Raw genomic sequence first — 144,179 nt, forward strand, 5'->3', positions numbered from 1 at the left:
TTGGTTTAGAAGGCAATCGACTCAGTTGGATTCAGGCCACAAATTCTAACTAGGCTTTTGAGGGTTGTGGTTTTAGTGTCAGTTCCATTTTCAAAGCCTTTGAAATGCTATTTATATGTGTCCTGTGTTTGCTACGCCCAGTTGCCTAAGATTGGTGGTAGTCTGTGTCTTATTTCAGTTTCCAGAGCTTTTAGTTTAACATTTAGGCAGATCCATGTATACAAAGCTCAAGAGTAAGCCAGAGTTTATAAACAACTTTAGCGGTCATCTCTCCAAATTTCTCCCTTTTCGTTGATATACCCAGTACTTTCTGCCAGAAAGCTAGAGATTTAGTTGTCCTTCTCTTATATGCACCTTACATTACTACACCCTCATCCAGCGTCAAGGAACAGCACAGACAGAAGAAAGGGAAATGGGTTTGTCCAACCTATATGGGACCCCAGATCCTGACACAGGAAAGTTTCCTCACTCAGAGTTGCAGAATTGTGGATCTCCTGCTGTGATACTCCTGCTGACAGGATACCCCTAAACTTGAGTGTTTCTTTGTCAAGCTGCTGCTGCTATCCATGCTGATGCCCACTTCCAAATTTCAGGATGAGTTCAGTCTAGGCCCGGGGTTACTAGAAGAAATAAAAAGGTAAACTCACTGCCAGTTTGGTTGTACTTCAAATTCTGATCTCCAATTGCTCTGCTGTATACTCTTCCTAGTTCTCAGGTAGCTGCTCAGTGCATTATCTCCAGGATTAATAGGTGCATTCAGTGACAAAGAATAAATTGTGCTTACTGTATCTTACCCAGCATAAAAAACCCATGGTTAATTTCTGAACAAACTTCATGAGCATGTCATAAATAATAAAATAGTAATAAATATAATAGTGAAGTATGCCATACTACAATTCTGTTTAAGCCATGGCATTTTGTTCTTCATTTTAATATAAGATCTTATATAAATGTAAGACATTTATAAAAACAGAAATTACATACAGTTGCAACTCATTCATTCAGTATAAGAAATATTTATAGGATAGCTACTTCAGGCAAGGTGATTTACTAGGCACTACAGGTATAATACTATTTTACATGGTATTGGAGGCAAACCAGTTGTGAGGCAGTGTAAAAGCCAAGGTACAATAGATATTCTGTTGTTAGTATGATAAATGCTTTACTTGGAAGATCTGGCCATATTCTTCATCTAATTTTAGCCTTGTATTCTTAACTCAGCAGGCAGTCATGTTTACAAGATTTAGGAAAAATTACTATTTTGACAGATTCATCAACTATTTCTTCAAAACTCTGTGTAAGGCCAATTTTTTCATCTAATTATTGAAAAGTGTCCACATTTTACCTCTCTGATCTATGGCTCTATTTTGGGATCCAATTATACAATCGTCTGCTTGCTTAAGGAGTGGGTAGCTAAGTCACTCTTTTGCCATTTCACTAAAGATTATTTTCCTGAACTATTGTGAGTATTATTAACTGATTCATTTACTATCTTTGTAAAAAAAAATTAGCAAATTCAACATTTGAGAAAGCTTTATTAACCAAGCCTGAAAAACCCAGATTGTAAACTATTGTTAAGCAAAAGCCTTCAGAAGACTACTTATTGGAAGCAACAAAGATTTTATTTCTTATCAACATGATTAAGGATTAGGATTATTTTTTGGTTTACAGAATGAAAGTGCTCATATTAGCAGATAATAAATAAAAAGTAACTGATGAACTGGTAAACTATAGTAATATATAGTAACCTGGGCTCATTGCTAAATTTGGCACCGTTAAAGAAAAGTTCTGCCTAAAGGAGGTGTATCAGAGCTTTTTTAAAAAGATTTATTTTAGAGAGGGGGAGAGTACACACATGGGGGGTGGTGTGGAAGGAGAGAGAAACCCAAGCAGAGTCTGTGCTGAGCCTGGAGCCCAACATAGGGCCCAATCTCAGGACTCTGAGATCACAACCCTAAGATTGCAACCTGACCCAAATCCAAGAGTCCCACACCAACTGACTGTGCCATCCAGATACCCCATATCAGGATATGTTAAAACAGGAGCCTTTGTGTGCTTTAGAAATAAAATACACATGTCTGTAACTAAGAAATTCATTAAAGCAGCAAATGTTACTCACTGTAAAATGAGAACATAAAACTCCCCTCAACTCTGCTCCTCAGGAGAAAAAAAAAAAAAAAAGATTCTAGAATAAGAAGGATTCAGAATAAAATTCTGGCTCTAACTCATTCTGTTTTGGGATCCTGAGCAAGTGACGTAGCTTCTCTAAATGTTGGTATATTCATCTATAAAACAGGCTTATAGTGTAACTTACCTCATACAGTTGCTACAAGAGTAAAATAAGGAGACTTAATGCCTGGCACATAGTATGCAGTAAATGACTACTATTATTATCATTAAAAGAGTTATTGGAGTTCAGCATTTTATCAGAAAGGGAAAATAAATCTTTAACAGGCAAAGACATCTCTGGTGATTATATCCAAGCTACTCACCTGGCAAAGTGATTTTTTATTTTCTTTTCCTTTCATCCTTATGGAGTTATGTGTGGATTTGAGGCTTCCATAATTCTCCCAGTTAGAAGTAATACCAATCCAGTAAAGTTTATTTCTATCCATTCCTTCCATAATTCTCTCAGTTAGATGTAACCAATCCAGTGAAGTTTGTGTCTATCCATTCCTACTATTTTCTATAATGCCTGTTTATTTACTTTTCCCCCCACTCATTTACTTGACGTTCATTTGACCAAATCCTGGGAACCATGCTAGTAGTGAATAAAAAGATAATTAAGACTCGGCCCACCTCTGAAGGGTACTCAATCTTTAGGAGAAAGGTAAACATTGACATCAAAATTTCAGTAATGTGTCGGAAACATCTTGTATCTGCTCATAAGAGCCAAGTGCTTAAATTCCAGAGATTTTCCAATTGGTTAAACACTGTCATTACTAACAAAAAAATTACATAAAAAAGAATAATTATATTAAAATACAGTTAATATTAAAAACTTATCACTATCATTTTGCTACATTTTACTATTATCTGTGCATTTGTTTACTTACATCTATTATTTCTATATGGTAGAAATCTTATATAATGTTGTGTTACTGTACATCTTTTCCCAATTCCATGCTTCACGATTACCACGTTGGCCATTTTAAATCAGCCCTGATAGAGTATTTACACCATAGGAATTGACAAACATTACAAATTAGGACTTCTTTCCCTAGAGCTACTTTTGTTGAATGGTGCCAGCATAATATTTCTTCTAATTATAACACTGTGATATGTATCATCAGAGGATGTATAAGATGCTATAGGAATACAAATGAATTGATCAATGAACCACTGACTAGAGAAATTAAAGAAGGCTTTGTGGAGAAGGAATATTTGCATTGATGACATTTGGAAGAATTTGACTTTTTAACAATTCCAAGGACTAGGAAACGTCTTTTGAAAACTGTAACAGACTATATTATTGCTCTGAACTATTCACTCCATCTTTCTGTTTTATATCACTACTTACTGCTTTTGGACTTGGCCTTGTAAACTGTTGTAATCAGTGGCATGTTGGTGGACACAAAATAAGTCACCTTGATCAGAAGCTTTAGGAACCCTTACATGTGCTTGCCAGCTCTCTTGCTCTTAACCTTTGCCTAGAGAATATAATGGTTCATATAAACGCAGTTTCTTCATCCTGGGTGCTAGAATGAGAAGGCATACAAAGCAGAGATGCAACACTTCTCACTAATTTCAAACTGACTATAAATAGCATCAGCTGGCATGTTAACATGAATTAGAAATTAAATCATTGTTGTTGTAAGTTGTTGATATTAGAGAGTCATTTATTACCACAGCATAATATATTGAAAGCTGACTGTTACTTATAAGGTGGGATTTAACATTAGCACTTTCCTGCTTATCATTGCCAAGGAAACTTTCTTGTAAGCAAAATGAATCTGTGATACACCCAAAATGCTTTCAGATCATGTTTAGATACTCCTCCTACGTAACTTCTGATGGCACAAAGTACCAGGCAGACTTTGGTATGGTCACTCTGAAAGCAGGAAACTATAGAAAATAGATGGTGAGGATTCTGAAATCACACTACCTATATTAAAATTTTTGCTTAAAGCCAACGCTGCATAAAACTCAAGTGTGCGTATATCATCAAAGAATTAAAACAAGAAAGAACCTACATAGTCGTATCACGCAGCTTCTTGTCCGTAAACCCAAAGCTCAAGGAAGTGGAATGATTTTTGTAAGAAGTGAGCTAAGAAGCTAGGATACAGTTCAGGTTCTCTAATTTCCAAGGTAATTTTTATCTTCTAAATAATAATAGTAGTAATACATCTCTAACACTTATTACATATTTGCTATGAGCAACAGTCTGATTTTAATTTCTTTGTAAATATAAATTCATTTAACCCATTTAACTTGTTTAATAAAAATGAAAAAACAACTAAGAGTTAAGCATTATTAATATTTAATTTTAACTAATAGGAATCTTAAAGAACTCACCCATGATTACACAGCTTTAAAGTATCATTAATCATAGCCTCACATTTTATCACTGGGGCCAATTTGCCCTGCTCATATTGCTCCATGAAGTACTAAGAGACTGGAACTATAAACAGGACATTCTTGTCTTTCTGAGAGCTAGCATGTCATTTTTTTCTTACAAAGATCACACTGTTGCTTTAATCTGAATAAAATTGCATTTGATTTTGAGAGATGCATCACTTCTCAAATTACTATCTGCTCTAATCAAAACTACCTCCTCAAAAGACAGCTCCCCCCACCCCCCCACCCCCGCCCGTAGGGAGGGATATTTATTTTGTGGCTTTGACTTAGTGTTCTCTTCAAGAATACCAGAAAGTAATGACTCATAACTTGATAAAAGTCCATTAGAGAATTATAATATGTTTTAGAGAATGATAATATGCGTTGCTATTTTTTAAAGAGTTACCACCTTCAAGTTCATGTCAGCAAAGAAATGTATAGATGTGCCCAACAGATAAAAATGTTTATTTTTCAATTTTATTGGTTGCACCAACCAAAATTTCTCTCCTTTATCATTCAGAAATTTTAAAAATTATGAGGATCAGTTTACAATAACTTTTGATGTTAACCAGATAGGAGCTGAGAGTATTTTGACACTGGAGAATACTCAAGAAATTAGCCTAAGGCTTGCATTTTTCTTTTGCTTTCAGAGGAAGCTCCCTGAAAGTGGAGGGGAAATGGTCTTCTCATTCTTCCAGCTTCTTGATTGCTTTCTTTTTCCAGTTCACTTTGCATTTGAAGACATGGTTTTATGAAAGAATTCCTCAACAATTTAGAAGTTAATCCTTATGGTTAAGAAACTACCTGATAGAATTATTCTCCTGTTCTTCCAGTTGCCTCTATTCCCCCAGCCCTTCCCCAAAGCTTCCCACCTTTGGGACAAACTGCCACAGATGTGCAGCAGTCTAGGAATTTGACAGGACGGCATCCTGGTGCATCCCATCTATTTCAAAGTGCTCTCAAAGTATATCAACTCACAGTGTCATCAAAATTTTAGATATTTCTCTAAGCAAAACTCAAACCCACTATTGTTTTTTGTCTTGGGGAACACTGGAGCCCAGAGAATATAGGGAAATTGCTCCAAGCATCCAGAAAAGTATGACTGATAAAAGTATTAGAATCTAATGTACACTTTGTATCAAGAGACTGAAGCATCTCATTAATTAATCTTTTCATTTCAGTTTAACTTTCTTAGCATTTCCTTTGCTTCTTTAACCACCAAACATTCTGATCCCCCTTATCACCTGCATTTATATAGGGTAAAATGTCATCATCATTTTGTGTCCAGTGAAGTGAAGAAAAAATAAGAACATAGTTTCACTGAGTTTTCCTGAACTGCTTTTACTTTTAGATGAAAATCCTTTTTATATAGGATTTATCTTATCTTTTATCTTTAAGATTTACCACCTGATAATGAATAGAAGAAGTTAGTTGAGAGTTTACTTATATTAGTACTAGAATTCATTCATTGAGCTTTCTTTAATACAAGAAAAGCATAGAATTAGGAATTATGCTAAAGAAAGAGGGTGTCATAAATGGTGGAGCAACTTGTTTTGATGATTAAATTTAATTCTAGGTCTTTGGTTTAGAAAACTGCTTTTAATATCTCTGCTTTAGAATTTGATCTAGTAGAATATGCTAGTTTCTTTTATTTCTTTATAAGCTTACATCTTTCTCAATCATTCATATATATATATGTATATATATATATGTACACACACACACACACACTTTATTTTTTATTCAATTGTTACTTTAGCAGTGTCTGCAATTAAGAACCAGCTCACTAAATGAACTGTAATTATTGCAAATTGTGGTAAGCACCAGTAATTAAAATGTTGCAGTAATGCTAGCCAGCTTTGCTAGATGCCCTTTGAGAGTAGCATAAAATGATATTATGTCTTTAACTGGTATTTGTATTACAGATGAGAAAACCTGGAAATTCAGGCCTTCAGAATCCTTTGGCTGTCTTTAGAGCATAATATAAAGTGGGGATTAGCAGTTATCTAGTGAATTCAAACTGGGAAGATAGTCAATTTGGTTAATTCCACAGCGAAAGTGGCTTTTTCTTTAAAATGTGCAATCTTTAGGGCATAAACATACATGGCTTCCCCATGAGGGGAAAATGAACAATAAACTCTAATCTCTTCTTTGTGTTTGCAAGACACTAATAGTGAGCCTTCTGGGTACAAAAGCAAGACGGAACTCCTTTAATCCGCACCCATCTTTTGAGGATCCTCACCCAGCTGCTACCCCCATGAACTCTCCAGCTGTGCAGTCATTTGGCAGAGTGCACTGTTATGCATAACTGAAGCTATTTGTGTGTGACTCCAATACAACTGGTGAATAGAGACTGTCCACAAGGAAACCCCGCAACTTTCTGCAAGTGAAAGACAATGGATGTGTGGTCATGAAAAAGACCTAAATTTCACTTTTAGCATTGACTGAATCCATTAGTTAACATATTTGGTTATTTGCTTTTTTTCTACGTTTGCTCAAGGTGATCCAAAAAATGCCATCTGATTAACCAAAGGTTGTGAATTAGAGAAAGAGAAGGTAATATGTTTGTAAAAACAGTGCTAATGAATAGGTATTACATTTCATAAGATTTAAGTACAGTAAATCTCCACAAGGTCCTCAGAGAATATAGAGATTTGGAGTTGGGGATAATGTGGTCATGCTACAAAGTGAAAGACATTTGCCACCTTGTGACCTTGAAAATCATCTGGTATCCAAAATCATTCCAATTACAGAATCCAATGCACAGATCTTCTCATCCTGGCCATGATAGGTTATTGAATATTGGAATAATTCTCCCACCATAAGCAATTTTGAATCTAGAGAAAAAGTGAAAATCAACTGATTTTAGAGATAGCATAAGACACAGTACAGCAGGTTTGATCTTTGAGAGAAGGTAAACATACCAAATTAGTTATCCGGTCTCCCCAGCATTCTGCCTGGGGGCATTTCTCAAATTGCAGCATAGGAAACTAGACTCCAAACAGAGTGCTGGTCTCTCTAGTTAGAGGAAAGAGAAACCAGATTTATGGCTGCTGAGGTGAAGAGATTCTGTAAAGGTAGGATATTAGAAAACAAGGAGCAGCACAAGGAAGCCCCAGGCATTTGCATAGGGGTACCCTTCAATCTTTGGCCAAGTAAGAAGCTGGGCATACATAGGGTAAAACTCCATAGTACTGAGGTACTTAGGAGATGATATAAATTGTAGAGTATTCAGTGCTAGAAGACTTTGAAGTTCCAAGAGCCAGAGTGGAAGCATTTCTTTGAAAAACCCCGTCACTTAGATGAAACCGTAGAAAGGCCATTCCTTAAGAGTAGGATAGGCCCAGCCCTAAAATAAGGGTCACTCTAGAACCATTTTAATAAAGCATAAAACTGAGCTTCAACAAAATCACATTGCACTACCAGCAAATTAACTGCCTGCTAGAACAAGCCTCAACACTTTTGAAAGGCAGCATAATTTAGACTAAGTAATACACTATTCATAATGCCCAAAATTCAATAAAAAATTACAGGATATGCAAGAAGACTTTCAAAAGATGACACAGAACCAGGAGAATTACAGTGGATAGAAATGAACCCAGATGTGACACGGGTGTTGGAATTAGTCACATAGTGACTTTAAAATCATTACATAAATATATTGATGGGTTTAAATGAAAACATAATGTGTGGAAAGATAGAAATATATTTTTCAACAGGGATATATAAACAATGAAAAAAAAGGAAATTTAAAAACTGAAAATAATATAAATTGAAATAAACATTCCAAATGCGTAAGCTTAATAGCAGATTGGACACTTAAGATCAGTTAATAAAAACTATCCAATTTGAAGCACGGAGAGAAAATCCAATTGACTTGTGGCATAGTATCAAATGGCATTATATGTATGTGATAATACAGAAGGCAGGAAATGGCAAAAGAAATCTATAGAAAAAAAAATAGTCTCAACAGAGGTCGCCACTTTGTAGGAGAAAGTGACTGGGAAAGGACATGAAGGGAACTTTTAAAGGAAAAACTTTTTGTTTTTGTCCTTTGTGTTTGTTTTAACTTTTTGTCCTTTGAAGGGAAAATGAAAATGTCCTTTATTTTAAAAAGGATGTGAGTCACAGAGTTGTATTTGTAAAATCTCATTGAGCTATATTCTCATGGTCTATTCACTGTAAACTGTACTTAAGAAAAAGGGGGATAATCCACTGGACAATAGATATACATCTGATTAGTACAGTGCTGATGTTTAGTGCTTGATAGGTAGATGGACAGATGGATGGATGCATAGCTAGATGGAGAGATGAATGAATAAACAGATAACTAGGTAAGTAATGAGTCCTCTCCTCTTTACTCTCATTCAATTTATGTGTCAGGTGTTTTTCCAGGTGCTGAGGTTAGAGTTGTGACAAAGCAGAAAAAATTCTGTTTTCTAGTGTTCACATTTTTTTATGGTAGAGCCTTGGCTCAACTTCAATTTCAGGTTCACATTATTTCCCAAATTGGAGCACAACTACCTCCAATGTGTACCTTGTAAGTCAATGCCAGAGTACAGTTATTAAGATCTATATCTGACTTGTTACTCCTATATACTTTTCGATACTTCAGGTACATGAATTTATTTACACTTTTCATCACGTTCAACTATATCGGTACCTTAATATGCTATACTCTAGTCATATAAAATTACTTTCTTTTATGTCTTTTACTGTATGTCTTTGTATAAGAGATTCCTTCAGCCTAGAATATCCTTCCTCTTCTCAATCTTCATCCTCAAATGTCTCCTTGCAGATTTCATAATCATTCTTCAGAGATGCTCAAGAGATCTCTTGACATTTTCTTGACGTCCTAGACAGCAGTAAACTTTTCCAGATTTCTTTTAAATGCTTCCCCTAGTTATTGTGTATAGGTTTGTCTGTAAGCTGGGTGTTGCTACAGGTTACTGAGCCATAAACAGATTATACATGTGGATGTATCAAAAAAAAAAAAGGATACAGTGGAAGAACTGGAGGTGTAATACCAAATAAAACACTGGTGGTTCAAAAGATTCTACTCAGGAGGGAGCAGAGGGAAAAGTAGGATGTTCAAAACCAGAAGTGGAACCCAGTGTTTGCCAGGGACATTAGCCAGCTACCACGTACAACAGACTGGACTCCATTTATATCTGAATCCCAAAGGCACATGTATCTTCTAGGGGCTAGGTGTAAAAAGGGCTAGGCTATAAACCAACAGCTGGCTGATTAAAATTTATGCAAGGAGAGTTAATGGCCAAGAGCCCTGGATGTGGGAAACATTTTTGCCCTCCACCACAAAAGAAATTTATGACAAATTTTAATCCGCAGTAGACTGGAATAATACTGTTGCCATTTAACAGGCTATGTGATACAGGTAGCTGCTCTGGGGGAGTTAGGGAGCAGAGTCCCACCTTCTCCAAAAAAAGAGTTTGTTTTACTAGTTGTTAGATTGTTTCCCTTTTGAGGCAATAAGGCCCTGGAGGTTTTACTAAATTTTTTTCTGTATCTTCTATTATATGTGGCCCATTGTAGGCACTGAAAGTTCTCCTTTAATAATAAATTAACAGTTTTCAGTAAGTGGAGCAGTATTCACACAAAGGTTTCTTTAGTGCTTAGACATGCATTCTTTGTTTGGGATTGTGATGAGTTTTGTTGCCATGAGAACATTTTGCCATGAGAACATTGTCAAGACAGTAATCTAAAGATGTCACATCCAAATATCAAGCAAATAGATCAGTTCAAAATCAATTAATAATCTTTATATAGATAAATGATATTTATTCTATATTTTTCATTTCATAACTGATTATCTTAATATCATTTATAATTTTCCTAGTATATGAAGCTATTCTCTGCCCTTGAGAAGATTGGATTTCCTAGATATTTCACAGCATTTTGCCCATGTTGTTCTGTGGAACACTGGTTTAAGGAGACAGATGCACTATGTGAGGATATGGATTTTAGAAGTAAAGGCATCCTGATCTCTGTCTAGAAGATTCACAATGCATATTAATATGCGAAAGGCTCCAAGAAGTCCTGGGGTAGCGGGGGTGATTTTTAACACACAGATTCCTAAAGAGTTTATGACAAAACACTTTCTTCATGACAGATATGTGACATTTGGAGCACTGCTTCCTGAGAGTAACAGTTTAAGAGATTTCTCCTAAAGAATAATAGTTATCTTCTTTGGAAAGACACAGAACCAAATATAATGAAATTACAACAGTATTTAGAGTCAGAAGTCATAGGTTTCAATCACCCAAACCAGTTTTGACTTTGTCATCTGGAAAAGTTCTTTAAGGTTTATAATCTTTGAACATTATAAAGACTATCCTGCAGGTATAAGATGCTCAACAAATACTAGTTTTATTTTACTTACTTTATAATCCCCTTTATGATGGACCAAGTGCCAGACTGTGGACCCAGCTGGAGTTGACCATCCCTTAAACAAGGGATGGGCCTCCCTGGGAGCACCTGTGCTTCTAGAGAGCCAGGTGGGGTACAGTGATATTGAGACTAGGCAGGAGATACGTGGGGAAGTGGTTAGTCCACCCACACATTCTCACATGTTGCAAAACGCAGCTGGTGATTATTCTCTCAAGAGAAGGCTACTAGCATGCATACCAATGAAAAAAAGTCCTCAGGTCTTGTTTGGCACGTGTGCCTTAATTACTAACCCCTGCCTTAGAAAGGTCAACAAAGAAGTTCTTTCCTTTTCTGTGAAACAATCATAAAATCAGCCAGAAGCATTAAGGTCAATACTTTTCAAATATATTACCTGGAAATTTCTTTAGGCTCTATGTGCAACATCGTCTGTAAGCTTTTTCTGTATTAAAATATCCAATGCTAGTTACAAATCAAAATGTTGAGCAAGTACTAAAACTTTAAATATGGTTTTCCACAAATTTTAAACAGATGCAGCTTTAACCTAAAAGTCTTTTGTATCCATTTCCTCATTCTCTTTGTCCTAAGAAATGGCTGGTATGGACATTTTGGTGAAAGGGGTGTTCTGACTAAAATGGAGCTTAGTCTCTCTGAGGCTACCAACCCATTATACGCCCTCTCCCCATCCCATTCCACCTCCCATGCCCCATTCCCAACTCATAGCAAAACGTGAGCAAAAGCACATGCTGTATAGGCTGTGTCTTTTTTAGGAAAAAAAAAAAAAAAAGCCCCCTTTGTCAATTTTCCTCACACATCAAACATACCTTCACAAGGATGATAACAAATTGAACAGTATAAGCTAAAAGGTGCAAAAGCCTGAAAATTAAATGTTTAAAAAATAAAACTATGTTTTTTCTCTTGGAAATCTAGAGTAACGATGCTGAATCCAGAACTTACATATTTCTAGGGAATAATTCTATAGTCAAGCCCAATGTCAGATAAATTGTGATTCCTGTTGGGAAGGATGCCTGTGTAAGGCACACAGTAAGTTCTGTAAAAGAAAAAGACAACCCAGAACAAATATTTTTACTCATCCTTTTTCCTTTCCTTTTTCTTTCTTTCTTTCCTTTTTTTTTTTTTTTTTTGTAATGAGCATATGAAGTAGTTCCAGATGGTGAGCAAGTGGCCAGACTCAAACAAGTTGCTAAGCTTGCTGGCATAAGAGAACCTGCTCAGTGGTGACATACAAGTACAGAACCCCCACAGTCCTGCTTCCTGGTGAAAACTGGAGAGAACAAACTAACAATAGAGAAATGAGTACTGTAATTTATCTTGGAGGCCATTTAGGTTGTTTATCCCAAACTACATTTTGATTCCAGTTACAGTTTAATTATGAGTATTTGTTCTCTAACAGAGACTAAACAAAGGGTAACTATTTTCTTTTATCTTTTCTTTGTTATGAAAATTTCAGTTTCATGTTTGCCTCTCCTCTCTCCTTAAATAGTGTCTCATGCTATGTAAACGCATTCAGCTCAATTTCTTCCCATTCGGATGAAGTCTCTAAAACTAACAATAAGAGCAGGAGTTTTTACATACAACCAATGTGTGACTTAATAAGGCGTATGTATTTCTTCAAGCTTTTATTGCATATATCTGATGAGTCCCTTCAGTTGTAAAGGAGACCCCACCAAGACTCTGGGCATCAAACAACTGTCATAAATTTTTACAGTAGAACAAACCCACTGAGTCTAACTACGCCTCTCCAGCTGTAACCGGCAAGGTGTTTTTGTTTCTGATCATGAAATGGGAAGTTATAAAGATATAGAAGGAATGTGGGTTATGTTCATTCTCTTTTGTGTGTCTCCCGCAGTTTCTGTCCCAGGCCAGCAGTGATGGATTTGCTTTGTTTCAGAGCCCACAGTCCACTTGCAAAACATGTTCTGTATCTGGTTTTGCAGCTGTTCAAAGGTTAGTTTCAGCACATAATTTTTGTCAAATATACTGCTGAGGAGATTTTTCTTCCATCTACAACACCCTACAAAATGCTTGCTGCTACTTTCTGTGATGGGAAATCACATTTTCTTCTCTCTATGCTATAGGTGGGGCCCCTGAGACTTGCTCAGCCATCTCTGGATTCCGCTTAAATTATAGTGATGGAGAATATTTGAGAGCCGGTCCTTTTTTGGTAGAAAAGACACTTCCAGTTTGGGTTGAAAGTGAAACAAAATTCTACATTGCTTTCAAAAATTAATAATTAAAATTTGAAAAATATATAAAATGTGTGCAACTATTTAAAAAGAACTTCTTGACTATAGAGAGCCCATAATTTTAATATTTAATACACTTTTCCTACAACAAGAGTAATACATTTTAATTGTTTTCATCTATCACTTGCATTACTGATCAGGGTTTTTTTTCTTTTTTTAAATAAACCTTCTTTTATGTATTTTTGGGTTCTTTTTTTGTGACTGTTCTCCTATAAAAACTATTTCCATTGCTATCTGTGTTTTGCATGGTCTTCCTTTTTATTTTGTCATGAAAGGTTTTCATATTTCAGTTCAGATCAACTAAGATCGTCACGTGGTTTCACATGTGTAGTTGATACACATTTATTGAACAAGAAGGAAATGGACACAGTTTTTTTGATCAACAATAATCTGTATTTCATTCTATATGTTAACAGTAAAGGTATACATTGCATTAAGTTGGGTTTATTTTTCAAAACTTCATCTGTGGTCTTTGAACAATGAAAGGTATTTTGAATACATACATACTCAGTGCTCAATTCTTACTGATGCAAATTCAGACTCCTCTGCCCATAGCCCACACATTCCACATGACACCACAAGTGATCAGATAGGGGTTTGAGGGTATTCACTTTGGATTTGCAAATCTCAATTTATTCATATACTTAACTACGTGTCAGATGTTCAAGTCATTTAAATTTCTGAGTCTCTTTCCCAACTCTAAAATAGACATAATATTTACCTCATAGGTTTCTCATAAAGGATTATAAAATAAAAATGTATAAACATATATAATTTATAAATTAAATACACTCAGAAAACATGAAGCATGATAATTGTGATGATTATTAACAGTTATTTCCATGCAATAATTTGACACAGAAATTGAAACATATTCAATTATATTGAATATTTAAAACATTTCTACTGAAATGGACTTGTAATTTACCAAAAGGTATTATTCTACCAAGAAAGTGAACATGATATTTTAGGTACTGACTTCTTGAAAACTATTTTTAAAGGAAGGTTTTTTGTTCTATTGTGACAACTATAAAATTTTAATATAATCATGAAAAGAAAGAGCTTTGAGATGCTCATTCAGTTGAGTGTCCGACTCTTGATTTCAGCTCAGGTCATGATCTCGGGGTTGTGAGATCCAGCCACAGGTCCCAGCGTGGAGCCTGCTTATGATTCTTTCTCTCCCTTTACTCCTCTCCCCACTACTCTTCCCCACTTGCATGTGTTGCTTACGCTCTCTAAAAAAAAAAAGAGAAAGAAAGAAAGAAAGTTTTCCTATGATTTCTCAACTTGAAAACTTTAAAGCACCCTAGGACAAAACTTAAAAGGGAGTGACTTTTCTAGGTATCTGAGGGCTCCTGTATCCACATTTAGGACTTCATTGATCATATGAAAACAAGTTGATTCCTTCTTTAAGGTAATGTAACTTTTAATTTGAAATAAATTGTTTCTCTCAAGAAATTTCAGGAGAAAAAAGGTAAAGAGTACACTTGACAATACAAGGAAGGTAAACAACAGATATAGAATAACTTTCTGAAAAGTTATTTTTTTAATAAAAAAAAAGTCTTAAAATATGATTATAATACAACTTATTTAAATAAACTGTAGTTGGGATCCCTGGGTGGCGCAGCGGTTTGGCGCCTGCCTTTGGCCCAGGGCGCGATCCTGAGGACCCGGGATGGAATCCCACCTCGGGCTCCCAGTGCATGGAGCCTGCTTCTCCCTCTGCCTATGTCTCTGCCTCTCTCTCTCTCTGTGACTATCATAAATAAATAAATAAATAAAAATTTAAAAAATAAATAAATAAACTATAGTTATTTGCTGGTAATACATTTTTTGGGGAAAGAGTTCATCATCTTTACTATATAGTGCAAAAACTATGGGTATTTGGTGACTCCAATTGCAACAGATATTTATCAGGTGCCATCCTGGAACTAGGAAAGGCACTGGGGAAGCAGCAATGAGTAGAATACAGATTCCTTTCCTTAAGGATATCACTGCATCTAGAGGCAGATACATAACAAATATTTAGAACATACTAATTGTTGCCATAGAGATTGTGTATAGTCCATGGAGACATAGTGAAGAGTGTGCATCCCAGATCCTCCTAAACCAGTCTATGGGAAAATTCTTAGAGGAGGTGATACAGTCAGAAGAGATATATGGACAAGGCCATAGCTTAATAACTGAAGGATTAAGGTCATGCTTCAGTCATAAGCTTCTCATTAGTTTCTGTGAGAAACAAGGATCGATATCTGAGCAACATTAACTTGAACATGATAGGTAATCAAAAGAGCCTATTAGGGCTTGGATAAAAGGGAAGGGAAAAATCTCAAGTAGAAGCTAGCTTACCTATTGTTTTCCAAATAGTGCTTTTGCTGTTATGCTACCACTGGTTTGAAAACAGATCTCTCTCTCTCTCTCTCTCTCTCTCTCTCTCTCTCCTCCCTCCCTCCCTCTTAACAAGAGAAAGAGAGAGAGAGAACACATGTGTCCAAGTTGAGAGGGGCAGGGGCAGAGGAAGAGAGAGAGAGAGAGAGAGAGAAAATCTTAAGCAGGCTCCATATCCAGCATGGATCCCACCATGGGCCTTCATATCAAGATCCTGAGATTATGACCTGAACTGAAATCAAGAGTTGTACACTGAACTGACTAAACCACCCAGGAACCCCAGAAAACAGATTTTTAAAGCATTATCTCTGTTCATTATCTCTTGGTTTTTATTCACTTTGAACTGAGAGTTACTGTGAAGAGTTCATATATTTCTGCTACTTCTAATTTCTTATCTCAGTTTAATATATGTAGAAAATCTCTTCTCTCTTTATAAATGCAATGGATGAATTATATTTCTCATTTATAAATGAAACTATTCCTGATGGACTTTAAGTATTTTAAAACCTATCTCAGTGGGGATGCATTTGAAAGATATTCTTACCCTCCCAAAGCACTATAATGGTAGCAATTTGGCTACATGCAGGATTCATTTTTTTATTGCAAAGTTCTTGTAGCCTCCTCACATTGTCAACAGGGAGAGGGAGTTCCTTCACCACAAAACCTTTGGAATTGTTAGTATTTTGAGAATACAGTGAATGGGATTTCCTAATGTCTCTTCTCAGATTTTGGCAACTGGGGTGGTGACCAGAGAATTCTTGATGCTGAGCCCTCAAGTCTGGATCATGTTTCCTGTTCATTATACTGTGGTCTGATGTTGGTAGTTTTTAATTTCCAAAACAAGAAACATCTGTTTAAAACTTTTTTTGTAACAATTGATAGGAATTTTTCATTAACTATTGGAATGAGCTTTTTTGATGAGATTATATTAATTTCTGTTATTCTTTGGATCATACTAATTTCTTCTTAATATTTGCTTATGGTACTCTGTTGTCTTTAAATGCAAGATAATAAATGCAGTAGATGAAATAGCACTGACCATATAGCTTAACAAATAGACTACTGTAATTATAAACAACTAAGTAGGTACATAAATATTATATCACTTGGGCAGCCTGAGTGGCTCAGCAGTTTGGCATCTGCCTTCAGCCCAGGGCATGATCCTAGAGACAAGGGATCGAATTCCGCATCAGGCACCCTGCATGGAGCCTGCTTCTCCCTCTGCCTATGTCTCTGCCTCTCTCTGTGTGTCTCTCATGAATAAATAAATAAATAAATCTTTAAAAAATATATATATCAGTTTGGGTCCCTTAGAAGCAGATATAAGAATAAGAACTGCAAGTGATTTATTGGGAGAAATTCCTATAAAAGATGAAGGAGTGAGTGAGCAGGAAGGCAGGGAAGGCTTTCAGATTATGACCCAAGTTTGATACTTATGAAAGAAGAGGGAAAATAAATAATAAGCTGGAGTAAAAAGAGTATCAGATAATCTGTAGCTCTTGGAAAGTCCTAACCAGGCCAGTGTGTAGCCCCAGAGCAAGAACGAACCATTAGTGTGGAGCTGCATTTGGCAAACAAGGCTGGAACCATTTCCCTATAGTGCACTGTCAGAGACTGACAGAAGTTCAGCTAGAATAAGGTCTCAGCAATGCTTGGGTGGAACCAAATATGTGCTCTCTCTTAAGGTAGATCCTGAACAGTGTACATCCATGGCTCCCACCCTGGTCTTTCTCAGTATTTTGCTTCCTATCATAGAAATCTCATTCAATAAAAACAAAAAAAAAACCATAAAATTCCTGTAAAGGATTTAAAAAAACCATTACAGTATAATTAACTATAGCAGTATTTTTAGTTATTTTGACAAAATACGTAGTTTATTGAAAAAAAATGAATTTCAAAGTCCTACTGAAAGAAAACCCTGCTATAAGAGTTAATTATTTTAAAAAGTTATTTAAAATTCATACTTTTGACCTTAAAATGTCTTAGAGCCATTTAATTTTTTCAATACTGATAGAAGTTTGTAAAGATAATTAAAGATACAATTTCTTTGAACAAAATTTAGAATTTTATTTCATCACTGTATTAAAAAGGAGACTAATGCCATTTGGAAAAACATGGATAGACTAGGAAGGCATTATGCTAAGTGAGATAAATCAGAGAGAAAGACCCATACCATGTCCTGTCACATATATATATAGAATCTAAACAAAACAAACAAAAAAAATGAACTCATAAATACAGAGAACAAATTTGTGGTTGTTAGAGGTCAAGGTGGGTAAAAAAGAAGGTGGTCAAAGGTACAAACTTCCAGTAATAAAATAAATAAGTTATGAGGATGTAATTTGCAGCATGGTGACTATAGTTAATAATACAGTATCATATATTTAAAAGTTGCCAAGAGAGAAGATCTAGAAGTTCTATCGTAAAAATACAAATTATAACAGTGTGGTAATGGATGTTACTTACTGTGGTGATTATTTAACAATATATACAAATATTGAATCATTATGCTGTATGCCTGAAACAACTATAATATTTATGTATATATATCAATTATCTTAATGAAAAAGAATTTTGAAAAAATAAATAATATTGACTAATTTGTGTTAGGTAGTATGGGAATTATATAAAGGTAAACTAAACTTTGAGTTTTGTGTAACCTATCTTTGGAGTTTTCAGCTGTACCTAGTGGTATCAGAATATCTTGATATAGAGGAAAAAAAGAAAAATACATGACCCATGATATACAGTATACAAAGTATATAACAAAACTTGTCTTAGAAAAAAATTTAATGACAGGAGAAATAGTCAAGCATACTCTTAATATCCTTTATCTATTGCGCCTGTCTCCCTATCTACCTCCCTTCTGGAACTTTGTCCTTTGTCTTTTTAAGAGTCTGTTTTTTGTTTGTCTCATATTTTCCTTCATTTGTTTTCCTTTAAATTTCACTTAGGAGGAAAATCATATAATATTGGTCTTTATCTTTCTGACATATTTCTTTTGGCATCATACCCTCTAGGTCTATCTTTGTGGTTGCAAATGTCAAGATCTCATTCTTTTTTATGGCTGAGTAATATTCTATTGTATGTATCTGTGTGTGCATTCTTCTTTATCCATTCATCTATGAATATACACGTGGGTTGCTTCCATTTCTTGGCAATTGTAAATAATGCTGCAATAAACATGGAGGTTCATGTATCTTTTCAAATTAGTATTTTCAATTTATTTGCATAAATACCCAGTAGTGAAATTAATGGATTATATGGTAATTCTATTTTTAGTTTGTTGAAGAAACTTCATCATAATTTCCACAGTGGCTGCATCAATTTGCATTTGCACCAGAGGTGCACAAGGGTTCCTTTTTCTCCATATCCTCACCAACACTTGTTATATCTTGTCTTTTTGATTCTAGCCATTATGACAAGTATTAGGGGACATTTGACTGGGTTTTGATTTTCATTTCCCTGATGGTGAATGATGTTGAGCATCTTTTCATACATCTGTTGGCTATTTGTATGTCTTCTTTGGAAAAATGTCTATTTAGGTCCTCTGCCCATTTTTAATCAGATTATTTGAAGGGTTTTTTTGGTATTGAGTTGTAGAAGTTCTTTATATTTTTTGGCTATTAGCCCCTTATCGGATATATCATTTACAAATATCTTCTCCCATTCAGTAGAATGCCTTTTTTGTTTGTTGATGGTTTCCTTAACTGCAGAAAAGCTTTTTATTGTGATGTACTCCCATTTGTTTAATTTTGCTTTTGTGTCCTTTGAGAAGACATTTCTAGAAAAATATTGCTATGGCTAATGCCAGAAAAATTACTGCCTCTGTTTTCTTTCAGGAGTTTTATAGTTTCAGGTCTTACTTTAGGTCTTTAGTTCATTTTGAGTTTATTTTTGTGTACAGTGTAAGGAAGTGGTCCGGTTTCAAACAAGAAAAACCCCGTAAGGCTATCAGCTGAATTTTAGCAGTAACTTGCAATCCAGAAAGGAGTGGCATGATGTATTCAAAGTGCTGAATGGAAAAAGCCTGCAACCAAGAATACTCTACCTGACAAGGTTATCATTAAAAACAGAAGGAAAGATAAGGAGTTTCTCAGACAAACAAAACTTAAAGGAGTTCTTCACCACTAAATCAGCCTTATAAGACATGTTAAAGGGAATACTTTGAATGATAGGGAGAGGTCATGACCATGAATAAGAAAATTATGAAAGGAAAAAATTTCATAGGTAAATGCAAATATATAGATAAATCACTTTTAACCAGTATGGAGGTTAAAGTACAAAAGCAGCAAAATAAATTATATCTATAAAAAAAATCAGTTAAAGGATTCACAGAATAAAAGAATATAAAGTATGACATCATGTACATAAAACATGGTGGGGGAAAATAAAAATTTAGTGCTTTCAGAATATGTTCAAACTTCAGCAGCCATCAACTTGATATAGACTGCTCTACGTATAAGATGCTATATATGAACTTCATTGTAATCACAAAGCAAAAGTGTATAACTAAACACAAAAAATTAAGGAATCCAAGACTAATGGTAAAGAAAGCCATCAAACCACAAGGGAAGAGAACAGGAGAAGAAGAAAGGAACAGAGAGAAACTACAAAACAACCGTAAAATAACAAAATGGCAATAAATACATACCTATCAATGATTACATATATATATACACATATACATGTATATTAAATATAAGTGGAGATATAAGAGATATAAGATTAAATATAAGTGGAGTAAAGCCTCCAACAAAGGACAGAGTGAGTAAATAAAATAGCAAGACTCATCCATACGCTGCCTATAAGAGACTTACTACAGACCTAAAGACACATGCATAATCAAAAGTGAAGGGACAGAAAAACACTTAACATGCAAATGAAATCAAAAAGAAACTTGGGGCAGCAATACTTATATTAGACAAAATAAACTTTAAAACAGACTATAACAAAAGACAAAGGAGGACGCTGTGTAAAAATACGGGTAAAATCTAGCAAGAGGATATAACAATTATAAATATGTGTCCAACATGTGATAAATAAAATATAAAGCAACTATTAACAGATATAAAGGAAGAAATTGACAATAATACAATTATACTAGAGGACTTTAACTTCTCACTTGTATCAACAGATAGATCATCCAGACAGAAAATCAACGAGGAAACAGTAGCTGTGAGACACATTAGACTAGATGGACCTAACAAGTGTATTCAGAACATTCCATCCAAAAATAGCAAATTACACATTCTTTTCAAGTGCACATTGAATATTATCCAGAATAGATCATGTTAGGCCACAAATTGAATCTCAATAAATTCAAAAAGACTGAAATCATATCATGCATCTTTTTCTACCATAAAGGTAGGAAAGTAGAAATCTATCATTAGAAAAAGTCTGGAAAGAACACAAATGCATGGAGACATACTCCATGCTCGTGGACTGGGAAAACCAATATTGCTAAAATGTCCATACCATCCAAAGCAATCTACAGATTTAATGCATTTCTTTTCCGAAAACCAGCATTTTTCACAGAACTAGAACACAACAACAACTCCTAAAATATGTATAGACCCACAGAAGTTCCCAGATAACCAAAGCAATCTTGAAGAGCAAAGCTGGAAGTATAAAAATCTCAGATTTTAAGATATACTACAAGCTGTTGTCATCAAAACAGCATGGTACAGCACAAAAATAGATACATAGATCACTAGAACAGAATAGAGAGCACAGAAATAAACCCATGCTTATATGGTCAGTTAATCTTTGACAAAAGAGGCAAGAATATACAGTTGGGGAAAGACAGTCTCTTCAACAGATTGTGCTAGGAAAACCAGACAGCTACATGCAAAGGAGAAAGATATTTGACATACACTTTCCCTGTACCATCTAATTGCATTATATAGTCAAAGCTAACAGGTTGAAATAGGTCTGTGTATCCAGTTTTACTTTGGTAAATCTTCTAACTCAAATTGTAAAAAATCCTCCAACTTCTAAACCATGACCCATTGTGTTCACAGTGCCAAACTCCACCCAATTCCAACAAATGGCCTTGGCTTTTGTATGGGATTATGTATGTAGTCTCTTTCATCACTTTTTCTTAAATCTACAGTGTATTTCCTTTGTGCTTATTTTTGGCTTGAAATTTATCCCATATGTTCAATAGGTATAAAGAAATAAGGTTGAAAATGCTAGCAGAGGACATATAGGATTTATGATTGCAATGAAAAAATTGCAGAAATCATTTTATTTGGTAGTGGATAGAAGATTACAAACCTCTATAGGATATATTGTCAAAGAATATAAAGGTCAGGGCTGGTGAATGTATCTGCTGATCACACTTTGAATGCAACTAGAATTTGTAGGTGCTTTAGAATCTGAGAATCATATTAAATGTCCAGGGGTGAAGTAAGGGACCCATGTGATGTTTGTGTTGAGCTCATCCAGGAGTGGGAGTACATGCCTCATCAGATTTTCAAAGTAGTTGAAAGAGATATATTCTGGAAAATTATATTCAACAGAATTTATACCACCAATAAGAAAAGAAATATACCTAGTAGAAAATGCATCCACATAGCACTAGCTTGTACCCCTGCCAGTCACCATTGATGTGAAAACAAATGAAGTCATGGATAGACTCTTGTCTTGACTAGAAGAAGTTCTCTATGTAAGACATAATATTTTCCTAACGTTTGATTAGATGTAAACTCCTTAAGAGCCAAAAGTAACAGAAAGCTTAGAAATATAATAGTATTTGTAGGTCCCATTTGCCTTGTCTCTTCCTACAGCACAGATCCCTATTATTAATGCAAATGCATTCAAAGCGGTAGATGAACAGCAGTTAAGCTGAAGTATTCTACATGGTTAACCATCTCAAAGTAGATAATTAAAGTGATTTTTCCTTAGACTGAGCTCACTTGAATGAAACAGTAACATAAAAATATGCATTTCATGGGCGCACCTGGGTGGCTCGGTCTGTTAAGCATCCTAGTCTATATTTTGGCTCAGGTCATGATCCCAGGGTCATGAGATCAAGTCCACCATTGAGCTTTGCACCAACCTGCTTAAGATTCCCTCTCTCTCTCTCTCTCTCTCCCCCTCCCTCCCTCTCCCTCCTTCCCTGTCCCACCCTTCGCCCCTACCCACTCCTCTAAAAAATAATAATAAATAAAAAACATGCATTTCATAAAAATACAAAAAATATCAATTTTATGAAGTATGAAACATCTTGAATTCTTTATTCTAGTAGAAGCTTTCTAACTAAAGGTAGCTGCTTTAATCATTTCAGTTTTAAAGCTAAATTAGAGACACAGAAAATATTAGGACTAGTGAGTAAGTGCTTCAGTTTGTCTCATTTAAAGCTTTCATTGTGTAGTATCACAAAACGTTAGATTTGGGATTAGAAAATCTTGATAAGAAATGTCTCTTCTAAGGAATCTTTTGCACAAAGGTCCTGGATCAGTGGATAGGTCAAAATGTTTGGTCTTCTTTGTGTTGCCTGAGGCTGTCAGTCCTTCATCTACTGGAGAAAACCTGAAACTTGCAGGCTCTTATCAGAATTGTATCACCTTTTCCTCCCTCCACGTTTTGTCTAGGATTTTTCCAACTTCTTCTTCTTCTTTTTTTTTTTTCATGCATTAATAGCTCCTCTCTATTTCTGCATTTGTCTTTATCACAACTCCTGTCATTATCAGGGTAATTTCTGGGTTCATCTGGACATGGAAACCAATACGCCAGTTCTTCTTTTTTGTTAACCTCTGCAAGTTCAGTTCCCTTCATCATCTAGCAGTTCAACCATCCATTACCACAGCCACACCTTTGACATAATCATCTTCACAACTACTGTACTTTTAAAATATTCCGTTTTTATCTGTCACTTACTCAGGATGGTCTTCAAGATTCAGAAATAAAGAAGGCTTATGGAGAAATCAGATTCATATATGTCTTAACAATCTTAAAAGCTATGAGAGAGAATAGATAAATTACTTACAAAGAAATGACAATTAAACTGACAGCATCAATAGACACCAGAAACAAATGGAATAGTGTTTTCAAAGTGCTAAGGGAAAATGATTGTCAAATTAAACTTCCTTGTGCAGAATTAATGAGTGAAGGTGAAATAATGATACTTTTAGACACATAAAGTCTGAGAGTTATTCTGCTCATAGACCCCTACTAAATGAACTACCATATTTCACTGGATCTAAGATGTCATCAATTCTGTGATGTATCAGCAAAAGAAAAAAAAATGCTGTTAATTAAACTATGACATGCCCTCAATTGTAAAGTGCATCCTAATTACAGAGATGTTAAAAATATGAAAAAATGTGTACTTTCAATAAATTAAAATTTACTGATAAAGAAGAATAGAGGAAATACTTCATCAGGAAGGAATGAATCCAGACAATACTGAGCAAAGCAACTTGTAAACATATTTCCAAATGCAAGTAAAACCTGACAATAGCTAGTAGTAATTACTGTGGGACTGAAAACCAAGACTGAGCTAAAATGCCAGTCAACAATAACATGAAAGAGAGGGAAGAGATCATGTTAATGATAGTCTGTGGTCATTATTTGGAGGAAAAGTTAGCAATACTCTTGTGTTTTGTTAAACATGTTAAATATTTTAGTGGTCACCTATAAAAAGGGAAAAAATGTCTTACATTCAAATAAATAAAATAAAAATACAGAAAATTTTATTCATGTAACAGAATTCAATAGAGCAATAAGAATAAATGACTTAGATTTATTTCTACAAATATACGTAAATCTCAAAAACAATGATGAATGGAAAAAGCAAGCTGTGGTATAACACTGAGAACATAAATCCCTCAATTACAGTAACTAGCCAAATAGCTATTTGCTGATTGCTGAATATTACACAAGTCCTTATTTAATCTACCCACTGTGAGGAAAAAAAAAAAAAACCCACTTTCCATATCAGTACATAAATACTCAAAGGTTAGGTATATACTAAGAATGTTACTCCCCTTTCTTTGCATAACATAGTTACTAAGTAATGGAGCTCAGTTTCAACTCCAGGTGTTCTAACTAAAGAATATTTATCCTTAATCACCACCTCCTACTATTAGTTCCCAATTCTTGTGCAACAGCACCTCATATATAGCAGACACTCAATGAACATATTTTTAAAGGGAGGCAATAAGGGAGACAGAAATAAAGGCTAAGGAAGACAGAGAAAGGACTGGGAGGCAGAAAGTTGAATTATGCCAACTCAGGACACTAGTACCAAACTACCTTTACAACCAGTATTGCAACTGTGACTGGCTGGGAGCTTTTATGGATGCATTTCCTTAATCAAGTAAGTGGAACAGAATTATGATAAAAGTTAGTCTATACATGTGTAAAGAGCTGGGGAAGGTACCATCCTTGCATTCTTGGAAAGAATATACTGAAAAGGTATTTGCCATCTGTATTCAGTTTGATGAATGTAGTTTGTATAATTCTGGCACAAAGATATCTGGATAGACATCCTGTATCTTCACCTGCCAGGAACGTTGAGGTTTCCTAAGAGGTTTCATTCTAGTAAGAATGAACAAAGTAGATGAGTGAGAACAGAACAGAATAGGCTGATCGCTTATGATTATCAAAATCCAAATATAAATTTCTAATGGCTTCCCATTATGAAAATAACAATTCCATTGAAATAGGGGCCAATGAATTTTCTTAGAACAATATATATAACTTATTTGACTGGCGTGATTCTTATATGTGGGTTCCGACTATTTGCTAAGTCAGGTGAGAAAACAGAATTTTTTCAGTATTTTTAAGATTGGATAATCAATGACAAACTCAAAATCCATAGTGGCTTTTTTGTTTATTGGAATGTCTGATATTGGCATTTGACATCCAAAGAACAATACATGCTCACTCTCTCTTTGAGAACAACCTAACAATTACTTGAGAATGGAAATGAAACGAACTCTCTCTCTCTACTTTGGTATCTTCAGCATAGCAAGGATTTCTCTTTCCTTGAGCTGGGCTCACGCCCATGTGGATGGCATGACATCTGGACAAAAGAATAAGCAGGGAAACCTCTAGGAGGAAATTAGAAATAATTAATACTGAGGTTTTCTTATCTCTATTACCCATGCAGGAGCCATAGATAGTATTTCGGAGCGATGATAACTCAAATTTGGATGTTTTCCATTTACATGCCACTGGCCATTTGTGGACTTCCTTGTGAAAGGAGGAGCTGATAAAATAAAAATATGGTCTAAATATATATCAGTTTAGTAACTGCAAATGCCAAAACACAAATTTTCATATATTAGCCTATATGTGGTCATTATTTTAAAAATAACTAAATTCATATGCAAAAAGGCCTACTGGTTAGGAAATAGAATAAGAATTTTGTTTTAATGCCAGTCTCATGCTGCTTCCCAGGGATAACACTAATGTAATTCTTTTATACATTAGTAATGTAATTCTTTTATACATTAGTAAATGAAACATGTATCTTCTTTGGAGTCCAGGAGTAGTTTCATACAGATATACTCTTCAGTGTTTCCTAAACTGTGGATGTTTACCATTGGTGATCCAGGGAGTGATTTGTTGTGGTACAAGGACATAAAAAATTATTAAAATTAAATCTTTTTAAATTATCTTCCTGTTCTCTCCCCACTTTTTTTTTTTCTTTTTGAACAAGAAGAGAGAATACTTAAGGCCCAGAACCTTTGGCAACAGTAGCACCTTGCTAGAATTAAATAATGTTATTTTATTTTCAGTGTTTACTTTTGTTTTCCTCCTCTTTATATTAATGATTCTAGTTTTTGATTCTAGTTTTTAATGTAGACGAGTTACAAATATTCTCTTATAAATAAATACACTTAAGTGAAAAAGGCAAGTCAATTTGAGGAAAAATATTGGATAGCTGTCCAAGTTCTATTTTGGATAAGGCAAGACTCACAAGTTTGGTAGAAAAATGTCTGAAATCTGGTACAGTGTTGTAGTGAGTGTTAAGTGGCATAGCATTGGTTGATAGAGCAAATTCTTTCTGTATTAGCCAATGGAAGTAAAGAGTTGGGAGCTATCCTCCAAACAATACCCTGAACAAGTGAGTCTCAATAGCTTGTGCAATTCTATGCAGGTGTGTGTGTGTGTGTGTGTGTGTGTGTGTGTGTGTGTGTGCCTGGTAGCTTCTGGCACTGGACACTTTCCTCAGTTCTCTGGTTCTTTTCTGACCTACAGTACTCTCAGCCTTCCAGTCACTGAGAAGTAGAAAGTGTATGCTAATACATTTCGCCGGGAAGATGAGTATAAACACCTTCAAAGTACACATGTGCCAAACCCGTGGGTAGATCCAGGGTATAAATAAAATACATAAAGGGAAGAATCCTCTCTTTTTCTGCTTGAAAAGGACTCTGTTATAGAGTTTGTTCTTTCATTGCTTGCTGATTCCATTTAAATAGCCCATATGTTTTTGGAACTTAGAATAAGGCCAAATGACACGCTGTATTTAGGGCGCTGGTCTTTAGGAATGGAAAAGGATTTGTGTAAGTTTTGAAAAGCATTATGAATAATGAAGGAACCACAAGCCCATTAAGTTGGTTGTTACTGTAACCTTTGGACTTGAACAATTCATAACAGCCCCAGTTCATAACCATAGCAAAATTCAGAATTATTCAAGCTTTCTACATAACAGGAACTTAGCTTGTTCCAATGATAAACAGACACACATGAAGGAAAATTCCTCTGACCTTCTCTTCACCTCTTCCTCAGAGGCCTAATTGCCTTAAGAAGTAGTGTCAAAACAGAACACATACCTTCATTCTCTGTAGTTTGGATGAGCAGGATGGTGAATGTTTTCCTTTTAAGTAAACCAGAATATCTTTAAATTGTTGCATAATGATAAGCCAAATATTGTTAACAGTTTAAAAGATCAACTAGCATCTTTCTAAATACAGAAAAATTAAACCTAAGTCTTGGTGGGACAATAAATATAGTTGTCTTTCGACAAATGTTCAAAATGAAAAAAAGTTTATTTTGAAGGATGGCCAAAATAATTGCTTCAATAGTAGTGAGATATATTGATTTTGTGTGTGTGTGTATGTGTGTGTGTGTGTGTAGAGAGATTTTTTTTTTTTTTTTTTGGTAAGTGTGTAGAAAAATAAACTCTGATTTACTTCGTTTAGGAAATATAGCAATATCTACCAAAATTTAAGTTGTGGATACTAACCCAGTTATCTTCTAATAATTTACTTTATTTATGCCTAACCAAATGTAGAACAGTATATGTACATGATAAAGTTAGAGCATGTTTATAACAACAGCAATAAAAAAACTGGGAACAGATATCTGTCAGCAACAGACTAGATAAACCAGCTGTTGTATAGCCATTCCTTTAATACTATGCAACTGTAAAAACTAGCAACCAAAGCAACAACAACAAAAAAAAACAGTAAATACATATGTAAGCACATAGAAAGATTTCATGATCTAATACATTAACAAACAATTACAATGTCTTAAAATAAGCAAACCACTATATATATATATATATATATATATATATATATATATATATATATACACACACACACATATTCATCTTTATTTCTTTGTATTGCTTATATTTTATAAATACAAAATCATCTGGAATGTTATTCGCCAAAAAGTTAGCATCAGTGAAGAGTTACCGTTATGATTCATGGGAAGTGAAGGCCATGGGAGAGTGATTGCAGAATAGAACATGAGAGAATAGTTTGTAGCTTTTGGGAGATACTTATGTGAACTCCTAGATATATTGGGTAAGACTTTGACAGAGGTTGGAAATCTTTATCAGCAAAGTAGGGAGGAAACACCCATGATTTGGGAGTTGCTTAAATGTGACTACATGCATTATATAAATCCTAAAAAATGTGAGTTACAATTTTGTTTTTAACATTTTTCATTTAGTTGTTTGATATCAAATAACATATGTAGGAATTATATGAAAAGGTCTGTACAAGAGTTAAGTTTGAGGAGGTATGTTCACCCACAGGGCATTCAAACATTGAGACTAATACTAATAAGCATTTGTATAAAGCTTGATGACTGACATAATTTGTCCACACAGCAGTGTTTTATTCATAGTCAAATGTCATGAAGTTAACACATCTACTTCGTTAGTGTAATGCCATGTTAGATACATCAACTATGAGTGGAAAATTTATGGAAATGAAAGGAGATATATGTATTTAATAATTTTGACTTGAGTAGTAGATTGAAATGAGTTAACCAAATTGTTCTACTGTATTATGGATCAAGACCAGGAAGATAAACTTTAGTCATACACTAACATTTAAAGCAGAAAGAGTCAATGAATGAATGTGAGCTTTATGATACAAACACAATTTTGAAAAGTACAAAGCATGGCGACATAAAAGTCCTCTGGTAAAAATGATAACACAAGTTTTTCTTTCAAATATCTGTAAGTCACAATCTATACTGTTATTTTAAAAATAAAAACAAGTGCCATTCCAAATGTAAAACAAGATTTTTCTGGTTTAGTGGTTTTAAGTCTACTATTCTATAGAGAAGTGGCCTTCATTTTGAGAAAATAGTGTGTAAAGACCCACTAAAGTGTTTGAATTCATTTTCATGTTTGAATCAGATATTTCAAAACAGAAGATATAAAGGAGGAAGTAGAAGGAAAGAGGAAGAGGAAAATAGGTGGGAGGTTGTTTTCAAGAATATCAAAGAACCATTTCAATATCTATTGTAAATGTTTATTTCAAATTGAAAGTGGTATAGAGAGGAAGTTTATAAAGAATTCAGAGGAAAGAACTGATTCAACCCAAGAGTTTCCTTAGTCTTACCAAATACAATCCTCCCTCCTCCTCTTCCTCCTCTTCCTCCTCCTCCTCCTCCTCCTCCTCCTCCTCCTCCTCCTCTTCTTCTTCTTCTTCTTCTTCTTCTTCTTCTTCTTCTTCTTCTTTGCATACAATGTTATTTTAGGAATTCTGTTTCCTTTTTTAAAAATAGGAATTAAAAGCAATACAATTTAGAAGTTACTGACTTCTTAAATTTCTCCTAATCCATAGAAATTCTCTTTAGAGGAAAGGATTCTATAACTAGTATCGTTCAATATTTGTTTCTTAAGGAAAAGACCAAGTAATAGCAACAAAAGTAAAACTGATTGTCAATTTTACTCGAATGCTTCCAGCAAAATGAGCTTTGTCCCTATCTAGGTAACATCAAATCAACTGATAATTTAAGTAAATTCTAGTAACAAAACAAAGTAGTTGTTCTACTAAATAACCAGAATTGAAGAAAGGAAATAATTAAATTAGTAGAAATTTCATTCAACCCAATTGATTGAATAGTTTTATTTAGATGACCTGGTAATCTTGGTTCACTCTAATAACATAACATTTTACTCTAGTCATAATTAGAGAATGAAAAGGTAAAAAACAAAAACAAAAACAAACCCTCAGAAGTAAAAATAAAAATAGTTCACACCAGGCAAATAGTACTATGGTGAATTTCTGGAGGAGTGTGTAAGTTCTCTTGTAGAGTAGGAATGAAACCATATATTGAATATTTTTCCAAATAGGCCTTTAGTATTTGGAAATAGTTTTTTGAAATAGAAAATGTGATAATTTCCTATAAAAATAAATTTGATCAATATCTCTAATTTTTATGATTAGATAATGTGTTGCTCATGTGGCTTTTTCCTGATATAAACACAGAGAATGAAGGAAGCCCTTATAGTCACTTGCCCTGATATTTAGTAGACTCACTGACTGACAACCTGATCCAAAACCCAGTTACAGTGCCATGTGGGAATCTCTACCAAGGGAATAATTTTTGTTCCAGTCTCATTAAACTTCTTTATCACCTTTCATCTTTCCTTTAAATACAGAGTAGTAATAGGATATTTTTATTCCTGTCCATTTTGTGTTTTCTTTCTTTTTGTTTTCATATAAAATAATTATTCAAATAGATGAATATGGTGGCTGGTTTGTAAAGTCAATATACAATTTATTTGGATTTCTGGGATTCAAAAAACTCTAGTGTATCTCTGATACACTAGTTGATAAAGTGTTTAACAGACTTATCTCAGTCTAAGAAAAGTGCTTTCAAAGCTTTAAAACATCACCACACTTTTCTTTTTATAATTTTTAAGTTTTTAAAAATTTAAATTGAATTTAATTATCGTATAGTGCATTATTAGTTTCAGAGGTAGAATTTAATGATTTATCAGTTGCATATAACACCCAGTGCTCATTCCATTACATGCTCTCCTTAATGCCCATCACCTAATTACCCCATTCCCCCACAAACTCCCCTCTAGCAACATTAAGTTTATTTCCTATAGTTGAGTCTTTTACGATTCGTCTCCCTCTCTGTTTTTGTCTTATTTTTCTTTCCTTTTCACTATGTTCATCTGTTTTATTTCTTACATTCCACATATGAGTGAAATCATATGATGTCTTTCTCTGACTTATTTTGCTTAGCATAATACCCTCTAGTTCCATCTACATCATTGCAAATGGCAAGATTTCACTCTCCTTGATGGCTAAGTAATATTCCAATATAGACATCTTCTTTATCCATTCATCTTTTAATGGATATCTCGGCTCTTTCCATAGTTTGATTATTATGGACATTGCTGCTATAAACATTGGGGTGTATGTGTCCCTTCAAATAACTATTTGTATCCTTTGGATAAATACCTAATAATGTAACTGGTGGGTTGTAGGGTAGTTCTGTTTTTAACTTTAATCTCCATACTGTTTTCCAGAGTGGCTATACCACTTTGCATTCCCTCCAACAGTGTAAGAGTTCCTCTTTCTCCTTATCCTTGCCAATACCTGTTGTTTCCTGAGTTTTAAATTTAGCCATTCTGACCAGTGTGAGGTGGTATCTCATTAGGGTTTTGATTTGTATTTCCTTGATGCCAAGTGATGTGGAGCATTTTTCATGTGTCTGTTGGCCATTTGTATATCTTCTTTGGAAAAATGTCTATTTCTGTCTTCTGGACATTTCTTAACTGGATTACTTGGTTTTGAGGTGTTGAGTTTGTCTTTATAGATTTTGGATACTAGCCTTTTATCTGATAAGACATTTGCAAATATCTTCTTCCATCCTATAGGTTGTCTTTCAGTTCTCTTGACTGTTTCCTTTGCTGTGCAGAAGTTTTTTTTTTTATCTTGATGTCCCATTAGATCATTTTTGCTTTTGTTTCCCTTGCCTTTGGAGAAATGTCTAACAAGAGGTTGCTGTGGCTGAGGTCAAGGAGGTTGCTGCCTGTGTTCTCCTCTAGGATTTTGATAAATTACTGTCTCACATTTAAATCTTTCATCCATTTTGAGTTTATTTTAGTGTATGGTGTGAAAAAGTGGTTCAATTTCATTTTACATGTGGCTGTCCAATTTTCCCAACACCATTTGTCAAAGAGTCTTTTTTTACAGTGGATATTCTTTTCTGCTTTGTTGAAGATAAGTTGACCACAGAATTGAGGATTCATTTATTGGTTCTCTATTCTGTTCCATGGATCCATGTGTCTGTTTTTGTGCCACTACCATACTGTTTTAATGACTACAGCTTTGTAATACAACTAGAAGTCTGGAATTGTGATGCCTCCAGCTTTGGTTTTCTATTACCACACTTTTCTGTCCTCGTTATATCAACTATTTACTTTGAACAAGCCTTCAAAGAACACCTCTTATCTTTCATAAATGTTCTAAAGGCAAGGAAGATATAGATAAAAGTCTGTACTCTCAAGGAACACACAGACTAGAGAAGGCTGATGTGTATCATATCATATAATATAGATTGATGCCATGAGATATGTGGTATGATAAAAACATGAATAGGATATATTACAACTTAATAATTGACATAGAACATTGAGATACTAAAATATGTTGTGGAGATTTTCTGGAAGTTCCAAGTGAACAGATTAAACTTTTCCTCCTTTATCCAGAAAACCAGAAATTTGGGACACATGTTCATGATTAGAAATAGATCTCTGATATACTTTACAAATGTTGACTATTTCACACATAATTTTAGTTCTCTAAGGCTGTGTATGAAGAATAATTATTATGCTTGGTACTAATATGAGAGGACAGTATTTTCTCAACAGAACTTCACCTTATTTTTTAATTAAATTATTTTACCTAAGAGATTCCTATAGTACATACTATGTTATGCAGTTATATGTATTATATATTATATTTAGTATATTAGCTCAGCTCAGTTGGCTAGAATATGGTTATCACAGTAGAGGTTTCTAATTTTTCTTATTATCCATTCTACCATTTTTTCCTTTTGTGATGGACCCTCCCTGCATGATCACCCAGCTATATTCCCTATTACTGAGCATCCCTTCCAACTTCTTATAACTAAGTTGTTTCCAGTGAGATATGAGTAGAAATGAGTATAACTTTCAGGTCTTGACCTTAAAAATAATTTATCTTGGTCACCTTTTTTTCCCCTCTTTGTCTTTTCGCGTTAGCTGTTCTTGCAAAAGGCAAGAACAGGAAATTTTTTTCAACCTGATATAGAAGCTACATGATAAAGAAAGCACTGTCAATCTGCTAGCTTGAGTCCTGGATTACCATGTCAAAGCTGCTCATTAACTATTTTGTCCTGCAGAGTCATCTGAGAGAGAAAAAGACACATCTGCCTTCTTCAAGGCACTATATTTTCTGTCTCTGTTATGAAGTTTCTTCTCTCTCCAGACTCATACTGGTGATCATGACAAGGTTTGCAGTTCCAGTGTAACACAGCCAATGGTTTTCACACAGGAACAACTATTTCAAACATATGTCATAAAAGGAACACATTTTTCAAAGAAACTGGGCAGGGTTGAGGGCAGATGGATGGAGAAAGTGCGGATACATCAGACCGAAATGATCACCAGAACTGGAAAAATAATGATGAATCACATGAATTGTTTTTGTTCCCACTTTTCCTCTACCTCCCACTCCCAAACCTTCATTAACTCCAAGCTCAACATTTGGAAATTGAGTATGTGGAAAATGGGCCATCAAAACAATATTCTAATTGGAATTTGAGACTGGTTTATGACTCTTAAATACACTGATAATGGCCCATGGGATATAGAGTAAGCACCCTGAGTGATGGAACACTTAGTGTACATGTATCAAAAAACACTGATATGCTTTTCTTGCGCTGTGAGTAAAACCTACAAACAGGGGCACAGCTGGTCAGCAACTTGGTCATTTGGACTTTCCATTCTGAAAAAAAAAAAAAATCCTTACTCATTTTCACTTCTTGCCTCCTACAAACTACATTTGGATTTTACACTTTAGACTATGACATCTCACTTCTAAAAACTAAAATGTAAAGGTTTGGGCGGTATTATTCATCAGCTTGTTTAAAAATGTATTTGAATTCATATTTATAGCATCATGCAAATATAAATATCATGAAGCAAGAATAAACACTGTGCCTTAAAGTGTTTCATTCCAAGAGTGTGTGGAAACCTTTAGAAGTGGGCAATAGAAAAAAAATCACACTGCCTGATTTTATTTATCATCTACCCCTCGAAGAGTGGGCAGACTAGAAAATTTGTGCATTTCTTCAGAAGTCAGCTTCATCTGGAAATAGGACAAGGTGTGAAACTGAGAGTAAAGTCTCAAAGTAATGTGGTTGACAGTGGAATATGAATTAGTGTAATGTAGATTATTTTTCCCTTAGTTCACAGAACCTTCAGCACTACCAAAAAATGCATAATAGGATTCCCTCCAAATATAAAGTTGATCTTCAATTCATGACATTTCAGAGTCGATTACCATGATACCAAGATGGTATCTGGGTTACAAATGCCAACGTTAGTCTTTCAGTACCAAAATATGGACTTAGCAGAGGTTGAACTGAGAGCCTAAAAATTCAGGCCTTGGGATGCTCAGCATTTCTGCAAAACTTGAATGGCAGTGTGTGCTTTGACGGATTAATGTTGACTTTAACTAAATCAGAGAAATTGTATTTGAATATAATTGAGCAAAGCACGGAAAGTAAATTATACTGCTTAAGAAGAGAGTGTGTTCTTAGATCTGGATAATTTATCAGTGGTTTTACGGGCATAAAAAATGTCTGATAAGGAATAGGACTATTTTCATAGTAAAAGAAGTACTTGGTAGTAACTCTTTAAAAGAGACTTCTCTATCAATTTCGAAGAAATACACTTAACAGCAAAAAGAAAATACTCTTGTATTACTTAATAAGGTTTACCTGAAACAAATTTCTTTTATTTCTCCATCAATATTGTCATTCTTCCATCCTGGAATGACTTAAAAATTATGGAGTGATTTACTTAAAATTCAGAATTTTACTAAAGTTAGAATTTTAAAATTTAGTTTTCTTTTTTTAGTTTTCCCTTTTTTTTCCAGTATAATTGAGGTGGTAGAATAAGAAAAGAAACACAAAGTGGTACTGTATTTAGAAATTATCTTTTGAAAACATTTCTTCTTTTTCATAACAAATGTTCTGAAAGGGTCACCGTATAAAACTATAAGGGAGGAGTTGTAAAACAACTATAACAACTAACAACTAACTATAAAAGTTAGTAGTGGGTGTAATTTATTGATCCAAAATGACTGCCTAGTTTTGAGAAACAATTTACTTCCATTTGGTCTGAACAGAGTATCAGGGATGATAAACAAATAGGCCTATTTGACGGGGAGGACCGATAGCAAAAGAAATTAATACACCCAGAGATTGAATGATAAGTACACTTCTCCCTTGATAGTACATTTTTCCAAAGAATTCAATAATGTTTATAATGACCATCTTTACTTAGAAACCCCTTTATCAAGATGGCAGGAACTCAGCCTGAATTAAATATACATCATTTATGTCTCTTAATTTTAGTCAAATTCTTATTATTTTAACACAGAATCATCCTTCGTTGGCTTGCCCCAAAGGACAGGAAAGGAAAATGTAAAATACAATGTGTATTTATCATGATATGAAATAGCCAAATTTATTTTTATTTGGATTTTTTTTGAAACCTACACATGTATCACCATCAAATGCAAGAATAAAATATTCTTGAAACTTATTAAAGGACAGATAAGTCATTCAGTCCAGGAAGCTAGGGATGAAAAATATTAGGACAGAGCCATATTTTTCCCCTAATAAATAAAAATTTAACATGGCTCTAGGATGTTTTCTGCCTGATTAATGAGCACAATATATTATGAAAAAGAGTTGAGCTCCAGGTATTTCAAGAACTACAAATACCTTAAGATTGAAAACATTTAGTGTATAGTGTATATTTAACAACATACTCTAGTTTGTATATCACCAACTGATAATGGACTATTCAGCTCATATATTCTATTAATTTGCCCCCCCTCCCCAAAACTGAACTCTCCTTTCTAAAAGAGATAGCTTCTACTCCTGTCCTCATATTACTACTGTTACCACCTCTTTCCTATTTTTCTGGATTGGAATTATCAAGTCATATTTGATTCCAAGTTTCCTCATTCACCTTTTTCATCCACACAGCAATTTACAAAAGTCTATAAATTTCCTTTGCATGCTGTATTTCTCTCCTTTCCATTTCAACTTCCATTAGGTTTAGAATCTTAAAATCTCACCCTTAAACTCATACCAATACCTCCCAAGCTTCTGTCTTTGTGTCTAATATCTTTCTCTTTAAAGATACTCTGTATATTGTTGCAAAATTATTTTTCCTTAAATACTATTTTCATCATATTACTTAGGTGTTTGATAATGTGGAGACTCTATAGCCCTGAATATTAGGCTTCCTAACTCTGTGACAGTGAATATTTATTGTCACTCTCTGGCTTCACTTCCAAGTGGGAAAATGAAGGTGTTGGACAAGTCATTTTCAAAGTTTGCTCTATCACGCATGTTGATTATGTGATCCTATGAGCAACCTGTTCCTCCCACTATCTACAGCAGCAGTTCTCAAATGTGGCTGTACAAGAGTCACCTACTATACTGTTATTTTCCATTTGAGCTCTCCCATACATTCTTCATCCTTCTCTATCCTTTCTTGTGCCCCAGAATAACCACCCCCAGAGTGTGCCATCTGGGTTCCCTAGCCCATTGGCTTCTTGCAGGATTTGGCCAATGGGAGACGTTGACAGAACACCAGTGGACAGGAGCAGAGTGGCAAAATATTTTTACTTAGTCTTGTTCTGTTTGGGAATCACATCTCCAGCAGTAGTTTTGTCCTTCTGTGACAGCAGCTCCTACCAGAAGGCCAAATGGATTCCAGATGTTACTAATATCTGGCTACCTTCTCCTTAACTCTGAGTTTGTTGCATTAACCTTGCTCACACTTTTGCAAATTGTCTCTTCATTAGAGCATCCTCATTTAAATCATTTTTCTGGGATCCTGATCAGTACATGTGAAGAGATTTTTTTTCTTATTACCAATGCTCAGACCTCACTCCAGATCATTAGAATCAGAAAACTTGAGTATGGAGCCCAAGCAGAAGTAATTTACAAAAGTTCTTCCTGATAGATTATAAAGTCCAAACATTTTATATCTTATTCAAAGCCATATGTAATCTGATGCCAACTAATCTTTTCAATTTTTTCCATATTTTGCAAATAGTACAGATAAAACAACCTCTCACAACACAGTTTGGCCAGTTAATAATTTTGCCAGTAGGCTAATTTAAAGAATCATCAACAAGCATAAATAAATATAACATATACTAGATACAGTGCTTACATGCTAAAAAAAAAAATGCTTCCCAAATGGATCAGTAATCATAGTCAGGAGGTATTACTGGCACAAAAACTTCTGTAAAGAAGTGACTTTAACTTTAATGAAATATAGTAAGGGCAGATCATTCAAGGTATCATATGCTTCTTAGTTATATCCTACTTGTGAAACGCAAGAACTCAAACCATCATTTACTAGTTTTCTAGCCAGATTTGTTTCTCTTTTCATTTGGTCAGTCATTAAGAAGTCTCACATTTGACTTGCATATTGTCTCACTTACCTTGATTATCATTGGTTTACATGTTAACAAACAAAGAAATGGACAAATAAGTTGGTATGTAGGGTGAGGGGAAAATATATCACTGTTCTTCAATTACTCAGGAACTGGTGGTATTTGGAGTGAACAAACAGTGGCTCATGCCTTTAGTTATTTACAGTTCTAGGATTCTAGGATGCTTTCAAATCTTGACTGACAGATAACGTTTTCCCTTGTGCCTGTCATAAAGGCTTATTTCAACTCCTCTAATCCCAGCTTGGTGGCCACTGTTAACTGCTGTTGGGAAGTGGTTTCAAATCAGTAGGTCTACCCAATCTTTTGGGGATAGAGCCATTTATTCAATAGTTAGAATGCCAACCACAACCAACCAGAAGAGCATAAATTTGATGTCTGGAGCTGGTCATTAAAACAGAGCTTTACTGGATGTGGTCTTTAGTTGAGTTAGTAATAACACTGGTAAAATGAAATGATAAATGTGGCAGTTATATAATTTATTTACTCCAGATCTGTATACAGAATAGCTCCTTGAGGATTTAAAGTTTGATTGAATTATGTTCTGGCACCATTACCCCTATCTGTGTTCAGTTTCCTGTGGGGCAGAGAATACAATGGTGATGACCACTATGAGTAATTTACCTGAAGCCCAGTGGTTAATATCACTCACTGTTGTTCTTCTATTGTTCACAAATAGAATGGATCTTGGCCAAAGAGCTCTGTCACTTTAATTTCAGTGTCTAAAAGAAGAGGCGAATGAATGTCAGTTTTAGTTGGATATTCTGACAGAAGAACTGATTCTTCCAGTTAGTGGGATACATTTTAGGGAGGTCATCTCTTGCATAAAGGGGAATAATATGATAATATTTGATTAATTAGGCTTTAAATATTTCATCTTAGTTTGGTCAAGTGTAAAAATGGGCAACACTTCTCAGGAAAAGAATTACTTTGTTTTGTTTTTAAAAGATTTTATTTATTCATGCGAGACACAGACTGAGAGAGAGGCAGAGACACAGGCAGAGGGAGAAGCAGGCTCTTCTCAGGGAGCCCGACTCAGGACTCTATCCCGGATCCCGGGATCATGACCTGAGCCAAAAGCAGATGCCCAACCGCTGAGCCACCCAGGCGTCCCGGAAAAGAATACTTGGATTCATAAAGAATCTTTCCTCCAATATGAACTTTGTAGTGTTTTTGTTTTTGTTTTTATTTACTAGGATGTATTGAGTTGCCATTAGTACCCAGTGGTGACCCAGCCAGTGACTCCGAGGTCTTTAAAACATTTAAAACATTGTTTGATGATTTCGTATTCGTCTAGTTGTAGCCAGATAAGGGGTGGTGGGGGCGGTGGGGAGCTGTATTTTCTCTCCAATCACCTCCAAGGTCCAAACTTCAGTGTTTAAGTAAGGTTGTACCCTGTGGAAAGATACTTCCTTCATGCTAGACTTACTGTTCAATATACAGGAAGATTATAAAGCCATGTAAGTGAACAGTGAGGGGAGAAAAAAGCCATTTTTCCCAATCAATCAGAATGTATGTTTATACTCCAACCAAGACACTTGAGCTGCCTTAGAATGAAACAAAATCTCGGCAGGTATTGTGGATCTTGGAAGGGACTGTGAGAGTATGTCATTAGAAAACCATTTTTTTTCTTCACTCTTTGAATTCTTTAACCAAAAAGAAAAAAGAAAAAAAAAGACTTTGGCAGAGAGAATAATGGTATGTCTTCTAAACACTAAAAAATTCTCTCAGAGGCCTTTCCAAGATGTTTTGGATGGCTCTCTGCCTCTCGCTCTCTGGCAGCCCCCTCTTCCATCAGTGTTTGCAGAAGGTCAATAAAGCCCGTGCCGGCGGGTGCTGTGGAGTGCATATGTGAGAAAACCTGCTGTTGTTGCGGTAAATGTAGTGTCCACAAATTCATTAGGAATGCATTTGTTCCTGGAAGTGCTAGCTATTCCGGTAACTGGCTGCCGCCAATGTTTTTAACCATATTCTCCACTTCTCTGCAGACGTTACAGGGCAGAAAACCAGGCTTCTGTTCTCACTGCCTGCATCAATTTGTAGTTTGTTACTTGATCGGCTCGTTTTACCTTTCGTCTAGTGTAAAGGGCAGTCTGGGACACTGTAGTTATGTCTGGGGCCTTCTTATTAGACTTTATGATGAAAAGGGACTCTCTGGGGTAACGAAAACTATGAATCTACTTATTCGGCTCTAAAGAAAATACCAGGCGTAAGGAAGAGCTGAAAAATTGTAGGCAGTGTGAAAATTGGAGGAAAATAACTTCTACCTTCCAGATTTTCTTATGTACAATAGAAAATGTACATACACACACATATATAGTGATTCCATTAGCACATTAATAGTGATTTTATTAAGGATTCTTTTTCTCTCTGAGAAAATAGAAAATACCTCCATTCTTTCTAAACAACACTCTTGTAAGCTAGCTTTCAGAATATCGATAATATGAATATTACCTATAATCTAGAAGGAGAAATTTGGAAAAGGCAAAATGTATTGTGTGCTAAAAATGGCCAGGAGTGTATGGACATTTACCCCAAATCAAACAGTGCTATTTTTTAACCTGATCTGACAGCCAAGATGATGGGGGAAAACACTAAATAAAAATGGGACCCCTGCCTTTTTCCCCGAAAACACCTCTGGTCTGGCTCTCTTGAAGTAATGTCACCTTAAGGGGGTGACAACACTGAACTTCCTGTGATAACAGTATCTGACACAACACGGGTTCAGCTTACTTGTAACTGGCACATTAGAACCTATGAAGAGTGCGAGGCCCTTCCATCACGAATGCAACACATCTGTCCAGGAAATACACTTCATCGCGCCAAAATGCTTTTAGTGTATCTGCCCCCCTGAACGCCCTCTCAAGCTACAATTCCCTGTCAGCAAGTACCTTGTCATTCCTTCCCTTTTATGTTGATGAAAGCCTTGATCTATTACGCCAATATTGCATACTTTCCAGTCTCCCAGAAACTTACTACTCAGTAATATGCATAGGAGACCATGCTCTGTTACTTAGACAGCCAGTCTCAGCTAGGAGCATCAGCCCTTGCAGAAAAGCAGTCGCTAGATGGTCAGACCTTTTAATGTGGCCCAGGTTCCACTTTGGAGAAGGGGAAAAAGAAAAAGAACAAAAGGCCAATGATAAGTAAGATTACATGCTAGAGAAGATGATGTGCTACTTTTCAAGAGAGCCAAGAGGAATGAGTCAAGGAGGGATCTGACTTGCTTTATTCTCTCCAACTTAGTGAGTTTTGACTATATCCATAGAGTTCAGGTTAGGGTAAGTCAGAGCTGGAAATCCCCTGGGGTTCCACTTGTATTAGCAGTAGCAGCAGAACCTCAGAATGAAGCCTAGGTGACCCCTACCCCCATTCTTGAGAAAATCATAAAAGTCCAGGTTGTCTCTATGTTTTTAGTTACTCGGGCATTCACATGTACATCGTATTCACAGTTGCTCTCAAAAGGTAACTGAATTCTTAAGTTCAAGAGTTGAGGGGTTAGCTAGCACAATTAGAAGAGATCCACTGGAAGGGATCCAGGTCAGAACAATTCTGGGCTGCATTTATGTTCACCAGATTCAGGAGTGTCCTAAGTTTTAGAAAATCATTTAGCCTACCACAGTTGATTTCTTTTGATAGTTTCTAGATGAACAGGGTATCATTAGCCTTCGAGAATTTATGCTTACCATGAGCCAGCCACCGTGTTTGGTGCTGAAGTTACAGAGCAAGTAATAACCAGCATATCTGATACTGCTGACTTCATGCCAGGCAATGTTCTAAGCATTTTTAAAATACTACCTCATTCAGTCTTCTCGTTGATCTTCAGAGGAAAGTATTACTATTATACCAATTTCATAGGTGAGGAGACTGATGTGGAGAGGTTGAACAACCTGCTCTAGGTTACAGAAGTATTAGGTGGTGAGCAATGCTTCAAACTAGGCAGCCTAGCTGCACTTATAGGCTCCACTGGGCTCTCACATCCCATGATCATCAAACACAAACAGAAACACTGTCAGTTAAATGACCACCACGGTCACAGTACATTGATGATAAAATCAAGGAGACAACCCATCCACTTCTGAGTCCCTGACCACTTGTGGTTAGGCCTCTGAAACACAGCCAAATGAGAGCTGAGAAATGTCTATCAGCTCTTCAACAGCCCAAGCTTTGCTGGACAAAATCCAGCCCTTTGAATGTGGCTTTTTTTTTTAGGTTAATTATTTAATCTTTTGTTCTTGAACTATTCAAGGAAAACAAAATGAAGTCTCACATTCTGAATTCAGTATCTGAGATCCTATATTTTATATCCAGAACCCACTCAAAAGAAAGATATCTTTGAAAGCAGCACTAAAGTTTCATCAGCACTTTTTCTTTTCTGATACGATGGCACACTGAAGAAACCTGCTTTATTATAGAACTCCAACAGTTATAAAAGTTTTAAGCCAGAGTCCTCGGTGGCTGTTTCTCAATGAATAATACAGGATTTGCAATAGACCTTTTAGCCTCTATGTCCCAGGCATTGTGAGAGGAGGATAATAAATCCCATGGCATAGGTATAATTCAGATTTTTCGACTCCATATTCATATGATTGTTTAATATTTATTGACAAGCACTATTTGTTGGAGACCCAAGTCGGCCAAACATTTAAAGTAATTTCCCTCAGCAGAAATTCCAGTTTATAAAAATAACTTGGCAAATAATTTGTAAGTGATGTTCTTGAGTGATCGGCATGCCATCTAAGGAAATGTTGAAGTCAGTGTGCTATTTTAAAGAAGGAGCACACAAAAGTTTCCAATACAATTTATTATGAGACAAAGTCGTATGTGGAAAAAATCATTAATATTATTCTTCGGGTGGATATAACAGATCAAAAAGCACTCCATTTAAAACATGTCACTGCAAGAGTGACTTTATTATTCATTTTGGCTTCTGAGTCATGTGTTCAAGCTTTGTAACCTTTTGGTTTAAAAAAACTGCCATTTACATTGTAGTTTGGGAGCAGTTTTTAATAGTTTGTGAAAGGAAGAGAAATGAAAAATTAAGTCACTGCCTCTATCATAAAGTAAGACCTAGCCCATTTTCTTTTTTGATGTAACTCTAATTATTTCATCTATTTAACTCAGATGTGTATAAATACCTATATAACTAGATAGATAGTTGTATAATCTCTAGCTATACAAATCAGTTACTCTGCAGGGTACTATTACAGTCACTGCAGGTCGAATAAGGCACAACTTCAGATTTTATGAAATTTACAACTCAGTAGAAAAAAGAAGAGTTATGTCAGTGTCATTCTTGTAAGTGTGTGATAATTAGGCTGATAATATCAGCTATATATTTGAAGAATTCAAAAGAAAGAGCAATCTGAGACACCTAAATGCTTCAGGGAGAGACTGCATCTGAGATGGGCCCCTAGCAATGGGCCTGGACAGAGGTCCCTGGAAAGAGGAAAACTGGCCAGTAGCTGAGAGATGACCCAAAAGCCAAAAATTAAGCATGGCATCAATAGGGAAAATAGTTGAGAGATAAATTTATTAGGAACAGAGTGCCTTAAAAAGGCTAAGACTAAAAAAAAAAAAAAAAAAAAAAAAAAAAAAAAAAAAAAAAGGCTAAGGCTAGAAAAGTTGGTTAAACATTAGAATGTGTCTTTGAGCTTGTAGTTCATCTAATATGGTAAAGACTTTGAGGAAGGGTGATTGAGTTACTGTAGTTACCCTTTATGTAAGTATGTTACCCAGTGATTTGCAAGATGGACAAACTAGAATAAAGACTAGAGACAGCAAAGTGCAATCAGGAGAGAGAGGAAGGAGAAGGTAATATGATAAATCCACAGGACCTAAGAGGGCAAAGAAGGAATGGGGCAAGAGAGAGGATTTGTGATTCACTGTTAAGGAAGAATTTCAAAACTCCATCATCTGATTGGATTAAACCTGTGTTAAGAACTTTGAATTTCTGCAACTCTTTTTCAAACCTTGATGAACAGGAGAAACATCTCAAAAAGAAGTACTGATGCAAAAAAAAAAAAGATAACCCTAATAGTAAGCATCTATCTGAGGCTGTAGGCAGTTGAATACACGTGAGGCTGTTAAGAGAACCTCTCAAAACCACACAGCATATTCACCAAAGTAGACCTGCAGCTTGAAATCACCGGAGCAGATGCATTTTCTACGACCAGGACTACTACTAAAAATATCCCCTAGGTGTTGTTTTTTTTTTTTCTTTTGTTTTTTGGGTTTTTTTTTTTGCTCCAGATGAAAGTGCTACTTGTGGGTGAATTTGAGCTTTCAAGTTGAAGGTGCTACTCTTGTTACTTAGATGTGTTCTCCTTATTTGAGAGTGTTACTTCCTGCGGCATGAGTGTCCCTGTGATAACAATAACTCATTCTTTGACCCCTCACAGAGATTGGTGGGGAAGAGTCTAAGAGCCAAGACCGACAAGGCTCAGGGCTTTCTAAGTGAAGGTCATAGAGGGTGCAGCATTTTGTTACAGCGCTCTCGTAGTAGTCTCAGTGGAACAGAGCGCTGTGGTCACTTAATGCTGTCACTCCGACAGCTCAGTTCTGTGTTCTGATTCCAGTTTAGCACAGTGCAAGTGCAGGAGATTTTGTATTCCCCAGACCTGTACTCTTAATTTCATTTAGTTGTGTTGCTTACAAACGCATTTAACCTAAAGGGTGGAGAAATTTCTACTTTATAAATCTAGGCTTCATTCATTTTATCATAGGTCGTTATTTGGTTATATAAGTTTAAACTGAATTTTTGGCAACTACCAAAATGGACATTAAAAGGTAGAACTACGTCTTAATTTCTCTCTTGCTATCTCACTAATTATTAGTAACAGTTAATTTCACATATCACATTGGTAATAGATTTGATGATTCCAGTGATTCAAAAATGTGTTTAGGCACCTGTTGCATACCAAGCATGTAGCCAGCCCTGAGGACTCACAAGAAATGCAAAAAACAATTTTATCCTCAAGAGATTTATTGTCAAGGCACAGAAATAGAAAAACATATCTTTTCTGAAAATCTCTGTCCACAACTTCGAGAAGCTATCTATGAAGTGTTCACTGATGCCTTAAGACAGTGTAGGTTACCTTGTAACATAAACTCATGGATGAACTTTCTAAATATTATTTATTTGAGTACTTTGGATAGCTTTTAGCCAGGCTTCTAATCCTTAATTTATTTGCTCTCAGAAATCCTCACAAAATTGAAACATCAGTTCCTGAACAGTTGTTTCTGGAGTTTTCATGTTCCCATTGATATTACAGGGGGATAAATGATAATAGAAGGAAGGGGCAAAGCTGACCAGATATTATGTATCTGAAGAAGATACTCTGCTTTGAACATGACGTGAATTAAGAAAGTGGTTGCAATTCTTATTATTTTAATAGTATTTTGTAAATACAGAGTTCCTTATTAGGGAGTAAAAATTGCTCTTCACAACTAACATTGTTATGATGAGAACTCAAGATAGCTCCAGCAAAAGAATGGTTATATTGAACTCTATGAGTCCAAAAATAGAATGTAGCTAGACCTCTTTCTTAAGAGTTTACTTTCTGGACCTTGTTTTTCTGGTATTTCTGTCCATACCTACAGACTCTAACATTTCTGGACCTTGTTCTTCTGGTATTTTTGTCCATACCTACAGACTCTAACGTTACTGCACTCAGAGGTCATATTTTTATTACTATTTATCTGTAATTTAGTATCTTCTCATTAATGGGTGTAAGTCATTATGAAATACTTTTCTCCCCTATTTTACAAAGAATTAGAGCTGAAGATATTAAATGATTTTGGAATCAGAAAGTGATTTTATTATTGTTCTCCATACATTGCCTTTTAATGTACTATGATAAGTGCTCCTGGATAATAACTTGGGCATAACTTAGATTTCTAGTCACTTTAACTTATAAGAACACCTACATGATGATGATGATGATGATGATTACAATGACAATGATCACAGAAAGATAGAGGACAGTTAGCTAGCTATTTAGATAGATGAGTACTGGACCCTTGAAAGTCTAGCTTCTACAAAATAAAAGTGTCAGACTTGTATGCTATTCATGGCTCTTTTCCTCACTCGCATAAGTACTAGGTTTCCTGCAAAGATAATGAAGTTAAGCTTCAGGACCCCCTTACAGACCTTGTACCTAACATCATATTTGTAATTCTGGGTTCTTTTTATTTTTTATTTATTTTTTTAATAAATTTATTTTTTATTGGTGTTCAATTTACCAACATACAGAATAACACCCAGTGCTCATCCTGTCAAGCGTCCCCCTCAGTGCCTGTCACCCATTCACCCCACCCCCCACTCTCCTCCCCTTCTACCACCCCTAGTTCGTTTCCCAGAGTTAGCAGTCTTTACGTTCTGTCTCCCTTTCTGATATTTCCCACACATTTCTTCTCCCTTCCCTTATATTCCCTTTCACTATTATTTATATTCCCCAAATGAATGAGAACATACACCGTTTGTCCTTCTCCGATTGACTTACTTCACTCAGCATAATACCCTCCAGTTCCATCCACGTTGAAGCAAATGGTGGGTATTTGTCATTTCTAATAGCTGAGTAATATTCCATTGTATACATAAACCACATCTTCTTTATCCATTCATCTTTCGATGGACACCGAGGCTCCTTCCACAGTTTGGCTATCGTGGACATTGCTGCTAGAAACATCGGGGTGCAGGTGTCCCGGCGTTTCATTGCATCTGTATCTTTGGGGTAAATCCCCAACAGTGCAATTGCTGGGTCATAGGGCAGGTCTATTTTTAACTCTTTGAGGAACTTCCTCACAGTTTTCCAGAGTGGCTGCACCAGTTCACATTCCCACCAACAGTGTAGGAGGGTTCCCTTTTCTCCGCATCCTCTCCAACATTTGTGGTTTCCTGCCTTGTTAATTTTCCCCATTCTCACTGGTGTGAGGTGGTATCTCATTGTGGTTTTGATTTGTATTTCCCTGATGGCAAGTGATGCAGAGTGTATTCTCATGTGCATGTTGGCCATGTCTATGTCTTCCTCTGTGAGATTTCTGCTCATGTCTATTGCCCATTTCATGATTGGATTGTTTGTTTCTTTGGTGTTGAGTTTAATAAGTTCTTTATAGATATTGGAAACTAGCCCTTTATCTGATACGTCATTTGCAAATATCTTCTCCCATTCTGTAGGTTGTCTTTTAGTTTTGTTGACTGTATCCTTTGCTGTGCAAAAGCTTCTTACCTTTTTTTTTTTTTTAAAGCTTCTTATCTTGATGAAGTCACAATAGTTCATTTTTGCTTTTGTTTCTTTTGCCTTTGTGGATGTATCTTGCAAGAAGTTACTGTGGCCAAGTTCAAAAAGAGTGTTGCCTGTGTTCTCCTCTAGGATTTTGATGGAATCTTGTCTCACATTTAGATCTTTCATCCATTTTGAGTTTATCTTTGTGTACGGTGAAAGAGAGTGGTCTCGTTTCATTCTTCTGCATGTGGATGTCCAGTTTTCCCAGCACCGTCTATTGAAGAGACTGTCTTTCTTCCAATGGATAGTCTTTCCTCCTTTATCGCATATTAGTTGACCATAAAGTTCAGGGTCCACTTCTGGGTTCTCTATTCTGTTCCATTGATCTATGTGTCTGTTTTTGTGCCAGTACCACACTGTCTTGATGACCACAGCTTTGTAGTACAACCTGAAATCTGGCATTGTGATGCCCCCAGATATGGTTTTCTTTTTTAAAAGTCCCCTGGCTATTCGGGGTCTTTTCTGATTCCACACAAATCTTAAAATAATTTGTTCTAACTCTTTGAAGAAAGTCCATGGTATATTGATAGGGATTGCATTAAACGTGTAAATTGCCCTGGGTAACATTGACATTTTCACAATATTAATTCTGCCAATCCATGAGCATGGAATATTTTTCCATCTCTTTGTGTCTTCCTCAATTTCTTTCAGAAGTGTTCGATAGTTTTTAGGGTATAGATCCTTTACCTCTTTGGTTAGGTTTATTCCTAGGTATCTTATGCTTTTGGGTGCAATTGTAAATGGGATTGACTCCTTAATTTCTCTTTCTTCAGTCTCATTGTTAGTGTATAGAAATGCCATTGATTTCTTTTTAAAGAGGAAGGATTTGAAGGATTTCCCTTCAAAACCTGCATTCCATTCTCATAGATATTTAGGCCCGAAGGACATGTGGCCTGAAGGATAGATAAGAGCTCATCTACCCTTTGATTTCCTTCTTCTCCCTTACTTGTTTCTACCCTCCCCACCCCCCCAGAGTTAGGGCAGAAGAAGGGATTAGAAGAAGCACTTAATAGCAATTGTTGGTGGTTCCTTCTTGGCAATGGGCACCTCTCTGAGGCAAACATGTAAATGCTGACCCTCTCTTTTGGAAGGCTTAACTGACATGGACAGTGCTCTCTCTAGATGACCTCATATGACTTCCTACAAACCATCTTTCCCATGGGTCCTGGCCCCTGCAGTCCACACCACAGCCTCTTCCTTCTCACAGCTGTCAGACTAGCCTCCCAGGTAAAGGACCTCTAGATAGCAAAAATTGGGTCACCTAATAAGGCATCCACCCATCTCACATGAATTCTACATAGCCTTGCCTAATAGCAGTGGTAGAGGATGTATTACTGCCACCCTCCCTTTCTTTGCCATCTCTCCAAATGTGTTCTGTCTACTCAGATAATATCAAGGGGAGATTAGCCAGTCTGCTGGCTAATACTTAGGGGATGGTATTTGGTAGCCATTTGTTTTTTAAACTACAATGTTGTTTATCAATTATCAGCCTTGAAGTCTTAACTAAAATACTGAGAGAATGGAAGGAGTCTTACTCAGATGATCATTATAAGAGCTTTTTTAAAATAAAAATTGTATTAAAAGGTTTATAAACCTTTTTAAAAAAACATATGGCAGAGCAGGGATCAGTTGGCAGCAGGCATGAGCCACTCACTGATTGACCCTTCCACAGACAACGAGTGCCTTCACTGTACACAGACACTCTAGCACATTTCCTGTCTACACAGACCATCCCAACTCCTTCTGTGTCTTTCTGGTATCATCTCCTGCCACTGGACTATAAAGCCCAGAAGGAGGAACTCTGTTAAATGAAACACTGTGCTTTGTTGCCTAAGGATGTAAATGATGCCAATAACTAAAATTAGAAGTATAGAAAAAGGAATAAGATGTGGGTGAAGGTGGACAACTGTCACTTTTGGTATTGAGAATGATAATGACCAGCATGTTCTTATGTAGAAAGACACACAAACAGAATGATTCATTCAGTCATTGAAAAAAATAGCTTACTGAATACTTTCTCTGTACCAGGTTCTATGCTAGCTATTACTCTCATATCATCCCCCAGTAGAACCTAAAACATTGTCTGTGGTTAACACACACACACACATACGTACTTCTTGCAATGGACAACAAACATCACCCTTCATATATCATCAATTGTGGACAAAAGAGCAGAACCAGACAAGTCTGTATGCGTACGGGATTTCACAAGGTACAGCATTAGAAAATGTGAATATAGTGAAACCCAACTATTTTAAATAAGTCATTCTCTGTGATTAGAGATTCATCTGAAGTTTACCTAGTGCCAAATTATTTTTCAAGAAATTTTGTTAAGAACCTACTCAGTAAATCAGAGATCAGTTCTTGAAGTATTATAATTTTGTTCATTTAACTTTCTCAAGTGCCATCTATGTTGCTCACCACTCTCTTTTCAGATTTATACTGTTTGTGGCACATAGTAGGTGCTCAATAAATACCTGCAGAAAGAATGAGTGAATGAATGAGCAAATGTTATCTTCCTCCAGCAAATTCAGGATCCAGAATAAGCAAGGTTTTTTTTGGTAAAGCAGGCAGAGAGGGGCCTGACCATAACTTGCCAAGTACACTTTTTTATTTCTTGGCATACTTGCTGGTATGCACAAGGATTACATACACATTTCATACAATTCTCAGCTTCCTCTGAGGTTTGTCACTCTACATGGCAACCAAGTTTATCTTCTCTCCAAATGGACTAGTAACATTCCTGGAAAAGGTGTGAGAGTTGGGGAGAAAACACTTTTTACTAACTCCTAAGGAATGAGTACTTCTCAAACATGAAAGAATATACCTATAATTTCTGTGTTGTCTGTTTTTCTATAAATTCTATTACATGGTTTGTTCCAGCACAGATAAACTAACAATACTTAATGTAAAATCCAAAAATTAGAATAGATATAATGTGCTCAGGAAATTAGCTCAAGGCTTAAACTTAGGTTCTGATTTTTGCTTAGGAATTAATAACCCGTTGTGTTTTTTTAAGATTTTATTTATTTATTCATGAAAGACATAGAGAGAGAGGTAGAAACACAGGCAGAGGGAGGAGCAGGCTCCCTTGCGGGGGGCCTGATGCAGGACTCAATCCCAGTTTCCCAGGATCACACCTGGGGCCAAAAGCAGACACTCAACCACTGAGCCACTCAGCGTCCCAATAACCCCTTGTTTAAAAAAACATAAAATGAAGCAATATTTTAATAGCTTTCTTGGTTAATGTAATGATGCGAGACCAAGAAAAAAGTTTCATTAGGTTGAAATCTTAAATACTGAAACATTTCCTAGATCTTTTTATAGCTTGTTCTTTTTTTTAGCTTAGTATAAAAATTGTACTTCTTTTAAATGGAATTTTTCAAAAACATAACTCTACCACCACATATATAATACTTATGCCATAATGCTTTATATTTTTTAATTGTTTTATGATTATATTGTCACCAATATATGAATATAATGGGGAAAGGATAAGACAATGAGTAGCTTTCTCTTGAGGACCATGCAGCTTTCCCTTCAGTATTAGAGGTGACACTCCTTAAACTTTTACAGACTTTCTCTTCTCCTCATGAATTGGTGAATTTTCTGAAAATGAGTTGCATGATTCTCATGGTGCTTTCATAGTAATGACTTTCCAGAGTCACCATTCGGGCCTTATTGCCTAGATTGATGAAATGAAGCTTTATGCTATTTTCCTCTTCCCATGACAACTTACTAACCCTTCACCACTCCACAGACCTGCAGAATAGGATCCTACTGTTCTAAAACCTTGCCATTCACATATATAACATTATCTTTGATTTCTGAAGTAGCTTGGCTAGTGGCAACTTCCTTTAAAATGCTAGTAACAAACCACCACTTTTTTTGCCCTTTCACCTTATTGGGGCTGCAATTAAGCTATTATTCATTTAATTCAAGGATAAAAACCAAACCCACTGAATATTCAAGGTGAAAGTCCATAGTGTGCTTTTAGGATTTTTTTTAGCCTTAAATTGCTGAATGTATTAGTTTTCCATTTCATTTAGTATTTGCTAACCTAGGGAGGAAAGGGGGTGTCTCAAGATAGTTTTATAGTGACAAAGGCAAGAATATATTGACAAGGAGAGATGTTACATATGATGAAATTTGCTAACTTCATGAATATAGTCATAACTTCATTGGCTTAAATACTTAAGAAAAATAACTACTGTGTAATATACTTTTTGGTAAATACGCAAGAATGATATAAATTGTATTACTAATAAAACATTTCCGATTGTCAAACACAGTGTAAGTGTTGCAAGGGTTCCCACATTTGAACTGACACAAGTAGGTTGTCAGAAAACAATGTCCCTAATCACTCTCTATAGCTAACCAAACACATTAAGCTGCCTTTCTAATGGCATGAACAGGATTTCCCTCCTCATGACAATTATGGTTTTGAAACCAAGAAACTTTAGTTTGCCCTTCAACAAAAGTGATTTATAGGAGTTGGTGTGAGGGAAAAAAGGAACCCTACACTACCCAAAAAGGAGATGAAAACCTTGCCAGAGGCAACATTGTGACATTGCCAATGTGAGAGGGTTGTGAAATTCTGAGTATATGTTTTTGTGGTAATGTCTGAAAGTACTGGTTACTGTACTGATGTCTCGCTATCATGCGTCTCTATTTCCGGATCTACTTCCTTATAATTGCTAATGAAAACAGGGCAATGAGCAGAGAGCAGTGTATAAGTCTCTGCTTCACTTCTTCTGTTGTTTTCATTGATAGATGGCCTCTTTTGAGAGTTTCAAAATAATTCTCCTCTATCTTAAGGAAAGAAGATAAATTCCATCTTTTTCTAATGAAATAAATATATTTATTAAGGTTGTTTAGACTTTTGTCCTATACACTATTAATTTTTTTATTCCTCTAACCCTATGCATCCATTAAAACCAGTTTCTATTAATGTGTATTTTACAAATAATCAAGAAGCTAAATAACAGTAACTGAGGAAAATCAGGACAAGCCTAATAGTAGCCACACTCTAAATAGGACTATAAAATAAAAATAGAACATGTGACTCACAATACAGTACTAGTTCTTCATCTTACAGATATTCCCAGCCATCAGAGTCAGTGTGGGCTATGACACTGGTAAGTGTGGGCTAGATGGATAAAAATTTGGAGAAGAATGATAGGCTTTTTTTTCCCAGACTCTTTTCCTATTACCTCATTTACTTTGTTTATAGAATGTACAGAAAAATTTATCTACTCATTTCTTATTTGCCTTAATAGCAAGCTTTCAGTGAGCCTTAAATTAGAACGGCCTCCCTCTCCTAATGGCATTTTAGGTTTACAAAACACATCTAGGAAACAAGCGTCTGGCTTTAGTTACTTGCTAGCTAAGTGTCGTCACCTCATGAAACAAAATTCACCAATGATTCCTGTCATGACACACTATGCATAGGACCAACCAGATAGAAAAGACAGCATCTCTGACCATGGAAGGGACACAACAGAAAGGCTGTCATGATATTTATATCCCACCTACTCAGAAGACCAATTGAGAAACTCCATATGGACTCCAGTTTGCCACTAGCCCACAGAATTGAAATTTCTTGACTGGCTTAAATTAAGAATTTTGGGATAAGTATAAAACTTTGCAGATATTTATTTTCATAATTCTAGGCAGTTTATTTTCATGTAATTCTTCTCATCCTACCCAATTCTCTTTTAGTTGACACATTAAGCAAAGGAAATGCGTTCTTAGAAAGCTCATAGAATAGAGGGCAAAGTATAATCAGAAAAAAATAAAAGAACACTGTCAAATAGCTCTAAGGTGCATTAATGAGAGAAAGGGTGTCTATAGCTAGTTTGAGACAAGAAAAAGAAGCTAGCCTACATGGAGGTAGATTGGCTGATTTGAATTATCTTAGGGGACTGAAACCCCTTCCTCTCACTTCTCAACATTGCCCAAATGGCAGGTGGTACTAGTCCAGTTCCCCAGTAAGTTCCTGTAAACAAAACTACTTATTTATAGACAGCTTCTCAGTACTGTTTTCAGGAGCTCAGTCAGACTGCAACTCAGAGTCACCTATCAACTGCAAAGAAAAATAAAGACATAAGATCCTGTCTGCAATGTTGCGTTACAACTGGAACCAGGTAATCTGACATTCCATATATTTGGAAGCCCCTCAGACTCATGATTGAGAACTGGTATAAAGAAAGAGAAAGAAACCCATAAGCCTCTGCTTTAGAAGAAAAATAAAATTGGGCTGACATCATGGAAATCTGCCAGCAGACCTAAGCAAAATTTGATGTCTCTACTTCTCCTTTCTATTCTTTTTTTCTTTTTGTTGGGCATTCATGGGAACCAGACTTGGTGGAGGAATCACTGAGCCTTGGTTGTATAGATAAATCATAAAGTGGAGAACTGAGATTACTGAAATATTGAAAGCTTCCCAAAAGTACTTTGCTATATTTATTTATACTAGTCAAATTAAAATACTAATAATTCCAATGATAATGCCTTTCTTTTAAATATATATGTATTTAATATATACGTACATATATATTTCAATGTAATTTCATTTATTCTCATAATTCTCCTTAGGATATGTACAGAGAGATAGGTATAGATTAACCCAGCATATATTTCCAAAGGTAAATTCCTCCGCTGTTTTAATCCAGACTATTGTTATGTATAGAAACACATATGAAGCACTTAATCCATATTAGATGGATTAGCAACATGGCAGTTTTTAATGTAATGGCTGAATGATATTATTGCATGCATCCACCAACTTTTATTTATCAATTCTCAAGTTCAAGGTACCTTGTTTATTCTAAAGTAGATACAAATGCAAAAATATAATCTTCAGGAACTAAATTTTACCAAAGAAATAAAATTCAAGTTCTGTTAAAGCAGAGGTAGATTTTTCATTGCTGGTGTATAAAAGGCACTTACTATGTATTTCCTGAATGAGTGTGCAAGTCATAAAATCAAATAATTCTAATATAATGCAGGATATAAGTCTTAAACTTGATTAAATGCTAATGGAGTTTCAGATGAAGGAGTAATCACTTTTAGCTGAGTGAACAGGATGAATTCTTGGAGTTGTATGAGCTGATAAGGATTTAAATTAGGGAATGGTTCAAAATGGGGAACTGTTTGGTAAGCAAATAGGAGAGGTCCCAGACAGATAACAACAACAACAACAATAAAAAAAAAACAAAACAGGACTATATGGAGACAGGATAGAACACAGCGTGCAAATAACTGACATCCAGGAGAGCGATCAGTCTGACTAGGTTGGGGAGGAATGGAAGAAAATGGATTGGAGCCAGACTATAAGGGTTGTTGTACTGAAGACTCCATACTCTTTTCTGGACCAATTGACTCTAGGTCTCCCAGAATGCTGAAGTTTTTTGAGCACTCACCACAGTATGTATATATTTTATACATTAGAATTTATAAAGTAAATATGTATTAACTTCTTAACTATCTATACACAAACATATATAAACACATATGATGAGTAGACATTTTAAGTATCCTATAGCTACTATACTTTTTAACAACACATTACAGATGCAATTAATTATTTTGTATATATTTTCTTAATATGTGCCATCCATGTCCCCTATTGATATCTAATCTCCATGAAAGAAGAACACTTGGCATTCTTGCTCTCTCAATATCACTAGAGCCTCATGGAGTATTTGGCACAGAGTGGATGCTTAGTGATTATTTGATGAAGGAATAAACCAAGCAGTCAACTGATTAAATTTATTTTGAAATGAGTATACTTCAGATCAGAATACTAATCTGCAATCATCAGACTTCCTTCACACTTCCACTAAGGAATGACCACGTATCTACCAGTTTCTTATAACCGTAAATCTTCAGTCTTGGAATTCTCAATGACAGACTCCATATTTAAAGAAAAAATGGAAGAAACAAGACTGTCTCATCTTGAAGTATAACACTGAAACTTTATTAATATAATTTTTTTTTTTTTTACTAACTGAAGAAAGAGCCAATCTAGGCATTTTTTTCCCCACAGAAGGTAGATTTAAAAAGAATATAGAATTCAATTTGTAATTTCTTTATATAAAACAAAGTTTCACAAAGTGAACTCCTTGGAGCCCAAGTGTTCCCAGTATGATCTTTAGTCACTTTCACAGTATGAGGGTTAGAAGGAGAAGTTGGAGTAGGGGTACTTCACACTGTTACTTCAACTAGCCATCTTTAATGTTCTCTATGAATATGGGTACTTTTTAGAAGATACCATTTGAAAGAAGGGATTCAGGCAATTAAAATAGGTCATGGTTTATTGTCCACTGCCTAGCTGCATTGGCCCTGCATCTCTGGCAGTAGCCACATCCCTTCATGGCTCCCACAGCCAGAACTTTCTCCACGGTTCTAGTTCTTACCGAGGGCTAGTAACACTGCTTCCCTGCCTTTAGCTCCAAAAGTTAACAGCTTCTCACCCTTGCTATTCTCTGTGATCTTGCCAGCCCTCATTTATCCCCTTACTCCTCTCACATCTCTAATCCCTTGTCTCTTTATTTGAACCATCTGGTGAATTCTGTTACCTACCATGACCCTGACTGACACAAAGTTTAAATCTATTACAATAGCAAGACCTAAAATTTAGAAAATAAATATAAAAAATAAATATAGGGGCATCTGGGTGGCTCAGTGGTGGAGCATCTGCGTTTGGCTCAAATCATGATCCCAAAGTCCTAGAATTGAGTTCTGCATCAGGCTCCCCATAGGGAGTCCACTTCTCCCTCTGCCTATGTCTCTGCCTGTCTCTCTATCTCTCATGAATAAATAAATAAAACTTAAAATAAGTAAATGAATAAAAATAAGCATTAAAAAGTTTCAAAAAAATAAAACGTTTCTATATTGACTCTTCCTTGTTTACTATGTTTCCTGCCAAAGCAGGGACTACCCTATGCTTAGAGACTATGAGGAAAAGAACTATAGAAAAGTGAATTTAATGCTGTATCCATGAATGGCCAGAAAAATTCTTTCTTCATTGAAAAGGATGATTCAAAACTTCCCACTTTCCACCTGCACGCAAGCCAAGAGGCCACATAACTCACTTCACAAAGCCAGAGAAGACTCAGAAAATTTCCCTGAGAGCATTCAAAGAGTAACATTTATGCATGTGCACATGTGTACATTTTCTACACAAAAGCAGAATATTTAATTGGGAGAGGCCTAAGATATGAGTAAATGACTAGTAACAGAATATTTTTATCCAGGTATAAGTGTCAATTACTGCCTATATTTCAGTGAAAAGTAGGGTTGGTGCACTTTGATAACTATAACTAGAATTTAACTCTAAAAAGTGTTGTCTCTAGGAGCCTCGAAAAAAAAATGACATGAACATGAAGAAATTTTAAGAAGACTAAATAAATAAAGAGCATTACTGTATGTTTTGAACATATTCTTGAAAAGAAATCATAGAAAGTTTCCATAGAGCCTTTTTGAAAACATTGACTAGTTATTTTTATATAGCTGTAAAAAAAAAAAATTAGCATGCCTCTTCACAAAGGAATAAAGGGGAAAATTCTTATGATGAGTTTTTGAGAAAACCTTGTTTTGAGAGAAACATTCAACAATCCACTCTTTTACTTTAGGGATCTTAAAGGAATATCTACAAAAAGAAAATAGATATTAAAAACAAAGCTAATACTGAAATATATAGTGGGAGTTAAATAATTATAGCACAACCATCTCTAAAAGTAATAAGGAGGTCTCATCTAGATCGACTCTTAGTGAAGAACATCTTCTCTGGTCAAGGAATTGAAGACAACTGGATTACAGGCTTCCATCTGCCTTGAATCCACAGCAAAGAAAGACAAAACAAAAGGAACCTACCAGACAGTTATGGGCAGTTTTTGTCTTTGTCACGTAGAATCACAGTACTAAAATAACAGAATCTCCTTGTGGTTTCTTCAGTGATGCACATGAAAGATGGCTATGATTACAAGAAATTTATGAGAAATAGCAGTGTCCTGCCTACAGTCTACCCACAACAAAGAGACTGAGCTTGGGTCAGGGGTGAACTTGCCTCCCCTCAGTTTTTAGGGCAGAATGACCAAGACCACTGTGACTCTATGGGTGTATGAGATAGGAGACTACTTATCTCACAGACAATAAATTCAGAAAAGCAGCTGTGGGTGAGCAAATTACATTCTAAGTCACATTTGCAATTTGGAGCATTAAGACTGATCAGTTAGAGAAGGAGAGGTCCTTACGTGAAAAAGAAATGTTTTCTTAAAGGAGAATTATGTACAGAAACAAATGTCATGAGATATTAAAACCATAGTGCCATTTTGCAACTCAAAAGAGCTATGTTCTAATCCTGCAGTAATATTTTTCTTCTTATATATGACAAATTCATTAAGGTCATCCCTTTACATTCCATTCTAATCATGACATGATCCCTACTTCCAATCCAACTTGTACTATCAGCAATCAATAGAAAATCCTCAGAAAGCCTCCAAACTTTCTTTAAAATATTCAACATGATTTATCACCACTTCCATCTTATAATCTTTCCTCCATTGGAATTGATAACACAGGATAGCTTTGGTTTTTCTTTTGTCTCTTTAACCGCACTTTCTCTGACAACTTTCCTCTTCCTATATGCCAGGTGTCAATATGCCTGCATAACTTCAGAGTCAACTGTATGTTTTGAGTCTTGAGACATAAGAAGAAGCAGTTTATTTTTACATTGAACTCTATCATCAACCAATTCCTGAAATTATTATTGAGATGGTTCTTAGGTTTTCTAAGTTCAGGCAAAAATAAAACATTGCTCATAATATTCTCACTTCAGAGCAGTTTTGTTTGTTTTCTTGTGGAGTATGTATCTGTGTGTATGTGCACGTGTGCACGAGCATGCACAAAAACAGTTCTGGACATATTCTTAGGCACACCAAATCAGGTCTTGAATTCAGAATACATCTATAATGCATGAATTCATTGTAAAGTTATATATTAAGCACAAACATAGAGTTTTTAAAAATATGACAGGCATATTATCTACTCTCTAAGTGTTTTCATTTTCTTACCTAAGGAATAGTAAAGTAATATGCAAGGTTAGTAAAAGATTATTAGAAGATCGTTAACTTAGTGCAGCAAACAAAGTACCATCAATAAGAATCCTTTGTCAGCACATAGGCTTATCTTGCAAGGTTTGATGGTGTAGTTTTCATGGGCAACTTAGCTATTGGTTTGTATAGTTTTTGTTAATTTATTTCACACTTCCAGGAAACAAAATATCTTACATTGCTTTTAATTTTTTTAACCAAAAATTTTTCTACAAATTTGTTTAAATGCTTTGAAGGTTACCATGAAGACTGGTCCTGTTTCCCCGGCTCTTCACCTTGTAAGCTCCTTGGGGGCTTTCCTACTTCTTTGGCTTCCTCTGGGTTCTAACTCCTAAGTGACCCCACTGAGTATGTCCTGTTCTGTGAACTGCTCTGTTATTATCAGAAGGAACCAATTGATCATAAAGACATGAGTCCTTGAGAGGTTCACAGATTTGCTCAGCTGAAGGAGAAAGAGAGCTGACTGAAGCATTGCCTCCTCACTGGCATCAGGTGTAGAGTACCTCAGCCTCATGAAACTAAAAATACCTAGCACTAAAGCTTTATGCTAAAATCAGGTAAGATTTGTACTTTATTCCTATATGAATAGTAGTAGCAGCAATCAATGTATCAATAGAGATTATCAAAGAAAGCATCAAATCAGGAAAAACATCTATTTTTTTCTAGTGAACTGGGAAAATATTAACTTTAACAGTAGAACACATTAATACAGCTCAAAGAAAACTTTCTGTAAAGCTTGCAGACTTCTCTGTTGGATCACAGAGTAATAAAGCCATAGACTCTAAGAGATGGAACATGGCTTATACATTATTTATTCTTACCCTTTAATTTTTCAGATGTGAGAAATGAAGCTCAGATAATTTGGGTGAATTTCCCGGTTATATAACTAGATAGAACTGAACCAGGACTCAAGAACATGGGTATTCTGATTCCTCATTCAACACAATTTTCCTTAAACAGTCTCTTCTGTCTTCTGCTTACATGGAATTTTTTTTCTTCTGAAAACATCCAAAAAGTATGAGTTTTTCAGATTTTGTGACTAAAGTGCAGAAGTTCTGAATGGTCACTAATAGACACTTGTTTTATTATCTTCTTTTCTGGCCCCTAGCCAGCTATCCCACTAAATTTTAATGAAAGAAAACAAAAACCATTGCTCAGTAATGATCTTTAAAATTCAGTGGCTTGAAATACATTAGGATTTTACTAAAAATTACTTAAACAAAATTCTTTTAATAGCTTTCAAAATGAACAGTTGAACAAATAATTCATTGAGCTATTATATGACCTACATGCTAACAGGCAAATATTTGGTATTCAAGAGGCAATAATTTAAGTTGGAATTATAAATGTATTTTAGAAAATCTGATTTCTTGAGATTTTGGTATCCATTAATTTTCGCCATTTTTTGTGTATTTCAAATACCCCAGAGTTTAATGGTGGTATTCACAAACTTATTTACTTGCAGTTTTGCCTTTCCTTGAGGCATTTCTAAGTGCCCAAAACTATTAATAAGGATGAATAAATAGACACAAATGAGCTTCTTTTCAGTCATTTACAATTTAGTCTACTATGTGCTAATCCTGTGTCCTCCGTTAATCAACCCCAAAACACAAGTCTTCCATTGTGCTCAATCGAGATGAGGCATATGTGGTGGAATTCAGTCAAAATATTAATTTAGACATCTGGGAACCATCACCTTCTTGAGAAAACTATCAGGTAAAATACACTCATTTTCAGCCAAGCTAAATTCCCACGTCCATGAATTGCACAACCCTGTTAAAGTCAGTAAGTGTCAAAGTCTTGAGCTATGGACTAGACAACATTGCCCAATAACCACAATTAGGGTTTCCAGCATCTGCTGTTCCTCTTTTACAAATCTGAATTCTTCTTCCTATGCTTTCTCTTACATACATTATTCATGCTGATGTTGAAATACTGACAATTTATGAGGAGAGTTCAGGAGTTTTGTGTAGCATTGGAAATCACTGCCCAAGTAACAGAAGAAAAACTTACCCCAGGAAATTATTTCATAAACGTTCTTAAAACTCCATTTTATCATGGTGTGCTTAAACAAAACAAAACAAAACAAAAAGAATAGCATTTCGTTAAATCTTTGTCCTGAACTCTAAAACTACATTTTAACCCTCAGTTTCAGGTTCCTTTACTGACTTGCCCTGATTTTACTTTTCTTTTTTCCTTTCACTTCATATCTGTCCTTTGAGCAGTTAAGTCTATCTACTTGTAGTCATCTCTCCGACTCCTGGCCTCCATTCTCACACCTGAAATATTTTAGCAGCATTCAGAATTATCTTTTCCTCCTAATTCACAGAGCTGTCAAGATACAACAGTTTAATGTAATTGATATTTAAATGCAATAATTATTTCCACTAATCCACTGTATATTCCTTAGGAATTTAATTTATTTGCCCCTTTGCTCTTTATAACACGAAGAAAAAAAAAGAGAGAGATGAAAGCTCACACAAAATGTAAATCAGCCATAAAAATAGATAATAGCCCTCAGGCCCTTAGTCTCAAAGAAATAAAAGACCTAGTGAGAATCAAAAAGTGGAACTGAAACAAAAATTATATTTCTCTTTATTGAAAACATTTGTTTGGTTTTTATGAAAATAAGAGTTTTTATGAAACTGTAAATATTATTGCTTTGTACAAAACTATGTCTTTTCTAATTCAGTCAATCTATTAAATTTTTGGATTACCAAGAAGAAAATTAGATATGGAAAAGACCATTTTTGCATGACAAATTTAAGTTTCGAGCAAGATATATTTTTAAAAGCTAAGAAAATATAATTATTTGTTTGCATTATGCATTCAATTAATATTTACAAATATGCAAAAGTCTTTATAAAGAAGATAGAAAGTCCAGGTACAAATTACCATTTTTTGGTTAAGTACTACATACATATATTTCCATTGGTCTTAATAAGTGACAGATTACCTATGTGTAACCAAAGACCAATGGCTGAACCAAGAGAATCTCCATAATGCATTTTCCTGAGGCTGGTAATAAATGAACTCTTGTCTTGACGGAGAAGTTGACTTCCTGATTCACCAATTTATTAACTAAAGGAACTCCCAAGGAATCTCTAAAAATATTTTTAACATAAAGTTATCAAAGTTTAAAAAGAATTCTAACTTGTTCATCAACTCCTTCCGCACAGAACACATTTGTTTTCTCTGTAATCCTTTCCCCCTCTTAACAACAGCTGTAGCACTGTATAGCGCCCATTAGTCTAATGCTATTCTTAACTAAAATTACTAACTTGCCTCTAAGAGATGCACTAGAGGGGGCCAAAGAGCAACTCAGTGTGGGGTATTCCATTGGCCTGCCCAACATCTCATCCATGCAGTATATACCAAAATACACACACTTGAAGTAATCAATCAGATGATCAACTAACCTAAAAGCTTGTTGATAATCTACTACCTATAAGGCATTGTAGTCGGTAATTTTTGAGAATACAAAGAAAGATGTTACTGACCTAGGATTTAACATTGCTACTTTGACTACCCTCAAGCAATAGTCAAGAGTTCATGACATGTAACAATTTGTAATTTTGCTGAGGCATGAAATTGAATTACATGTGGCAAGAGGCGGGACTCTTACAGGAATCCTTTAGCTAGAGCGTGCTTAGATGACTGGCCCACATATCTTCTCATAGCGGTTTAGATATTCTCTACTTGTGGTCAAGTTACTATGTAGTAATTCTCATGACATGATGAAAAACTATTTTCTTTGTGAATATTTTCCCTGAAAATAAAGTCAGCTGCTAGTTCTGGTGATGAAAGTAAAGTGGAAGCAAAACTATCCAAGAAAGTGATGGTTCTAATCCAGAAAATAGAAGTTTTATGGAGACAATTACATGCTAAACTGATATTCATGAATTTGGGACTATGGTATCCCTCATGAATATTGAAGGTCTGCCATGTAAAATAAAGTTCTTATCTTCAAGCAGCATTTAGAAAAATATGAAATTCTTCATCATAGTTACCTTCTTACAGTCCACATTGTCTTTAGATCATTGCAAACATGAATGTCATTTTCATTACAATCAGGACATCCATTTTATTTATATCTTCCTAAATATTGTGCACAAAATCACCATAGTACCTACTCTTCTACCACACAGGATTAAAGGAACTGACCCAAACTTTAGTTGTTTGGGGGGTGAGTTTTGGCTTCCTCTGTTTGCTCTTTAATTTTAGGTACCAGCTAAGGTAGCTTACATTAAGATAGAGCTAAGAATAAGAAATACCCATCCCAATTAATTGTGGCAACATATAATATAGGCTTGGGCTAAAACAACTCCATAGAGAAGTCAGATTTGATAAATTTTCACAAGGTGACTTCAACATTTTTTTCTAAGCAAAATAAGCCTGGAAACAGTCTTTGAAGCCTAGAACATGGTGACAATATACATGATGTTGCACAATGGGAAGTATATGGCAGGCATATCTTGGCCACCTGTCCCTTATGAAGATCAAGGCTCATCATTTCAGCTTATGGCAGCTGTTGTTTTCCATCCTTCTTTCTTCCTGCTGCTGGTCGTATATCCAGCCATCCAGGGTCTCCTAACCTTAGGCTGCTACTGTTTGTGGTTCTTGCCCTTGCTATTTTCACTTTATATAGGCTGTTTCTGTCCTTTGTCAAACTTGTAAAAGTAGTGCTCCTAATAAGGATTGAAAATCCAATGCTTGACTTCTTGAATATAAAGCTTCCTCTTTCCCTGGACTGGCACACAACAGAATGGGGGGTGGGAGAGGAATAAAGGAAGTAGGAAAGAAACAAGTCATTTATCTCTTAAAGTTTGCAAAGTTCTTTTTGAAAATGAGAATTCTTTGTATTTTTAAAATCCTCTCCACCCATTAGCCTCAACACTACATTGCTGCTATACTTACACCTCGCTCGTTATGTATTTACTTTTTATATAACTAAGCAGCACCCTGTCATAAATGAAATATTCATGCAAAAAAAACTGCTCAAAATGAATTTATAAAAAGAACATATAAAAACTACCATCTGCTCCCAGTCCTAGCAAGCCCTTAGATACCCAAGTGTAAGCCCTCTGATTCCACAGAGAGGTAAGGCAATGTGTTCGTGATGTATTCCTGAAAGCCAAAACTTCAGACTTTGTATTTAGATGGATCTATGAGCTCTGGCCATCGAAATGCTTAGATCAACATTGATGGGCTTAGATATTGCACATAATGAATTCACGTGCTAGCATATTGTAATGGGTAGTCATACCCGGTCATGTTGTGCTGAAATGAGCTGAAACTCTTCTGGGAAGTTGTGAAAGCATTTTGTAGTCAATTGATACTGTAGTACTTTATAATATGCCTTCCTTTAAAAAGTTGTCCAGACATTCCAGAACTCCAAACTGAAGTGTGAGCACTTGGATACTTTATTGTTTTAATTCAGCTAGGGATACTTCTGATATACTCAGGGCATTTTGCTGCTCCCCCTTGGAATATCACTACTGCTATACATAATAAGATACATGATTTTCTTGGTGGTTTCATTTCTCCCAAATGGTAAGTTGCACCTTTATAAGTCCTATGAACCGCTGAAAGAAATTCTTCCCTTTGTATAGCCTCCCTTTCCCATCTACACATTTCCATTTTCCTCAGTGTTTACTGATACCCACTCTGAACTCTATGAAATTTTCATGCCCCTCTCCCCAGAGTCATTAAGAATTAAGTTTGCCTTCAAGTGACCAAAAAGCAAAATAATAGTGCCAAAAAAGAGAGAGAGAGAGAGAGAGAGAGAGAGTTTGTTTTTCTCCCACAAGAAAGATACCCAGAGACATGTAGTGGTTCCAGGATCATCAGGAAATCAGGTCCCCTTTTTTGGCTTGCCCTACCAACTTTATTGTGTTTAATGATGGTTGAAGGTGACTTCTCTAGTTCCAGTCATTCCATTGCACTCCAGAAAGCAAGAAGAAAGTTCTTCTCTCTCCTTTCTTAATAAGACTTCCAGGAAGTACTACACATTTTGAATATACTTCTTTAACCAGAACTTAATCACCATGCCAGATCTTCCTGCAAATTACTCTGGAGAACATGGTCTTAGCTTGACACCTTGCCAACAAAAATAAATTCAAAGTTCTGGTGGTAAGGATAATACCTATTCCAATAAATGTTGGAATAGGAAATTCATAGCCTGTGCTTCATTTCACTAGACTATATCATACCTTGCTGTTTCATATCATTTGTTTAGGTTTAGATTTCTTTTTTTTAACTTTTTATTTTATTTTATTTATTTATTAGAGACACCCACAGAGAGAGAGAGAGAGAGAGAGAGAGAGAGACAGAGAGAGAGAGAGAGAGAGAGGCAGAGGGAGAAGTAGGCTACATGCAGGGAGCCCAACGTGGGACTCGATCCTGGATCTCCAGGATCAGGCCCTGGGCTGAAGGCGGTGCTAAACCGCTAAGCCACCAGGGCTGCCCTAGGTTTAGATTTCTAATTGTCCTAATTAGTTGAATAATCCAGCTGTTCATCATTCAACAATCAAACTACAAATAAAAAAAGATAAAAACAGAGAAAAGTTCTTGGTTCACTGTTACACTTTGATTTTGTTTAAAGGAAGTTCTGAGACTGCCTTCAAATAACTGACCACACTTAATTTCCTAAATGGATAGAGAATCAGGTCTATAATTCTATGGCCAAGACTCTCGGAGCTTTCCTTGTCAGAATAACCATATATTTTATGAGCCAAACCAGAACACTCTCGAGAGTGTGAAGGAGTGGTTTATTAATAATTATATCAAAATATCAGGGTTAAGGCAGGACTGGCCAGAGCAAACTAGGGTTTATGGTGACCCAACTCATCCTTCTTACTGGATTTCTTCACATGCCAGACCTCATAGAGATGTCAGTTTACTATTATTAATTTACCAATTATTTCTCACTAGAAATGTGGTGGGATATGAAGAAAGCATGGCAGATTTGCACCATTGTCGTATACATCATTTCTCTAGTTGGATATGTATAAGGGAGGAAACTCTGATTAAAGGGTCCAAATTAACTGAAAATTAATATTCATGCTACAGTGAAGCCAAAATTGTTCCAGAAAATGGGTATGAGATATGGACATCTATTCCTAGTGCTCAGAATCTAGTTATAAGGGATTCTTCTTAGGATCTCTGAGTTTGTAGTATTTTTATCCATCATCCTGAATAGTTTGTCACTTTAATCTGTAACCTGTGACAGTTGACAGCTGTCAGTTGGAAGGATTTGCTCTGGCTAAAGGCCAACCAAAGAGAACAAGGCTAAGAGTGGGAGCCCAAGCTGACAAACTATTCTGGCTTTCTTCGTAGGGCACTAACATGTTATTATTTTTGAGAATCACCTCTGCTTATGTCAGAAACTAAAACTAGATCCTTTTTCCTCATTCCTGTATATTTTTGTATAATTTTTGGAAGCATATGTCTATCTGGAAAAGATTACAGTCTATTAAATTGTACCTTACTGGCCTGGACGTGTCCAAAGATGCTTAAGCTCAACTAAAGAGAAACAAAGGCACTAAAAGAGTTTGGGTTAGTAATAATTATTATAAATGGTCCTAAACATCCACAATCTACACTATACTTTCTTTGTTACTTTCTGAAGTCTTCTTTCCCTAAGTGTGTTTATAGTAGCAATGTAGCATGCGATTTTTGAGTCAGATTTCCTAAGTTGAAATCCCTGCTCTGCCACTTCCTAACTGAGCTACTCTAAGTATATCAACTATCTGTAAAATGAGGATAATATTAGTAATTACCTCATGGTTGCTTGAATATTTATTGAGTTAATATGTTTAAAGTGCTTAGAGTAGTGCCTGGCATACAGTAAGAGCTTTTTAAGTGTGTGCTATTTACAACCTAAAGATGGACACAAGATATAAAACTTGTCTCTGTATATAGATCCAATCAAACTCAAGGGGTTCAAAACTGAACTCATCTTCTATAAAACATGTGCCCTTTTCATGGGATCCCAGTATATATTAAGCATATCACTTTCCTCTATGCACCCAGCCTCTAAATATTATCCTATATTGTTTGTCCCTTTCTCTGCTCCCTCACATCAAGTAGTAGTCTAGTCTCCTTCCAAAATCCATTACCTTCTTTGTTTTCCCACTGCCACTGACCTAATTCAGACTCTCTTTATTCCTTGCCCAAATAATTCCAGTAGCTTTCCTAACTTGCTTTTAGTACTTCCAGGCTACTCCCTTCAAAACTATGTTTGTATGGTTCATAGAACATCCATGTTAAAATCCTACTGTGGATCGCCTGTGATGGTTGCAGCCTATCTTTCCATTCTCATCTTCCTCCACCCTCACACCCCAGATGAACCAGATAAGTAACTGTGCGTTTTAATACCTTAGTATTTTTCCCACATTCTTCCAACTAAATGGAATGTCCTTGAACTCGCTAATACTAATTTTCTGAATGTCAAAGTTTACCTATTTTAAAGGTCCAGCAAAGGGGCACCTGGATGGCTCAGGCAGTTAAGCATCAAATTCTTGATTTCAGCTCAGGTCATGATCTCAGGGCTGTGAGATTAAGCCTTGCATTGGTCCCTGGGCTCAGTGGATAGAGTCTGCTTCTCTATCTCCACCTCTTCCTCTCTTCTTCCCCTCACTTACCTGAGTGCATGCTCAGGCTCTCTCTTTCAAATACATAAATAAATCTTTAAAAAATAAAGGCTCACCAGAGATGCAGATTTCTTTTTTTAAGATTTTATTTATTAATGAGAGACAGACAGAGAGAGAGAGAGAGAGGCAGAGACACAGGCAGAGGGAGAAGCAGGCTCCCTGCAGGGAGCCTGATATGGGACTTGATCCCGTGTCTCCAGGATCATACCCCTGGCTGAAGGCAGCGCCAAACTGCTGGGCCATCAGGGCTGCTGAAGATGCAGATTTCTACGTACAACTTTTTCTGAGTTGTTGTAAGTAGTCTTTCCCTCCTTGGAGGTTCTATGACTTGTACATTTGTAACAGCTCATTACATTGATCTCTAAGTTATAGTTTCTTATTAATACCTCCTCAGGGTTTTAATCCATATATCCTTCATCTTTGTACATCCTAGTGAAATCTTCCCTCTTCACACTGGACACTTCCGGACCACTAAATATGATTGCTTTGTACACTCTAAAGCATAGGTGTATGAAAGCTGAAGTCTAGCCCAATCTCTGCCTGTCAAGCCATGTGACACTGTTACCCTAGAAGGGAGAGTTTCTTAATCAATTTACCTCGAACCTGTCAGGAGGGGCTCCCTCATTCATTCTTTCACTCCTTCCAACAGGCAAGCTATGCACCTCCTAGGAGGAGCACCTTTTACCTTTCTTTTTATTTAAGATTTATTTATTTGAGATAGAGAAAGCGAGAGCACAAGGGGAGAGGTAGCAGGAGAAAAGAGAAGCTCAAGCAGACTTGCAGCTGAGTGCAGAGTCAGACACAGGGGCTTGATCATGACCTGAGCTGAAATCGAGAGTCAGAGGCTTAACTGACTGAGCCACCCAGGCAGGCACCCCTGGGAGGAGCACCTTTCTCCAACTCATACATAGCTACAGTTTCGAATAAGACAGACTATGGTAGCAAAAAGAGTCAAGACTACTTAATGGCTCAAATATGAATGAAGTTTCTCTCTTACATAATATTTCAAAGAGGCTGTTCTTGGTTGGCAGCAACTCTCCTCATGGTGATTCAGAGATGAATGTGCAATGTGGCTTAAAGGAGGATGTTTTGTAAAGAGGCATGAGGAACCAGAGCAGGTTTAGAGAACTGCAAATAGTTATGTCTGGCTTGTGCACTGGCAACATGCGGGAGTGTGGAGAAGAGGGTGGCAAGGTAGGCAGGGCCCAGGATGTGAATTTATCTGAAAGTCCTGTGAAGAATCAGACTTGGTCCTACAAGTGCTAGGAAGCCACTGGAGTTTGTTTGTGGGTTTATTATAACTGTCGTTATTGTTTTTTTTTTCCATCAGCATAGTTAATAATATTTGATAGGAATGTTAGAAACTCGGCATTGCCATTAGTGTGTGAGCTGATTTGGATTGCTGTGAATGGAAAGGTAGGATTACCAATAAGGCAAATATAACATTCCAGAAAAAATGTTGAGAGCTCAAAATAGGGCAGTGGCAGTGGTGATGGAAAGAAAGGGAGGAGAAAAAGAGCAATTTAGGAAGCAGGTCAGAGCAGGATTGGTGATTATTTAAATTCAAGGGATTAGAAAGAAAAAGTTGAAGATGCCCCAGCTTTCTGGCTGAAGTGAGGTCTGTGGCTGTGCCCACAGAAATCGAAAGTTATTCATTTCTCCTTTAATACCGAATTTATTTTATTCTGGTCATTAGTGAACAAACTGAATGACAATAAATGCCATTTTTACTAATCTCCCAGAGGCCATGAAGTAAGCCTTTTCAAGGTGGAACACAGAATCCATCATATTGTCATAATAAAGCCTCCAGAATCCTTATTGGTTAAATAGAAAAGGTACTTGCAAGAACTGACTGTAACTTTTCAACGATGGTTGCCTGACCTAAACAGCACCAAAGAATACCTAGTAGAGCCTCAAAATAGAATTAGCTTTGCCTGTTCTGAAGTTGCTTTTCATTATTCACTGTCTTCCTTTGTTTTAAAAGAATTGGAATCTGAAATTTTGCAGTCCTCAATAAAAATCAGTATATATTTGAAGATAGTTGCTCCTTATGGCTGCTGAGTATTATAAAGTTAGAAGCAATCACAGAGACTTGTGCTTTGCTGCTCTATTTTTCCAGCAGTGTGGAAAAGGCACATTGGCCTCTTAAATCCATCTCCCAGGGATTAAAGGAAACTGGAAATGGTTTGACTCTTCACTGAGTCTTCACTGCCATATGAGGCTGGCTGAAGATGGCACTCTGAGTTGAATTGGCACAGCTCCGCAGCATTGGAATGGTATTTCTTGACAGGGTTGGATGGCATATGTAGTTTTGTGTATTGTTCTGGTGCTTCTTAAATCAAATTGCCCAATTTAAGCCAAACAAATGTTCTATTCTCCATTGTCCCTTCAAATCATACCAATCCTTTGCTTGGTCAAATCATACCCCCCTGACTGTGCTCTGCAGATTTTCCATGGTGCTGAAAAAAAAAGACTTTCATTATAATAGACATTAATAAAATAACACGTTCAAATATGTTTTCAATATTTTTATTTATTTTAATTATATTATTCCTATAGTAGTTAACTACTTAATTTTTCAGTGAGCAAATGAATAAACTTAATAGACCTGTATAAAATAAGTGACTATAATTGAAAACAAAAATGGTTCTCAGATCTCAGATCAGTTTCTAGATTCCTGAAAACCATTTACCTGCATTAATTTAATTTAATAAAAAATGTCTAAGTCACCACTGTGACCTTTGTGCAAGACACCAAATTCAAACACTGAGTGATGGGCATTTCCTCCAGCATTATGGGTAGGCAAGTCTTCAAACTATCGTTGGTTCTTTATTACAATCAGATTTGACAAATTTGAGGACAATTATGGACAAATTTGTCTTATAATTTTAACCTTCTATTTGAACTCATAAAGGTGCCCCCATTATCATTATTGATCTAGATCATTTCTAAGACTTTCCACCAATCACTCAAGTGCAAGACCATAATCATTCCCTGTTTCTCCTGTGCTCCTGGATCTCAGCCCCCAAGGTCTACCAGGCAAATTTTTAGCAAAATTGGGCTCATAAAACTGATAATTCTCAGTATATAGCACCACAAGGAAAAGACATCCATTTTGACAGTGGCATGGAGTGACGTATGTTATTGGCATCTCACAGATCATACCCGTTACCTGAAGTCCTACAGGAAGGCAAGTCATATTATATAAAGAATATCTAGGCCTATAAAAAATTGTAGGTGATAATTTAGATGTCTTAGAGTGTCAAAGTAGGAAAGGGAAAGGTTCTGATCAAAGAATTAAAACAATGAAATGGCTAAAGTTGGTGTTATGTACTGAATGTTTGTGTCCACCCCCACACATTCATATCTTGAATCATAACCCCAAATGTGATGGTACTAGTAAGTGGAGCCTTTGGGAGGCAATGACATCATGGGGTAGAGCCCCCAGGAATGAGATTAGTGTCTTTAGAGACCCAATAGAGCTCTCTCACTGCTTCTTCCATGTGCATACACAGTGAGAAAATGGCCATCTATGAAGTAGGAAGAAGGCCCACACTACACACCAAATCTTCTATGCTTTCATCTTGGACTTCCCCGCCTCCAGAACTGTGAGTAATAAATATTTGTTGTTTACACCACCCAGCCTACGGTACTTTGGTTATAGCAGTCCAGATTGACAGTTGGTGTTACAGCAAGGCACCCCTAGTGAATACACTATCTGGATTCCCACATTGCCATTCCCATTTACCTTCCCTCAATGTTTTGTGAGTCTTAGATTATAAATGGACACCCCAGACTTCAAGGCCTTTTCCTACTTTAAATTTCCTAGTGGAAACCCACCCTAGCTGTACCATCACATCATTCCATTTTCAGAATCTCCTATGTCAAGTGCTCAGCAGATTTCTACTCAGTATGAGGACAGAACATGCCTATAGGCCATTTACAATAGCAGAGTTCTCTATTCTTTTACCAGAATGCTTGCTGCTGCTTTCTGGACTCCAGCAGTTTGCTTCAGGTATTTCTTGATGTCACTTTCCTTTTTAAGGTCTCTCTTTGAGCTTTGACCTGTGGACTCTTTGGAGAATACTAGCCTTGTTCCATCCTGTTTTAATATGATCACTCTTTCTAGCCTCTTAGATAACCAAGAGAAGTAGGTAAGGGAAGGAGGTGGCTTGTTTTTCATTGCAGGCCCCAGATCTGGTCCCTTTGGAAACAGATGAAAATTCTTTAGTCACTGTATCTGCCTCTTTTGCCTCAGATAAACCTTCTTGGATCTGAGAAATAAGCCTTTTACTCATTTTTTAATGTTTAGGGTTTTTTTTTTCCCCCTGTGGTCTGTGTTATTTAGCTTCATTTTCTTCTTATTCCCCTCTTTGCTTTTATTTCTTCTCTGTAGTTCTGCTACCAACCCCTGCCAAGTTTCTTTATCAACTGTCTCTACAGCCAGCTTAACTTTCTGAGCCAATGGTGTCAAAGCAGAATGCATATGGGTGCTGTCAATCTCACATGGTGTAACTTGGAATTAATTTCTGATGCCTACTAGATATTTCACCCATGATCAGAGTAAAACTTGAATGGCCCTACAGTCTAAATGGAAGTGCTCTCTCCTTAATGCTCTCTTCCCCCTCCTGCTATTTTAACTCCAATGGAAAGCTCCATTTGAGTCTGCCTGCAAGCAAGGCATGTCTTCTACCTTTTCTCCAACCCCTTGCCTGTTTTCGAAGGCTTGAGCCCACCCATGCATCTCAGTCTCACTTGTTCATGTTCTAACACCTGCCCAGCAGTTGATAATCCCTGGCTTCCTATTCTTTCAAATCACTGTCTGCTCTGGTCCTGCCTTAAAGGAGAGGCTATCCTCAAACCCAAAGCACCTGTGTCAGAAAACTCTCTAACATTCCCTGTGCACAGTACAACCAGCCCTCATATTTGCTGGGGCCCAGCATGAGCATGGACAGTATCCTCTGGGCACTTTGCCTTCACTCTAGCCAGATACTTGAACCAACTTGGTCAGTGCCCTTTTGCCCCTAGTAAATGAGCCTCTGTATGGTTCAAGCTCACCATCCCCACAGATGGCCCTGTATTAATGCCTCAAACCAAAGCTCATGTCATATCATCACATCCAATCTAGAACCTGTGTATTCTATCTACTGAACTCACTTTTCATTAGATACTAGATGATAACCTACTTATTTCTTCTTTGCTCTTTTTTTTTTCTTCTTCTTTGCTCTTATCCACTCTTTTAAATGAGCCCTTCCAAGGATCCCTTGCCATACAACACAATCCAGCTCAATAGAGAACAAATTAAAGAAACTCCAATTTCATTGTTGTTGAATAACCAGTTAACTAGCCCCTTAACAGAATACACCTGCCTCACTATGGCTTTAGAAGAGATTATCTTGTTTGGTCAGAGCTCAAACTTGATGTAAGTAGAGTTAATATTCATTAGCAATTTATTATTTGCTAGTCACTGAGCTCATAATTTAGTACTTGTTCAACTTTCACAATGTCCATATGAGGGAGATGCCATATTAACCTCACTTTCCCTGGAAGAGCATTAAACTTTGAAGTATTAAGTAATGTGCCTGTGGTCAGCAAGATAATAAGTGATAGAGTCAAGATTTGAACACTGAGTTCTTGCTCTTATCCTCACTTAGATTCAGTATTGCATGCCCTGAAAGAAGCACTCTTTATCCTTTACAGCCTTTTAAGTCCCATTTAGGTATCAGTTTCCCAGGAGATAATTATTTTACTCATTCATCAAAGATTTTCTGAGCACTTAGTAAGTGCCAGTGACTGTTCTAAGCCCAGGGGATATATCAGTTAACTAAAGATGTAGGATCCACTCAGCTGTACTCAGGTATACATGTGGCCCCTCCCATTTAAAGAAAAAAAAATATTCTCCAAAAAGAGATGATCAGTGTCTTGAGGAAGGTTAGGCTCCTCCACAGCCGGCTCCAAGCGTAGATGGTCATATTGTCATCCCCTGTGGCTGAGGCATTCACCACAACTTCTACATTTGGTCGTAAATGGGGGCATTTTAAGTTAATCTACCCAAAATCTGGAATGTCAGAACCAGAAAGAACAACAGAGGTCATCTGGTTTAACTGTCTTACTATAGAAATGAAAAATAAACAGCATGCTGAGAAGTTTGCTTTTCAGGATGACATAGATGTGTAATGAAAGAATCACTTGTTAAATATAGTTTTCCTGCCTCTTCATCCAGTGCTTTCACTCATACATCATGTGGTATCCTAAGGAAAGGATGGGGTACATGTTGAAGCCAGAATTTCCATGGCAGTAGGCAAAAATCTCCTGACCTTGGATCAACTTCGCAGAACAAGCTCCTTCATTTAAGCCATTGCCCATTAAGCACTCCCAGAGTTTTTCAAAATGGTATCTAACAGACAATGGGAACTATGTAGATTTTTAGGACGGGCACATGCTACTACTGGCTGTAACCAATAGTGTATGGACTTAGTACTCATTTCCTGTTTGAAGGGGGAAAAGAACCAGAAAACTTAGAGAACCCTATCCTTCCTGTTGAACCTGCTCATTAATCAACATCATTGAAGATTTTCCCCTGTTCCAGACCCTCACTCAAATCCATTTAGGCAGCATTCTTGGGTTTTGCCATTGAGGATATTAGGTTAGCATGAACTCAGCTCTGATTATCCACCACATTCTCTTACCAGTTTACCACTTTTGCAGTTTATCCTGGTGCTTAAGTGTATAATGTTCTTGCTTCCTCCACCCCACCCCTTGCAGTGTGAAGTTAGTTGCTTTGTTTTTTCCCTTCTGACACTCTTGCTTTTGTGCTATATTTAACTCCTGTACATTAGCATTAATATCCCGCCACACAAGTGAAGTTGCTGCTGTGCATTACTTCCACCAGGTACAGTAGGGGTTTATTCAGCTAATTCCTTTTGGGGATAGGGAAACAGATGCAAACACAATAAGAAAAGGACTGAACCTTCTCTCCACAGTGTACTGGATACAAACCTTTATAAGATCTTTATGTGCATGATTTTATTCTTTTGCTTTTTACCTACTTTTTGCCTTTGGTTTTGGCTGGCACACAAAGCAACTTACAAAAAGGGAGGCTGATAAAATAAACATCCCCCTGGAAAGAACATGCTCTTAACATAAAAGGAAACACAAAAGATCAACACCACAAATTATTCTTACAAGACTTCCAATTGCCTAGAACAGTACCTGGTACATAGTGGGTGCTCAAAAATTGTTCAGTGAATAAAACCACATGTGATTTCTTGCCTTCCAGCTAGTCTTCCTTTGGCTGGATAGGAATTCCACCTATGCTGAGAAGGTCAAGACCATGAGCCAAAGAGAGGGTATAGTCATTACAGGCTATTTATTTTGGGGCCCAATATCTTTTTTTCTATTTCTTTTTTCTTCTTTTAACTTCTGATTTGTGAAATTCTCCTCTTCCATTTTTCTCCTCCTCCTCACCCTCCTCCTTTTAAGTGCCAGTCTCTTCTTTCATTTGCCTTTTTTTATTTGTTGAAGCACTCAGACCACAGTAGGGTTTTTGTTTTTATTTATTTTTTTAGATACAATAAATCCTGCTTCATTAGAACAAAAAACTGATGTATTCGAGGTTTTTTATACAAGACAATATTTTTTGTTTTTTGTTTAGGCTTGACTTTGTGAGAAAAGGAATCACAAAAAAAGCAATATTTATTTTATCCTTAGGTGGTAAAAATTTATTTATTGAAAATGCTAAGTAAATAAGGTTACAATTTTATTCAGTTAAGAAAATGGAGGTGGTTTGTGGAAGAGGAGAAAGAGGGAAACAGAAGGGAAGAGGCATTGGAATGAGCAGAAACACTCATAAGTTACAGAAAAAGGTGAGAAAAAGAGACAAGTAGACTGAGGAAAGTGGGCCAGAGACTGAAAAAATCCATGGAAAGAGAAAGGTTCAAAAGGAGGGGGGTTCCACGTGTACCCTCAAAGGTCTTTCTGCAGAACTTTTGTGGGGAAAGCCAAACAAAGGTGGAGGGCGGTGCCTCTCTCTGCTTCACATCCACCAAGAACACAGGAGCTGTTCTCTTTTTTAAAGCCCCAGATCCCATCCATGAATCTTACTTCCACCCTCTTGGTCCTTCAGCTGCTTCAGAGAGGAAGCCAGCTGGAGCGAGAGGAGGCTTCTAGGATGATATCCAAAGTCAGAGAACTCTGTGCAGAAGCTGTTCTGCCTGTTATAAATGAGAGTAACTCAACTGAGGGGACTCTCCACTAATATAGAACCTACCTACTAACAAAAGGTCTAGCCCATCTAGCTCAGAGTGCACATGTAGAGTGACACCCAGCTCGTGTCCACTCTAACTGGTCAATCAATGCTGATGTTTTGTTTAGAAGTATCTTAAGTATTACATTAGCTATCTTGGGATAGCAACTGGAAAAAAAAGTGAAATCATTTCAGATCACGTGTACCTCTAATTCTTTTAAATCTATCAGTTTAAGCTAGTTTCATTCCATCATCCAACAAATGTTTATCAAGTGCTTATTATTGCCAGTGTGCTAAGCAACAGGAAATAAGGTTTGAGAGAATTGGGGACCTGACTTCAGGGTACTTTGTGGATCATTCTTAGAAACTTATATTTTCTTCTTTTAATAGGGAGCCCATGAAGAGTTTTAAACAGGGGAGTAGTGTAGTCAGATTTCTACTCAGAAACATCACTTTGCTATCCAGATACAGTTATGGACTAGTTTAAATGCTGTTGCAATAGTATAGGTAAGAGTGATGGTCAGTTTAAGCTAACCTGCAACAAAGGAACTTGAGGGAGACTTAAAAATGGAAACAATAGGACATGGGGACACCTTCACTGTTGAGTGTTAGAGGGGCACAAGGGGCAGGAGGGTTCTCAGGTTCCTGATTGGGATGTGTGGAAGGTACGGATTGCTTCAGAAGGAGGGATCTAGTCAGGAGGAAAGTTGGACAGAGAGGAAGAGGAGCAGAGTGCTGCAGATGGAAGTGAGAACCAGGAAGCACAGAGAGGAAGATCTAAGGAGGGTATGTAACAAAAGAGGCTGAGAACATACGGGCAGAGTTAGAAAGAGAATCTGGGTGGTGCAGTAAAGTTCTGAGTGATTCAAAGACTGTAGACTTTTTTTAAGACACTGAAATAGCATGATATAGTGGGAAGTAGGTAGGGATTGGAGTCCAACTGATATGAAATTAAAACAGCTGTCACTTACTTGCTACAAGATCTTGCACAAGTTACTAAACAATTCCCAGATTTTAAAAAAATGTATAAAATGGGGATAATATCTTGTACACAGGATTATTCTGAGTACTAAAGGTTATAATAATGTTTAGTGTTTAGCACTATTCTAGAGGGTTCCTTCCCTGCTTCTTTTCTCTTTAGTGTTACCCTCCTCCAGGCCATCAACCTCTGAGCTCATTTTCAAAAAAGAGGTTAGATAAGAGTAGTGCCCTGCTTATCATCTTGGCATGCCTTTACCTACAGAATAGAAGCCACAGATGGTCCTTTGTGGTCTGATCTCTGCTTACCCTTTTAGCCCATCTCTCCTCACTTTGGTAACCTCATTCCAGCTATGCCATATTTACAGCATTATCTTTCATATCTTCAAGTCTTTGAACAAACTGCTTCCTCTTTTTGGACTGTCCTCATTATTTCTCTGACTACATAAATCTTTATCAACTTTTTAAGACTTAAGCTCAAGAACATAGATCTCCATGTATATAGATGCCTTATCCTGATCCGTAGTCTGCACTAACCTCCACCATCCACACATCAAAATCCTCCTTCCTTGCTGGTGTAACATTTTGTAGATTCCATCAATTGTACTTAAGCAACATTTAACTATTTGCTTAATTTCTTTCCACCCTATAGATTGATATATCCATAAAAGCAAAATGACTTCTCATTAAAATCCTCAGTAATTTTTACATTGTAGTTGCTCAATAAATGGCTATTTAATAATGTATGATTTTAGTGTAAGGCCATGGGTTCTACAGGTTAAGTACGCACTGCTTAAACATTTTAAAATCACATAAACAAAGCATAATTTAAGATAGTACTTTCCTGGGAATCCTGTGGTCAACTGCCAACCCTCATATTAGATTTGAGGTTCAGCAGATCATGACTCTATTGACAAGACAGAGGCCCTAAAATTATATAATCCTAAAGGTTTGTTCCCAGCCCTAATTTCTGATCCAGAATGGAACTAATAAGTACTTTGAGAGAAAGGAGGCAAGTGTGGTAGTTAAGAACACTGGTGCTGGAGTGGGACTGTCTGGGTTCAAATCCCTTTCACTGGTCATTACTAACTATAAGATCATGGACTATTTAACCTCTGTATCAGTCAGCTCCTTTACTTATAAAAGATGATAATAAGTAATAAATACCTCCCAGAGAGGTAATGAGAATTGAGTGAATACAAATGAAAAGATTAGACCAATGTCTGGCACATATTAATAAGTCTTAGTTTCTACTGACTTATGAGTTCTTTTTAGGATATTAGTAGCTGGAGTTATATATATATATCCATATACCACTTTGTGCATATATAGTTAGCAGGATAAAAACCACAGGCCAAGAGAATTTCATGAAAGCCCCAAGGGAGATCCAGATCCTCTACTGGCTCTGAAATCACCACGGGCTCCCTATCTTCTGTCTATCTGACCTCCTTCTCCAGTATGAAGTCCTTTAAGAACAAGCAAGGCAGAGCAGAGGACTTGGAGATGAGCCTTTGTTTTTAAACAAGGGATTTGAGAAGAATAGCTACTAGTGATGCCAATTAACAAGTATTCTTTATTTTTTATTATTTTTTAAAGATTTTATTTATTTGACACAGAGAGAGCGCAGGCAGAGGGGGAGGGAGAAGCAGGCTCTCCGCTGAGCTGGGAGCTCAGTGCAGGGCTCAATCCCAGGACCCTGGGATCATAACCTGAGTCAAAGGCAGACGCTTAATTGACTGAGCCACCCAGACACCCCAACAAGTATTCTTTAAATACCGACTATGATTGAGACACTGTTCTAGGTTCAGTGAGGCCAGTCCCTTTTATTCAGAGCTATTTAAAAGACTTCTGAAATCATGGAGATTCCCCACAGTTTTTGGCCTTAAGGGATCCTTATACTAGCACAAGGAAGAAATTGGGCTTATTTTTTTCTGTTCTTTCTTTTCTTTTTTTTTTTTTTTTTTTTGTCTAAAATATCAACGTGTGTAGGTACTATGGTGATAGCTGCTATATAAATACAAGAAGAGAGAACAAGAGAGGAGGAGGAGATAATTAACTCGATTGTATAAGGCTTTCTTTAAGAAGAAGAAAGGTTCTCCTTAATTTCATTCCTATCTCCAAACACGCAGAAAAGGGTGCTAAGACATCCTTACAGTCGGCCCTAGAACACAATGCAGACTCCAAGACAGTCCACTCAGTTCTTAGACCTGACTATGCAAAGCAACCTACTTTCTCTCTTGCTTTTCCCCTCTCTTTGTAAATAATTCTTTATAAATGGGAAAAATGGAGAGCAAGTCTTTCAAACAGTTGTCATAAATTAGAATAAATTGCATTAATTCAAAATGTAAAACTAGGAGAGCCAGGAGAACATGCAACATATTTTCCCCAAATAACACTGTGAACAAGCACAAGTGTATACTCTGGGCATATGTAGATCTTTCCCCTGACTGACAGCCTGAAGGATGGTCCATGTGATTTTTGTGTTGCTGAGGTGGAAACAATCTTTATTTGGATTGAATAGCAGAGTAAACAGGAATGAATAAGAGACACAAAAGTTTACAGTACAGATGGTTTTCCGATTCTTTTTAAAAAATTGTATGCGTTTTCAATTAAAAGCGCATTTGCCTTTTGTTCTAGTCAACTGTCCTAGAGACTTTTCATGGTTGCACTCCAGAAAAATCAGAGGTGATCAGTAAATCACATTATTACATAGATTGAATGTGGCAGTAGAAGTTTATCTTCTCTACTTTTTAATCTGAAAAAGTAAGGTTTGTCTTGTAGTTAGAGAAGTCATTAAGGAAAGTAAAAAACTTAGTTTATTTTTTATCCTAGCTTATTATCACTAAGGAGGATAGTCATATACACACAGTGTGTGTGTGTTTACACATACACCCATGTTTATGGGAAGAATGGGTAAAAGATTTTGATGGTAAGGAAAATATTAAAAGGTGTGCCCACAGTGGTCTCCAGAGACACAGAAGAATCTGATTAAGCTATAATTACAGCTACCTATAGCAGTGTACACCTGTGTACCTAGGAGCCTTCTTCGTAGCATTGGAAGCCCATTTTCCTTCTCCCACAGTCCTCTAGCTCTGTCATCAAATGAACCGCCTTGGGTAACACAAAGAAAGGATAATATGACCATCCATCTTCTGTCGACAAGGCCCTCTTACCTGTTCTGGGAGGCAAAAGGCTATTCTTATTGAATTATCAAGTAATTCTGACCAGTTCAATTAACAGAAGCCTTGATGATAGTAATGTCAAAATGCAAGATAAAACAGCACTGCCTAAATACTTACTCAGCATTTTTTTACTTACGTGATTACGGCATTGCATCTTGGTTTTATCTTTTAATCTATGTCAAACATTGCCTTTATTGCCAACATTCCTTGACCATAGAATCTAGGGCAGTTAGAAGGTCTAATTCAGGGGCATTGGAGAGATAAGTGGACAAACACACTGACTTTCAGACTCATCCTTGATTCTGCAGGGTCTTCTGCCTGCCTTGAAAAGACAAGTTATGGCTCTCAAGGGTGCTCTACTCTGGAACAATTCCCACAAAACAATCAATGGCAAATCATTATTTCTTTCCTTTTCCCAAAGAACAGGATGCACAGAAAATAATGCACATGTAGTAAAGAGTTGAAAGCCTAATGCACATAGGAAACTTGCCGCCCCTCCAAATCAGCACATCAGGCCACCAGATACCAGTCTCAGGCAGGAGTTAGTCATCATTTTCTTACATGAGCCATGCTCTTCTCCCAGGATTGATGCATCTTCTTCCCCTCTACATAAAGAATTAGCTGAATAAAGTAAAACTAAGAGGACTCTGGGGCCGCAGATGGCTGACCAGCTGTTTCTGAGTGACTCCCCATGAATCAGTGGCTCATCTGAGCTTTACTGCTTCCATGTTTGGGGGGCAAAATATTCTGCATTTTGGAAAAGTAGTTCATGGAAAATAATACAGCAAAGTAACATTTATAGAAAACCACAGTAATCTTGTAACAAATGTCCTAAATTATGTACTCAAAAGCAGATCCAATTTTACCCAAGGTTCTCTCTCTACAGTGCCTGTAGGTTTTCGTTGTTGTTTATAACTGCAGCTCCTCCCCCACCCCCAACCCAAGAGCCTCTTTTTAAATGATATAGCACTTTATATAGAAGACAAAATTTCAGCCTGGAGAAGAGGCCAGGGGGCGGGGGTGGTCATGGACTTAAAGGGCTTCATTTTTTCTTTTTTTTTTTTTTTTTTTTTTGGTCCCTTTTGGAGATTCATCCTCTGTATTTTCATTTAGTTTGTTGTAAGATCATTGCTGCTTTTGAAAGCCTCCTGGTTCCCTTTTAAACACCACCATTTCTCAGTGCTTCAGTGCAATGTTGGGGGTATTGACAAAATAAAAGTGGAATGGAACTTTATATTCCAACCTCTTGCATTCTCTTTCAAAGCGAAAGTTTCTGGCAAGACAAGAGCTTCACTGAAGCCTTTTCCTGGTTGTTCTCTTTAATTTTGGATGATTGTTTAATGTGAATATCTCTAAGAGAATTTATTTTAATACACAGAGGAGCAGAGATAGTTCCAAATGCCTATTATCAGGAAAAAGGCATTATATGTGATGGGAGAGTAAGAAACCTTCTGTGATCATTTTTATTCAATGAAAGCCATTCCTTTGGGTGGGAGAGTCAAATGCTAGTACCCACACATGCTGCATGCATACCAGCACGAGCCTGAGGAATGCAGATTTCTGTATCTGAGAGCAGCTGCTAAGTGAAATGGAACGTCCAACAGATGGCTGCATTGTCATTGTTGGGGGAGGAGGAGTGGGGAGCTATTTTGGTTTTTCTGTTCTGTGTGTGAGTGTGTGTGAGTGTGTGTGTGTGTGTTTCATAGGATGTGTTCTCCACTACCTGGATCTCTCTGGTGTTTTATTCACTTTTAATCTTAAAACTAGAACAGGCATTAGAAATCTTCTGGTCATTTGACATGTAATGGAGAAGGAGAGAGAGAGAGAGCAAGGATATGCAGCTTGTTACAGCCCAAACCAGAACCCTTTCATTAGGGCCATACCATAGAGAAGTCATGCATTCTACTTACTTGAGTATTGGTATTTAATAACACCGATACTAAATCTCGAGAGAAGGAAATGCTCTATCAGTTGCTATAAATGCTATCTAGTCTGAAAAGGATGTGAATATTATTCTCTTTTGAAATTTTCTGGTGGAGTTGCCTTATAATTTTCACACTGGAAGAAAGAACTAAGATACTTTATAAGCAAAGTTATATCAAGTCTATATTATATATTTCCTTAGATGTTTGGGATAATGGGACCAAATTTAAATAACACGCTATGGAATACTCTAATTCTATAGCATTTTCATATTTCAGAATACAAGGAGTTAAACTTGTAAGTCAAAGCTTTCAAAGGCCATGGTTGAAAGGCAAACAGAAAAGTGTCGAGGTCCCATCATGACCTGTCTGTAAAAGGTCTCCATCCCCTTTATGATGAGAGCTTTGGGTAAGTTGTACAGTCACATGGTTCACCCATTGGTTCATGTTTTTTTTTCCAGAAATAGAATCAATAGAGAACAGACAAACCCACAGTTGCCAGTTTGTACAGTCTTGTGGTTTCTGTCAGGGGCTACAGACTCGAGCAGGTCTACCAGATAATGAAGGCAAACTATTTCAGTTCCTGTGGGTCCGGAGTGCCTCAGCAGAGTTCTGGTTTCAAACAAATGAATAACAAATTAAAAGGTACAGTAAAATAAGGGGTGGTTAAAATATATTAACTAAAATCAATGGAGGAGAAACGTAGTTAAAATCCCTGCGTTCTCAGCAATAGTCTGTGATGTATTTTGTTAATCTCTTAAAATTTATGTTAAAAGCCTTTTAACAGAAAGTCAATAGATTTGGGTGGTTGAGCAAGTACATCATCCTGTACCAGTGGTTGCATTAAGTATGATACAGAGGCTCCACTGTCTGTAGGAAAAGAAGAGGGGGGTCCATCCAACGGAAGTCCCACCTCAAAGAGACCAGACGCTTTTCCCAAAACAGTCTGTGGAGTCAAGCCCAGTATTATGCTCTCCTCCTCTGCCTAGGTTCCCTGCTGACGTCAACTAGAGTCCTGGAAATGAAGCAGGATCAGAATACCAGAAGCATAGCCTAATAATAGAGCAAAAATGGAGAGCAGATGGAAAATAAAGCTTCTCGATAAAGTGAGACCTAATGTTATAAATTTGTTCAGGGAAAGAAAACAACAGCAGCAAAGCAAAAAGGCCTGCAAGCAGACTTATTGGTGCTAAATTTCTGGAATATGGCTGACTAGAAAAACACCTAAATCCTTAGAAACCTTCTAGAAAAAGACTGAAAAATAAACAGGAAAACAGGCACTAATTTTTGGATTAGTTTGAAACATGGCTACTAAATGTGCCCAGGGTGAAAATGACACCAAACCAGAACTAGAAAACGAAAATAGGATTAGCAGCTTCCTTTGCCTAGGAGTTGTACATAATTTCACCCACTGTATTTGCATCCCATCTGGAATAGTCTGCTTATGTCCATGGATAAAGCAGTGCTGGGAAAACACAGGTATAAACTCTAATCATGGCAGTGAAATGGTTTGGGCCCAAAGTATACACACGTCTTTGCAAAGAGGCCCTGTCATACCCATAACTCCTAGAAATGTTCTCACAATTTACTTACCCCTGCATTCCCGTGTGTGTGTGTGTGTGTGTGTGTGTGTGTGTGGTCAAGGTCATCAAAGGTTACTTTATCTCTTTGTGTGGCAGTGAGATACTCAAATGCTCTACTTAATTCTCTGTGATGAGCAGCAAAGTCTTAAACCTCCTCTTAATTTTTACTATGTATACATTTTCACTGAAGAGAGATTTTTAGATTCTAATCTTACTTAATAATTGGGCTTACAAACATGTTATTTTTGATATAGACAAAGAGCATCCAAAGACTTTGAGATATAATTTCAAACTGTAAATACATGTTTTACCAGGAGAATGTCAAAGATGTTCTATTTGACAAACACTCTCCATTTTCTTCTAAGAATGAGCTACTATTTGGAAAAGCTGATGAGGTGAAGTTTTAGAACAGAGCTACATTTTCTCTTATTTTTGCTGTTTAACCACTGATGGGTTTAAGTGGGGGGGGGGGAGCCAATTTTTAAAACTTTTTTTTCATATTTTTGGCTTATCACTCTAATGGCTTCTGGATTCTGTCCCTAGCATCCATGAAAAGAAATCTTGTTTCTTCAAGGTAACCTGCTAGGTGCTGCCTCTTTAGCCTCTTTACTCTGTCTAGCCAACATTTTTCTTTGAGTCTGATTCTAGCTCTGCTTGATCTTGTGAACCTGCCATTTCAGATCCTCCCATGCTTCCAGTAGAGTTCCCTCACCTTGGACTTCAACTTCAGCCTTTGTTCCTCACCTTATGGCTGAGCATGAGCCCAGTCCATCCCTTGCCAGGCTTCTAGATGCCCAGCCAGGCTGAGCCCGTGCCACTCCCAGGAAAAGCCGTTGGACACCCATCTCTGGGTAGAAGGTCCCCAGCCAGATAGGTCACAATGAGCTCAATGAGCTATTCTAAAGTAGTGAACCCACGATACAGTGTGAAAGTATGGAGGTACAGACATGAGAATTACAGACTTTCAGAACCAGAAGAAACCTAGAGAGCAGTTATTTTACAGGAGAGGTATGTGTTACTCCAACCCAGTTGATAATCTAGAATTCCTATAAGAGAGTGATACAAGGTATATAAAATCTTTTATAAACCACATAACACTATACTGAATGCATAAAAAGTCGGTGTTTGTCTTCTAGGTAGTATGTTTGAGAGTTATTCCAGAGATGCTGCTGTTACTCAAAATGTTTTAAATCTCTTCTTTAAAATTGTCATTTGAGGCAGTTAAGATTGTCACTGTACAGTCACATCTTGTTCTTATCAGTAAAGGTATTATCCAGGGCTCAGACGCTCATCTCAGATTTGATCTTAAATGTCTTCGAAGGCAGAAACCATGTCTGTCTTGCTCCTTGCTCCTGGTATCCTGCCTGCCACTTAGTAAGCACCTAATAATTATTTGTTCAAGGAATTTTTTTTTTAAAGATCTAACCCACCCTCAGAGAAGGATGATTTGCTATGATTGATAGGCAAAGTCTCTAAAGACATTTCAAAAGAGAATTTCCCAAATAAAATTATTTTTGAGCTGTAACACTGCTGTTGGAAGAAGTTCAAGATTAATCATTAGAAAGGGACATTCATTGTATTTACACATCTGTGCTCTGGCTGACCTGTTTACATTTTTTTTTATTTTTTTTTTCTGTTTACATTTTTGAATTTATTTATATCTCACCTTTCCAAAAAAAAAAAAAAGTGAGCCAGATTAGAAAACAACAAAAAGAAACTGATAATAATAAAAACATTAATAAAAAGCTCATTACCATAGTTACATCTCTGAGATGTTCGGCAAAAAGCAGCCCACAGGGTGGGTTCCTTGTGTGTGGTTAGCTAAGGAGTGACAGAAAGTAACAAGAAATAGAGAACAAATGAGACTCGCCCAGTCTCAAGCACATGTCTGCATGCCATCTGGCCCTTGTTCCCTGTTGAGTAAAAGAGTTACTTACAGCTAGTTAAGAATGCAGTCATAAGGAAACATTCTAGGGTGACTGGGGTGATGAGATTCCCAGATTGATAATAAGTGCCCAGGAAGAAAGGCACCTGCAGGTGTCACGATAACCAATCATCACTGCTGTTAGTTAGCACTAACAGGTAAAAGTCAGTTTCGAGGACTCCATGTGACACCTAAAAGTGAGAACAGCCCCTCTCCCGTAGACTGGTATTTTGTTCGAAGAGGAAAGAATGAACACAGCACTGAGTGGAGAAGGCATATTAATCACAAGACAAAGCTGTCCACCTTTCTCACACATCAGTTACTCTCAGGAGGGTCTAAGAGTAGTGATTTTACAATGGTTCTAAAACCCATCAGGCACGCAGAAAAAAGTCCAGTTCACACCACAAACACATCAACTTCCTCCCGTATTTCAGCTAGTTCCAGTCTACAGCATCCTGGCCAGGCGAAGGGAAGGTTATATTTTTTATGAATCCTGTTGGGCTTAGGGCTTGATTAGTAATTGCTCAGTGAAGATGTTTGCTTGTTCTTTTTACTGCCCTCTGAAACACTGGATTAAGAACATTCAAGCAGATTCAGCAAAAGGCACAGCAAAATGTGGTACCTCATAAAAATGAAACCAAGGAGTATTCAAAAGAAGAAATAGAGAATGCTGAATTTCTCACCAGACCACCAGCTTGCTCATTTTGGAGCCACTCTGGTTTTGATGAGGACCAGAGCAAGGGTGTCATTCATGATGTGTGGTATCCACAAGAACAGTAAGTCATTTCTTTTCTAGAAATAAGTTATTCCAGTGCCATAATAAAAAGGAGGAAGTATTACTTGAATTCTGAAGTGATTGAAAATTTGAGCTCTGTCCTTTAGCTAAGGAGGTAATCAAAGGCAGCTTCATGACTGCTTTTCTGTAATCTTTCCTAGAGAATTTATGGTTCAACATCACTACCTTAAATCCCATCCCAAGCCCTAAGCCCAAGATTGGGTTCCTATACAATCTCCACAGTGCATCAGGAGTACATTTCTAGCCTGCCAATCTAATTCCAAGACTACACAGGTTAAAAATCTTTTACGTCATCCATGTTACTTACTGTCTGAAATCTGATTTGTAAGCTTAACAGATGAAGATTTTTAAAGAGCTGGCTCTCTCTAATCTTTCCAACCTCACCTTCTGTATCTCCTCCATGTACATTGTAGGCTCTGGTAATAATGAATTAATTAGTCTCCAGAATCCAGGATTTTACTGAGTTCACCTGTATCTCTGTCTTCTATGTGCTTTCTTTCAGCTTATTTTCTATAAAACTACTGTTCATTCTTCAAGACACAGACTCTCATCTTCTCTTTGAAGACCTTTGCCATCATTCTCAGTTTTAACCTTAACCATGCATACTCAAATACCGCTGCATGCGATTCTAAACAGTACAAAATGTTTTGGGCCATCTTGACTTCAAGGGCACTTTGGGGCCACTGTCAATAACTTTGACTTTCACTTGCAAAGGGACAAAGCACATGAGCATATATCCAATTCAGCTATATTTCCATGGCCATTCTCCATCGACCTCACAGGATAATGACCTGCTTGAATAAGATTTGATGTTACTCACTGTGTTAGTTGGCTTGGGCTGCCATAACCAAGTACTATGGACTGCGTGCTTAAATGACGGAAACTTATTTTCTCACAATTCTGGAGGCTAGAAGTCCATGTTCAGGGTGCCAGATGATTTGGGTTTTGGTGAGACTCTCTTCCTGGCTTAAAGATAGCTGCCTTCTTGCTCCGTCTTCACTTGTCCTTCCCTCAGTACAAGTGACATGGCTGGGAGAGACAGAGGACATTGGGGGGGGGAGGGAGGGGGGAGTTCTCTGGTGGTGTATTTTGTTTTTGTTTGTTTGTATTGTAGTTTATTTTTTTCATGAAAACACTAATCCTATCAGATCAGGGTTCCATCCTAATGATGTCACTTAATCTTAATTACTTTCTTAGAGGCCCAATCTCCAAATAGAGCCACACAGGGGGTTAGGGCTTCAATATATGAATTTGGGGGACCTTCAGTCCAAAACAATCACCTTGTGTTTCCAATATCCAACGTAAGTCCCTCTAAAGCCTGTAAACATTTGTGTTATGAGTAAATGCCATACCACATAAAGGGAGAATGAGGAAAACAGGTGTACTCATCGAGTGTATACCATGTGTAAGTCCCTGTCATAAACTGGTCAGTGTTCTTAAGGAATTCATAATCGAGTAATCTAATTGAGAATTTAAATAGAATTAAGTGCCAAATAAGTGGTTCTAATAATAAGCAACCACTGGGTAGAGAAAAGGGTGCTAGATTTGGGAGTCCAAAAACATGAGTTCAAAATCCAGCTCTGCCACTTACCATCTCCATGACTTTAAAGTAAGCCGCTTGATTTCTCTAAGCTTCAGTGCCCTTCCCTTTAGTAACATGGTGACACAATAACAGGAAGCAAGTGAGAGAGTTCATAAATACACTTTGGAAATGCTAACACCACATACACAAGGAAAGACGGGTGTAGCTATGCCCTCACAGACAGCTCCTTTGACAGGATCCATGATACCTTCTTTCTTCCCAAATGGGGAGGGCAGCTTTTGTGCAGCGCACTGCCTCCCTCCCCGTCAGGCACACCCTGCTGCGTGAGCCACCTTTGCACATGCCTTGAACCATGACTCTCAAAAGTCAGTGTTTTACACTAGTGCCCAAACCGGGAAGGAACTCTTGCTCATGTTCTACATTTGCTTTCTTACATGGAAGAGAATCAGCATACTTCAATTCTGAATCATAGAGAAAGTGTGGTAAAAGCAGAATGAAAAATTCTTCACAAACAAATGCCACATGGGTTACTTCAAGGCTCCATGCACTCTTGCTCAAGCACTCAGGAACTCAAAATGTTAAAGCTAAGACTGAAAGGACCAAGAGTGATTTAAACATAGAGGCCACCACATATTGAAAGTCCTCATTACACAAAGTCCCATCAAATACGTCATCATGTGCTATAAGCAGATAAAGAATTATCTGTCACAGACAGAGCATTCACTTTGTGGTCAGCAGAAAAGGGAAGAGTTGACCTTAACCAATTTGTAATTATTCTTTCACCTTCCAGTCAGCAATTATCAGATCACATTCCTAAATCTTAAATATGTGTGTGATACTTGCAGAGTTTGTGGCAGCAAATGGAGTCCAGGTGGAGCTGCATAGGAAAAACAAGAAAAATGGCTCCTCACCAGAAACAGGAGAGGAGCATGGAGGACAGATTCACACACCCCAGGCTCCCAAGCCACCTACTGAGAAGATGTAGACACTGTGTGTGTGTGTGTGTGTGTGTGTGTGTGTGTGTGTCACACTCCACACACATACACACACCCCCACACACAAGCATACTTTATTTATTTATTTATTTATTTATTTATTTATTTATTTATTTATAAACAGCCTCACTTCCTCCTGACACTAGCAATGCTCTTCATGTTCATTACATGCTGAAGAAAAGAGTTAAGGGGTGGAAAGAAAAGAACTGTAAGAAAAATTGCTCTGATGCATTCAAAGCTAAGCTCCAGAATTGGCTTTGTATTTATTATTTCACATATATCAAAAGCAACAAAAGACCACAGCTAAAGAACCAGACTCTGAAAACTTAAATTGAAAATGTAACTGAAGCATCATGAACTGACAAATACAGCATTTAATACGTTATTTATTTTCTCTCTGCTCCTTAACAAATGTAAAGGTGTCAATGCATATAAAAAAAAATCTTTGCTTGAGCTGCTAGCAAAATACTAGAGCAAAAGCATGAGGGGGCACTCCCAGCTGCAGGAAATGTAAGTCACTCGTCCAAATCATTGCGCGGTCAGGGCACGCTTTACAAATCTCTTAAATATCTGCCTCCAAGCTCTTCACAAGGGAGTTCACACAGGCAGAGACATATTTTTTTTTTCTTCTTAATCACGTACCTTTTAAGATTCATAATTTTGGATGAGCAAAAGGCTCGGCAGGAGGTGGGGATGAATTAAAAACCATAAAATTGATGCTATCACTCTGATTGACAGACCAGTAGTGCAGCATACATTTCCTGTTTGTCAGGAATGAAAGGTGTTCACATTCTGTAATAATACCTAATAATGTTTTGGAAAGACAAACTGCTGTCTGACTACATTTTAGCAAGATGGATTTTTTTTTCCTTCCTGGCAGCACTGAAATCAGAAGCTAGAGTATATATTACAACCCTCTATAAAAGATGACCTAGATATTTAATAGCTGCAGCTATTCCAGTCCACTACCTGGACCTCCCCAGGTCTCTGATGCTAAATTCTAGCATGCCTGAAATCACCATCACACCTTAAGACTAATTCCAGAGAGTGTCCAGGGAGCTAGCTGTCCAGCCCTGCCATAATAAACTTAAGGGGACAAGTATCCTTTGCTACTATAGCCATCTCGTCACAAAATTGGCCAACCTTCTACTTAGAGTTTGTCTAATCTGACAATTACCATTTTGTGCAGGGTAATAAAGAGAATCTTGTACCCGTGTAGATTCAGGAGACCTGAATCCCTCTGCTGCCGTGTCACTGACTAGGTAACCATGAACAAACCACTTAACCTGTCCACATTTCAGAGTCATCATTTAAAACAGAGACTCCGCCATTTGCCTTGACTTCCTGATAAGGTTGTTGGAAAACAAAACAAAACAAAACAAAAGCAAAATGACAGTTTTGTAACTGGCATGTACCCTCCATCACGTAGACCCTAAATAATGATTTTATGTTAGTTAAACAAAGGATTGGAGCAATGTTAAAAGTCATCTATTTGTGGAGTGATAATTTAGCAAAAGGAAGAGGAAAGAATCAATGCAGCATAGGTCTTACATGACAGGACTACATCAGAAAAAAAAAAATCAAACAGAATTATAGCCATTCAAGAATTATTCGTATGGTGAACTTGGAGCCAAAGATGTAGTCCTCAACTTACTGTCCTGTTATTATCATTTATTGATTATAGGCACCGACCACCTAGGGTCTCAAAATGTTAAAAGGATTATTGTGGAAAAGAAGAATAAGGGGAAAAGATGAAATAAACCCAAAAATTTCAGGAGGGAGACAGAACATTTCAGTAATGTTTGTGTTAAAAATTTTATTGATGTATTTTTGCGTTTTAATCTCTAGGATTCTGCTCTGGAATCTCTGGGAAGATTTCAAGAAAATAAAAATGTAAAGTCAGTGTAATAATAATTGTCTCATAATACCAATTTCCAAGTACTGGGCACTAACTAGAGTCTGAATAATCCTTTGTCTCCAGAATTGTAAACACAGATTTGGATGCTTTGGAAAACGGACCCAAACGAAAAAGGGAGGATACTATATAGACCCTGTTCTTCGTAATAATACTGTTGCAAGGGATCAAAAGTGCTTTCGAATACAATTTATTGCTGTTGTTTTTGCTAAATCAAATAAATGCTTTAAGCAAAAACAGGTTTCAAGCCTTCTGCTTATAATTGCACTTCATGTGACTTGACAATGCTGATTTCTGTGTAATTTTTTAAATCCATGTTTGGTAAAAAGAAGGAGCTTTTCTACTAGGTCTTCAAAGTTCTAATAAAATCAGCTTGCTGGTGCACATGCTTACTTACAGACACAGTGCAAATTTAGTCAGAGAAAAGCTCAGCAAAGTCACTCCACTACACCCAGTTGATCTGAGCTAAACCTGCAAGGGTGATGGTGCAACTCTTTCAGGATTTGAATGTATTTAAATCATGGCCTGAGTTAAATGTATACGTACTAAAAAGAAAGTTAAAAACAGAATGCATGGATCATTATCCTCATAACCTTCCAGTGGCAGCCCATGGACTGCTGTTTCTTGAGTTAGATTGACAAAAACTGGAAGGAAAGCATGAGCAAAGGGGATCTTGAGTACCATCAGCTGAAATTTACCTAAATCCCCACAGCCAAATACAATCTGGAAGAAATAAGAGGTTCACCTTTTGGTCCTGGTCAGTGATAACTTGCGGGTTGGCTTGAGCAATATCCATCCCTCTACTTGCTAAGTTCCCTAAAATGCGATTCTAAAAAATAATGTTAAGTATTCAGGCCAGAGATATTTATCAGAAGGATAGGATTTAAATGGATATATACCTCATGGCAGGACTTACAGAAAAATATAGGTACAAATATGCATAAGTCATATTTAGATACTTTCTATAAAATTAGACTGGCATTAATTAAATGGCAGAAAAGGCAATGAGAGCATTGTTTGGAAGGTAGCTTGTTCCAAGTTCTGATTATAACTTGCTTCCCAAAGAAGGAGCCGCCCACAGCTTAGAAGACAGATGAGAAGATCATCATCACAGATTTGCTGTGAACAGCTCTGCTCAGCTCTGTCCCTGCCAGACTTGGGGCCACACACACCCTTCTAAGATGGCTAGAGAAGATTCACAAAGAGCACCGCTTCATGCTCCAGCTTTGGCAACAGCAGAGGATGATTTTGTCTCTGGGTAGCTTAAAATCTTCCTGGAGTGCTGAGAACTGCCCTCAGTAGCAAAGTTATCACCATCGTCATTGCACCTAATGTTTACTGAGCATTTACTGTGTGCCAGGCACAAATTGCTTTGCATCTTGTCTTATCTTCATAGTAATCCCATGAGTGAGTACTTAGAATTACACAAATTTCATGGAAAAAGAAACTGAGGCCAAAATTTGCCTGTGGTTACAAAAATGGTGAGTGCCAGCGTTGGGACTCGAGTTCAGACAACTTCACTCTTCTATAATCTTCATTTCTTGTAACCATTAGAGTAGCTTAATTAGCGGCAGACAACCCATGGATTAGGCATTTTAAAATGCCACCCCACTTACAAATCTTTTCCTATTTATTCATTAATCCTTTGTTTACCCCTTGAAGAGTACTAGGAACTGCCTAAAGCACTGGGAATCCAGCAGTGAACAAGACAAACTCTCTACCTGTGTGGAGCTTACATTCTGTATTCCACACACATAGCTTCATTTATTCCTCAAAATAACCATCTAAGTCTGGGGCCATTAGTGTCACCCACTTTTTAGGTAGAGAGCCAGAGCTCAGAGAGTTGGAGTAACTCAGCCAAGGCCACACAGCTGGTAAATGGGAGAACTGGGGCTTGTCCTTTGACCTTCAGACTATCGATCCTACATCCGGTGATGCCCCTGTTATTCAAGTATTATGATTTTGAGGCGGCTTTCATAGTTGGGCAGGATGTTTGTTAGTACTGCAGGGAAGGAAAATGAGACCAAGCTAACCCTTTGCCTTCTAGTTTCCTAATTTCCTCCTCTTTCCCCAATTTCTTGGTTCTTACTTCTGTTATGCTTCAGGTACTCACTGTTTACTGGTGGTCCATAGTCTCCACTTCTGTGCCCCCCCCTCCCCACCCCATAAGCTTGTTCTCCCCAATCTTCCACTGTTTTATATATCCCCTACTCTGTTCTTCACTCTTCCCATATCCACACCTCAGGGTTAATCTTAGATCCTGCTCTTCACTTTAGAGGGCTGGCCTGACACATGTTGTGGAAAGTGACCAAAAAGAAGACCCTTCTATCATTATACCAGGAAAGACTTGTCCCTAGGAGGTCACAGATGTTATTATCTCAGAATTTCTTGAGTGAATTTTCCCATAAAAACAGTCTCCCATGTGGTAGTTACATTCTGTAGTAATTATTGCAGGTATATATGGGCAAAATACATTGCTGGGGCGGCTAGCAAAGTTTAACAGTGGGTAATATGCTTTGAATTCCAGTCATCAAGACAGCAAGTGACTTCTGGCAAAGCCTTCCTCAGTAATGCATTACTGTCTTCACTATTACTCACAATAAAGAGTGGAAAGTGGTAAAAAAATAAAAAATAAAAAATAAATAAATTTGAGAATAAATAAATACATCATCCCTTAGTATTGATAAGAGAGGGACAAATGTAATAAACACAATGTAGAAAAAGAAATAATTTTTAAAAAAATAAATAATTTAAACATAGGTGGCAATAGTAGAAGTTACAGGAAATGAAAGATAAATATTTCTGACTTGAGAGATTTTCAGGTCTACAGAGAAACTCTGAATGCAAATGACATTCAAGAACCTCCTCAATTTGACCCTAATTTTTTCATTAGCTATAAGCCCCATGGGAGTAAAGAACACATCGGACTTCGCTCAACATTATATCTGCAGCATTTAGCACAGGGCCTGAGACCTGATAGGCATTTAATAAATGATTATTGAATGAAGGAATGTCACTCTAGATTTATCTCCAGCCACCCTCACCTTCTACTCCACAACCAGCAGAGTGCCCTCCACTGACCAGCATTCTGTAAGCCTGGGTTTTCACACTGTGCTTTTTCCTCAGCCAGTGGCTTGTCTCTATTACCTCTTCCTCTGTTCCAGACCATTGAAATGAGATTCTTTAAGGTCAAGGTCAAAAACTGCTTTTCTTATGATTCCCTGTGGCTGGGATTCCAGCATTAATACAGAAAGGGCAGTCCTTGCCCACAACATCCCAGGGTGGGACAGTAGGTGGGCCACCCTTCCCCTTGCTGGCAGGGCTCTGGGCTGTTTGGCAGGAATTGGGAGTGGGCTTCTTGCCCATCTCAGATCCAAATACTGAGTGTGTACCACCACCGAGATCGTGTCCCTTGAGGGGACACCCATTCATTTGTGCAAAGGGGAGACCACCTTCCCCACTGCACTGGCCCCTACTTTATTATTTTGCCTTGAGGATTCTGAATATTATATAGCCAGTCTGAGGAGACTAAGGAGACCTGTGAGGATAACCATTGTCTTCCTTTAGGCACACACTGCAAATGCTGCCCCCCTCCCCCCACCATAGTTGTTGAAGAATTCTCCAAGAGCAAAGGGCCTACACTCAGCCTCTGATTTTGCACACAGGCTTGTTAAGTGACTTTAGCAAGGGAAAATATCATTTTATTTCACACAAAAATCTAAGTAATCCCAAATCTAAATTTACCTGGACAGATCAGAAAATGGAGCAAATAACACTGATTCCTTTTTTCTTTTTTCCTGAAGTTATTCATCTTTTTTTAAGAGGAGAATTTTATAGATTTACTGTGCTACTCATAGATGCTTTTCTGCCAGATTAATAGAAAACTTTTAGAAGCTGGACTTGTAACTCATTCTGGGATACGGTCTTCTGCAAAGGATTGGTTACTGTTCAAATATAATCATTACACTATTCATTCATAACTATCATCTCCCAACTATTTACTATGTGCAAAGTGTAAGAGTGGGTACTGTTAAAAGCTGATCCCTCAAATTAGGCCTTAAGTTGGCTCTGCCCAAGACCACTGTAGGCAGTTGCCCACCTAAAAGAGGAAATGGGAACTAAATGCAGCCTTTGCTCTGTTTGCCAAACCACACACCCTGGCATGGGGTTGGCTGTGTCCACCCAAGGGAAATTGCACCTTTTTCCTATTTCTCACAAACTACCTTCTTGACCTTGCCCCTCTTTCTGCACATACCTCTTAAGCTGCATTTGTCCCATTTGTGATTTCTTTTCTCTCCAGAGTCATCACTGTTGAGTGGAACATCGTTTCAGTTGCATGAAGATGCCAGACTAGAGGAAAGAGGACACACCATGTGATTTCCCAGGGGCCAGCATTTCCCAAGGGATGAGTCTGACCGAGGGGACACAAAAACAAACAGTCTAAAACCAACAGATATCCTGTCCAAATTATCTTTTTATAGCACAGCAGAGCTGTATTCAGTACAAAACAAGTAGAGTGAGAACTGAATGTGAATTACAAAGCAGAATTTTAGTCATGATATAGGACTTAAACATGGGTTAAACTCATGATACATGAGTTAAAGAACTGGAACTCCTTTTTATATTTCATTGCCAACAGTTTTACCAAATAGGTGGTTTATTTGGAAAGGCAGCACCTCTGTGAAATTAACTTTTGACTTATAAAAGTTCATATTGTTCCTACCCTCCTTAGTCCGCTAACAGTGATTACTTTTTTTTTTTTTTGCTACAAACCATGCATGTGGATTTTTGAGAAACATGCCATTAATCATGATTAGAGTGTATAGGCTCAAAAATCTCTAAGACATGCAAAAAACAAAACAAAACAAAACCTAAAAAAAAATCCCCAAAAAAGCTGTGAAATTATTTATTAATCTGTAAAAACTGGTGTTGGTTTTCTATAAAACCAGCAATCAGAAAATGTCAAAATTTATATTTTTATCCTTATGAGAATCTTTATAGGTTTACCTAAAAGGAAAGAATAGAGTCAGTTCCTACTATTTCAGATAGATATTGCCTTTGACAAGTATGCAAATGATACTGGAATTGTACACTTGAGCTTTTTAATTGTGACAACTCTGAGACATAACTTGGTAAAGCAGATTGTGCTGCTCCCATTACCTCTCCAATCTGTTCTCAGACAGAATCATACTCATGTTTCCAAGGCAGAGAGAGCACCAAGAGGTGAGGTTCTTTCTGTCAGCTCCTGCTATCGACTGGATTGTGTTCCGCCCCCACCCCCAAATTTATACGTTGAAGCCCTAATCCTCAGTGCGACTGTATCCGGAGATGGGCCTTTAAGGTTAGATGAGGTCATAAGAGTGGAGCCCTAATCCATTAGAACTGGTTATGTAACAAGAGGAAGAGACATCAGAGCTCTTTTCTCTGTGATGAAAGGACATTTTGATAAGTCAGTCACCTGCCAGCCGGGCCAAGAGCGCTCACCAGAATTCAGCCATGCTGACAACCTGATCTTGGACTTGAGGCCTCTGAAACTGTGAGGAATAAATTTCTGTTGCTTAAGTCACCTTAGTCTATGGTATTTTATGATGGCAGCTCAAGCTGACTAATCTAGCCCCTTAAATAACCTAACCAAAAATTATAATTATTAATTTTTCAGCAAATAAAGGAGAAAAAATGTTTTATTAGATTTTTTTATAAGAAAAAAATTTGAACAAAAGCATCTTTGAAAAAACTGGTTCTCTTTATTTGTTGTAACACACATCCTGAGAAAATTTGGTGTTCTTGCTATGCAAACATGGCTTCAAAAGAAATACCATTGCTTCTGCCAATCAGATTGTTGCTCCAAAGGGAATTTTACAACTCAACACCAAAATAATAAACAATCTGATTAAAACATGGGCAGAGGACGTGAACAGACGTGTTGCCAAAGAAGACATACAGATGTCCAATAGACACATGAAAAGATGTTCACCATTACTAATCATTAGGGAAATGCAAATCCAAACCACAGTGAGATTTCACCTTACACCTGCCAGAATGGCTAAAATAAAAAAGACAAGAAATAAATGTTGGTGAGGATGTGGGGAAAAAAAGGAAATTTCGTGCTCTGTTGGTAGGCCACTGTGGAAAACAGTATGGAGGTTCCTCAAAAAAATAAAACTAGAATTACCATATGATTCATTAATTCCACTACTGAGTATTTACCCAAAGAAAAATTTGAAAAGATAAATGCACCCTTTTATATTTTTTTTTAGATTTTATTAGAGAGAACATGTGCATATGAGCAGAGAGGGGAGCAAAGGGGGAGAGGGAGGAACAAGCAGACTGCCACTGAGTGCAGAGATGGGTGCAGGGCTCAATCCCAGGACCCTGAGATCACGATCTGAGTGGAAACCAAGAGCCCATGCTTAATGGACTGAGCCACCCAGGTGCCCTGCACCCTTTTATTTACTGCAACATTATTTACAATAGTCAAGGTATGGAAGCAACCCAAGTGATAAGATGTATACATGCATGCTGGTGCACAGAGAGGAATATTACATAGCCATAAAGAGGATGAGCTTTTTGCCATATGTGACAACACAGATGGACCTAGAGGGTCTTCTACTAAGTGAAAATAAGTCAGACTAAGAAAAACAAATACCACGTGATTCCATTCCTGTGTGGAATCTTAAATGACTGAACAAGGCAAAATCAGACGTATCAATACAAGTAACAAACTGATAGTAGCCAGAGGGGAGAAGCGTGGGGAGATGGGCAGAATGGGTAAAGGAGTGGGAGATACAGGCCTCCAGTTATGGAATAAATAAGTCATGGGAATAAAAGGCACAACACAGGGAATATGGGCAATGATATTGTAATAGCAATGTAATGGGACAGATGGTAGCTACACTCGTCGTGAGCCTAGCATAACATATAGAGAAGTTGGATCACTATGTTGTGCACCTGAAACTGATGTAACATTGTTTGTCAACTATACTCATACAAAAAAACGTTTTTTAATTCCTCTTACTCAAAAATCCTGGAGCCACCACTGTTCCAACACAAATGCTGCTGATGCTCTAACACTTTTCATATTCCCTGCTCTATCTTCCCTCTTCTGCACTACCTGTTAATTTTTAAATGTCTATATCATTTATCATGCTCCACCTTATAATTTCCATGATGTGTGTATGGCTGTCCCCCCACTAGAAGACACAGATCCTAAGAGCAGGATTCATGTTGTCTTTTTGGATTTCCCCAGTGTTTATGATGATGTTTTACCATAGTGAGTATATATTTGGTGAATGTATGAAAGAATGATAAACTACTGAATGGATGAATGGATGGATGCACGAAAAAGTGAATTATTAATGATAAATGAATAAATTAATTCATACCATTTTGCCTCAATTTTCCATAGCATCCAGAATAATTATCTTTGCACCATGATGCCTCCCCTTGATGCAACACTTATGAATGAGAATTAATAAAAAGAGAAAATGGACTAACCCTCAGTTGCAATGTCTATTAGGCATCATACCCTTATTGACTTCTTTAATCCTTACTGCCTTGAGCATGAAGTTTCAGCACTCCTGTTTTTCTAACAAGAAAATGGAGGCTCTGTGAGTTGAAGCATCCACACCTACACAGCTGCTAAAAGGAAAAACTACTGTTTAAGGGCAACAGTAAAATCCAGGCTCAATCCCATATATTGTCTTTCTTTCTCAGTGATCTTCCCTTGACATTTTGCTTTGGCTTTCTGGTCAAAAGGGGGGTAATTAAAGATATTTTCTGAGGTCAGTAGACGTGGCCACTTGACCATGTCCAATTTGGAGAATGGCGTGGGACATTCACTATCTCCTAGTGTTTTTCATTCCCCCACCAGTGTGAGACAATCAATCTCAGCGTTTTCTCTAAATGAATTATCCTTAAATGTCTTAGCTATAGTACTGTCCCAAATCTTTGATATCAGAGAGGTTCTGATATCTCAGAGGGCTCCAGGGGTGCAAAGCAAAGGAGTCCTTTTCCTCCCAATCTGATCTTATCCCTATTGCCATGCCCCAAAGTATAAAATTTAGGGGGAGAACATAAGTTGAGATTCAGAAAAATTTCAGTTACATTCCAGTTCTGTCATTTATTAGCTCTGTATATTTAAGTAATCTGTCTCAGTTTCCACATTAAATAATGTTCTTAAACACAGACATATCTGAACATATGGCAAAAACTGGGAAGACAGATCCACTAAGGATTAATTTGCATTAGGGATGGCAAGGCCCCTTGGTCAATGTTGCAGAGACTGCCCAAAAGCTCACCAATCACAATTCTTCCTTCAGGACACTTAAAAAAAAAAAAAAAGAAAGAAAGAAAGAAAAAGAAAAAAAGAAAAAAAAAAGAAAAAACAAAACATTTTCCAGCATCCTTTGCAGTTAGACTGGTGCCGTGTCATGGAAGTCGCGTTCACCATTTCCAGTCATGGACATAGAATGTAGCATGTGATCTTCCTCACTCTTTGCTGGTCAGCCACTTAAACACATTATACAGCCATAGATTCTGAAAAGGCCCTAGAAGGTGATCCCACCACAAGATAAAAGAATTGGGATTCCACAATCATGGGGTGGGAAGTTGCCCTGCCACACAGACCGTGATATTAACCAGAAGAAAAACTGTTATTGAATAAAGACCCTAAGGTTCTGGGGTTGTTTGTTACAGCACCTGGCACTAATAGAGTTTCTCAGAAGTCAGAGAATCCAAGTCTAGGCAAGATAATGGGTCATCAAAGAAGAAAAGGAATGATTGGTGTTATTCCATGGCTGATGAGCATGCTCAGAGTATTCATTGGATTGGATTGCCTCCCTCCCTTCCCCTTCCTCACTCTCCCACATCCCGTTGGTACTAAGACCACAACTATCAGGAGGAGGCGATCATGGAGACCATTCTCATTAGAGTCTCCACAGGACACTGACAATGCAAAGCAGTATTGCTTTGTGGTCTGCATAACAGAAGGGAAGGTGGGGACTCTTTCCCCTGCTTTGACAAGAAAATGGTTGGAGAGCAGAGTGGAGGAGCAGTAACATGTCAGAAGCAGAGAAAGTCACACTAGTTACCAACCAGGCCATGAGCAACCCAGGCAAAAGTGAGAGGAGAGCACAGCAAATTGAAACCTTGAGAGGCTCAGTCCCCCCAGACACCCCCATAATTAGGCAGAGGAGAATTAAGCGAAAAGAGCTCGGGTTTTTTAAACCCCTTTTCTTCCTCATTTCCCTTTTATGTTGAACTTCCCTCATTAAAAGCATCCCAACTTTCTGACTAATGCCTTCGAGTAGCACAATGATTTTACACTTCCCTGTAAAGGAGAATATTGGAATCACACATTGAGTGAGGGACACGCTGAGAGTTGCTGTCCATCCTCCAGTGAACTGCGTGATAATCCTGTTAACCTTCCTATCAGGAGGTCATTAAACAATTTTGAAAGCTGTTTCCTCTCACATCAGAACTGCATGGAGAATCAGATCTAGAATTTTTAATATAAGCTGTTCGGCCGCACAGACTTAAATAACAGCCTCTCACATGTTTTAGATGGTCTTTTATTATTCTTCCCCTAACTACTAAGTGCCTTTGTAGGCTTTCTGTCACTTTGGGTATTGTCCTATGTTTGTTTTTTGTTTTTTGTTTTTTGTTTTTTTTCCCTTTTCTTGATTTTAACATCTAACACATTTACTTCCAGTAGTACAGCTCCCCCCTTCTCTACTTCCTCTTGATGCTTTGTTTATCATTTATGCTAACCTATGCTTGATTCATTTCAACATATCACCTTTCTGTGCACCAGTCTTTTTCAATTTGTTGTGCTTGGTGTTTTGTTATTATTTCTGCATAGCTATTTTCATGAAACTGCCCATTTCTGTTAAATTTAATTTCTGTATTTCACTCACAATCTTTCTTTTTATCACCAAAGACATTTTACCATCCAGTTTTCTTCTTTCCTTCCTTCCTTTTCTCCCTCCCTTTTTTTTTTTTTTTCTGAAGTATGCTAACAGTCACATGATGTCAGAACTTGTGCCTGAATACATTTTCAGGAAAAAACAAGTTTTCCATTTTTATCTTCTTGATCATATAGTCCCTTCATTCAGCTCAGAACTTGATTTCCTTTTGGACTCCTAGAACCACTATTTTTTTTTTTTTTTTTTTTTTTACCTCCAGAACAGAAAGAACTTACATTTTTAACCACATTTAAGAAATTGGGCAAAACTGAAATGTGCTTCTGGTGGCTTAAATAACACAAAATGGATTCCTAGTCTCTGGGGAAGCCTCCATAATAAGACCCTAGCATTGAATTAGCAATTCAAACATCAAAAAAGTCAGTTTTCAGGAGTGTCAGTTTGGGGACTTGACATTTTTAAGAAATGTCTTTGCAAAACAGGGGCCTAGTTATCATTGGATGAAGGACACTGATTTAATCTCCAGGGGTGACTGAACCCAGTGTCTGGGGTTCTTCCAAACATTTAAAGTCATTTCCAAATGTTTTTGATGCAGCGCAACCCAAAAAGGATTTTGGCAAGTATGTTTTCCCTTCATTTTAAAACCCATGCGTATTTCAAGGGAAATGCAATCCATATGTCTTTGATTCATTTACACTTAAATCATCTAAATGCCATTGTGTAAGAGCTATTTGATGTACAAGAAGCCTGTGAGCCTGTTTTATAAGCCTTTTTAAGCCTTATTTCTTTGAATCAGAAAGTCATGTTTTGCCGGCCCTAAACAGATCTTGAACTGGGAAAGGCTCAAGTTCACTTCTAAACTGAAAACCCGCAAAGTTTTGCGTGGCTTCTGTACTTAGCAATATGTTTCCCCTTGCCTAAAGCTCACAAACACCCAGCATTTCTCTTCTCTGTCTCACATGTAGTGAGAACAGGGTAAATCAATTTTTGAATCACATTTTACTTGTAAAATTCACATTTTGAACCTCAGTTATCTCCCAGGCACTGCCAGAAGTTAAAATAGCAACACTTGAAAATTAGGCTTTTGCTCTAAAAGGGCAAAACAGTCTATAAAGTACATAAATTACTGCTTCTGTACATTTATTTGTTTGACAGGTTTAAGATATAAGTGTGGCTTACATATGGATTTTCAGGATGCCAGATTGGATGCTCCACGAGCTACAGTCACAAATGTAACCTCTTTTTTTAAGACTTATGTTTGGGAGAATAGAATTGGAACAATCTTGCTGTTCTGCACAAATCTAATTGCTGTGTCAAAACAGCAATGGAATATGATGAACATTTGCATTTTTCTCATTTACTGGCCTTTTCTATGGCTCTAATCATACTTGCATTAGTGGTCAAGAAGAAAGTATATTAGGCTCTTTGCTCTCCTGCTCCTTGACACTTTAAAAATCTCTGATGAATTTCAAACTAACACTCTTGGGGGTAAAATGTGAACGTCTGATCAAGGGTTTGGAGATACCCAAATGATTAACACTGATTGTAATGGACATAGAAATGTATCTTGAGAATGGGTAAATCTTTCTCAAGCAAAAGCATTAATTATCTTCAAATGTGTGATTTCTTTGTTTTTATTTAGACACATCTTAGAGGTTGCATTTTACTGAGAAGGAAGAAATAATGATGGTGTGATGGTCTGAAGAGGAGCAATATTTTAAATTTGTATTCCAAGTTTAGGGCGATGGAGATAAAGTTAAAAAGAAAGAAAGAAAGGAATCCAGGTGAACCTAATTATTCCTTATGCACTCTCTCTAGTTCACATCTATGAAAGACTATCATGTTTGTGTAATCAAAAGGATTATGAAATTCAAGTTTGGAAAGAAGGATTTGGGTGCTAAATCTAGCAAACAGTTAATTATGCTGAGATAATTAGATAGCAGAAAATGTTGGACTTAGTTCTTTTTCAAAGTTAGTTTTCATTAACTACCAAGTCTTCATGATCCTCTGCAGGCAGAAATTATTAGTATTCTATTCTTAGGAAGAATGGTGCACTGACAAAGAATTAAACTTTCAAAAAGTGTGACAGAAGCCTTTACATTGACCTATCTACATATTTTCCTCAAAAATTAGATATTTTTCCCATTAAAAAATTTGACATTACAAAGTTTTAAAATCTAAATTAAATTCAGGAAATACATTAATTTAAGAAAGTTCAGCAGACAATCATAACACAACCATTTTTTCCAGCATCAATTTAAAATACAAAGCAAAGAACTTATGTTTTTATGATTTAGCTGCTACTTCACAAAATTGAACCAAAGGGTATTGATTAGGATTATGCCATAGGTTAATAACTGTGATTTTGGTTAAAACAACTATTGTTATATTGTAGAATTTCAAGATGTATGAGATTTAACTTGCCTTCAGATGGACATTAAAAAAACTTAAAGAAAAAAAGCTCAAGCGGTACTTCTTGCCCTTGACTTCCCGTTATCCATACTCATCCTTTCTTGCTCTAGCTAAATTCAGCACCACCTGGTAAACACAAAAGCTGTGTCAGCCCTCATCTGTCATCTCAGAATGACTTGGTGACTATCTTGAGAACCCACATGATTCAAGGCATTATTTACCTTACCTACTAGGTCAGATTGACCAGCTCTCTATCAATGCAAGTTCCAAGTCCAAAGGAAACACAGCCAGCAGAGATTGGAACATAATTGAAACCCTTGCAGTTATAAGAGAACACTAATCAGGCTGTAAATTTCATGAGTATAAATCCCAGCCCTGAGAATTCTTACTTTTTAAAAATGGATTGGGAAGTAGCTTTATAATGTCCCCTTGGTACACCCACCACAAACATGCATTCACACATTTACATAAACACAATACACATACACATATATACATACACATATGCAAACACGTACACACACTTCAACCCATATTTTTTGGTAAGCATGATCTTCTAGATTTTGTTTCTAAATGAAAATTTGAGTTCCAAATACACCCAACTCTGTATCTGGAGAGTTTGGGGGGAAATTCAAAGAGAACCATAAGAATTTTAGAAACATTTTGTACAAAGGATCATATTGGTTCGTATTTTACCTAAATCCATTTACTCACCCCTTACTTAAGCAGTTAGTAAGATTGAATTGTATAAAATGGGGCAGATAATATTGAGCAGTTTTGTGAGATTCAAACAATAATCACTATAAAAATCTTAAAGTCAAATTTTTAATGTTCATTCTTTCAAATATTTGGTTATTAAAAAGCTAAAAACTTTTAGTTATTAATAATTACCTTTATCCCAAAACACTTTGATCTTCAAAAAGGGTGTTCAGTACAAAACAGAAATAATGCCCTCCCCCAAGATGTTTACATCCCAATCCCTGGAACCTATGAATATGTTAATTTACAAGGCACAAGGAGTTTTGCAGATGTTATTAAGGATAATAGGTGAGCCCAATCTAAACAGATGTGCTCTTATATCAGGAAGGCAAAGGGTCAAAGTCAGAAGGATGCGTGAGAAGGGAAAGGATGGGAAGCATAGGCTGGAGTGATACAGTTTGAAAGGGCCATGAACCAGAAGTGCAGAGGGCTTTAAGAAGCTAGAAAAGGCAAGGAAGTCAATTTGCCCCTGAAGCATCCACAAGAAACATGGCTCTGCCAACACCTTAGTATGAGGCTATAAGACACATTTGGGATTTCTGACTTCTAGAACTATAAGAGAACAGATCAATTTTTTAAGCCACTAAATTTGTGGTAATGTGTTACAGCAGCAATAGAAACCCACTACGAATACTAAGTTCTCTTTTTAATGTACTTTTACAATCACTATTAGTATTTGATATCCGTGTATTAATTTAAAACTTCCCTATGTGCCTTCCTTTAAATAAATACACAAGCTTCATTTTGCAAAAGGATACTTCATAGGATTCTCAAAACTATGCAGTTTCCCCAATGCACATAAAAATCTATATAAATTGATTGTACATAAAATATGATATATTGCAATATACAAATCTTCATGACCATTTTTTAGGAACATATCAATTTGCTTGAAGCATATAGTATTAATCAAATCTTTTCCCCCGTAATTATTTTTTTCTCTAAACATCCCTACTTATCAGCTAGCATTGTATTCTCCTTGTTTAAACTGATTTTGTGATAATATTTTATAACATGTACTACCAGAAAGAAGACCCTGTAGGTTCCTAACCATCTTTTGCCACTAAAGGTCTACCATCAGAATAACCGTGCCCTGAAGTTTAAAAGCTTAGGGTTGATCACATCTGTGTTATCTATCCCTGCAATTGATTGCCATCACTAAGGCTCTTTGCTTGGTCCTCTTTGCTGTGGAGAGTTCAAGCACCATAGCTTAATAATTAAGAGCCAGGACCAGAGAGGTCATAACAACACAAACTTGGGTGGTGCTTGGGCAGATTTGTGTAAGGAAGAAGTTTCCCATCAAGAGACCTAGAGTCAGTGACACAAGTCCACCATCAACAAGGGGACTAAGGCAAGGGACCTCCTGGGAAAGGAGAAACCAAAAGGGAGTCTGCATGTCAAGGTGATGCCACTCAGTGGCAAAGTGAAGAGTTTCTAGGTCAGAGAGCTCCAAAGGGTGGCTACAGTTTTATGTCCTTATTAACTGCAGTCTGTCTTATCTATGGCTAGCAGACTCCGGGTAGTTTCAAAGGTTGTGTAAAGTAGACAGACTCTAAATAAAAATATGCCTATTTCAGTTATATTTAAAGCAATTAGATGTGTATGAATTTGATTTTGGGGCTAGCAGACCTCGGGCCAATGCTCCTAACCTACTAGGAAGAAACAACATGGGAGCCACCGGGGCTATCTTGGGCCATTTATATGACTTCTGCTCTGTTCCGTCTTCCACCTTCCCAATTTCTTTTCTTTCTGAATCCCAAGATATAAATACTACACCTTCGATCTCTTTACAGAATACGAAATGTTCCCTCTCAATTCAATCCAGAGGCGATACTTTTCTTACGGCACTCTTAAATAATGATCTTTCATTCTCTTACACCTCAGTATCATGCAACTGGAAGAGTGATGAACTGCCCCATCCCCCTCCTCATTTTGACCCTTCAAGAAAGTCAGGTTACTCCTAAGACCTTTTTAAGCTTACACTCTAGTTCAAAAGATAAAAATCTTCCTGCACTGAAGATCAATTTACTTCTTCACATACCCTCTGTGTATATGATCTGTTGGCCTCCAGGATAGAACTACCGTATTCATGGGGGCTGTCACCTGGTCACAGCTTCTTTCTGCCTGAGTACTTGTTATTACCCTGAACATTTCATTGTCCATCTGAAAGAATTCTCCAATACCCTTTGACATTCATCAAAAAACTCTCCAATTCCACAAGACTTGACCTCCACTGCTCCCCCCTAGCTTTTTTCATGTCTCTTCCTGGGCCTTCTTAGGAACTAAAACTTCTCCCAACGTTAGAAATCAGAAATTCTGCTCTCCTGCTCTTTAAGCAACACCTTGCCTTTCTGCCTCCCTGTGGAACCACCTCCAGTGTGTAGAGTCCTTAAAACCCCTCATAATCCCATGGTATTCCTTAATTGCCTCATTTCCCTCCCCAGTCCTCTTCAATGACATCCTTCTATCATATTTCTCCACCGTGGATCAGTCATACAAATTGTCCACTCTGGTACTCTGAGGCTGAGTTTGGGTAAAACAAATCAAAACAAAAAACAACAAAAATACAACTCTGTAGACCGGGGCCACTGAATGTTTACATCCTTCAACTTCAGCTTACCTCTCTCCATCGCTCATAAAGGTTTTACTTGTCTTTTCTTTGCCCCCACCCCCATTTCCCTCAGTAGTAATACAAAACATGTTTCACTTCACTTAAACCCCTAACCAGCTCCTTTTTATTCTTCACAGTAAATGTCCATCATTTCTTCAGAGAGAGAAAACTGGGGTTCCCAATATAACTAACTCAACTTCAAAGCCTACTTCCCCTCTGGTCTTGGCTCTCTTCATTTGTGGTCTTCAGCAATTCAGTCATCCTGATCAGAAAACTAAATAACATGCTTAGTTTCTTCTCCCTTGACTACTAGTAGGCTATCCCCATATATTTTCTTTTCTTTCTCCTGAATGTCTTTCCTCTATTTTTTTTTCACCTAAACTTCTAGTTTCCTCTTCTGTATATTTTTCCACGTTATTTCCAAAGTAATCCTATGTTACTTCAAAATCTAATCATCTCCTTCTTAAGCTTTGGAAATGTCTTCTAATAGTTCTCCTGCATTTAATATCATTTGCCCTAAGTTGATTCTCTGTACTTAAGCAAAAGTGGCATTTCTAAAAAGTAAATCTGATCCTGCCACTTTACTTCTTCAAATCTGTTAGAGGTTTCCCAAGTCCTTCAGAATTGGGTTCCTGCTTACTTGCCAATTTCTTCTTACATAACAATTTTTTTTTTTATAATTTAAGCTCCAGTAATACTAATATAGTCATAAGATTCCCGTGTTCAAGAAATCATTTGGCCCCTTTGGATGTGCATAATTTCTTTGATCGTTGCTTTTCTTTTTTTTCTGCTATTCATTCTTCAGGCATTTTTCAGTCATCTCTGTAAAATCTTCTCTGGGCTTTTCCTTCAAAAATAATTAACCACTCCACCCACAGTACTATTAAAGTACTAGATTAAACTTGAGAAATCAAGGAAGCCTTTCAACGGATAAAACATCTAAGCTGAGATTTAAAATAGGGTTGAGCATTGGCCAGGTATATAGTTGGGAAAATAGTGATTTCCAGGTACGTTATTAGAGGGAGGTTGTGTCATTCCTCCTTCTGGACTGTAAGATTCTACCAACCTAGGGTCTGTAACTAACCCAAGATTGTACCTTATTATATAGTACATGATACAAAACAAGTATCCAATAAATTTTTGGTAACAGAAGGACAAAAAAGCAGGATTTTGCTACTTTAACTTTCTCTTGTCAGTTTTCTTTTATGGACATTCTTTAAAATATTTCACTTAAAAAATATTTCTAGATTGTCTATCTCACTGCTGTCAAAGGGCAATGGTCAAACATACCATTTATCAAAAAAGAGAAGTAAAAAAAGTTATAATAGCAGTGCCAGCAATTTCAGAGTGAGAAGAGTGAGAATAAGGCAGATTCATAATTAATTTACTCTATATTTATACCATAGTAGCTAGGATCTGCTAACTATATGTATATATACATAAGATATATAAATATACATATATCATACATATATACATATACATATACATATGTATACATATAAATATACATATATAATACATATATATATATCTCTAACCTTACACATAATACAAGGAAAAAAAAAACATCTCCTCCATAAATAGGTAATAAAAGAAGCCAGCCAAAAAAATGCATCTCCAAGTGATTAGAATACACTCTGATCGGAATTGTGTGTTAACTGAAAAAAAATCTTGTGTTCGAAAGTGAATAAAACAGGCATCCTGACCTCTAGGAGCTAAATATACAACAATAGAGAGCAATGATTATCTCAAAATAAAGAGCTATGAAAATTAGAGCAGAGGGGAAGTTTTATCTATCTTCAAAAATTGAGAAAAAAATCATTGAAGAGATGATAGGTGCACTGAAGATTAAGGATAAGCAGGATCTGAATAGGGAAGAAAACACAAAATATTGTAAATTCCATGATCAATAATCCACATAAGGGAAATGATGAGAAAGGCTGTTGAGAACTATTGCAGTCATTAGTCCTATTCGCCAATATCTGGTTTTATTCTCTTTGTGCCACATGGTAGGTTTGCATTTCCTACTTTCTCCTATGGTTAGTTGGATCCACATAACTAATTTTGACCAGGGATTGTGAGCTGAAGTGACATTTGTCACTTCTGTACCATAAAATTTAATTGCCGTGTGAGACCCTATAAAGTTCTTTCCACTCTTTCACAGCAATATTTAAAATGGTGGCCACTCCCTTAGGCTGGGTCTTTGAGTGATGACCATGAACAGAAAACATATTTGCTGACCTGTAATGACTATGTAACATGTATGAGAAATAAATTATTGTTATTTTAAGCCACTGGGCTTTTAGAGTAGTTTGTTACCATACTTGAAGCTACACCATACAGACAAGTACAGAAACAATGAGATGTTCCATTTGATAACATGTGTGGCATATTAAGTAGAGAAGTGATAAATAAGTTTGGAGGGGTAAACAAGTCAATTTGCAGAGAAGCATGAAATTCCAGCTTAGAGTTTGGGCTTTATTTTATACACAATGTATAGCTGTTAAAAGCTTTCAAACAAGGAAATATTATGAACGGAATTATGCTTTAAGAAAATTAATCAAGCAGAATAGAGGATGCCTAGGAAGCGGAAAGACACTTAGAAGCAGGGAAACAAGTTGTGCTATTGTGAGAAGCCTAGGAGTCATGGGGTTTAAACTACGGTAGTGGCAGTGAGAACCAATTTGGCAGAATGAATGGAACAGTAATTTGCAGGTCCTGGCAACTGATGAAGCCCAAGGGACTTGTAAATCATTCCAAGATTTTGAGCCTGAATGACTGTTAAGATGGTGCCACTGCCATTTAAATATTAAGCAGAAAAAGAGGAACAAATATGAGAGGAAAAAGTGCAAATTTAGGTCAAGCATGACACCCAGCTGGCAATGTCCAGCAGACAATTGGAAACAAACCGAATATAGATTTGAAGAGTCACTTGGGAAGTGAATTCATGACATGAATGATATTGTCCAGGGAGAGAGGAAAAAGAAAAAGAAAACTGAGGACAGACCTTTGTGGAATACTTACATTTAGATAACAAAAGGGAGAAAAAACAAAGATGTCAAGAAAGGTATATTTTCATAAAGTCAAGATGAGGGAATTTCAAGGAAACAGGGGTGATTAACAGCACCAAATGTAGGATGGATTAAAAATGATGAATTTTTAAAAATCTACTAGATTTGATGACTTTTAAGGAAGCAGTTTCAAGTGATAACTACAGTTACTAGATGATAACTACAAGAAGAAGTCAATATTCAAGACTGAGAAGTGAGTAGTACAAAACAAATTGAAATTGTGGTTTCTTTATACAGCAGAGAAATATTTAGCAGTTAAATGAATGAACTAAATTATTACATAAGAAATCAAGATATATCTCAAAGAATATTGAATGAAAAAGGAAATTACAAAATCATGCATAGGATTACACTATTAAACATACAAATAATAAGGCAAATATTATTTGTGAGTATATATCTGCTACTCATATAACAAATGTAAACACATCAAATTAAGTGCAGTAGTTACCTCTGGGGAGGAAGAGAAGATGAGAAGATTTAGCAGTATCCATACATTGTTTCTTTTAAAAAATAATAGCAGTAAAATAAAAAAGAGATGGAGAAATAAAATGCAGCCTATTCCATAAAGATGTTAAAGGGTGAAAGAAAAGAAATAGGTAGTAGCTTGAGAGAAAAGAAAACACAATGGAAATGTATATATTTGTCTTTTCAAGATGCCAGGAAACTAAAGAATGAATATTTGTAGAATGGAGTAACGTATCTCTGTCATTAAAGACAAACACTGGAAATAGGAAGAAGAAAGCAAGATATCAGAATCCAGAAGGGGAATGAAATGATGTGTACAAGTTAGGTTTAGAGTGGAAGAGAGGAAAGCTTTCTAGTATAACCTCATTTGCCCTTATTTTCCTCTAGAAATTTTATGCTCCAGCCAATATGGGCTTCTCACTTCTCCCCTAAGCCTACTTTTCTCATCTTTGCCTTCTCATGTCCACCTTTCAATATTCTACTCTAAAGTCAACTATGCCAACTACTCCATTAATTCTAATTATCTTATCACATTCTGTAATTTTATAGCTTCATATTTTTCTTCTGGTTCATGCCATAGTTCATTATTATTTTTTTTTTCTAATTCTGTATATGTGTTACCTCCCTAAATTTGTCAGAGTTCTGGTGTACAAGCATCAAACATCAAAAAGCACTTACTTAACTTGAATGGAAAATGAATTTATTGAAGGATATCATATGGCTCATAGAATCAACAGGAAATTTGAGAACCCATCTCAAAAAGGGGCCAGGGACCTAAGGCAGGTAGCCAACTCCAATCACAGCCAAAGTTAAAAGATGAAAGCAATCTGGATACGAGTCCGCAAGTGTCACTACTGCCCCTGGATTTTTAACCCCAGTGCATCTTCTTGAGTAATTTCTCAACCACTCCTTGATTTTTACATCACTTCTTCAGTATCCTAGTTCTGGGGCCCAGAGCCTTGATACTCTCAAGCTCCTAGGGAGTGGGAGGAAAGAGCTCTTCAGCTTTAGTAATCAGAGGCAAAACACAGATTCCTACCAGGATATAATGTTGGAGGGGATTTTCCCCCAAATAAAAGGGATGTTCAGAATTTGGGCAGCAAGAAATACAGCAATTATGCACTTAATTTTCACATTAGATTGGGTCATTTTTATTTTTGGATTTCCTAACATATTGTATTTAATACAAATTTATAGAATGAATGAAATCACCAATGAACTGGGCGTATATTTACTTTACATGAAATTCCAAAGGAAAAAATTCCTATTAATAAACATTTTATGATATGCTATCACAGATAACTTCTGACTTTGGAACTATATAAATTTATTCTGTGAGCTTGAGGAAATTATGACCTCCTTAACTTCAGTTTCTTTCCTGTAGAAGGAAAGATAATAATTCCCACCTCCAAGAGATTTTGTAAAGACTAGAAAATAGCCTAAGTTACCCACTTAATACAGTGTCTGATACATCAAAAGCCCTCAATAAACAGAAGTTCTTCCTTTCACCTTCCCCATTAGGGATGAAGAATAAAAAAATAATGTGATATTGTCCTTCCTGCATGCTAGAGAGGAAGTACAATACTGTTGCAAGGAAAAGGGAGCCAGACTTCCTGGCTTTAAATCATAGCTGTCACACAAATCAGCAAATCAGCTGGATGATCTTTGACCACTTAATTTGTTGTACCTCCATTTAACCAACTATAAAATGGAGATGATGCTGCTGATGGTGGTATAATGATGATGTTGATGGTGCTTATGATTATCCCTCAGGATAGCTCTTAAAATTTAGTTAATTAGTTAATACACATAAACCTCTTTTAACAGTGTTGTTGTATATAATAAGGTATTTATATGTATTCTAGACTATGTAAGTATGTTAGCTATTATCATTAATATCAATTTGGGTTTTTTTTTTCTTTTTTTATTGTAGAGATTTTTTTCCCCCTGATGGGCTCAGTCCTTCTCATGACAACGCAGATTTGCCACTTGACTGCCTGGAGGATAGATAGTTAAGGATAGGCTTTTTTTTAATAATAAATTTATTTTTTATTGGTGTTCAATTTGCCAACATACAGAGTAACACCCAGTGCTCATCCTGTCAAGTACCCCCCCTCAGTGCCCGTCACCCATTCACCCCTACCCCCTGCCCTCCTCCTCTTCCACCACCCCTAGTTCATTTCCCAGAGTTAGGAGTCTTCATGTTGTGTCTCCCTTTCTGATATTTCCTACCCATTTCATTCATTTGGGGAATATAAATAATAGTGAAAGGGAATAGAAGGGAAGAGAGAAGGATAGGCTCTTTTATCATGGAGTACCTCAAATGACATTTGCCTAAACAAGGGATTACTCCCAAAGCTGTCCATGTTAGCACAGTGATCGAACCAAAGTATCATTTATATTCTCCCGATTTATTATACAGTAAGTTAAACTATTAAGTACTTACTGTATGTGCCAGACACTGTTCATGGCCTTTGTGGTATAGCAGTGAACAAAACACAATGTCTTAGCTCTCACAGAGCCTCCATTTCTAATACACTTTTAAATCAACAAATTATATACTAAATTTTGTCTTAAACACTGCAGACCATGCTCCTAGTAAATATATGACTTAGATATAAAATTAAAATCAACATAGTTTTGAAACTGAGTATATTTCCTTAAGCTAAATTACTTTTAAGCTCTTTCCAATTCCAAGATGCAATGATCCTACTAGTCTGCTAACAGAGAGCAGTAACGTGGTTCCCCAATGATGATAAACGATCTAAGATATTTTAGCATTTCCTGGCTGCTTGGTACTCATATTAACGGTTTTACATACATTTTTCCAATCTCATAATAACCCTACAAACTAAGTTCTGTTATGAGCCCCCATTTTATACATGAGGAAACACAGACTGATGTCATCCAGGGAGTAAGTGGCGGAGCCTAAAGATAAACAAGAAGGTGCTCCCAACCACCATGGCATATGAACATCTCAGCAGGATTTAAAGAATGTCCACCAAGCTCCGTGTACTTTCCCACCCATGATACTCCCCACCACCATCTATGAATTTCATGGCTAATCTTGGACTTAAGTTAGGTTTGTAATGTTCGGTGGCTCTTGGTTAGAACAGGCATTTCCTAGGCCACATGATCCTTTTTTTTTTTTTTTTTTTTTTTTTTTGCCACATGATCCTTAACTGCATTTGTGAGAGGCGTGTTTTACTAAGTTCATGTTCTTGATACACACTAGAACTTTCCACCCCTGTTCTCACCCCTGCAGGTACCACCACATCATTGCCACCTCACCACTACACTGACTCTAAAAGATGAGTCCTCAAAAAGATGCTATAGTTATAAGCGATATCCACCTTCCCAAGAGACCATCTGGACCAATTTTATCCTGGCTGACATCTCTGTCTACCTCAGTCATCAATAAAAACTCAGTCCTCCTGGATCATTCATCAGCAGCCAGATTCTTTTCCGTATGTCTCTAAATCTAACCCAGTCCTCCCACACACATACAGCACTCCACACTCTCTAAAGATTTTTATTTATTTATTTATTCATGGTAGATGTAGAGAGAGAAAGAGGCAGAGACACAGGCAGAGGGAGAAGCAGGCTCCATGCCAGGAGCCCGATGCAGGACCCTACCCCAGGACTCCAGGATCATGCCTTGGGCCAAAGGCAGGTGCTAAACCACCAAGCCACTCAGGGATCCCCCACTCCACACTCTCCAAAGGTGCCTCTGAAAGTCATGGCCTGCTGTCAGCAGAATTTCCTCTATTCCAAACACAAATTTCCCAACGTTCCATTTATTATCTTACTCTAACCCAAAGCTGGCTCTTCCACAAGGCTTTGCCTCACCTGCATCTCTTTCAAGTGTGACTATCTACTTCCCATGTACTATAAAACACAGAGCCTGAAAGCAAAGTAGGCATTCCCTTAGCTCTTGCTGCTTCCAGAAAATTTCTACTCTCCCTCAAAAACCCAAACTCTGTTTAGCTTAGGCCATCAAACATGTAACCTCTCCTTGTAGTTGACAAAGTTTTGTCCTTTCCTCCTATTTAATTGATTAATTTGTATAAAGGCATGATTGGAATAGATTCAAGAGAGAAATGTAAGCAATTAATCAAAACTAGTGACTATAGATAACTGTTTTTAGGAATTTTGCTGTAAGGGACAATAAAGAAATGAGAGAGTACCCAGAAGAGGCTACGAAGTTAAAAGATTTCCTTTCTTGTTTCCCTGTTTTGTTTTTTCATTATGGTAAAAATAATAGCATATTTGTATGCTGATAAGAATTTTCTGTAGAAAAGGAAGTAGGAGATGGAAGGAAAACTTTCTAGAGCCATATCCTTGAGTAGATACAGAGGAAGAATCTAGACGTAAGTGACAGAACTGGTCTTAACATCTGGCTCATTGTATTTCTCTACTCTTATGATCAATTTTAGTTATTTTAACATCCATATGGACAATCCATTCAAAAGCCTGGTCCACATGTCCAATAGCCGATTTGTCTCACCATCTCTCAGACACTAACCCTCATGGTCCATCCTATACCTTGTAATAGAATCATAACTATATGACTGCTAATATCTCAAACTCAAGTATCCCCACTCCAAAATTTCTTTGACCTCACTGAAGCCCCAAATCCCTGTTACTTTCCTGTCTATAAAAGCCACCATGACTTCACTTCCCTCCAGAGATTTGATTCTACCGTTCAGTGGGTCCCATCATTATAATTACCTCCAAATTACCTACAAAGCCTCTCCTCCTTCTGTTGTACCCTTTTGGCAAAACTTCAAACCTGGTTAAATCTATTACATGAAAGGATTTTGTAAAAAAAAAAAAAAAAGCTACAGTGAATGGTTTTATATAAACATATGACCACAAACATCAAGTAGACCTCACTAAGCTGGGCGTTCTGATTTTATTTTTCTTTTTTTTTTTTTTTTTTTGATTTTATTTTTCTAGTCAATTCATTTCCCCATTTTCTCAGACTATTTCACACCATTTCCCTTAACCTCCAACACCTCTTCCAGTCACTCACTCTTAGGTGATGATTCTACCCCTAATATTAATGAGTTTTAATTTTAATGACTTTAATTTTAAGAATCTACCAACTTTCCTGCAAATACTGCAAAACATATTTGACTTATCTCCTGACAAAATGAATGAAATGTCCTCAGTTCTGATTAAGTCTAACTTCTCTAACTCCAGTTTCTCTAAACTGTGCCTAGGTCACGTTCCCATTTACCTCCTTCTTTCCTACATCACCTATCTATCCCTCTCTACTGGATCATTTTCATTAGCATACAATGGCATTTTTTTCTCCCTCCACACCCTTTGTGTGTGTAGTATGTGTGTGTGTTGTGTATAAGTAAATACATATATATATTTGTGTATATTTAAAGATTTATTAATAAATTTAAGTATTTATTAAGTCCCAATTTATATCTCCTTTACTAGGGCTATCAGTACCCAGACAGTAATTAATGAATTATCTTCATCTTTCCTCACCTCTTTGTAGAACTCAGAACAAGTGATTACATCTCCCTTCTTGAAACACTTTTTTCATTTGAATTAATAACATTTCTATATTACTAACAGTCTCTTTCTGGCTTGTACTCAGTCTTTAAATGTTGACAGATCCCAGGCTTAACCTGCTCCTTTTCTATATTTATAATCACTCCTCAATTTTTCTCATCCAACTGTTAAGTCATATCTCCAGGCTCAATCTCTTTCCTGAAATCCACATTTTTTTCATCAATTACCTATTCAACACTGCCATTGGATATCTCTTAGATTCTTAAATGTAGCATAACTAAAGCAGAACTTCTATTCTATTTCAATTTGTTCTTACCCTTGTTTCTCAGCTCTGTAAATGGCACAATGATTTGTCTGGTTACATAGAACAAAAACCAATGTGTCATCCTTGAAAGTTTTTTTGCCTTTCCTTTTCCAGTTCTTTCAAAATATAACCTGAACCTCATCATATCTTACCACGTCTGCTGCTACTGTTCTCTTCCAAATCTCCTTCATCTTCCTTCCAAACTGCTATAATAGCCTTGTATAATAGCCTCATAACTAACGTCATAGCTTCTACTCTTTCCCCCACACTGTAGCCAGAGGGAAATTTAAGGTCTCATCATACCACATTTTATTACTAATCTATCTAAACTCTTCCCATGGCTTTCCAACATACTCAGAATGAAATCAAAGTTCCTAATACTTGCCTTCATCATCTAGCTCTTATCTATTTTTCCAGTCTCATTTCCTATTATGTTCCTTCTTGCACACTACAATTTATCCACAGTGTCCTTCTTACACTTCCTTGAATACATCAAGGCTTATTCTACCTCAATACCTTAATGCTTGCTGTTCTCTTTGTCTGGAATAAACCCTTGATCTTCCAGTAGCTTGCTTCTTCATTTTATTCATGTCTGTGTTCAAAGATCATGAACTTAGAAAGGCTTTCCCTGACCAACCTATCTTTGATAACTCTCCTTTCATTTTTAATTCCTTTACACTAATTTATTTTTCTTAATTTACAACTATTAGAAATTAATTTGTTAACTTGGTTTTTATTTTCTGTCCCTGTCACTGGTAATAAGCTCCATCCAGGCAAGAACTCAGTGCCTAACACATTTCTAGCATTTGATAGGCATTCAATAGATTATATTAAATTAGTGAGTAAATGAATGGCTTCAATCATAAAAAAAAAATGCTTTTTTATCTGGACATTTCAGATTCAAGGTCTTACCTTGGTAATATATTTGTTTGTTCATTTTATATGGCATATGTGAACATGGCTAAAAATACTTTGTAAATAACTCTAATGATTTCTGTTTTAGAAACTTAAAAGTCACAAATATACAGATCAAATTAGCAAATACATAAATTGAAGCATATAAGTAGATGTTTTCACTTTATTAAAGTCCTTGCAAAGTACAAAATTAACTTGGTTATTCAGTCTTGCCAAGTACTACTTAGAATTGCTCCTAAGGGTTAAATATAATTTCACTGAATTCAGCAGGAGAGAAGAAATGTGAATAGTCCTGATGTCACATGGTCAGCAGACTTTCAAGAATACCTATTGTATTGGGCTAGGCATTCTGTGTTATATGTGGAATATAGAAGAGATGAAATAAAATTCTTTATAAGCAGAGTTTATAATTCAGTGCTGCTACAAAACTCCTGCACATGAATAATGCTTAGAAACATGTCCAAACCACATACAAATGAGAACTCGCTTATAAAAAACTACCAAAGTGTGTTAGGAGAGGGGAGGGATAAAACAATAAATTATTTTAAAAGAAGAGCCAATTAAATCATAGAGATAAATTGCTGTTTTTTAAGTTGTCAAATGAATGCAGCAGTAAGGTAAGTGGAGGCAGCAAAGATAGGTGTGGTTTTTTTCAGAAGATAGCATGGTGAAGTCATGTGGAAACAAATAATCTGATCATTTAATTTAAGGAGAACTCTTGAAAAGTATGCTGGTGAGATGGGGAAAAGGAATCTTGGCAAGGCCCTGACACAGGAAAGAGTTCATTTTTAAGCCAATTTTCACTCAATTTTCAAAATCAGCAAGAAGATCCCAAAGTCAGATATAGTAAATCAAATTTGAATATCTATGGAGTTTCTCTATGGTTACAAAGATTCCCAATGAATAGAGCTAGGCTTGGTCCCCATAATGGAAAACTAAGCACCCCAAACCCTACCATACTAATGTCAACTAGAAAAGCTGGACAAAATTATTTTTAATTTGAAAAGAAAACTGTGCTTGAAGGTCTAGAAATCTTACTCAACAGTATAAAATTGCAAGGCGAGAATCCCAGAGAGGACAGAGGCCTGGAGAATGATCCTAGCATTCAGGGATGATTTAATCCTAAAATAGTTGCTGTTCCTGAAAAGGGCCACTGAAAGACTAAGGAACACTTTTACTCCCTCGCACACACTAAAATGTGTAAATTGTGCTATCTCAAATTATCAATTTTAATAACTTTATACACCTACATAAACACCATTCAGATTAAGACACAATATTTCCTTACTCCTTCAGTTTTCTCTCATTCCTTCCCCCCCCCCCCCCAAGTAACTGCTACTTGTGTCTTCTATCATAATCATTACTTTTGTGGGGTTTTTTTTTTTTTTTTGGACTCTCATACAAATGGAGTCTTTACACAGGTAATCCAGTTAAAACAAGGTAAAAGAAGGTCATTAGGATGGCCTCTAATCTGAATAGTGCTCTCATAAAGAGAAAATTTGTACACAAAGACAGACAAGGAGGAAAAGGATGGTATGAAGACACACAAGGACAAGATGGCTACCTTACTGCAGTGATTTATCTTCAAACCATGGAAATGGAAAGACTGCCAACAAATACCAAAAGCTAGATGCATGAAAGGACTCTCTCCTAAGCCATCAAAGAGGCACGACTAGATGACTCCTTGATTTTGGACTCTGAACCTCCAAGAATATGAGATAAATAACTCTGTTATTTTTAACCATCCGGGTTTTGATACTTTGTTATCAAAGCTGTAGGAAACCCATACAAGATATAACAATAACTTGAAAGTATTCAGAAGCATCCAAAGTAGGAAAAAAATTAGATTCCTATCCTGAAAAGAAAACAGACACATCAGGTAAATTACACATTTATCTGGCTCTTCCCCTAAAAGCACTTTTCAGTTTGATGACACAGTATAAGTAGCAAAGCTCAAGCAGGAAACTGGATTCTTAGCTAATTGGTGAAACATGTAAGAGTGGGAATTTTGGACTGAAAGAGTAATTATATGCTGAAGGAAAATTCAGAGTAGAGGGAACTATACAGGAGGAAGCCTGCAAAAGATGCACACAAATACCCATCCAGCATTAGCACACTCTAAAACAACATACACATCCCAGAAGTAAGCAACATCTAGCAATCAAAAGAGGAAAGCAACAAATTTCAACACCTCCTGATGCTAGGGAAATAGAGTTTGGAATTCAAGTTTTGTCAATTTAGAGGGGCTTGGTAAACAATTCAAATGTTCATTAAAATGCCAAAAGAGCCACTTCCTAATACTAGGAACCATAAAAACTAGATCTGTTCTTACAAAAATCAACCCTCCACAGATCCAAATAATCCACTGCTACTCTATCTGCCTCTCTTTTCCTCCGACAAAATTACATTTCTGCGTGGGAAAATAGCTTTAAGATCCTTTAAAAGTCATTCACAAGGTCTAGCATCCAATCAAAACTTGGTACATGCTTAAAAATATGATTAATTGATTGTAAATTACTGAAACAGCAGAGAGAAAGAGACTTACAGATGATTCAAAAACTTAAACCAAAGAAAAGGATTTTAATATACCTCTCATTTATTTATTTAAATAAAATATGAGGGAAATGGTTATAATGGAAGAAAATATGGAGTATATCAATAAAGAATTGAGATCTATTAAAAAAACCATGGACTTTCTAGAAATGAAAAATACTGAAATTGCTGACTCATTGATGATATAACAGTAGGCTGGACCCAACAGAAAAGGAAAATGAGAACTCAAATAGAAAATCTAAACTGAAACACATAGAGAAAAAATAATAGAACAGAACATGATCAGATATACTAACATATATGTAATTGATGTCAACACAAGAGTAAAAAGATACAATGTGGAGCACAAGAAATGTTTGAAGAGACAATGGCCAGTAATTTCCCAAAACTGATGAAGGATTGATTTGGGAAGCTTGATGAACTTCACACAGGGATCACTAGGGAAAAGAGTTCTGTACCAGCCATGTTGATTCAGATATTTAAAAACTCTATGTTGCATGCGTACTCTAACCAGGCACCAAGGATACATCACTGAATGCATAGTGTCTCTATTCCTCACAGAGCCTGCAGTCTAACAAGAAAGACAAATATTAAAGACTCTCATACTCAGTTATTGATTAGCTGTGTGGAGTGAAGAAGAATGAAGAATCAAAGATAAATTCAATTTGAGAGGAGAGATTGAAGACTAATACAACAGTTCAGGCATAAGTTATACAAAGAAGGATGGATTTGAAAAGCACTAAAATGTCTTGAAAACAATATTCAGATCAATTAAAATGTACAATTATATAATACTTAAATAAAGACTCATGATAAAGCTAAACAATTATTTCCTTCTCTCTTCTACCACTAAAATATCTTATTTCACAACAGACATTTTTCTTGAAAATTTTGGACAACTGACCCTCACATCCATACTCATCTAACCTAAATTAGCCAATTTCAGCTTTGCAAGAAATGTATAATGTTTTATACCTGGAAGATTTAACACATCCTTGAATGATAAATATTAAAAGAATCAAAATAAATATTTTTGCTATATTTTTTGAAGCACAGTAAAAGTATTACTAAGACAACATAATTTTGTTGGATAAAAGTTACAAATATTTCATCTATTTTATTACTGACAAGCCAACTTCTTGTCTACTAAGCTATTGAGCTACCTATTTAGACTCAAATTGTTTGACCTAGGAAAGAAAAAGAGGAAAAGGAGGGGGAGAATGAGTCACCTTTCATGCCAAGAATGAATTATATTCCTCTCCTCCCAACTAACAAAGGCACCAAGTTTGAGTTATTTTCTTCAATTACCATCTTCCAGAAAGATTTCAATCACCTTTTAAGATAAACTTTATTTTTCTATATATTCCAACAATAGGAAATCAGCAGTGAAATTTCAGAAAATAAAGAATTGTTTAATTAAGAAAACAAAATCACCCATAATTCCACACCCAAAGATGATTACTGTTAGCCTTTCTGTGTATTTTCTACTGCCCTATAACAAATGTATTAATCACACTAATTCATTAGACAATGCTTGGCTTACTTTTTCGTCTTTACATGAGTTGTATATTTTATAAGGCATTTTCTAATAGTGTAAAACTCACTTTAATGAATTATATTGCACTGTGTAGACATTCCATAATTTATTTACCATTTTTTCTAGTTGTGTTCCCTATTTTTAACTTTGCATTGTTTGGAACTAGAATTAAGTAAAATTACTTAATTGGGATCCATAAATTTAATAGTATGTGTTTTCCTTTTTAGTACCCTTGAAGATAAATTAAAAGATAAAGTTGTTTCTGCCTTAAGCTCTATATTTAAACAATCTTTTTTTAAATTGTTTTTCAATTTAGAAGCCTTATTTCCTCTTTAACATAAAAGTTAGCATCTAGACATATTTTGCAATATTTGTTTCACATAGCAATATATACCCATTGAAAATTTCCATTTCAACATTTCAGGAGAGGGAAAGTTTCTTCTCCTTTTTGTCTCCCACAAATGCATATATTTACACTGTATGGATGTACCATAATGTATTTAACTTGTTTCTTATTGATGGAAATCTTTTTTCTCATCTTTTGATATCAATGCTGCAATAAATAGCTTTGCAAGCCTTCATGTTAATGTACACAAATATGTCTGTAGGACAGATTTCCAGAAATGTAATTGCTCAGTAAAAGTATAATACGTTCATAATGCATTCACATCTTGAGTTTGTGTTAAAACACACACACATCTGGTTATATACACAAAAAATAGTGATGTAATTGATTCACTTCTGTAGAGAAAGGGCATAGGCTAGGTGGATGGGAAATAGCACAGGGTTGAAATTTTTCATATTTTATATTTTTATAATTTTTATTGTATCCATGCATGTCACCTATTCAGAGTAAATTTTGAATGCCTACCTATCAATATCACTCCATAGCCCCAGATCTTTATTCTAGCAGGACAGATGTCTAAATACCATTACAAAACCTAAACTGGTACACATGTATATCCCTATACTCCAATTTCCTGAGTTTTGTAACATTTCGATATATAGAAAGGAATCACTACAGACTGCTAAAATGCCTAGACTGAACTAGAGAAAGGGCTGGAACACTAATTGCAAAGCTTAGCCCACATACAGCCAACTGGATATTCACAAGTCTCTGTTACAACTTAATTCTAAAAAAAAAAAAAAAAAAATCACCACTGAGTTTTTTCTAATTGTTGAACAGTGCCTATCATTGTTCAACAATTTAATGTGAGAACTGATTTATCACCCCCTACCCCCAAGGACAGGATACAAACATTTTAAAATAGCTCTTCATTTTATAGTTTGGGACCCTCTAGGCAGAATGTAGTGTTTCTGTTTTCTTATTTTTCTTTTATTTAAATTCAATTAATTAACATATAATGTATTATTAGTTTCAGAGGTAGAGGTCAGTGATTCATCAGTCTTATATAATACCCAGTACTCATTACATCACCTGGCCTCCTTAATGTCGGTCACGCAATGACCCCATCCTTCCACCCACATCCCCTCCAGTGACCCTCAGTTTGTTTCTTATGATTAAGAGTCTCGTGGTTTGTCTCCCTCTCTGATTTCATCTTGTTTAATTTTTTTTCCTATCTTCCCTTATGAGCCTCTGTTTTGTTTCTTAAATTCCACATATGAGTGAAATCATTTAATTATCTTTACTTGATGGACTTATTTCGCTTAGCATAATATTCTGTAGTTCCAGCCATGACCTTGCAAATGGCAAGATTTCATTTTTTGATGGCCAAGTAGTATTCCATTGTATATATATACCACACCTTCTTTATCCATTCAACTGTCGATGGACATCTACTCTCTTTCCATTGTTTGGCTATTGTGGACATTGCTGCTATAAACATTGGGGTGCAGGTGCCCCTTCGGATCACTACATTTATATATTTGGAGTAAAATACCTAGTAGCACAATTCCTGGGTCGTAGGATAGCTCTATTTTCAACTTTCTGAGGAACCTCCATACTGTTTTCCAGAGTGGCTGCACCAGCTTGCATTCTCACCAAAAGTGTATGAGGGTTCCTCTTTCTCCACACCCTCAACATCTATTGTTTCCTGACTTACTCATTTAAGCAATTCTGACTGACGTGAGGTAGTATCTCATTGTGGTTTTGATTTGTATTCCCTGATGCTGAGTGATGTTGAGCATTTTTTCATGTGTCTGTTGGCCATTTGGATGCCTTTTTTGGAGAAATGCCCTTTCACGTCTTCTGGCCATTTCTTGAATGGATTATTTGTTCTTTGGGTGTCAGGTTTGAGAAGTTCCTTATAGATTTTGGATATTAGCTCTTTTTCTAATATGTCATTTGCAAATATCTTCTCTGATTCTGTCAGTTGTCTTTTAGTTTTGTTGACTAGTTTGCTGTGCAAAGGCTTTTTATTTTGATGAAGTCTCAATAGTTCATTTTTGCCTTTGTTTTCCTTGCCTTTGGAAATGTGAGATGTGTCTTGTAAGAAGTTGCTAAAGGGATGCCTGGGTGGCTCCATCAGTTAAGCATCTGCCTTTGATTCAGGTCATCATCCTAGGACCAAGCCCCACGTCAGGCTCCCAGTTCAACGGAAAACCTGCTTCTCCCTCTCCCCACTGCTGGTGCTCTCTCTCTCACTCTCTTTTTAATTAATTAATTAATTAATTAATTAATTAATTTTAAGAATTTGAAAGTGAAAGAAAAAAAGAAGTTGCTGCAGCCAAGGTCACAAAGGTGTTCTCCTCTAGGACCTAATGTCTCACATTTAGATCTCTCATCCATTTTGAGTTTATTTTTGTGTATGGTGTAAGAAAATGGTCCAATTTAATTCTTCTGCATGTGGCTGTCCAATTCTCCCAATACCATTTTTGAAGAGACTGTCTTTTTTCTATTGCATATTCTTTCCTTATTTGTCAAAAATTAGTTGACCATAGAATTAAGGGTCTATTTCCAGATTCTCTATTCTGTTCCATGGATCTATGTGTCTGTTTTTGTGCCAGTACCATACTGTCTTGATGACTACAGCTCTGCATTAGAGCTTGAAATCCAGAATTATTATGCCACCAGTTTTGGCTTTCTTTTTTAACATTCCTTTGGTTATTTGAGATACTCTCTCATTCCATACAAATTTTAGGATTATTTGTTCCAACTCTGAAATAAGTTGATGATATTTTTATAGGGATTACATTGAATGTATAGATTTCTCTAGATAGTTTTCTATGGTGAAGACAGCGATCTCTCTAGAAGAATGTCTTCTACACAGTGAAGACATTAATTAATATTAGATTTTTTTTGGCTTAAATTAAAAAAAAAACAAAGCTGAGTAGTATGATTTTTGTATGCCCTCCATTGAAGCTTCTTTCTCCATCTCTGTTAATCCTTTGCCAGCTCAGATACTGAATTAGAGAAAACCAGCATTTAACTGTGAGTATAACAAAATAATGACTTCTAAATCTATTTCTTTTTTCCTTCCTTTCTTTTTCCTGTTCTGAACCATGTGGCCACATATTGGATCTAGCAGGAGTGAAAAAAAAGCTACACATTAACTTAAGACAAATATCTAGAAAAAAAAATTTTAATTGTGCTATAAGATGTGTAAAAAAATGCTATTGGAATTAAAAAATACGTTTTGCCCAAATAAGTATCTTTAAACAGATAAGTGACATTTGAAAGACAAGAAGGCTTGCAGAATTCTGAGGAGGAAAAAAAAGATCCCAGTTCATTGTTTCAAAGCACTCTCACCACACCAGCAATTGCAGTGAGTTAAAAGATGATATCAATATTGTGTTGCTATGTCCACTTTTAAAACATGGAGACTCTATAATGAAAAAATGAAGTCCATGCTACATTAGGAAAACTAGGTAGCAATTCAGCAGCTCAATAAAGTTGCGTATTTCACATAGCTGACTAGTTTTGTGTCATGAAAAGTTCTTTTCCTTACTGCATATTGGGGTAATTATCACCTGTACTGACAAAGAATTGGTCAAATGTAGCCCAACCTTCATGGTTTCCCACATACCCTCAGTGGCATGCTGAGAAATGTTTAACTACATCACTGGGAAAGAAAAATGTGTGTATATCTATGCACAGAAGTTTTTTTTTTATGCACAGAAGTTTTAAATAAATTTCACCAATGTAAAGATTTTGTAGTACACAATTTACCAATAACAAAGAGTAAGAAGGCGATACAATTAAGACATGTAGCAGAACGTCACTCTCATGTCATTGACATGTATGAGCAATTTCTGTGCTAAACTGAATAATAGTTATCAGACAACAGAAAAAGTTATTTTATTTTTGTGCTACTCATAATGTAATTAATAAATACGAGGCACTTAAATTTAATCTGCATTGTTAACATTTTCTCCATCACTTTTTTTAAGCTTGTACAATCAAGAAAACAATAATGTAATCCCCAACTATTAACATTTGGTGATTTCATGGTGTAAATACTCGGGCCATGGCCAATTTCAAGCTACCTAAGTGACATCAATGAATAGGGAGTTGGGAAAAACTACCTAATAACACATCATTGTATAGTATTTCTACTATATTAATAACCTCAAGAACATAAGTAATAGTATAATGCAGTAAGTTAATTAGGAAATGTTTTTATATTTATTAGAATTAAGTAATTTATAATAAAAGCTAGGCCTGCATATTTTAATTTTTAACAACAGCCCATTAAATAATCAGCATGCCAAATTAATGAAAACTTAACTGGCTCTTATGAGCTGATAAAAGTTGACTCTAGCACATCTTTGAATATTCCTATGGGCTATTCCCAACAAACAAAAGTTTATTTTCTAAAACATTTATTCTGACTTAATTGCTTTGACCTTCTAACCACTTTACCTATGAAAATAATATTATTGATCATGGTTAGGTAGAAACAGGCCCTAAATTAAACTCTGTATTTGTAATAATAATGCTAAACAGCAACAAGAAGAGTGATGCCATTGTATGAGGTAAAGTTTAAACTTAAAGTCCATTCAATTGGAAGAGAATAAAAGTGAAGGTAGAAGTTTGTGGGGAATCCAAAGGTGACTTCTGAGCACATCCCAACTCTTTGAAGTTAATGTCACCATTATTTTATTAAGTCTACTCATACTGGGAGAATTGGTCTGGGATAGGAAAACGCTATGTATTAGAAGATATATGCATGTCACCTTCTCAATTTGGAGAAGTACATTTCATATTTGTTCATTTGTCAATATCTCCTTAAAAGTCTATCCACATCTATAGGGTCCTTCCTTCATTGAAACTCTTCCTTAAAGCAGAAATGCTTTCATATTAATCTGTTATAAGTATATTGACAAGTGATTTTTCATATCCACACTTACTGACCACCCTAGAGTAAATAGGACCATTTTCTATACAGGAGTAAGAATTTTAGTATTCTTTACTAAATAGATTTCTTAATACTAATGCTTAGCCAATCAGAAGATAAATAATGTTATAGCCTTTAATGCTTATCTAAGTTGAGACCTTAATCATAAAGCTTTGGCTCAACATGAGCTTTTAGTTTACACTGAAGGAGGAAGTAAGGTTTTAGTTTTTGCAGCATATATATTTCTAGTACTCCTTTCTGATTTTATGGCCAATTCTGTCTTCATGCTTCCTTAATCTTGAAGCTCTTTCAAAGGCAACATACTGTGCCAAATGTACAGTGATTATGTAATGTGGACAAAAATCCAGTGGGAAATGTGTAGAGCAGATCAAAATCATTCCACTTAAGACCTTTTACAGTCATTTGATCTAATGATGTTCACTAGGGTTTGATGTACTAAAAGGCAGCCACTGTGCGAACATAAGGTTTGCATCAACATGTGACTTTTCAGTGAAACTGGGATCATTGTGGTCTTCTGAAGGCTGTTTTACATGCAAAATAATAATATCTATACAAAAACAAATCCCATGACAGACTTTCTGAATCACCAAATTTTATGCCACTTCCTATGAAAAAATCTCTTTCTCTTGTCAAAAGAACATCAAAACAGTATTTCACATAAATGAGATGTGAAATAGAGAAATCCACTGATTACTAACATTGGACATATAGCTCATTTTTGGAGGAAGTAAATTTTTATCTAGTTTGCTACTTCCATTTATACTCACAGCCACAGATCAAATTATTACATGGCCTATCATAATTAAGCTAGAAAATATTTCATGTTTTCATGTTCTATTCTTTAGTTACTTTTTTCAAGGCTTACTAATATTGTATATTTCAGAATTCAAAAATACATATATGACTTCTAGTTTCAATTCAGACATAGGAAGAGTGTAGAAGTCACTACTCATTTCCATACATTAATAAAGAACTGAATAAGCTGAAAAGCAATGACTTCTTGAACGACAGAGAACTAAGGCGGCAGTGCAAAGTGCCACACTGCCACCCAAACATTCAGAGAGACAGGAAAATCTCAAGTCCCAGCCAAGATCCACTTGTCTGGAGCAGGTCATTGGAGCCATAGACTGGTAGGAACACTTATCTGATAATTTTTGACAAACTACTGGAAGCTGAGTGGACTAGTATAAAAATGAGATACTCCAAGAGACCACAGTCTTGGGGAGGGAGAAACCCCAAACTTGTGTGGGTTTTGCTGCTAGGAACCCCACCAAATTCTCACAATGAAGATGCAAGAAAGATCCCTCTCTGGCAAGAGCAGAAGAAGAATAACCATTGTGAAACACATCCAGATCCTTCTCTACAACAAAGTCCTATAATTCAGGGGAAAGGACTATTGCCTGAGATTCATCCTAGATGAGGAAAGGGAATTCCAACTCCACTCTCTAGCCTTCTGTTCTACCTAAAGAAAGAAGAAAAATTAAAAAAAAAAAAAAAAAAAAAAAAAAAAAGAATGGAAAACACAAATCAGAGATTCAAGGAAACAGATTAGATGCTACAGCCCAAGTAAAGGATAGGAGGCAGAGGGGAGAAAGTTATACAACCAGAGAAATACTTGTAAAGGTTACAGCCCTAAAATGCAGGCAAACTAAGATTTAATTTTCAGATTAAAAAAGACCATATTTAATCTCCTCCTCCTCCATACCTTACCACATCAACAGGGCTCCAGTGTAACAACAGTGGATTATAGCTGAAAGAACTCCAAGACTCTCTCTGAGTACTTAGGGAAGCTCAAAAGTCAACAGGGTAAATAAAACAAGAACACTTGAGAAATGTGAAACTACTGGCATCTATACCTATAGCAAACACAAACACAGACCAACTCTTAGCCAGATTAAGATAAATCTTCATATTATAGGCCTGTTTACTTCAGTTCCTATTACCCAATATATCATGTCTGGTTTTCAACAAAAAGTTATAAGGAATGCTAAAAGTCAAGAAAACATTGTGTCTAAAGAGACACAGCAAGCATGAGTACCAAACTCAGATATGATACATGTGTAGTAGTTATTAAACAGTAAATTCAGGATAATTAGGATTAACATGTTAGAGCTTTAATGGAAAAAATAGCCAAATGAGACTTTATCAAAATGGAAAACTTGTTTATATCAAAGAATGCTATCAAGAAAATGAAAAAACAATCCACAGAATGGGAAAAAATATCTGCAATTTAACAATAAGAAGATAAAAAAAACAGAAGATAATTCCTACAGTTAAACAATAAAAAGATAAATAACCCAATTAAAAATAGTCATAGATTTGGATAGCTGTTTCTCCCAAAAAATTATACAAATGGCTAATAAGTACATGTAGAGAAACTCAACATTAAGTAAAATGATATTATTAGGGAAATGTAAATCAAAACCTCAGTGAGCTACCACTTTAAAAACACTAGGATAGGAACACCTGTGTGGCTCAGTGGTTGAGAAACTGCCTTCAGCTCAGGGTGTGATCCTTGAGTCCCAGGATCCAGTCCCACATTGGGCTCCCTGAGGGGAGCCTGCTTCTCCCTCTGCCTGTGTCTCTGCCTCTCTCTCTCTGTCTCTCATGAATAAATAAAATCTTAAACCCTAGGATACCAGTAATAATGTTTTCATAATATTTTTTTTTAAAGGAGAACAGAGGTGCCTGCCTGGCACTGGGAATAGATCATGTGACTCTTGATCTTGGGATTGTGAGTTCAAGCACCATGTTGGGTGCTGAAATTAATTAAAAATAATTTAAAAAAAAACAATGAGTGTTGACAATGATGTGGAGAAATTATAATCTTCATACATGCTAGCAGAATATAAAATGGTTTAGCTACTGTAGAAAACAGTTTGATAGTTTCCCAGAAAGTTAAACAGAGTTACCACATGATTCAACAATTCCACTTTTAGGTATATACCCAAGAGAACTGAAAGTTTATGTTCATACAAAAACTGATACATGAATATTCATAGAGCATTATTCATAATACTCCAAGTGGAACCAACTTAAATATCAATAAAGCAATGAATAGTAAACAAAGTGGTATATCCATAAAATGGAATACCATTAGGTGATAAAAAAGAATGAAGCACTGATACATGCTACAACATGGATGATCCCTAAAATGTTATGCTTAGTGAAATAAATCAGACAAAAAAATCACATATTCTATGATTGCATGTGTATGACCTATCCAGAATAGATATAGAAAGTAGGTTAGTAGTTGCCAGAAAGTAAGGGTAGGAAGAAATGAAGAGTACCTACTAGTGGCTACAAGATTTGTTTTTAGGGTGATAAGAATGTTCTGGAATTGATGATAGGTGCACAGTCTTGTGAATATACTAAAAACCACCAAATTGTACGCTTCAAAATGGTGAGTTTTATAGTATATGCATTATCTCTCTCCTCTATCAGTCAAGGACATGGCAGAAAGTATATGACACACTCAGGTGATTTAATTAAAGAGCATTTAATAAAGGGACTATTTGTAAATATAACAATAGGGTTAAGGGGGGGGGAATAGGAAAGTTTGAAGTATTCTGCAGTTACAGACAGTGGGGATGCATTATCACCCCTGGGACCAAAAGGACAAGGAAAGGAAGGAATCCCCAGAACTTAGAGCTATAGCTGTAGCCAAAACTGAAAGAGAGGGTTGTATGATATGATATGAGCCTTCGGAAGAGGCTCACTGTCCCTGCCAGACAGTACCCTGAAAAGTAAAGAGCCTAGGTAATAGATAACCTAAGTGATAAATAACCCCACTGTTCTCTTACCAGTGCCTCCTCAATTGACGAAAGTCAATAGAAGCCAAAAGGTAAGGAAGCCCATCAATGACCCCATCAATTTAAGTTAGTGCCCTGGGATATAGAACTGGAGAGAGAATATCAATTACAACAAAAGGAGGCAAAAAGATGTAGCAGAGTCCTAACTACTGTCTAGAGAATGAATTTTTTTTTTTTTTTTTTTTTGGAGTGGGGAGAATAAGAGTAGCACAAAGACAACAACAGGTAGCTATGACCAGAATTCCAGGGTAATGATGATGGTGACCCACTCTGGGATGATAGTAATGGGCACGAAAGATAAAGAGAAGCCTCAGAGGTCTCCCCTCATCTTTAAAACAGTACAGTATCTAGGAATAAAATGGGTAGCAAATAACTAACCAGAAGTGTTAAATGATTTGATTTTCCAACATTTAAACCAGTATCTATGTCCAACCAATTTCATCAGAAGCCCTAATTCAGTGCCATCCAAAGCAAAGATACCTAATGGAGAGAAGAAGCCCCATAGAGCTGCTCTATTTAATCAGCTGCCCAACCCTGGCTCCCTTTTTCACTAGGACTACAGTCTTGAGGCTGAGCCTAACTGGCTGAGAGGGGCCAATGAAGTACCTGAAGGACTTTTTCTCATAGATTTTGAACAGGAAGACGCCTTCCAATAACTTAATCTAGCCTCAACTTATAAGTGAAGAAACTGGGGGCCAGCAAATTGGCTTGCCTTGCCCATTCAAGGTTGCTTCATGAGCAAATGGCACACCTGCCTCCAGAATCTAGGTGCACCTACTGCGAGGCTGATGGGCTCTCAGTCATATGCCCTTAAGTATGAGGCTTTCAACTAAAATGCCTTGTTTTTCAGCAAACTCCTTGTTATAAAGGTGATTCCAAACACGCCGGTCTTCTTTTGGCCTTTAATCCTGCTATGCTAGAAAAGGAAAAGCACACTGTTTAAAGTTAGATTAATAGTGAAAGGATTTCCAAAGTAATGTTAGTAGCATAGTTTAGTGGTTAAGAATGATGTTTTCAGGCGTCATTTTCAGAAGCGATGTATTTGTGTTGTGCCCAATTATGATTCAGCATGTCAGACTGTATTACTCATGTAGTTTTACCTTCTGATATCACAGTTTTAGCTCAATATAGTAAGTACAGACTTCTGGAGGGAAAAAGCAGCTTTTGATTTAACTTTGCTTTCACATATGGAGCACACATTGTGGTATCAGTGTAACAGAAAAAGAGTTAAGAAAATGCTGAGAAATATGAGGTTGGGCTCTTTTGTGGTCAAAATTGAAAGTGCCACCTGACAAATGCATCCTAAGAGACTCCCATATTTGTGGCTTGTATCATGACTTCATTTATCTCATCTGGTGGCCAGGAAGACCTTGAAAGCCCAAGATCAAGATGAGAGCTACCTTTTGTCTCCATTCCATTTTTGTAGCATTTAGATCCCATTTGATTGTAAAACACATGGGATATTCATTTCATTTTGAATTACCTCATAACACCTATCAATGACTAAGATAAGCAGGGCCACCCTTAGGGTTTTTGGGATTCCAATAAAATTTTTTGTCGGGGGACACCTGGGTGACTCAGCAGTTGAGCATCTGCCTTTGGCTCAGGATGTGATCCCAGGGTCCAGAGATTGAGGCCCACATCAAGCTCCCCACAGCGAGCCTGCTTCTCCCTCTGCCCTATGGCTCTGCCTCTCTCTGTGTGTCTCTCATGAATAAATAAGTACAATCTTAAAAAGTAAAAATTTTGTAGGCTCCTATCTATATAAACAATTTGAATCATTCCAAATCAGCTATGTCAGCATTACCCTAGTGGTCTCAAATCACCAATCCTCCAAAAGAAATTTTACTCTGGCCAGTGGGAGTGCTCCATTTGCCAGTCCTCAGTTAGGAACCAGCCTGGCCTGGGGTTCCAGGATGATCCTATAGATATAAGTCTCATAGCTACTCTAGCATCTGGTTGACTGAGGTGTAATTAGGCTGATATATCTCCAGAGGGTACCCAAAGGGGAGAAACAAGGACGGGCCCATCCATGTACATTTCAGGCTGGGCTTGAGTGTGAGCCAGTGCCACATATTAAAGGGGAACTTAGTAAATTCCAAGGAAGGCAGTCCAAAGGTTTCTGCAGTTACATTCAGGTCAGGGCCTTGCTTCCAAGCCTAAAGGACATTCTGAGAATAGATAAAAGCTCTGGTGTTAAGGATCTTACCATGTCATGGATTTTAACATTTAATGGAAAAAGCAAACATTGCCCAAGTCGATATAAGTGAAATTATTATTTTTAAAGGTGATATTGATGTGCTATGGTAATACCTAGCCCACACACAAAAAATGAATGTTTTGCCTGAGTAAAAGATGCTTAGGTGAGATACAGCTATGGGTGTAAGCTAGGTGACAAACTGGGACATAGTTTTGTTGGTGGTGGTTTTTTGTTTTTGTTTTTGTTTTTAGAGAACACGTGCAAGTGCCCTAACTAGGAGTATCAGATGTTTACCAAAAACTGAAAATCCAGAATCAGTGGAAAGTGTAGAGTCATGGAACATGACCACTATGAGCAAGAGTCAAAATAAGGCAGTTCTTCCCAATTATCATTTTCTAATGCCTTGCTACTCAAAGAGGAAAAATGGAACAGTTGCATTAGCATCTCCTAGAAGCTTGCTAGAAATACAGAATATTAGGTCTCACCTCCAAACTTAACTGAATCAGAACTGACATTTTAACAAGTTCTCCCAGTAATCCATATAGATATTAAAGTCGGAGAAGCACTGGTCTATGATATCCAATTCCCAAAGGCACTGTAACGTAATTAGGAAGATACTACCCAAACCACCTTTGGTATACTTGATCCACACAAGGAGGGAGCTCATTATACTTTTAGGATAATGTAGAATCTTTTTGGAAGATCTGACTCCCAGAACAGTAGATGAATTCACATTTATATGCACCATATTAGAATGAAAAGATACTATTTCCCAGAAAGAAAAGTCCTTCTTTAGCTTGGATTGGGGTAGTGGTACTAGAGATAGGCAATGACCCTCTCTGCCCTCTTAAACAGTGCAGAGAAACTTGAAATTCAGCACTGCACTCAAGAGTACCTCCCATTTAGAATAATACATGTGTTTAAAACAAAGGTTACTCTCTTAAGGTAATATGTCATTTCAACACTATTTTAAAGTCCAGCTCCTTCAGGAACCAATATCATTTTCTAAAATGTCTTAATTAACTAAGCAAACTTATATATGCTTTCGAAAACAGAAAAAAAAACACATCCATGCACATCAAAATACCACAAGAGCATAATTTCTACTAATTCCAGCAGAAAAAAATCTATATAAAATGGAGAACCAGAAAATAAGAGGTGTTGCATTTCTTAAAAACGAAAATATTTAAAAAGATAAACAATAGATGGCTCATTGAAAATCCAGAATTTTTGCTTTTCTTCATGAGACAAAAATATCGGTTTCCAAAAAATAATTGAACAAATCCTGTACACCTATTCTTTCTACAAAGTCATCTAAGAAGCATCAGAATCAATATATTTTTAATGTTTATCTTTCAAATAAAAATCTGTATGGAATCAAAAAATAGCTCTAAAACTCATATAAGATTTCTCTTGATGATGAAATTAGTAATGTAGTTCTGATTAAGATAAATTTTGCTTTAGACAATTTTGATTCCTTAACTCTGACATTTAGTGTATAAAATACACACACTCACACACACACAGAGTGAAGAATCATAAGAGCCTATTGATGTCAGTGAACTAGACCAAGGAGTTAAGGATAATTTAGTGTAATCAGTTAAGTTCTGTGCATATTATTAAGCAGTACACATTATTTTTTAAATGTTTTCTTTTTAAGAAGTTTTAATTTCTCGAAGATGAATTGATTCTTGCGTGAAACAGTCTGAGATAATACATAACACATTCAAAACAAACAATGCCTGTTGCATAATAAATATCCAATAAAAGTTATTATCTCACTTCGTCAATTTAACTAAGAATGCCTATAAACAGAAAAAGATACTATGTTCCATTTCCTATCCAGACTTTAAGTATCTTAACATCATCTCACCTAATTTAAGAATTTTCTGATTTCTTAGCCCAATCAAAATTTAGGCAATAAGTATACATATGCATTGAGCCCTAATAATGTTCTTGTCACAGCACTTCTTGCTGGGTGAACTTTCAGGTTTTCTATCTTATCCTTACACCTTTTTACCACTGAGTGACCAGCTATTAATTTGTGAAAAATAATTGTTACTATAGTTTTAATAGATGATAATAGTGGCAGCCTATGTCCTTCTCACCTGGTATATAAGCTTTTAAATAGGGATCAAGGTGGTAACCCTGTCAAATTTCACACAGGTCTATGCCTCCGAAAATAATGCCATTTAATTGTGCCATCTTGCTATTAACAGGTCCTGGGGCTACTAGTGTTATACAGAACTTATGTTATAAAACGCAGATCACATTTGAGTGCTTCTTCTTAAATGCCTAATGGGAAACAGAAAACCACTGTAATGCTACACTAACATATAAGGGCTATGGCTCCACTCACAAAAATCAGTCCAGCTTCCAGCTGGCAGAAAGCCCACAGCTCAAACTAAGTCCCAGATAGAGAAACCCTGAGAGAAAAAAGAAATTCTGACAGAGGAGTTCAAATAGTTTTCCTTTCATCTACTGAACTATATGAAGTATGGCATGTGTAAGGATTCTTCGAGGAAAAGATTCTATGTAAATGTTATCATTAAATAATAGTGGTGACAATCATAAAGAACTGAGTGACCCTAAAGCATAATATTAAAAGACAATGGAAAAATAATGATACCAATTGTGGAGAAAATCAATGTAAGAAAATGGCTTGATAGACAAGAAATGAGTGTAGAATTATGATAAATTTTCACTGCTGTGGGTTTGAGAAATTTCTAACACAACCCAGTCATGTATAGCTAAGTAGTATTTGTATTACTCCTCCTCAGTCTCCCTTCTACAACCCTGAAAAAGGCAAAATTTCTAAGATTATGAAAAAACACAATTAGCAAAAAAAAGTACTGCCAACCCAAATGAATTGGAGATTAGTACCTAGAGCATGATGTTGAGAATTCTAAGGTCATCTCAGGAAAATGAGGCCCATGATTCACTGGGGTTCATTATCATGGAGGAAGGCAAAATGAGACTAAAGGGGAACGCTTTATAGTGTCCAACACTGTAACCCTTGTTGAAAACCATCTAACAGGTACAGAGGTATTACTAGATTTGGAATCTTACAAACTTAACTTTTATTTCAAACTTGCTTGCCTAATTTTTTTCTGACTGATACTATGTATTTCCTTCTTAAGCCACTGCATGCTAGTTTCCACTTTTATTATTCTATTCACATGAGCATTTCAAAGATCACCATTAGTCTCTACACCATTAGATTTGTTGGCTTTTTCTTAAGACTTGGCCTCTTGGCATTATTGAGATTTTTGGTAACTTTGAAATCCAATGCATGGAACTCTCTTCCTTTGTCGTCATGTGGCTTGATCCCCTTGGTTCTCTTTTGTCTGGCTTTTGGAATAATTGCCTTCTATCTAGTAACTCAGGCTATCATCTCTCCCTGCTTCTAGCTGTCCTGCTTCCTTCTGTCACACTGATCTTATTAAAACATTTATTTCATCCTCCTGGCTTTTTACTCAAAAGCCTTCTTACTTTTATGAGATAAAGGTTGAACACCTTATTCTGGACCATTAGGTTCTCGTATTAGCTACCTCCTGTAACAGCTTTCCAGTGGCTTGTCCCCATAGGAATTTATTTCTCACTCATGTAAATTCCAATTGCACATAAGAAGGGCCTCTGTTCCATTCAATCATTCAGAAGCAAGACAAACAGAGTTTTATGATTTTCAACATGAGTCCAAAATCAAGTCAGCAAATGAGAAAGACAGAAAGTAGAGGATTATATAGTGGGTTATTTTATTATATAGAGGGTATTGGTCCATTCCATTGGCCACTATAAGTCATATGTCCAGGATATCTGTAAAAGAGCTTGAAAAAAAAAAGAGCTTGAAAAATGTGCCACATAAAAATCAATGGACTTATTGAATAGCTATGCAATCTTTGTCACAGTTCTACACAATCTGTTATAAACTAACTTCCAATCACTTCTTGGCCTTTTGGCTATGATCAAGTGTACAAACTAACTTCCAAACAATTCTCAAATTTCCATAAAATACAACCAATTTTTCCTTGATATCCTCAGCCTCTTTATACCATTTGTCAGCAAATAAGACTGCCCTTTACCTTAACTGGCTTCCTCTTCTCTGCACATCTAAATTCTATATACCTTTGAGAACTTAGTTTAAGTTTCGTATTACCCATGATGCTTCCCTAACTTACAGTGACCTCTGCTTCCTCAAAACAGACAGCACTGTATTCCATATTATTTACTGGAAGATGTTACTCCGAATATTAAGAGACATACTATGTATGCATATCCAAGTCACCAAATGAACTATAGGACAAACTTAGACTAAAAGGTAGTTGTACATAAGACAGCACCCAAAGGAATACTGGCTTGTTCCAAAATTAAGACCCAACTACATATATTCCTGTGCATTTTGTGAGAGTCCACACCACACTGAATGAGTATGCACAACTTTGAGAGTGTCTATCCATTCTATGATCTAACAGTTCCTCATTCTCTGGAAAACTCTTCAATTGACAGCAGTGTAGAGAAACTCTTACTTTAGTACAGGGTGACTCCCTCCTTCCTTTTCTATACCTAGAGGATGCTAAGCTATTTTAAATGAGCTAGATGATGGGTAAAGGGAAAATTTATGTCTTGTGCCACAACAGACAAAGCCAGCCTGCAGAAAAAAAAAAGAAAGCATTTGTTCAGGGAGCAGTGACACGACAAAGAGAAATCTATGAAAAAGCCTGACAGAGTTCTACTTTCTGGTCCATCTTTCCCTGAGACCTAATTTCATTTCCTTTCATTGGTTCTCAATGGCACCCCTATATCCACAGAGCCATTTTCCCTTTTCCCCTTTTACCATGTCAGCAATGTAGCAGAGAATCTTAGAGTAGCAAGTCAGAGATTCAGATTTGTGACTTAGGTAAGTTGTCCACCTCTCTAAATATCTGCTTTTTCATCTTAAAGATCTCATGAGGTTATGTAAGATACCCTGTATAAAATACAGTGGCTTAGACACAGCAGATACTCAATAAATGCCAACTATTATCCTTAAATATTGTATGTTATCTAATATGAAGTACTGTTGATTATAATGGATATCATCACTATAAGCCAATATCTCTAGAAACACAGATGCAAAAATCCTCAATATTAACAAATGGAATCTAACAATACATTAAAAAAATCATTCACCACTATCAAGTGGGATTTATTCCAGGGACACAAGGGTGGTTCAATATTCACAAATCAATCAATTTGAAACATCACATCAACAAAAGAAAGGATAAAAATCATATGATTATCTCAGTAGATGCATTAAAAGCATTAGACAAAGTATATCCATTCATGATAAAAACTCTCAATAAAGTAGGTTTAGAGGGAACATATCTGAACATAATAAAGGCCATATATGAAAAACCTACAGCTAACATCATCTTCAATGGTGAAAAACTGACAGCTTTTCCTCTAAGATCAAGAAGAAGACAAGGATGTCCATTCTCACCACTTTCATTCACCATAGTACTGAAGTCCTAGCTGCAGCAATTGAATACAAAAAAAGGGAGGGGGAAAGGAAGCATCCAAATTGGTAAGGAAGAAGTAAAACTGTCACTATTTACAGATGACATGGTACAACATATACACAACCCTAAAGACTTTTCCAAAACAACTACTAGAACTGATAAAGTCAGAGATAAAAAAAATTCATACATGGAAATCTGAATCTGTTGCGTTTCTGTACACTAGTAATGAAGTAGCAAAAAGAGAAATTAAATTAAGAAAGAGAAATTAAGAAATCATTTACAATTGCACCAAAAAGAATAAAATACCTAGGAATAAATTTAACCAAGGAAGTGAAAGACCTGTATTCAAAAACTGTAAAACACTGATGAGAGAAATTGAAGATGACACAAACAAATGAAACAATATTCCATGCTCATGGATCAAAGGAATAAAATAGCCCAGAAATAAACCTACCCTTAATGGTAAATTAGGTCATGTTCATTAATGAATGGTCAAGTAATTAATCGAGGGCAAAAGAAGCAAAAATATACAATGGGGAAAAGACAGTCTTTTCAACAAATGGTGCTGGGAAAACTCGAAAGCCACAGACAAAACAATGAAACTGGACAAGTTTATTACACTATACACAAAAATAAACTCAAAATTTGAGACCTGAAACCATAAAACTCCTGAAATAAAACACAGGCAGTGATTTCTTTGACATTGGCTGTGGAAACATTTCTCTAGATTTGCCTCATCAGATAAGGGAAACAAAAGCAAAATTAAACTATTAGAACTACACCAAAATAAAAAGCTTTTGCACAGTGAAGGAAACTTTCACCAACAAAACAAAATGACAGCCTACAGAATGGGAGAAGATATTTGCAAATGATATATCCAATAAGAAGTTAATACCCAAAATATAAAAAGGACTTATATAACTCAACACTGAAATAATAAACAATCTTATTTAAAAATGGGCGGAGAACTTAAATAGACATTTTTCTAAAGAAAACATACACATGGCCAACAGACATATGAAAAGATACTCAACACCACTAATCATCAGGGAAGTATAAATCAAAACCACAATAAGATATCACCTTACACCTGTTAGGATGGGTAAAATCAACAACAAAAGAAACAAGTGTTGACAAAGATGTGAAGAAAAAGGAACCCTCATGCACTGTTGGTAGGAATGCAATCTATGTGGTCACTGGGGAAAACAGTATGGAGGTTTCTCAAAAAATTAAAAATACAATTACCATATGATCTAGTAAATTCCACTACTAGGTATTTCTCAAAGAATATGAAAACACTAAATTGAAAAGACATATGCACCCCTATCTTTATTGCAGCATTATTTATAATAGCCAAGATATGGAAGCAACCCAAATGTCTATCAAGAGATACATGGATAAAGAAGATGTAGGTAGTGTGTGTGTGTGTGTGTGTGTGTGTGTGTGTGTGTGTGTGTTTGAGCTCAGTAGACTATTATTCAGTCATTAAAAAGAATGACATCTGGCCATTTATAAAAACCTGGATGGAGTTAGAGGGCATTATATTAAGTGAAATAAGTCAGATGGAGAAAGACAAATACTATATGATTTCAGTCATGTGGAATTTAGGAAGCAAAACAAATGAATAAATAGAAAAAAAAGGGAAAAATAAAAATACACCCCTAAATACAGAGAACAAATTGGTGGTTGTCTGGGGAGGAGAGTCAGGGATGGGTGAAATAGATAAAAGAGATAAGAGTACATTCATCCTGAGGAATACCAAATAATCTATAGAATTATTGAATTATTGCATTGTACACCTGAAACTAATATAACAGTATATACCAAGTATAATTCAATACAAAAAAAGGAGAGAGAAAAGGAAAAAAATAAAAGACATAATCATGGGGACCTGGGTGGTTCAGTTGGTTAAGTGTCTGCCTTCAGGTGAGAGGAGCAGCCCAGGGTCCTGGCTCAGCAGGAAGCCTGTTTCTCTCTCTCTCCCTGACCCCATTCACCCCATTTGTGTATGCTTTCTCTCTTGTACTCTCTCATTCAAATAAATAAAATCTTTCCAAAAAAGTGAAGAAAAAAAAAAAGAGCACCAGGGAACCTGTGTGGCTCAGTTGATTGTCTACCTTCAGCTCAGGCTCAGGTCATGATCCCAGGACCCTGGGATCAAGCCCCAGCCCCATGTGGCTCAGCAGGCAGCCTGCTTCTCCCTCTCCTCCCTGCTCCAGCTATCTTGCTATCTCTGTTGCTATCTCTTTTGCTCTTTCTCAAATAAATAAATAAAACTTTAAAAAAAAAAAGACTTCATCTCTATACCAATATAAAATACAATGTGGAAAGATGTTAACTCAGGGTGGATGAAATATAGTCTTACTCTTATTCTTGAGCCTCCAGAAACTGTTCTAGGTTCCTTAGCAGGCACTATTCATAGATTGCTTCACCTAAAATCCAGTTACCAGGCCTGGTAGACCAGAGCTCTTGTGACTATTTTCCTCTCTTGCTAGAGACCTAGAAATTATAATTAGTATTAATTTCCAGGTGAGTTTTTTATCAGAAGAATTCCAAATGGTAAGTGTAAATTGAGTTTTTATCTTTAGAAAAGTAACACTTCTCCACTTAGCTCAATGCTTCTCAGGTTGGGATGACAAGCAATAATTATTTGAGAATGAAAACTTTTTTTATTCTGTTTTTCAATTTAGTGTGATAATTAATATGTGAAAGAGAAAAAAAGGACATCTCCATTCTCATATGTTAGTTAGAAATAGCAATATTGACAAGATCAAGTAACTGTTTTGATCATTAAATAATTACAGATGCTATAGAATTTTGCAATGGAATAAAATACATGCAAATGCCAAAATTCTGCGTTAGTAAGTCACTGCCTTAAACATATGGAAATTTAATTTAAGACAAATGCCTGAGAAGCATCTAATCATAGAAACAATACTAGTATCTAATGCATAAACAGTAGTAGGCTGAAAAAGAACAAAAATATACATAATACTTAACCATGTATTACATGAATAAAAATAGATATTTTTGACTTTTAAAGAATTGTCATATTGTCTAAGAAGTTTGCAGGAGTGCCAATAGCTAGTTCAAAGAGGAAAATTGTGATTTATAATTCTGTGGAAAAATTAAAGTCTTGAGTACTTGTATATTTTCTACAGATGTAATAAAAAACATCCCCCATGCAATTTGCCTCTACCTCTCCAGCCAGAGGAACAAAACAGTGCAATGAATATGTTGAAGATTTATTTTTTAAAAAAGGCAAATTCACATCTAATATCATGGCATTACACTAGTTACATGTAAGAGGCAATAGCAAACCTTAGAGGCCTTGTAAAATAACAACTGTGTTAATTATTTCAACAAACATTTGTTGATCACCTATTTCTGGATCACATGTGGGATGCTATGGAGTCTAAGGCAAATTAAAGTATCTCAAAAAGGTATGAAAAATCTTATTTCATTATGATTAATGAAGACCACGCCAAAGAGAAAGAAAAATAATCATAATAATCATAATGAGTAATACAGAGTCCTGGGTATTCCAATTTAGAACCTACTTTTAGCCTCTACCTATCTTATAGGACATGCAATCTTGGTCTTCTGCTAGCAGCTATGCAGGTGGAGAGGAAGGAAATCCAACTCACATATGAGAAGTATGCTTTTTTCACAATAACACCATCTGTTCTGTCTCTCCTCACTTTGTTAGGTCCAACTTTTCCAAAGAGCTCATCAGATATGAAGTTCACTGTCTCAAGATCCATCTAAGGTTCAAATCCATACATGAGATAATACAGACTAGCTGTTGTCTGAAAATGCTTGGCATGAGGAAAATAGACAACCATGGATGGAAACAAAAGATGACATATAACTGTGGGCCAAGTGGAAAGTCAAACAAAAGCTGAAATCTTCCCTACGGTAGCAGGCATGCTGCCTTCTACAAAAGAAGCTAGAATTTTGTTTTAAAAAAAATCACAGTACTGAGCAAATATTCAGGTGCTCATTATATTTTCATAAATACATTAAAGTATGGAGACAATTTCGTCCTGTATAACAGGAGTCAGCAAACTGTGACCCAAAGGCCAAGTCTGACCCTCTGCCTTCCATAAGTTTTGTAAATAAAGTGTTATTGGAACACAGCCACATTCATTTGTTTACATAGTCTATGGCTGCTTTTGCTAAAATGGTAGAGTTGAGTTGTTGCTTCAGAAACCAAATGACCAACAAAAGCTAAAATGGTTGCTAGCTGGAGTTTTCTGAAAAAGTTTGGTAACATTTGATATAAGAATTTGAAACTCTCTCATCCTCATTGTCAAACCTCCCTCTCCAATCTACATTTCTTCATTATTCCAAGCTTGGTGTTGCCTTCAAACACTCTCTGCTTTCTCTCCTCACTTGCTGAAATTTACCGCCCCTTATGTTCAGCAGGAGTCTTCAGAAAAGCCCATTTTTTAATGTTCTCTTGGATGAACTGAATTGCTGCCTTCTGGTAAAGGAGAATTTTTTATTGCATCAATTTCTTGGAAGAATCATATGGAAGCAATAGATGCAATGGTATACCATATGTATGGTAACATGAAGAACATGAGATTACCCAGCATTCCCAGGTCTTTGGTGAAACTGAGAGAAAGAGAAGAAAGGAATAAACATATATGCTGAAGATTTTTTTTTTTAATTTTTTTATTTATTTATGATAGTCACAGAGAGAGAGAGAGGCAGAGACATAGGCAGAGGGAGAAGCAGGCTCCATGTACCGGGAGCCCGACGTGGGATTCGATCCTGGATCTCCAGGATCGGCCCTGAGCCAAAGGCAGGCGCTAAACCGCTGCACCACCCAGGGATCCCTATGCTGAAGATTTATAACTTCCATGAATCATTAAATGGATCTAATTCTATGTGTAAGATCCAATGAAACCTTCAGTAAATTCATAGGTAAATCTACTTGATATTCAATTTCCCCTTTAAGATTATAGTTTCACAGGTATCAAAGTAATGGAATAAAATTTTAAATGTGTTTTTTAAAGGGGGCATATTGGTAAGAGGATTAGGAAAGCATGACTATGGAGAAATCATGTTTATTTACTAGGGGCCACACATTTAAGCCAGTAATTATTTTTCAATCACTAATTATAAGACTCCTTCATACTTATTTCGCCAATATAAAAGAGATTAATAAGGAAGGGTATATATGCTTATAAGTATTTACTGAACATAAACCATATTCATAAAAGTCTAATAGTTGCTAAAACTAAAAGACTCAATTTCTACTTTTAGGAAGCTTAGAATCTACTGAACAAGCTAGAGCAAATAATCATTCCTTCACCCCTCAAAATGAGTTTTATAATAATAGAGACCAAAATCTCACTATATGATTCTCCTAAGGATACATACAACATTCCCCGCTCACAGGCTCAAACTTAAGCAATATGCTCCATCAGTACTTTGCTGGTGCTTTATTTGCATTAACTCATTTAATCCTTGACAGAACCCTATTAGGGAGTTACAGTCATCATACTTTGGATGCCTGGGTGGCTCAGTTGGTTAAGTCATGAACTTTACCACATGACTGAAAACTGGGTATAACATACTGGATTTCCCAAGAAACACAAAAGATGTTGGTAGCAGGCACAAACAGTAGAAAGCAAGGTCACAGGAAATATTGTAGCTGCCACAAAGAAGTCTTTTTCTTCCTGTACCCTGTGAATTCTTTATGTACCAACTCCAATTATTTCAGTGGTATCTGGGTTATTCACATCTCTTTTATTGCATTATAATCATGACTTCAGAGAGATCAAATGAGAGCAAGAGAGCAAGACCAGTCCATAAGTGTTAGAACACATTGGGAAAATATTAAGTCCCATATATACAGGACTTCCACACAGCAAATGCATGCATGGATATATAGATATAGATATAGATATAGATGACACTAAAACTTATATTTAATGTGGCAAAGTATGCATTTATATAATTATATTCTATATTATATAGATTTATAAACTACATATTTCAATGGAAATAATATTCTGTTTGCAGAAGTCCTTTGAGAACAGAATGTTAAGAAGCACCTGTATATGTTCCGTTGACTTGGGTTATTACCTGCAGAGGAGGATAAGAGCTGCCAAGCTGTGAACTGCCTAAGGGCCAAGATGTATATTGTCTCGCACTTAGCACACTACCTTCCACAATAGTCAATAAGGGTTTTTTTGGAAGCAAAATCATGACTTTTTACACTTTCATCATAAAAGCAAACTCTTTGCTCATTTGGCAAGTCCTTGTGTTTTGGTGAAATATGTTATATATATCACATATATTGTGTTGGCTGAGTATGACTTCTCAAGATGAAGTGCAAGATTTCAGGATTTCCAGTGTAACTGTGAAATTGAAGTGAATTTTCAATTGTTTATGACTCCAATGGGCCTGAAAAAAGAGAGAACCTTTACATACTCCAGACATTATGAGTGATCAAAGCACAGGTAGATCCACAATTTGTGAACCTGTTTTTTAGAGAATACAGCAAGAGCTAGGACTTGACAATTTATGAATATTTGCTCTTGAATCGCACTTGGTCATTAGTGAGATGAGACACCATTAGACATGGTTATGTCTCTCACAGTGAGATTTGAAGTTATTTGATGAGATCTACTTTGGATAAGACTGAGGCCACCCGAGATCATATGCTTTGGCTTACCAAGAACCAAAGAATTTGAACCCAAAACGAAACCTCATTGCCTTGCATCATATTCAAACTGAATTTTCCTTTCTAAAGCCAGACTCTATTTCTAATTGCAGTTATTTCATCCTATCTCATCCCCTATAATCAAAGTATCATTTTAAAATGTTAAGAAACTATATATGTCAAAAGTAATTGGAAATGAAACAAAATGTAACAATTTGATCTTTCATGAGTTAGTCTCCCTATCAAAATATAAACTAAAAAGGGATTTTATATCTGGCATACTCTGGATGTAATGCTAGCAAAGAATTGGAAAGAGAAGAAAAGTGGCAAAGGGCAGAAGGGGAAAAATTAAAAGTCTGTGTAGAACAATGATTGTTTACTTTAAATGCAAGGGATATTCTTTTGAAGTGAATATTGTGCTAAGTGTTAAGCCAAAACCAAAATTATATGAATGGAAAGAAAGTAAAGGCTTTGAGTCCCCAATGGATTTTTTAAATTCCTGTGGAAAGTTTGATGGGCTGTCTTTCTTCTTATAAATAAACTATTGTGGTTTTAAGACATGTGTTGCGTCTTGGTTTATTTAATTCTGAATAGCAGAAAGAAAGAGTCACTTGGTGGGTAATACACAATATATTGGCATTCAAAGTAAATACAACAGATCATGTTTAAATTAAAAAGAGCCTGCCTCAGAATAAAAGCCAAAAGGCAATATTTTTAAAAAAGGCATTGTGGTTGTGAAGAAAATCCAGTCTCTATAAAAATAATTTAAGCTAAATTATGGCAAGAGAAATGTTTCTAATATGAACTCAGCCTAGTAAGTTTGATTTCAATATTTTTAAACATTTTCTCTGTTAT

The 144,179-nt window shown here is 36.4% G+C and overlaps 1 long non-coding RNA gene across 3 annotated transcripts; it reads right to left on the bottom strand.

Moving 5' to 3' along the window:
* Positions 1–31,332: 31,332 nt before the first annotated feature.
* On the bottom strand, positions 31,333–95,075 carry LOC140613896 (uncharacterized). Of its 3 annotated transcripts, XR_012014801.1 has the most exons (4): positions 94,893–95,075; positions 93,988–94,082; positions 38,216–38,313; positions 31,333–33,832 (listed from the first exon to the last, which is right to left on the bottom strand). It is a non-coding gene; the product is annotated as an uncharacterized lncRNA (long non-coding RNA). The 3 variants fall into 3 exon arrangements; XR_012014803.1 differs by lacking the exons at positions 31,333–33,832; positions 38,216–38,313 and adding an exon at positions 66,755–69,108; XR_012014802.1 differs by lacking the exons at positions 31,333–33,832; positions 38,216–38,313 and adding an exon at positions 86,435–90,561.
* Positions 95,076–144,179: the final 49,104 nt, after the last annotated feature.

This window comes from Canis lupus, chromosome 2 (assembly GCF_048164855.1).
Source record: "Canis lupus baileyi chromosome 2, mCanLup2.hap1, whole genome shotgun sequence".
Classification (NCBI taxonomy): Eukaryota; Metazoa; Chordata; class Mammalia; order Carnivora; family Canidae; genus Canis; species Canis lupus.